Source organism: Numida meleagris, chromosome 11 (genome assembly GCF_002078875.1).
Source record: "Numida meleagris isolate 19003 breed g44 Domestic line chromosome 11, NumMel1.0, whole genome shotgun sequence".
NCBI lineage: Eukaryota > Metazoa > Chordata > Aves > Galliformes > Numididae > Numida > Numida meleagris.
Window position 1 is genome coordinate 17,598,207 of NC_034419.1, and position 144,179 is coordinate 17,742,385.

The 144,179-nt window shown below is 39.5% G+C and overlaps 1 protein-coding gene across 1 annotated transcript; it reads left to right on the plus strand.

Moving 5' to 3' along the window:
- On the plus strand, window positions 20,379-100,385 carry LOC110404978 (contactin-6-like). The gene is made up of 21 exons (XM_021409793.1): window positions 20,379-20,497; window positions 27,902-28,026; window positions 41,994-42,089; window positions 48,493-48,696; window positions 50,008-50,110; window positions 57,022-57,206; window positions 59,641-59,777; window positions 62,779-62,908; window positions 63,897-64,047; window positions 78,690-78,817; window positions 83,975-84,150; window positions 84,491-84,608; window positions 85,116-85,274; window positions 85,367-85,516; window positions 89,343-89,413; window positions 91,861-92,095; window positions 92,646-92,761; window positions 93,721-93,907; window positions 97,390-97,502; window positions 98,235-98,403; window positions 99,047-100,385. Exons 1-21 carry the CDS (start codon window positions 20,430-20,432, stop codon window positions 99,145-99,147), a joined length of 2,922 nt encoding a protein of 973 aa, XP_021265468.1. The 5' UTR covers window positions 20,379-20,429; the 3' UTR covers window positions 99,148-100,385.

The following is a 144,179-nucleotide window of genomic DNA, read 5'->3' on the forward strand; positions in this document are numbered from 1 at the left end:
TCTTGTTTTCCAGCAGTGCTTTTTTATGTGACTCAACAAGGGTCTTGGGGGTTTTCTTGCAAGAGCCTTAAGGGATAAAATAAAACAAAGTAATGTATGCATACACAGTGACACAGTGAGGGAACAGATTACACTTTTTTCACAACCCATTGCAATTTAAATGAGATAATCTGATCTAAGTGAAGGACCAGAGGCAAGAAGGGTGCTGAAGATAAACACAGAGATCATTACTTTAAATTCTGTGTATTTGCTGTGAGGATGTAGGACAGCCATCTCCTTACACTGTTGTTGAAATTTAAACATTGCTTGATATTAACATGCTAAGAAAGAGCACTCACTTTATGGATTCAAGGTTTAGACAGAATTTTGAGAGGTTGATCTGAACAGAAGAGTGGCCTATGTGTTCAAGAAAGAAAATAATTGAAGAGAGGAGAAACAGGTGCTATTTGGTTTTCCCAGTGGATGATCTAAACATGATACTGGGGGAATAAACAAGTCTGTTGGTAGCTCCCTTCACAGCACTATATGTACAGTCCCACTTTGGCACCAATTTCACTGCAACTATCTCAGCTTCCCTGCTTCCTTCCTGCACTCCTCTGCGGTTCTTTACCATTCACGAAGAGGAGGAGAGCTATCTTCTAATTATTTCTGCAGTTTCTCTCTTCTTCCTGGACTGCTTATACAAAATTTGCTTGTATTTCCTGTTCCCAAAGGCTGTTGTGGTTCCCCTTTTCTCTGATTTCTGGTGGCTTCTGTGTTTGAAAAATACACAAACTTCAGTGTAGAGATGGCTTTGCAACCATCCTTTGCTCTGCTGGTTATCTTGACTCTGTCATGAAAGCAAATGAATTTTCCAGAGTTAAAGACAAAGAAAAAAATAAAGTGTCAGGCACTTAAAAATAGCTATGGATAATGTAAATATGAAAAGCCAACCAGCTATTCTGAACCTTCATTTTGGAAATGAAGCAGTAATTATATTTTTACAGTCTTTTGGCTTCTTAGACGAAATTCAATTGAAGTTGCAACTACAACCTCCGGGGCTGTATTTTGGCCCATCATTTTGAAACAGCTAAATTAGAGAGAGAAATTTCCTGATGTAAAGTGTCCTGACACTCCTTTGGGTCACAGCATGATGAATATTGAATACATCACATCCCACGCTCTGCCTGCAGTCTCTTGCAGATTTATTGTTAGCATAACAGCACCTTTAGGAATGGAACAGCAGACCATATATTTTAAGACAAGTGACATCTTTGCTATTTCTAACAGCAAACTGTGGAGAAGAACTAGTCCAGCCCAGAAATGTTAGGGCGTTTCTGAACAACCCGAGGCATTCAGAGACCCACTGATGAGTCAGAGAAAGATAATAATTAGGTCTCCCTTGGACAACATGGAAGTTCTTGTCACTTTGGCAAACAGTGACCCTGAAAGCTATGATTCTGTAAATGACTTCCAAGCATCTGGCAAGTGATGATGCCTGGTAACGCAGTGACCTTCTCAGGGGAGTGAAAAGTGACATTTAAAGAAAAACCTTTATTTCCATTTTATGAGGTGCCATTTGGTTCAGCTCATTTCCTGATTGCAGTGAACAATAAACATACTCCAGTAGAACAAAGCCAAAAAAAGAGAACACCTAATATCCCTGGAGCTGCAGGGACTGGGAGAGGGATGGACAGGTGGAGAACTACAAGAAGGTGAATAGTTCTTCCCTTGCCAGCAGTGTCCCAGCTAAAATCCAGTACTCTGGGAACTACCACGTGATACAAAACCAGGACATACTACTCTTTCAATTAGCAGAAAAAATATACTCTTAAAAAAAAAATGTGAAAACATGTGCAAGATAAAGGAAAAACATGACAGATAGGAAGGGAAAGTAAGTTATTTTTCTAATCCGTCACCTGGTTTTGCAGACATGGCATTTAGAAAATCTTACTGTAAATATTGCCTTAAGCTAGAGAACAGGTGATTTGTGGAGAGTGAGCTGCTCTGCCTCTGTTCATTTCCAGAAGGGCTTACATAGAGCTGGTCTTTAATTTTAGGAATGAGGGTGAACAATGTTATTATTTCCATTTCCTGTCTCTTATCAGAGCTGCAAACTGTTACTAACTTGAGGGCAGAAAGGAGTCAAAATAAGCCAGTATGTAAGAAATGTGAATGTCTTTCTTCAACACAAGGCAGTGTAAAAGATGAGTCCTCTTGTGACTAAGAGGAGTGATGCTCAGGAAGCCCATGAGCAATTTCTAGCTCTACCACTTGCTGGCTACGTGAGCAGGAGGATGTTACGATGCACCATGGAGTTATTTCCTTCATTGCTCAATTCCAAGAGAGATATACTCACAACAGATTGTGGTTTCAGCTGCCATGATAACAAAGCACATGTAGAAAGGAACAATGATGCAGCAATGATGGTAACATCAGTAAAGAAGTGGCAACCAACGTTAGCAGAGCTGAGGACCCAGCTCTGGTATTTTTACACCTCCACAGATTGCATTGGAAATCTTATCACTTGTATTGAAAAGGGAAGAATCAGTGTAAGGCTGAGAATTTCTGAAAGCCTCACCTATTGTGTTTAAGGATTTTAAGAGTTTTCATAGCTTTGCAGTAACAAAACAGAAGCCCACTTCCCAGGCAGCTTTTCTGAGTGGACAACAAAGTGTATCACCACAATGCTTCCCAAGTACACCATATTACATCAAACTGACTTGATGGATACAAGGAATGATCTCATCTAATGTTACATAACATGGGCTAGATTCACGTTATAGAAGCACCTTCCTTATTACATTTCCTTTCCAAGAAAAAATGTCTTTCTTGTATTCCCTCGAGTGCACAGGCATATGGTGAAAAAGAGGTTAGAGCTCAGATGCTTCTTTGAGGGTCAATACACTTTCAAATTTTAGGTTGCATTGATTTAGCTGTCAGAAAGATGTTATTTACAGTTCCTGAAGTTAAGTGGAGCATGCTAGAATTCATGGAAGTCATTACTGGAGGTTTATGTTTTCTGTGTGGCTCCAGTACAGAAGTCTTTTCTATAGCCTGAAAGGACTAACAGATTTTTATAGGGGTTTAAATAATTACTGCTTCCTAATCTATTCAATTAGTTACTTTACATTAAAAAGAAATGTTATTTTTCTATATTGTGAATTTTACACCATTTCTTTCTGTTTTATACCAAGTCATTTCGTCTCTTTGTATGAAAGGCTCATTAACTTCATACCGGTACTTTAAAAATACTTCTTTTTTTCACTGCCAAGAAGTTAGCAGGTAATTAAGCACTTAAAATATTTTGAGCACTTCCTTTACCAGCAATAGAAAATGGAAGTAAAAAAAAAACACCTGAAAATGCTATGATAATATATCACTGTCATGGTTGACTTCAGTTAGACACATCACTGTTTTCAAGAGTAACTGAATATAGTTCGTACCTTTAATATAACTCTTATTATCTATTTCAGAGGTAAAGGTGTGAGTTCTACTTCTGAAACTCCATATCAGTTCATATAAGCACAAAACCAACTGCAACTGTGTATATGTTATATTCTCCCACATTGCCCAGGACTTCTTACGGGCACTAAAGTCATTCATTGACTTTGTTCAAAGCTAGAGACCTTCAGAAAGAAGGGGACAGCAGGTTGCTGGCCTCTTACTTCTGTAACCATCTCACCATTAAGCTAACATTTAAGACATAGTTTTGCTGAGGTTCATTATTTGAGCAGGGTGCTTTATTAAGGAACGTTCAGCTAAAACCTTAGAGCTGGATTTTGAGATTCCCCGTTTCAGGGTTGATGCGGTGGCATCTTTCTCTGATATATTGTTACTGCAATCAAATCATGGATATAATAATCAAATCCTTCCTCTTTCTGTCATTGAAACCCATTCCTCAATTAAAACACAGGTGTGTGGAAGGTTAGGTTTTAATATATTAAGAGTGACAGACGTTCTATATGAAATGAAGAGAAACGCAGTTGTATTCTGTAACTTTCCACTAGTAGAAAAGTGGAGCAAATGGATAGTAAATATGGGAAGGATTTATTCAACTTTCAGAAAACAGACCTTGGAAATGCAAAAACCGATTCAATCTGCTTTACTTAGAAATGGAAACCCAGATCTAATTTCCATGCATCTTAATATTCCCATCCAGCAGATCTGCGCGTGTTGACATGGGTGAAGCCTTGCTCACCAGCTTTTAAGAGCTGTAACCCTATCTGGTACTTCCACATAATCACAGGCTGATCATCCCTTCCATTGTTTGCAGAAGCTTGAAAATAAAATGTCTCTAGTTATTGATTTGCTACTTCTTTTTCATTTAGTGACTATTGATTGCTGTTTATGTGTGTGTGTTTCTTGTTGAGCAGAAATTAACACTGAAAACTTCTTGGAATTCACTGCATTCGTACCTGCTTGGCATTCCTGGGCAAGGCTCGCTCGTACAATCACTGTAACTGGGGTTTTCAAAAACCTGTTTCATTTTCTCCTCCAATCTCTGGCAGCAAAGAGAGATTTACACAAACAAATTTATTTTTTATTTTTTTAACTATTATTATTCTTGGTACTTGTCTGGGGCAGCAAATGGGATTGTCACAGAGTTTGAATCTGCAGAGTCATTTCAGATAATACAGTTTTATCTAGGCTCTGGTTCTCATGCCTGTGTTACCAACATAAACCTCCTAGGGTGTGTGGCATTTTTTTCATAACTATCTGGATGAGAAACTCATGTGATTACCACTAAAATTGCTTGCTGTGTGTGCTTGGGAAGCCAACTCTGAGACACATGCTGATCTGTAATTTGGGAAAAATGTGGATGGATTAGTCTAGTGAGGCCATGCATAAGGGCTGGATGAATGAAAATATCTGAGATAGAGATGAGCCATTGTTGACTGAAGCTATTACTTCTGTACCATCTATAATGCAGTCCTCTCAATGGTCTTATTATATCCAGATCCTGTACTTTTCCTAGTTTTGGTGCTATCAACTCAAAGCACAATCAAAATCACAACCCAAATATGTATTTTCCATGAGACTAGATTATAGTCCTGAACCTTAAAATAATAATACACATAGATTCTTTTTATTTACCTTATCTTTGTTTTTCATCCTCCAGAACTCCCCTTCTCTATGTTCTCTCATCAAATACAAGGGGTGGACTCTTTTTAAAACAAACAAACAAAAAAACCCTCAAACAATCAAAATGAAAGGCAGCTTTTAACTCTCATGGCATTGCAGTTTCAGGAATGGCATAAAAAAACCACACGTTTCAGGATCTGTGTTGACAATACAGTTATCACCATTAGCATCCATAGATATGGCTCTCTGACTTCTTCTGCAGTGGGTAAGAGGGGAAAAAGAGACCAATTTCTGAATATGGAGGTGGACTTCAGGCCAACAGGAGACCAGCAGCCCCCACTTCTGCTTCCCTTGATCTCTGTAAGGTCAATCCTTGTCCCCTTGTGACAATCCTTGTCCCAGTAGGGTGGCTTAAAGGGGAAACTAAAGTCATGTCAGCTTTGCTGCAGGAGGTGAATCTATGGATGTTAACACTAATCTCTATACCTTTACTTTTATGAGCTTGATTTTCAGACTCGGGGGATTTTGGCAATAGGATTCTTTTTCTCCTGTATAGTGTAATACCATGGTATTTTGTCCTGTGTTCAATATTAATATATGTTTTATTGTTCTACTCTAATTATGTTCTCATTATTAAAGGGGCAATATGTTTTCCTCTGACAGATATTGCATCTCATTGTTACTGGTTATTGGTTATTCTGAGCCATTGTTATTAATAATTTGTGGCAATTGAATCAGTATTATAATATTACTCTGCTAAATCTCTTTTGCTGCTAATTAAGGCACTATCTGTGAAACTGTTTAGCTCCAAACACCATGCTCCTGCTTTTCAACCCACTATAATTGCCTGAAAGTCATTCATTTCTACTTACGTAAGTCAGGTCTTTTAATCAAGGCTCCTGTGAGCTTTGCCATGGCGTGAGCTGCTGTCAGTAGGAATGAAAAGTTCTTGTGGACAAAGATATTTTTGTAGTGACAAATGCACCTTTCACTGTAGTCCTGGAAGGCCTTAGAAATAGAATAATTGTACTTGATGGTTCCAAACTGGGCACAAAAGAAGAAGGAGGGCTTAGAGGGAAAAGTGAAAGATTACTGAAGTAATCCAACTATTGAAGATATCATCAAGGAAAGTTGCCATAGCTTTAGGACGTCTTCGCAATATGTATATAAGATCACATCTATCAGACTGCATTCTTAGGAATAGGCAACATCACTGCTGTTCCCAAGCAGAAGACACAGATGGTATTCTTGAGCCACTAGTGGAAATTCATTAATAGGGGATTTATTGATGTATGTCTAAAGTGGGCGTGACTCCCTTTTTGTGGTAGGACACCTCGTATTATCTGTGTATTACAAACATTTTACACAGCTCCTTGAAAATCACAACTACTGTTTATCTGCATTCCTTCTGAAATCATTTTGTCTGAGTACAAAAAGGCAGCAGAGTGCTACTGAAACCAATGTGCCAGAGCTGCTCTGCAGGCACTTGCACGTGTTACATGTGCCCACCAGCGCCATCGTTAGATAAAATTGGATTTCTGCATCATCTTCAGTTCAGTGGTATTTCCGCAGTGAGCAGGCAGAACCAAAACAGCTGCAGCACTGCTGTAGCTACAGCCTGATCACCTTAAAAACTAACTGATGCAAAGCTCATTATCATTTGGGAGAATTATCTCCAAAAATAGGAGCATGTTATAAAATCAGAGAACAAACCTCATCCTTTGGAATGAGCTTTTGCTGGATTGCTGCGTGCTCTTGGACAGACCTTTGTTTCTGTTTCTTTATGGCCCCCGCAGACATTCAGGCTGCCATTCCTCCCAAACTGCAGCTTTGTCTCCATCTAATAGTCTGTGCCCTGAACTCAACCTTAAAATGGCTTTGTAGTTTAGAGTAAAATCCATCCAAACTTTGACTCGTGCTTAGATGGCCTTCCCACCAACAGAGAAGTGATTTATGGAACACAATTTCTTCATCCTCTCATATTGTCTCACTTCATACACTTATGCCAAATAGTTTGTGATGATTGATTACTTTTCCTACAGTATAAAAAAAAAAATGCATACTGGAACAGGCAATGTGAAAAAAATGCAGGATTTAATCTCCACTAACATCTTGATGAGCATTAATCAGATTTATATTTCACTCATATTAGCCTAACACTACTGAAATCACTGACAATAATGTAACTTAGATCAGAATACAACATTATACCTCCAACTGCTGTTTCTAATTAGATTTATTCTACTTTACACCGAATGTAGTAGAAATAAAAGAGTTTTCTCGGTGTCTTTCTTGTAAACATTTATAGTCTTCCAAAAATGTAATTGTTTGCTCCAGGGCAGAGTAAATATAGTCATTTCTGCAATAGATATTGAATTCATATTTGCCTGACAATTGACCTTATCAGCTATGACTTGTCATCTTCTAATTAGTGTACGCTTATTTTTTTCACTAAATTAACCCCCAGCCTCTCTTGAAGATAAGCTGACCATATACCAAATCCTGTGTGGTGCTGCAGTTAAAATGGTGGCGCACGTGTACTCCTCAAATTTGCCTTAAAGAAAAGTACGTCTCCATAATATTATATTGAACTGATTATAAATCCAATAGGCAGTAAAAGTATAACCATGTAATGCTGAAAATACACTGTGAGAGCTGGGGAATAGGAGCACCTCCACGTTATTAAAAAAGTGTTTCAAAGTACAGAGAGCAAACAAGAAGCCAGGTCTTACTATTACTCCTGGATGTTTGCTTTTGAAAGAAATAATATATATATACTCCTCATAAAATCCGGTGCCACATGAAGTTTGTCTGGGTTGCAAGTTCATTTTTGTTTTCATATGTATTTTCAAGACTTTCCATGACAAAATGTTTCAATTCCCAAATGCTGAAAGGTTTATCCTCACTAAATCTCTGAGGGTGTTTTGTAGTGTTATTTACTTTTACAAAGCTTTCTCAATTCAAAAGCAGTACAGTGGCTAAAGTAGGTAAGAAACAAAGGATAACACTCTGCTCTTGGTCAGCCACATCTCAGCATCAAAATGGCCTTTCCTCAGTCAGAATGAACCTTCAGATCCTAAGCACAATGTAAAATTGCATCTGCTGCCAATGCTTCCCATAACATCTGTATGACACTTAACATCTGTATGAAAGAAAGACTGAAACTCAGGACAAGATCCAGCCCAATTCCCGTTTTGTCCCTTAAAACAGCTTATCTCTGCTTTTTTAACTAAAATACTAAAATTTGATTTGAAAAGCCAGCTGAAATTCATAGGTATTTTAAGGAAACTTAACCTGAGCTAAGATTTCTTATTGCAGTCTGATGCATACAGAACACTGGGCCTATACATAGCTTTTTTATGGGGAGAGGATGAGAAAAGAGCACTTTTGCCAGCCCAAAGTTGAATATCACTTTTGCAGGCCGAAATATTAAACTAACAATATTTTATAATGTGCTGACATTTAACTAAAATGTCCATACAGTTTCCAAGATAACAGAGGCGTGAAAATACTACCAAGCAAGAAATAAACTCTTTTAAACAAGGTGCAAGGTGCATTGTAAATTCAATTGGCTGCGAGGAATAGCGAGGAAACAAAGCACTCCACTTTGTTTCCTTTAAAACTCTGCATTCTAAACCTGCCTAAATTAGACTAGTATCTATTGTTGATTACATCATTCCCCCAGAAATATGGCTTTCAGACGTTTTGTCATAACTCCACAGGTGATACCACACCACAGACGCATTAAGCATCAGTCAGGATCATACAATTTTCCAGCTACTACACGTCAAACAAATATGTTCTCAGCCTTCTGGGACAAATGTGCCTGCAGATGGATGACACCAGGCTGTGATGGATGGGCTGCAGCACAGCAGCCCCTCACACACCTTTGTGGTGCCTTACCCTTATGGGGCGGACTGGTATTCCAGCGCCAAAACCCACAGACACTGGGGGATCAAGAACCTGAACTCAGTTCTGTCTTTGCAGAATGAAATTCTCCACCTGCTCTCTCTCTTCTGATGTTTTGTTTGATCATGCTTTGATTTTACGTTACTTAATTCTTTCTCCTTTTCTGCCCCTGCATTACATTTTGCCTTTGCATTGCATGTTAATGCTCGTATTATCCCTGTAATGGAACCCGTCTCCACCCACTTGAGTTGGCGGTGAGGAGGGGCAGCTCCCGCGCTGAGTGCACTCCTTCCTTTGGCGCATTACAAATCAAACTTTCCCTTTTTTCACATCTGCTTCAGTTTGAATTTCACCACTGGCAGAGATGAGATGACTAATCTAATTTCTGTCTATGCAGAGAGTCCTCCTGCAGTTCTTTCTGCACATCTACTTTTTCCCTGAATAGTTGTCATTTAATGCCCCGTTATCTTAGATGGCACTCATTTAGTGGTTTATTAAGCAGTAATTTAGCAGCCTGTTATCAGTTCCTACTGTAGCTAGGAAAAATATGCAATCCAAGTACACAAGATTTGTGCAGAATTACAGCATTTTTGTGATTTTTGGATTAGAGAAAAATTACAGAAAAGTAATACATCTGAAATGTTTAGCCTGCATTTCATTACTGTCCCTCCACTAAGGCTGCCATCAGAATGTGGATTGCCTTATCTTTATGTCTGCTTCCAGCCTAGGCAATGACATTGTACAAAACTGTGCAGGACTCAACGGGCTGTGTTCAGCATAAGGAGGCCCTAAGCCTAGCTTCTTCCCCTATGTTCTGACCTTTTTGGAACATTTTCAGGTGGGGAGAAGGCATAGGGCTTACATCAGTTTTTATGAGCTTCTTAAAAGAAAAAGCAAAATAGGAAGTTTAAATGAGAGCAAGGGCAAGTGCAGCAATCAGAGTGTGTCCTAGGCATTAATTGCAGAGGAGTAACTCACAGCAGGAAAAAATTCAGTTTTGCAAAACAGTGTTGATGGTAACAAAGTCTTGATTTGAAGCTACAGCTTTCATGATCTGGATAAAATAGAAATATAAATAATTTCCGTTTCTTAGAATTGCCAGATTACAACAAGTATTTAAGTTAAGTGTTTATTAAGAGAAGCAAGAACGAGGATAAAGAGGTGCCAGCCAGCTAAAATGGCAATGGCAATCAAGTAGATAGCAGAGAAATATAGATATAGATGTATTTTTCTATAGAAAAGCATTTCTGGTTCTGGTTTCCCCCTGGAAACAGAGACACAGAAGACAAATCGTACAAACTCTCCCCAAGTGCCATAGCATCCCACGCTCCACTGGCTTTCACTTGGAGTGAGGGCTGCCGGAAAAACAGACAGGGATACCCAGGAGAGACAGTATGTTGGGCTCCTGTTTGTAAGAGCATAGCTCTGAAATGAATCCCTCAGAAGGGGAAAGGTGTAACAGAAGGCTTCTCCACTTGACCACTTGTCCCCAGGTTTTTCAGCCTGCTGATGTCACAGGGTCTATTTCCCCTTCCTGGCCTGCAGCCTGGCAGTGGCTGGCTTGGTTCCTCCTGAGCCCTTCCCTTCCCATCTCTGCTCCACAGCAGAGTTTCAGTGCAGCCCTATCAGCCCATGTATTTTTTCTCCATTCCGTTGTGTTTTGTTTTGCTATTTGTGCTGTCATTTTGTTGAGAATAGATTAGAGAAAGGTCATTTTTTTTCTTGAATGGAAAAGAACAGTAATTTGACAGTGAGACGTTCTTGGCTTGCCACACATCAAAAATGTTGATATTAGCCCCTTTAAAACAGAGACTAGGGACAAAAACCGTCTGAGAACTCAATTACTGGCTATTACTTTCCCAAACATGAGCATTTATAAAGTTATGTTTGTTGCTGCTGCTAAATTTTAGGATGCCATTACTGAAATGGCTTTAACTTCATTTGTATTTGCTCAGAGAAAGATCATCATGAAGATACTAAATAGTCACAGAACATGATGGCATCAAGTAACGTCTTTTGGCTGATCTATAATCATTTGCTTTGGCAATTTTATTCGGGAACATTAGCACTGATCACTTATGCTGTGTTCCTAATTATTTCTGAAATATTGTGCTGTTGCTCATGCTGAAATGCATAACGAGTGAAGCAGTAGGTTAGTTTGGAATGCAATGTTCTAACCAGTTTTTAATCAATGAGTGATAATGATAGCTTGTGTTTTGACTTTTACTGTTTAATTGCCAGTAATAAAGCAAATCTTCATTGATGATATTTAGCAGAGTTCAGTTTCATTTATCTCCGTTTATCCTATTTATTGTAAAAGTGCCTGAAAGCTTTCAGTGCTTGACACAATAGCAAAATACACAGTGCAATTTTTTTTTAAGGTTGCCCAAAGTTTTCCACAATAGAAGGGATGTGATACCCTTTTGTGGGGAAATATTGCACCTTCCTTTTATCAGCCAGTTTTCAGCATGCACTGCATGTCTCCTGGTGGAGCTACGTCCCATGAAACCCCAACCAGTTTTTTTTTCTGAGCTAGAGACATTTTACATCACTATTTCCCTTCTGCCGCTTATGATACTTAGGGTTTTTATTTGTTTGTTTTTTTCTAGAATGCCGAAATAATAATAACTAAACATAAATAATCTAAAGATGAGCCAGATCTGCAGGTGATGCTATGCAAGAAAGTACTGGTTCATATCAAAGTTGAATCCAACCTACTGCATGGCAGTCAGACAAAAGCAGACACCTAAAGAAGAGTGAGAGAGCAGAGATGCTTTATAGCTGGAATGCGATTACTTTCACACTACATAGAAAGCAGTGCAGAAGCAGAATGATTTTCTTTTGGGGATAGTGGACACAGAGCAGAGGAGCTTGACATGCCCTTGCCCTGCACAGCCCGCAGCCATTCTCAATCTGCGTGGAAACACAAGGGGCTAGAAGCAAAGTGGAGACAGTTCTGCATGACCCCTGAGTGTTCTGACCAACCAGTTATCAATACTGAAATAAACAGGACCTGATATCTAGTCAGGAAAGACTTTTTTTTTTTTTTTTTAAGTTTAATCTTAGGTTCCAAATTTAGTTTCAATCTACTAAAGGAGTGTCAATTCTGTGACAACAATCTGATGAAAATCAGTTAGTCATCACAACATATGTGAGAATGATACCTTACTTGATAAATCTAATTTAAATCAGGATCTTCCTTCCGTTTAGAAATGTTATAAACACCTCTTGTATTCCCCTTCAATTATATGTAAGAAAATAAAGACCCTTTTAATCTTGTCTGGCTTGACACTACCTTGATTGCTTAAGATGATTTTCTTTCCCAAGATTTGATTCGCCAATTATCAATCATCTGCAAACAAGAAGTGAGTGGCAGTCTGGGATTCTTTTATCCTATGTTCTAAAGAGTTTTGCCATGGTGATAATTTGTGCTAAAAGTATAAATTCTCTCCTCGTGGCTTTCTTTTATTCTCTTCATGATCTCTATTATTTTTAAGTATTATTCCAGAATATAAGCCTCCCTATCCGCATACAAAATCATTTCTGATGTCAAGTTCTTACAGCTACTTCCTACCTCATTCATGCCTGTTATTTAAGCCTTGGTGGGAAAAGCTAACATCTATGAAGCAGCCTTTTAGTTCCAGTTATTTAAAGTAAATAAGCAAAATTTAAATAACTTGTACACACAGCTTAAACATCCACCTCCAATTTAGGTCCTCTATAATGGTGATTGTATCTGGCTTTCTACAAGGTCTGGGAGTCATAATACTGCAAAAAACAAAACACTGCTTCGCATTAGGACATGTTTCTTATTGAACATAAATGGGAATTACAAAGCATGCCCTCTGGAAACAAAAGAGGAATTGTTGTTTGCTTTAGTACATTCAGACTACTTGCAAATTCGCCCTTTTTATCATTCCTTTTTCATTCTAATGTGGCTGGATTTTTGCTGCTAAGTGTCTGCATGAAAATAACCCAGCTGTCATTGATACCCAATAGCTCTTGTACACAGAATTGGTACCATTTGTGAACACCAAAGTATTTAGTGAACCAATCATCATTTACTACACATGATAAAGCCAGTACGAATAGAAGAGCAAAGGTATGTTCTTAGTAGATCTCTTCCCTCTTTCCCTACAACATGCAGATTCTTACAAGCAAATACAAATATATGTGTACTACATATGCATTTAAGTATAGATTGAATATATGTTACATAGCACAGTGTTTTCACACAAACAGAAGACTAGAGATGCAGTTGCTTCTACTCTGTTCATTAGGGATTGATCCAACGCCCACTGAAGTTCATGAAATGCTTTCACTGACTCAAAGCACTTTGGCTCATAAGTTAACTCTCTAAATAGGAAAAGAAAAAGCTTGATGGAGCATGAAACTATATCTACTGCCAGCCATAAAACCATTAGCCAAACTTAGCACCCATCAGGTTGCCGAATGTTTTCTATACTGAAATTACAGTCATGCCGGGGAGAAAAAAAAAAAAAAAGAGAGATAAGACATATTCTTATAAATGCAGTTGTATTTGATTTGTATTTTCCCAATAGATTACCCAAGACTTTGTCCCATAGGGTGGGAAAGAAGAAGGGTGCCAGGAAAGATTTGTGTAAATGATCTTGAAGGTTTAAAGACTTGGTTGTCCTGGATACTTCAGCCAAGATCGTGGAGAGGGCGGGGAGCAGGGTAATAAAGCATTTCATTCCAAGTCCTTGAAACTGCTCACACAGTTTATCCTAACATAGAAAAGGGAGAAAAGAGAGACAGGGCTATTCCTTCCCTGACGCGTGCTCAGGAGCTGCAGGAAGGAGGTGGAGGAACAATTCCTTTTTGTCTCTCTCCAGAGTCACTGGATGGGAATTAGAGATGCAAAGCAAAATGCTTAATGAAAAGACTGAAATGACTCTGAGCATAAATTTGGAATAATTTTTTTTCATAAAGTGGTTGGGGTTCTTTGTTTGCTTGTTTTTCCTGTTGGGGATGAGAACTCTGTAGCTTGCTGAGTTGTTATGTACTCTTTTAAGTTAGTGATTCCATCTCTTACAATTTATACTGTGTGCCTGTCAATAGCGGCAATGGAGCTTTGGAATCATCACAAAAAAAAGTGGAGCTCACCAACACCAGCAGTGGTAAGAATCATCTGAGCTTAATTAATCAACATCCACTTAAGACAGTAAATCATAGCTACATTTTACACCAAAAAAAAAAAAAAAAAAAGGTTGCAGAAAAACAAAGTGCTGGATTTGTTTAACTGGCAAGATATTACATGATATAGCTGTTATCTTTTCCCATATTGTAAATTATTGAATTAAGCCTTCAGTCAGTTTGGCAACAGTGCCAAAGGAATATCACAGCATACAATGCAGCAAACAGTATCTGTCATTGAATCTAAGTCTCACTTATAACTGAAATTACAGTGAACAAAGTGCTTGTGCAGTAGATTGGAAAGGGTTCGTTATTATTTATTCATCTTGCCTAGTAACACAAAAACTAATGAAATTTCATTGAGAAGAGTGCACGTCAAGATTACTATACATCATAAAGACACATCCCTCTAACTTCATTGTGGATATTTGTCTCTGTAATTAGATGTCTGTTCCACAATAGTTCTGTATTTGAAGGACATGGCCAAGTTCATGACATAAAACAAATCACCTGCACAAATGAAAAGGCTTCCTTTATCTTGTCTACATCTTGCACGGTAGCACAAAGGCCTTCAGAAAATCTTTCCATAAAGGCCATGAAGTCATGCACCGTTAGCAATTCTAACATTGTGCCTTATCTGTTTTTTATTTTTTTAATTAAATATTAAACTATTCATACAGCTCATACATTGGTGTATTTATAGTTCCTATGGCCATTTGAAACACAGTGTTTTTACACATATCTCTATTTTTCACAAATCGTGTATTCGTCTTTAGCCAAAAGTGTAAATCAGAAAAGCACCATCCAGAATGCATCAGTTACGAGCAATTTTCCAGCACTGTAGCTTGAACTTATGGACTGGAATATTTTGCTTTTGAATTGAATGCAGTTAATATCATGTAAATCTGGGGTTAGGTTTGATTGCGGTACTCAGTAGGATATTATGAGAGACGAGACATCAAATTTGGCATTTAGAGATCTATCATTAATTATTTTGGAATTAGAAGGTGCGTATCTATTAGACAAAAATGCAGGTGGGCAGTAATACTAATACCCAATTATATTCAAAGAAAGCTACTTAAAAAGTTAAATCAATAATGGTTATCATAATAAAACTGTAAAAAACGTTTGAAGCTTTGGGTTTGGACAAAAACTTTTGTCATTGTCTATGTTCAGTTGGACAAGGCTCATAATTCAAGACTATAGTCATTTTTTTGCATAACACTCAGTTATTAGCTGTGATATATTACAATCTCATTTTATATGTAAGGTTCTGGCAAACCTGTCAGCTGGCTGTTAGTAATTAATGTCATTTTTTACACATTTATTGTTTGATTTCACACCCAACTACCTAAGGAAAACGCACAGTTGGAATATAACCTGAGAATGGACTCGTTGAATATTTTTCAAAAAATAAGGTTCAGGGAATATAGGATTGCTCCATTGAAGATATTTAATGTTTCTGTGCCATTTGCCAGGGCTGGAGGAGCTGCATGGCTCCTTTCACCTGCTTACACTCACTATTCGTCTGCGAGCAAGGGGCACTGCTGGCCCACAGAGCTTGTATCCCAGATGAAAGGGATGCCTTGCACCGTTGACTGTCATTTTATAGACAGCTTCATATAGAAAACCTGGGCTCGAGCACCAAGCTTCAATTCATTACCGAGAGTTTTTCAGACTTCAGCAGGGCCAGGACTTCACCCTGTGTGCCGCCCTGACGCCCACCTTTCTCCCCACATCACAGACAGATAAGTGTCTTTCCGGTTTGGGTGTCTGATAACAGAGACAATGTGGAATTTCACCACTACTCCCAATTTGACTTTTTCGATAGAAGCTGTAACTTGAAAGGAGCCCAATGTCTCTAGAGCTCTGTACATCAGTGTCTGAAAGGAGAAAACACATGAAAGTTGAAGGCCCTTTGGGAAAATCCTACAGGTTTTAGGTTGCTTCTGCCTGCTCAAACCTGTAACATCTCTTCTCATCTCGTTTCTCTGTATATAAGTCTCCTGCTTCACTCTCTGATTAAGATCTGAATGAGAGGGAAAGGAGGGAAGCCTGCCTCCCATTGCCTGTAATACCAACAAGCTTTTTTCCTTTTTCTGGAATGCTTCCATGGCCTTTCCTGCTTTTCACTTCTTTTCCCCCATCTTCTCTTTCAGTGCTAACATGATTCCTTGCACCAATGTGCGTTACTTAAGTTCATGCTTTTCTGTTAACAAACAGCATCTCATCCATTACCTCTCATTTTGCATCAGTCATCCTCCTTAGTGTCCTTGAGCTACCAGATCCAAACTTTGGATGAGGAAAATAATCATTCCCTTCAGCTCCTGTCAAGACTCAATCAAAAGTGCCCATGTTATTTGCCAGTAAAGACTCAATCATATTTAAAGACCTGCGAGCTCTATAAATTTCCCCTCTTCCAATTAAAACTTACTGATGTCTTAAGTTTTGAAGAAAATTAGACAGATTTTGAAGTCATTTTGATTTTTCCTAGTTTTCTCTACTTGTGCTGTCATTACAAGGAAGTCTCTAACTCACATGCCCCATCCTTTATACTAGAACTGACAGGTGTTTTACTATCAAGCTGATTTAAAAGAGGCTTCTTAATCAGGTGTCAGCTTTGGCCCATAAAGTCATATTAATGTTTTGGATCAGATATGAGACTCTATCTAAGGCACATTAAGAAAGATTCATTAGAAACTCACTACCCCTGGAATTTACAGCCTTCCTGGAACTTAATAGCCTGGATAAATTTCTCCTTATCTGGTTTGCTTATGTGAATTATGGCAGTTTTGCATTTAGAAGCTTTTTAGAGTACAAGTTTTACTGTTATTCTGGCCTCTTTTTTCTTACGATCGTCAGTAAGTATACACTAATATATCTGCCTAGGCAGCAGCACGACCCCTCCAAGCCTACTGCATGGCTCCAAGCAAACAGTACTAGAGAGATTCGTTTGTCATGCGTATCTTTGGAGAAATCATGGTGGCTTGTACTGAATCTGGAGAATAGAGAGGGGGGAAATATATGGCCATTCTCTACACCAAATGCAAAAGGATGCATCAGGAAATTAGATATGACCGATCTGACCTTTCATATAAATAAGAGATGGACCTAGAGTATGCCATTGGCTTGGAAAGTGCACATCATTTCTCACAAACTTGGTGGTATTCTCTGTTACGGATTAGGCAGCAAGAAAAGGATATTAAAGAGAAAACAAAATAATAGCATGAAGCCACCTTCACTAAAAGTCATAGACAATATTTCTCTGACAGATGCTGCAGCATGTCTACCATAAAGGAGCCGTTAGGGTACATGTAAACCACAGCGTCCTCATTCAACATTGTGTTGTATTAAGGACTCTTAAAGGAGATAGAAGAACTAAGATGTTCAAAAATCTGCAAAAACAAACAAACAAACAAGACTTCATGAGAAACGGAAGAAATTGTGGTTGACTTTACAACTATATGATTGGAAAATTGTGAAATAGAGAAAATAAATGATTTGGGCTCTTGAGTGAATACTGGGAGATGTATAATCTTTCTGAACAATTGGTTTGTATCTCAAAGTACCAACAGTTTATTTTTCCTGCAGAATCTTTCTCTAATACCAAAGACCCCTGTAAGAAAAATAAAAAAATGTATGAATTTAAACTCTAGGCTGAGCTAAGGGCTGAAATGCATGCTTATCTTTAGGTATTGAGTAACCCTGCCACAAGCAAACAGTAAGGTAATATTGTGCCTTGAATATAGTTGAGTTAAAACTTCTTTAATTGGGTTTGCTCCAAATTTTCTGAGGTTTTCACCTGTGTCCAGTAGTTATAGATAAGTCAGAAAATATTTGGAGCCTACATTAAATTCACATATAGCCAACAAAGTTCAGCGGAATGAAAAAGTTATGGAAATTAATACTTTTTATGTGATTTAGTGCATTTTATGGTCTGTTATGTCACTTATAACATCACATATAATATTCAGCCAAGTTTAATATTGTGCCTTCAAACCACTAGCTCATCTCAGCTGTTTTACTAGCCAGACTTTATAACCTAAACAGGAAGGATGTATTTTCTCTTTCTGGCATGCCCATACTATTTCCTATATAACATGAGATATTCTTAAAATGAGATGTGCCCAGCCAAATAGCTATTGTGGTATAAAACAAATCAATCTTTCTTGACTGCTACTTTGAATTTTACTCCAATTCTCTTGAAGGATATTTCTCACAGATAGCGCTCATGAAAGCACAGAACTGGGCTGACTTTCTGAGTTTCTGAAGGATACACATGGTAAACCGAGTAACAGACATGTAGAAGTGGATGTGTCTGTTAAGATGTGTAAAAAACATTGTGATTATATGGTGCAATTCTTAAAGAGGTCAAGAAAGCTTAGGTATAAAAATTTATTTGATTATCATTCTACATTTTGGCCAGATGTTCTTTCTTTTAGATCCAGCAAAGTAGAAAAGTTTGACCACATTCATCAGTAAAAAACTATTTTCCTTCTAGAAAAATGTCAGTATTAACTTTTCAGTTTAGTTGAAAATATTTTAGAGATGAAGTAAATATTTTTTTTTTTAAATCAATTACATCTTAAAAATAAAGCTTCAGATGAGTCAAATTATTCATACAATTCCAGGATTAGGACTCTCAGAAAAGCATTGAGTGTCAGAAAATGGTGACAGCTGACAACAGTGCTGATCTGGCTTTTTTTTCAGATTTAGAGGAAATACATTGAAGTGGTTGAAAAGTACAAAAGCACTTGAATATGTATACAGCTGAAAGCTGATACAGAGGATCTGATTTTTGACGTGCACTGTGTGCAGTCACTCATGGCCCTGAAGAAGGCGCTTGGGCTGACATGGTGCCAGTGACGAGCTGACCTGGCTGGGGTGAAGCTTGGAGAACTGCCTGGGGCACAAGCTGAGTTAATGCATCAGGACTGCTGACCTTCTTCAGGGATGCAGGAAGAAACTCTGCTGGTGTCAGCTGAACAAGAGCTATTTGAAGCAGCTGAGAAAATCCTCTAGGGGTTACAGGGCTGTAGAGCAAGAAGGTTGCAGTTGGCAACCCATACTTGCAATGGGTCCAGAAGGTGGGGCGAAGCAGTGGCCCTGAAGAGATATGTTGTATGTTCCTTCTCTTGTTACTGACAAACAGATAAAATAAGTGAATAAAACCAGACATGATTACTGCCAACATTTACGTTGTTTCCAGAACACAACTGAAGAGCTACCAATCTTTGGGTTCATGTCTCTCCCAAGATACCCGCATAGCTGCACTGTAAACTTTGAATTTCTTGAATTTTTGAAAAAGATTAGGGGCTATTTCTTCGTTCTCTCACAAATCACTTCACCTCTGGGCAAGTTTTTCTGCAGGAACTGCTGAGACGGATAGGCCTTGCTCCAGCCCACGTCTGTTGTGCCTTTGTTATTTCAAGCTCTAATTAGATTCTGTGGGTCACCAAAAGGGACAGGTTCTAGTGAAAACAGGTGATGGATGATCCAACTTTATTTTATGCTACCACTCTTCTTAAAGAGCCCAAAAGTGAGGAAAAAAAAAAAAAAAAGTAAATCTGAAACCAAGCCAGATGTATTATACAAAAGTACTATTAAACAAAAGGTGGTGAAAGACTGAGGAGAAGGAAATGATCTTGTGGCCCCACCAGCAGGAAGAGGCCAGAAGAAGAAAAGCCAGGGCCAGCACCACATGACATACCCTCCATCCCAGAAGCCCTGCTGGTCTACAAGAGGTGCTCACTATCCCTCTCCCATGCTGTGTGCTCTCACAGCCCACAAGAACCTTAAAAAAGGAGCAGCCTGCCTTTTAAAGGGTGACGTGAGGCTGACACTCCCACTTTACCAGGTGAGCAGGGAGATGCAAGCTGCAAACACAGAAAGTCACGGCACTGTCCTTTTCTGCTTCCAGTCTCAATCTAAACTGTATGTATAAGGTAGATGGGGAAGATTTAATACATGGCCGTATAATTTCCATAGAAGACATGCAAAGAAGGTGGTTTTCACTGTCACTTGCTTAATAAATCACCAACACCTGGGATATGTGATTTTATTATCAATCAGGCTTGAAATATTTTCTCCTTAATAGCAGAATGTCTGGAGGTTCTCTCTCTGCTGAATATAATAGCAGACTTTAACTTTTGACCAAGAGGAAAAGACACCAAAGGACACTTTTATGGGTAAGGACATGCTAAAGTTGTCTAATCTTAAGTTATTGTTTTTGTTTTGCAGGGGAAGAAACTCTACATGGTCCTATTTTCATTCAAGAGCCGCATGATATCATTTATTCCATGGGCTCAGTGAATCCAGAAATCCTACTGAACTGTACAGCCAAAGGATATCCCCTCCCCACCTACAGGTGCAGTCAACTTTGGAAAAGTGCTGTCTTAATGTAAATCATTTAACCATGTTTTAATCAGAAGTAGAGCTCAATGCGTGGCAAATTCTCAAGGCAAGCCTGGTGGTAGCAGGAAACCATGGCCCCACAGCCAGGTTTTGGGGCTGGGACTGCTCATTTACACTTGAAATTGAAATAATTTCACGTTCGTTGCTTTTATTTCAAAAAAGAAAATGTGTATGTATATAAAATTGTATAGGCATGACATCACATAATTTGAAGCCTACTTCAAAAGAACATCTGAGGGGAAGAGGAAGAAAATAGTGAAAATTTAAAAGCTACTTGGGTAAAGAAAATGATGGGAAAATATTTTTGCTAGTCTACTGTTAAGAAAATTGACAGAGGAAAATAAAGCCCAGCACTGAAAATTGTCCCCAAAGTATTTTAAAACCTACAAAATTACTTCTGAATCCACAGAATAGCTGTGAAAAATGGGAAAATGGAGATGCTGTGCATCTGTATTTGCTAAAACTTTCTGCACATCTATAAATGCTATGAAAGCAAAAGAGTAACATCCTTGCCCATTCCTAATTCTAAGATTTCATGTATATATTTATAGTGTTTATCTAGAGAAACAGCAAGGCACAGCTCTGATATCTAACTTACAACACTCTGTAGACTCACTTAATAAAACCTTGGTACATAGGAATGTTTGTTTACTCAATAACTATGGACTCATCACTTAAAATGTACCTTGATGCACCAAGAGTTTGGAAACCTGAGTCTAATAAGAGGAAAAGCTGGATATATGGAAAAAAAAAAAAAAAAAAAAGGACTGCGCTTTTTTCAGAAAAGAATAAACTAATGGACTGGGAAAAGGAAAGTGAAAAACAAGAACTAATTCATCCAGGATGCGAAAGAAAATTTTGTGTCCTACCAAATACTTAGACAGTACTCTTTCTGTAGCTTTTAGTTGCTCACAAAAGAGTTTTCTCTGTACAGTACCACTACTAATTATGAACTTGGCTTTTGTGCTTCGTGTATTAGTTTGTTTCCACGTGTTGCGATAAAGAAATACTTTATCACCTTTTCACAAGGCTGCTTCTCTTTATATGAGAAACAATCCTCATCCAGGTCCCAACACATTCATTTTTGCAGTTTTAAACACTAGCATCCATTGTTTCATGTCATCCATCCATTTCAGATCCAGTTATATAGGCAACTTCCTCAGTGACTCTAAAAATTATTAATTTGTGTATTCCACCCATAGACTCCACGCATCCACAATTAGTAGTAACAGTAGATTTCATTAGGTGGGAGAGCTGTGAAATCTCCTCTCATCAGGCATCCAATATTCCTATTTTCCCTTCCATTTTCTTATGCTTCCTAGCCGTCCACTAGTTAATTCATTTTTTTCCTTTGCCTCAGTTGCTCTAGTAAGACCAGATCAACATCTGGGGATGGATCCTGACCCACCTAGGTCAATTAGAAGTTATCAGACCATCACTGCTGCTATAACAACTTGGGAGTTTTTCACCAGGACTTGAAAGGAACAGGAAGTCTTCAGCACATTTCTTTGATTTCAGTAGAGCTAATGTCAGTTTTATCAGATAAGGATTGAGCCCATATATTTGAAGTTCCAACAATTTTAGATAAATCAAGCACAGTATGAAATTTTAATAATATCCTCTGCTGAGTGATAGAAAAGAACAGCAAGGACTATAGCAAGGTTTTTCCTTGGTTCATAAATATAGAACCACTACAATAGGAATAAAGTAAAGCCCAAACTAATTTGCTATTTAGGAATTATTTGCATAAATAAATATGCTGATTAGAACCTTTCCTTTAAAGAAAAATGCTTAGCATTTCCTGCAAATCTTATTATTTATGTACTGTATTACATTCTTCTTAAAGACTCATTAAATATATTAATGACCTTTTGTGACTTCATTTCAAAATCCCATGTGTCAGGAAATCAAAATACGAGAATCAGGCCTAAGGACAAAAAATGAGACACTGATTGCCTCTGCTGGAAATAACAGCGAATGTAGATCTGATTTCTAAGGAAACAAAAATAGAGAAATATCTCTGAATTTTTCTGAGCATATGTTGGGAAATCTAGATGAACGTCCTGTTAAATACCATCCTAATAATCTGTTATGTTGTCTTCTGTGCAGATTGTTTATAATTCCAGGTACATTTCAGCTCTTTCTCTATGTGACACTGGTGGCAAACACAACCTTTCAAATTAGATTTATAATTTTGTGTACTAACGCGGTTTTATTACAGTTGATTGAAAGCTTATCAGCTATTGTAAGAAATGAATTTTACCTTTTTTTTTTTCTACTTACAGGCTATCCATGAACATTTCACCACTTGTCCACATTTTTGTTCCATTAAGTCATTCCATTTAATAGAGCTAGCTTTCCTCCACGCTGCAGAAAAAGAGAGATGGTGCCTAGAGCTTGCCAAGCTCGTTTTTTCCTGCAATATTTTGACATTTCCTGTTTGTATTCAGGTTATTAGTTCTGATTAATCACATTTTTTCTGAACTTAGGTTCAGTATTCTGAGAAATGTAAACTAATATTTTCACAAAAGTTTGAAACCAAGTTTTTGGGTTTTTCTCCTCCAGATCTATACAGAGAGCAATCAGTTGTACAAATAAGAAATCCAAGGATGGCTTGGATTAGTTATAGAACAATATTTCAATATTTGAGCATAACTTTCAATGAGGCAATAAGAAAAAGAGTTTCAAATTCAATCCAAATCAAAGCACCACACAACAAAACTGAAACAGTCAAATAAAAACAAAGAAGCGGTAGCAGAAGGACTACAGTGATTGCAAATATCTTAAAAGATATTTATAAAAATTGCATAGAATTGTAGAGTTATTCCTAGTAACTCCAAGATTATTTTTATCATACTCGCAATCTGAAGAACCAATGCCAACCCTTCTGTGGTGTACTTGTTCAGCAAAATGCTGTCCTTTGATTCACTGTAGATTCTACTTCAAAACTGAAGTAGAACTAAAAATTTCTACAACCTCTATTTTCTTGTTCAGCCAATCTTTTTTAAATTATGTATTATCTGTTTGGCCTCTATGGAAACAGTATAAAATATCCAACTCTTGCTCAGGACACTTGGCAGGGCACATTCTATTAGAATTGAATTAACTTAAGAAACATAGAACACTTAATGAATACTTAAGAAATACAAACTTTTGTTATAGCAGTATCCTGAGAAGATAATTAGAAGAATCATGCATGCGCATATCCATGCTGTATACATTTTTATTTTATTTCTACATTATTTTATGCAAACTAAGATTGTGTACTGTCAATTTATTTTTACATTGATTACTTCATTGTTCTCACTAGGTCTTAGCTGAGAAAAGCACAGAATATCCATTCAGTAATGAGTCAAGTGGTAATAGAGGGAAGTGTGGGGATAAATCAGAAGTCCCAAATAACCTTCATGACTCTGTGAGAAGATGCTGCTAAGGCTTCAGGACAGGCAAAGACTGGATTAAATAGAGCAGGGTAGAGGATAAGGACAGGGAGCTTGAAACCTTACCCAAAGCTCACTGAAATGAATGGAAGTACCACTGATTCTAAAATTCAGGTATTTTGAAGTTCTGTAAGAACAGAGGGCAGAGTAAGTGAAGTAGTCAGTCTGGAGATTGGTTCTATCTCACCCCACATGCCCCTTTTGAAGACAAGGCCCTCATACTTTGGGGATTTTGATTGTTGTCTGCTTACTATATAAACTCTCTTCAGTTGGAAAAATAAAGGAGAACAACAAGCGGAGTCTTTTTAGCCCACATAGAGGGATTTTCCTTTATTAAGTACTGCTTTCAACAATCCTTCTTGATTTCCAAAAGCCCCTGCTGTGCTCTCCTCTCCCTTATTTTTACCAGAAATAATTCTGTTTGAAATGATCAGGTCAGAAATGATCTTTCTATTGTTCTTAGGGAGAGAATGAGCTGTGCCTCCCAAATGTCAATCAGCCTTAGGTAAATATTTCTTCCTCAAAGCGGAGCTCCACCAAGCATTAAAATAATAATTTGAGGGACCTGATTTAACAATCCCCATAGAGATTACTCTATCAAAGGAGTATTTTCACCTCAATAAAAATCTGATTTAGATATCTGTTTTTGTTGATCTGCACAAAACAATGGTTGGAGATGTAATGGTCAGAAGAGATATGTGATGGTTCACACATCGCTCTGTTTTTTTTTTTTATGGATGAAAACAACATTTCTTCCTTCCAATAGCTTATGTTTGTGAGAATTGTGAGAAAGGAAAATATCTTCTCCTCTATATCATGCAAAAGGCAGTTCAAAATTAGGGAAAGATACAAATAAGAACTTCCAGCTGTGACTTTGGTACAAAATCATGGCACGGCCATGCATGCTTCTAGAATTCTACATGTAGAGCTGGAGAAAGCGTTCCTCTTTCAGCAGCAAATTCTAATAGTCCTAAGTGTGTCTTTCTTTAAAGACAAGAAAAGCAGATTAATGAAAGATTACATTTGACACATTGTCTACAAGGAATCTTTAACCAATTCCTTAATTGCTTCAGCAAGCCCACATTGATTGTTTTACCAAAACTGATGCACCTTGAAATTTCATTTTCATTACATAAAATTTCATTTCCATTTCATAGAACTGTATTTCTCAGAAAACTTAATCTCATGTCAAAAATCATTTTTTGCTGCTAAAACTGCAAAGATCGTAGGTTACCAAATTTATCTCACTGAAGCAAATTTCATACTCTGAAGAATGCTGGCATTGTGGTACATTCAAATATTGGAATAAATCGGTAATGAAACAATTTAAGAAATGAGAACAAGAGAAATCAGACTACTTATCACTTGAAATCTTAAAATCATGATGGGATGGAAGGGGTGGTGCTCCATTTATATGCTTTAATTCAATGATGGATTTATTGGGAACATTTTATGACTGGAATTCTATTTCAGAAAGTTGGATTTTAAAACAAAAAGAACACGACAATCAATTCTATTAATTCATAAAACACGCAGAGCATATTTTTACAGCTGTTTTTTAATGCTGGGACATATTAATGGGATTTGAGAAGTCTTACATTTCCAGAGAACTACTGAGTTCAGAATAAAGCACATTTTTGAAAGCTTAGATTCTGTAACAATTGGTCCAGGATGCATTTCCTGTAATTGATTAAAAGTAGTTTGCAACAGTCACATGAAGAATCTCAAGAAAATACATAGGCAACCCATGCCTTAACATGAACTTGTTAAAATTCGCTTAAAAGAATTCTTCAAAGATTTTTTCTTCTGTGTTTTAGACCCTATACTGCAGAACGCACAGTCATTAAATCGTTGCCTATCACATGAATTCATTAATTCTGTTCTTTTAGTGATGTAAACATATTAATTAGGAAAAAGCCCACTCCGGGAGATGAACCCCTGATCTATATGCACAGTTTAATAATCATTGTACCATGGTGATTAGAATGATTATTGGGATACTGTGAAGAATTCATTTGCGGCAACTAAGCCAACAACTTTGCATGTGTTTTGAAAAACAATTATAGAGCTTAATTGGGAGCCATGTAACGATGACAGCAGTTATTTCAGTGATTGATTCTGAAATTAAAGAGAAATGGCAAACTAAATACCAGAATATCCCATCTTAGAGAACTGAAAACCTAGAGAGCATGCATTGTATGCGAATTCTGAAATACTGCAAAATCCTCACACTGCTTTATAAAAGAGGCACACGGAGGGGCACTGGCTGAGATTTTTCGCTTCTTGGGGAGAAAAAGAAATAAAGAAATGAAGACACAAATAAAAGAAACCAAAACCCCAGCAAAAATCCAGGCCAAGTAAGTGAAAACATTTTAAAAAATGGAGTAGAGCAGTGGTACACAAGGGTCAAAAATCAGCTGCAGTTGGTAGGAAGAATTACCAGTATTCCACTGCTGCTCCTAAATTTCTTAATGCATTCACAGAAGTGGAAGCAGTGATTGGCAGACCTGGAAAAATTGTTTAATGTTACTAGGATTTGTTCACAGAAGTCAATTGATTTCGTATTTTGATCAGTTATTTTTTGTTTCGAAAACAAGTGCCCACTTAAAAGGTCAAGATCTTTGCTTCCTCTTTACAAGTTTGTCAAGATTTCCCTTGGAACACAACACTGCTTTTCACAACCGGATTTGAAAATCTGCCTCTGATGGGGCAGCCACGTGCGCGGTCTGACCGTGATGAGAAAGGTCTATGAGTATGAGGAGCAAAGCACTGTGCCTCGTACCCAGGTCAGGTGTTCCAAGACTGTAGTTGTAATGCAAATTTGCTTCAAGTTGTTAACTGAGCAAACAAGTCTGCTATGCTATGCTTCCCTCACTGTCCCTAAGTTCATCTCTGCACATAAAAAGAAATAAACAGACATATTTTACACTATAATCCTTCTGACAGCTAACAAGAAGACAATTCTGCTCTTCAGTGGACTCTTTTGTAGTCTTTGCATCCTACAGAGGGGTCAGCATCATGCTCTTGTAGGCCAACAGCAGTGACATGGGCTGAAGACATGGTATGAAATTAGGAGAAAAAAATACATGGTTATGTGGCATTAGGGCTGCTCACAACATAAAATGTGGCACTAACATGCTCAAAGCTTGCAGACATCAGAGACTGAGTGCCTTTATTTTTCCTTTAGGTCTCATATGGGCAAGGAAAGTTCAGCCCTTGTATAACTGACGGTAAAGCCACAAAATTTTTCCAAATTAAAACGATAATAATTATTTTCTTCATAATATAAACTTTATTTTGACATTTGTAATGTTGCAGACACTATCCATTTTCTACTTAACACTGAGACAAATCAAGTTTTATAATCATCATTAAACTATCAGTCTTAAATTTGCAGCAAGAAAACTTCTGCTTGTTTTCCTCTGTCCTCTGAAGTGTCGTCCTTCCTGACTTATATCTCCACATCGTTTCTGTAACCAAATTTATGACATCATTTGTAAAGATCGTAAAACACATTTGAGTACCGTTTATGTCATAAAAAATACGGTAGCTTCAGTGAAGGAACATACCATAATATCAGTCCAATGGGTAACTTAGTTTCTATAATTGAGTTATAATTACTTTTTGTAGACATTTGGATGAACACTGGTGACTAGCACAAAAGCAGTAAAGATTCTTTTTCAAAGGACAGAATTATTGACATCATCAAGATTTATATAAGCAGTAGTCTTGTGTGAAAAATGATATAATTTTCTGATATTTAACTACATTTTTATCATTACAGGTGTGCTACAGCACGCTTCTTAAGATAAATATGAATAGGCTCTGTAAATTATAAGCATAATTTGATTTTTTTCCCCTCAAAGGTGGAAGCAAAATGGCACAGATATTGATCTTACCATGAGTTATCACTACAGGTTGGTTGGAGGCAGCTTGGCAATCAATAACCCACGTAAAAAACAGGATATTGGAACATACCAGTGTTTGGCCACAAATTCATTTGGAACAGTTCTGAGCAGGAAGGCAAAGCTTCAATTTGCATGTAAGTTGGGAAGATTGTATTTATTAGAGCATTATTTTCTGATTAATTTTGTGCATGAATGGTAATATATTGGATAATTAAAGGATTGTTGATGATTCTGTTCAAAAGGTTTGGCCCACTTCAGCAGCGCTTATTCTTTAAAAAAATCATTTGTAGTAAATGTTAATAACAAAGCCAGACATCTGATAGCTGCTAGCCGTTAGGAACAAGAGTAACTTTCAGAAAATTGAAAGCTAAAGAAAGATAAATGCAGTTATTTTCACTTAGTAAAGGTGTTTCCACTTTTTTAGGACTGGTTTCTGTGCTGCATTGCAGGTAGGAACAGTTGCGTGGGGGGAATGTGCCTGAAAGTTAGGCTTAGCATAAGGAGGCCATAAGGAAAAGTACAAAACATTGTACCCCTAATTGCCACACTGACATTTTGTTGTATTAACAGAGTAAAAGTCTCTGCCCTTACACAGCGTGCAAAATGTCTTGAGCTAGTTTACATCTTATTTCAGCCTTGCTCCCCATTTCACTTCCTCACAACTTCACAACCTTTTCTGCAACACTTACGTGTGGTGACTGAGTTGTGTTGATGCCCTGGGGAAACAAAACAAAACAGTAACAAAAAAAAAAAATAAACCAACAAAAAAACCCACCACCAAAAAAAAGCTATTGCTTCCACTCCAATTTCTTCAGTATCAAAGTCTGAGCTATCTGTTGCTGGGAGAAAGCAATTGTTTTCAACCTCATTAATAAAACATGTGCCGAAAGCCAACCTTGTGCCGCTATTTCAGACACCAGAAAATGTATTAATTATTAATCTTCTTCCATTACTCATAGCAAATCTCAGTGTCACAGGGGTTATACAAAGGAGACATTAGAGGTCAGGACGGTTCACAGACTCTCTTTTAGTAGAGCAGATCAAATGGTATATCACTAGAATCTTGTTTAATAATGTTTTACCCTGAATTTCTCAAAGAGCTTTTGATTCCCAGAAGCTGGTCAGATGGAAAGCAAAATTTTGATTCATTATTTTTCCACTTTTTCTGAACCATCTTTGTAAGCCACTTCTCTATACGGGAAATGATTTTGAGGCTTGAAGATAAAAATTGCTTAGCGACAGAACAAATCCTGTTCTAGAAAGAAAGAAGAATTGGTGGCCTCAGGATTAACTGTGGAACCTGTAACCCAAAAGGAAGCACGAGAGGCCAGGAAGGAGTGGGGAAAGGAATTAAGGAAAAGGAACACCTTCACATGAAGACTCAAAGCAGTAGGAAAAAAAAGATTAAAAAAAAAAAAAAGGAATATCCATGAAAAGCAGAAGATGAAAAGGCTCTAGTCATTGCTCAGCATCTCACATTACTCACTAATTTCAATTTTTTATGGAAAAATCTATCCCTGACTCAAACTCCTCGAAGCACTTCGGTTTACCTGTGGATTTCTGGCCATCCCGAGGCAAAGCAGATTCCAATGTCATTCAGTTGATGCTCCTGAGCAACTAGAGAAATTCTTTGCTAGAAAATGGACTTTGTCAGTGGTTTTTGTCAGCCTTCAGTATTTTCATCTGTTAAAGATCACTTCTTTAATACTCCATGCTGGTGAAGCATTCCCTCTGAAGCACCTAACTCCCTAATAGCTCGATGTCTCACACCAATACAGAACAGTCAAATGGGCTAAATATCAAGCAGTTCCTTTTCGTAGGCTCTATATCCCCACCATGACACTTCCCAAAGTTACTTCAGGGAGCAGTTCACAACAAAATTGGGTCTCAGTTGTCCACAGCAACAGACAAACCTACAGCTCCCATCCTGCTTTGACCCTCTAGCCGTACAGCGGTACATATATTCCATTTCCATAAAATATACTATTTTTCCATTGCCAGTGACAGAAGTTTTCATCCTTCCCCTTATCAAAGAGATATGACAGATAAATTGAAATGTCGTTTACATTTGCAAACAAAAGTATGCAGGAAAATGCTTCAGCTCAGTGATACCACTTTGAAAGTATGCGTCTTAACTTGTCTTACGAGAGGAAAAAAAACACAGTACATAGTAAATGCTAAAATGACCTGATAAGAATAGTGGAACAAATTACCTTGAAACAGTTATTTCACAGCTAACATTTTCTTGTTTCTTATTTTCATGTCACTATCCGATTTACATGTTTGTTTTACCCGGTACTTCAGACTACATCTTAAAATCCAGGCAGGCAGGCATGTTGTTGTTATGACACTTCCATTCAATACCAAACAAAATGGGACTCTTCCCTGAATGGGACTGGCATGTTACAGCAGTCTCCGTGATAAATAATTGAATCAAGCCTATTATCTGGGTAACAGGGTTTATGTGCATTTGTCTTCTTACTACAAGGTAACTTTGAGTTGGAAGTTGAATTAATGATACCTTTGGAAACCTATTGTACATCTCAATATGTGAAAAATACTTTTACCTTTCTTCAAGATAGCAAGCTCTCTGAGTAGCAAAATAAATGCTGTATGAGATTAGAAATATGTCTTCAGATTCAGCTGGAGTTTCATGCTTATCCTCTATTAAAAACAGAGCTGTCAAATGAAAGCTGCAGGAGGAATATTGTACAGAAGGAAGTGGCATAGATTATTAAAGCTACAGGCTGAAAATGAGAGACAGCACCAGCGAGAGAGAGCAGAGCAGGAGCACATAAATGTATTTGCAGGATGCATAGCATGGCAGCCCTATGTTATTCGTACTTCTCGGTGAAGGTTTGTTTTGTCATAAATAAAGTTGAAAGCTCCCTATAAATCCTGTGCATCACCAGCTACCCAGCAAGCAGCGCATTTTGAAAAGCTAATGTGTATCCCACTGGAAATGAAGTTGCTGATCTGGATCTGCAGGCTGGATAAGAAACATGGATATTGAACCCCAGCTTGTGAAGCCATTGCCTGGCACTGAAGCAGGGTTCTCACCCAGATGTGCTCCCAAGTCACAGCCACCACCCGCACAGTGCTTCCCCAGCTCCGCGCTTGTTATTGGTGTCCAACACGAGGGCACCAGTGGTGCTTCAACTCAGAGTAGGGCAAGACATCCCAAGCCCTACCTACATGTACATTGATGAGGTGTTCTGCACAAATCTGCTTTTATTAATGTAGGCCCTCTAAATTGCATTTCACAACTTAAAAAAAGACAAACAAAGCTGTTCCAGAGAACTGCTTAAATACTGCTTCAGCCAGAACGTATTTCAGGCACACAGGGGATTTGTTTTAATTATTTCATCAGTTTTAAGTAAAAGTAACTGTATGCAAGCAATTGGTCTTGAGGGAAATCTCCATAACTAGTTGCAGTAAAACAGACTGTCCTGGCCAGTTAGTTACTCTTTTAGTTCTCATACGTGTCTGTGATAGAGACATAAAGAGATGCATGGCAAAAATAAGAAGTGCAGTTGAACAAAATAGAAAAAAAGTACTCACTCATAAGAAAGAATCATATGTGAACCTGATCCACAACTACTCAGGACATAAACCCAGAAGATTCAGTACTTACTGAAAACATTTGGTTGGCTGGGGATCTTAACTGAGATTCTCGTTCCCATTGTTCCACCATTGCTGGTAGTCTGTCGTGATGATTGCTGCTTTCTCAGACCTCAGGTCTCATTAATTAAACATGTATTCTGAGAAACAATGACAACAATCTAAATTCATGAATAGGTTTAGTCATTTTGTCTTGGAAAAAAAACAGGAAAATAGACCACTTATAAACCGTTTTTCCCAGTGCTACAGACTAACCACAAGGAAGGAGACTTCCTTGGCGTTTTTGGGATGCAGTCATACTCTCATGGCTTTCAGTGGGGTGGTCAGGGGTTTTGCTTTTGCCTTTTTTTAAGTAGTGTTTTTTCTAAGTACATACATCCTCCCTCCTCTTGGCCAGTGAGGACGTGCTCAGGGCAGTGTGGATGAGAATGACGGTGCTGGAGCACTTGGAAGAAACCTGGAGATCCCAAGTGCTTTTTATCAGATCGACAAACGATGACACAGTTTTGCTGAAATAACGAATTGAAGAGGCAATCATTCCTCCTGGACGGAGTTTTTCCATTCTGAGAAGAAAAATAATAATCCGTCACTAGTATTTAACCATTGTAGGGGATAGATTAAAAGCAATCAAGTCCATTTAGTCTTTGCTAGATCGTGACAGTCTGAGGCATTTGCAAAGCCCTTTTAGAGTGCCTGTGAGATGCTCAGCTAGCATGAAAGCCCACTTTTCATCTGATTACTTCATCATGTTATTTACCTCTGACTGCACACAAATTACACAAACATCACAAAGCAATACAGCATGCCTCGAAATGTCATAACCCTTTTTACTTGTAGCATATGCTTTGAAATAGAAAATGGAAAAATCAATGCACTTAAATCAGATCAGATAGTCTGAATTTGCAAAGTCTGCACAAGCATGAATTCGAGTCTAAATGGCACACACTTTTCTGCACTGCCTGTACCGCAGTACTGCGTGCGTCCCGAAATCCCCTGTAACAATTGTATTTGATTAAAAGGTGTGCAAGATGTTGTAAGTACCACCTTGAGTAAAGCTGTCTCGATCCTTAAGCTGAGCATTAATTCATCAGCGCAGGCGGAGCTGTTATGCTGATCAGGCTGCCTCGCAGCTCGTGCTGAAGAGCACTGCAACTTCTTTCCATTTCAAAAGGAGCCGTGTGCTCCTCAACGTCGCGTTGAGAAGTGGTGCAGGGATGGCAAACTGCTAACTGAAGAACAACTTCTCCCTGATGTACTGCGTTCCCTTGTCCTCTCCAGGGAAACCCCAGATGCAAAGTAATACATTAAGCCTGCCTCTCAGTCTTGAAAGTCTTCCTTACACTTAGTGCAGAAACACATCTCGACGTGCAGGTGTGTGGAGAATCAGAGAGAGAGCAGTGGCTCGCACAGCCCTCCCAATGGTGCTGGCAACACCTCACAATCCAATCTTCCTGTGGGCAGGTGAGAATAAAATGTGGCTTTCTGTAGCAACAATCCTGTTTGGAGGATGGAAATGCTACTGTCATCCCTCCTGTCTAAATAGGCTTACAGCTCAAAATTGCCTTCTGGGCTCTTAACCACGGTCAAACAATGCAACACAGATAAAGCAGCAGCATTTGCTTTTCCCTTTGTACAGGCAGGTGGAGAGCACGCTTCTGAATAAAATGAATTATAGTAAATATACCATCAGTTTATTGCTTGGAAATACATCCCGTATTTTGTCAGAACTCAGCCTGGAGTAAAAAGAAACTGAACTTTCATTTATCAGCTCTGATTGCTATGGACACTTTGTGCCAGTGCTCCAACACTCGTTGCAGCAGCTCTGCACCAAGGTCTTTGCCTTAATGGATGCTCTCCGTGGAGCAGACCCAGCAACCTCAGGCTTTCTTTTTTCTTATTTTTTTTTTTCCCTCCTCCTCCTCAATTCTGCACAAAATTAAGAAAGACGCAATGGGATCCTGCCACGCTTTGTTTCAAAGGGTCAGCGCACTGCTCCAGCCACCTTGAATCTGGGCGTTATGTGTCCATAAAAGGTTGCTTTAAGCAAAATTCTTGAGGAGAAATGACTATAAGTGATGCAGCATCCTTGCACAAAGACCAAAAGTGATGCGAGACCTCACTATGTTCATCTGTTTGTCTGCCTGCTGAGATTTCCAGCATTTATTCTTCACAGCATTCTGTGCACACACAGGCTCAAAGAGAGCCATCAGCCACCCTTCAGCAGTGATGAAGCAGGAACCTGGGACAGGTTCCCCTGCTTGCTGACAGGATCAGGCAGGCTGACAATAGCATTTCTGTTTTAAAGCTCAGATACTCCAAGAATAGGACTAATGCAAACCTCCAGATGTTCCTGAAGACATGAAGAATACCTTGATATCTTAAAACCAGAAGATATGGGGATGTCTACATAGTAGAGGAGTTTTATTTTCTCAGATGTTCCCTAAAGGTTTGAGTCCCATGTGTTACTGGAGCCCATCTAAAGGGAATCAGCATCGCACGCTGTCGCATCCTCCTCTTTCTCATTAAACACACGAACCAGAGCTGCTGGCAGCAACATTCTGCTTCTGTTTGATGGCACCAGACCAGGCAGCATCAGGGACCTGGGATGCATTTTTCTCTCTCAAATGATTTTAAACTCATCTCTCTCAGAGAGTCTAACCACCATTCAAGGCTATGCTGTATCAGCACACTTTGTTAAAGCTCTTCCATTCTATCAGGTTGAACTGCACCAGTGTCTAATTTTTAGTTGCTTAAACTTCTATTATACCTGGCTCTCACTCCTTTCACACAAGAATTTTTTTTATCTTTAAAATGGAGACATCCATTACAGAGATGTTGGAAGGAGCTTTACAGGCAGAAGGCTAGTCTGATAAAGTAGTAATATGGAATGAATAAGTATTTGAAGATTATCTTTTAGTTATATATTACTCACTATTCTGCGGTTCCTATAAAAGTGGTTATCCTAAATCAGCCCACTGCATGTTGTATTGGAAAAGCAATATACGTGATTGAGATGTGGTAAGGAACAAAACAGCTGCAGGCCCCAAAGATTTTAGATTCTGATTAATAAAATTAAATATTTTTGAAGGATGAAACCAGTCTGTAGTTGCAGTCTGGGTGATTTTCTTTCTTTTTATCTGCCCTACTTCCATTGCAGACAATATGACTTAAATTCCAATAAGTTATTGAATGAAATATCCATAGTGTCCACATCAACTTCCTCATCCTTCAGTCTGACAAAAAACAATATTGAAGCTCGAGAGAAAAAAAATATACATATTAAATTGCTTGGAATGACTGACTAAAAGTAATGCAATTAATTTATTAGTTGTTTTTGTAGTGAAGGTTGATTCTGTCTAATACAAAAGCTTTAAGGCACAAGATGAAAGAAGCCACTGTTGGATATAGTTAGCACCTCTGCCACGAGGTGGATCGACACAGGAGGCCCAGGCCACCCCCGGTGTAAGTCAGTCAAAGCAGCACAGCTCTGTCAGGGAGGAATCTGGCCCATGAGATTTACACTGGAGGGAGAAATCTGTTTTTAAGAGCTCTCCAATCTGGAGAAAACTCACACAGACGGCGAAGTGACTGTGTGATGACAGGTGACAAATGAACTCTGCTGTGACAAGCGAGTAAACTGTTCAGGAATAAAATATTAAAAAATGAATTTCTTATGTCCCCCTCCCTTTGAGAGGGCCGGATCCTCGACTGTGCCTCCGGCCTGCAGCTGGAGTTTAGCGTAAGAGCCCTAAGGCTGCAGCAACACTTACTGCTCGGTGCAATTCCTGTGCTCAGATCAAAAGAAAGCTTTAATATTTTATGCTGCTAAATCTCTAAAATGGGAAAAATAACAAAAAGCAGATGTAGACCAGCAGCACAGCTTCACGGCATATGTTTCTTTGCACCGGTTTCTTGGTGCCTGAACAAAAAACCAAGTTGGGATTTTTCCCCCTCACTCTCTCTGTTTAATTTAATTGTGACCTTCCATTTTTTCCTCTAGAGAAGCTTGATATTACTTTGTAAAGGGCATTTTCACTCTTTAATTGAAAAAGACAATCAGGCTGTGGCAGAAATTATTGTTCTCCACCTTGAAAATTAGTGCCTGGATTGGCTATTCATACCATTTAAGCTGAATTGAAGACCTGGGGCCAGCGTGCATCCTAATGTGTAAATTACAGCTCCACTCCCCTTAGAAGCTCCAAAGCAATTTAACTAAATAAAGAAGCCCTGATGAAGGTCCTTGGTCGATTATGCAGCGTTGGAAAAGGACAAGACCTGGTGACTGCGCATTTCATTCTGGATTTGGCATCAGGACTCTGCCAGTGGCCTTCACTTCTCACTGGAATAGGATGCACAGGGGGACAACTGAAACGAAACTGGGAATTATGCTGATTTTTAACCTGTCCCAGTGAAAGGGGACATTCAGGTCCTTCAAGTCCTGCAGTCCCTGCAATGCTTCGGTACTGACAGAGCAGAGGTTTGCACACGTTTCAATAGGGAGGGAACAGAACTCATTACGTGTTTAGTGGAAAACGCAAGCATTTAAAAATCAGGAAATGGGAAACGCTAAGCAGCTTTCAGACACCTTAATTAGAGATAACACGGCTCTTAATCTTAGAATTGAATTCATGGAAAATCAATTAGAACATTTAAAAAATTGAGATTAGATGGTAAAGGGAAATGATTAATAGTATTGACACTATTATCAGGACAATGGAATTGTTGGAGGATTTGCTTAGCAAGTTTACTACAGTTCTGAAAGCTGAAAAGAGTTTACTTAACAGTAAAAGTTGCAGAAAGTAAGAGTGGCCATTCCCTTGGGAGGGATTTGGAGAAAGATTTCCATAACATACTCTAATGGTAACTAAACTAAAAGAGATTTGTGCTAATTTCCCAACGAGCTGTTCAGTACAACACGACTGAGCAGAAACAAGGGACTTCTGACTGCACAGAAGTTCTCCTGGAGTGATCTGAAAGAGATTATCACAATCTTTTGGCAAGGAGCACAGTTTGTATCTAATGTGTTTTAGCTCATTGAATGTGAAACAAAACTATAACACAAAAGCAAAATATGTCCAATTATGGGATAGCCCAGAATTTGAGATAAGGGTCCAATAAGGATTTCTATTTGCACCTGCAGCAGACCTTATACCTCTGAATCAGGCCTGGAGTTCGAGCCAAGAATTACCAATGGGCCCCCTAATTCATTACAGTCAAGGGAAAGTGAAGGTAACTAATTGTCAGCCCATAACACAGGTGTTAGAAATGCTTATAGCAAATCATAACAATGAGCTTCTTTTAAAAACTGCTGAGGTCATAATTTTCTCCCATTTCGCTGCAAGAGAATTTCTATTGTGATACATCACATCCAGTAACAGCGATCCTATTGCAATATATCATAGCCAATAGGAGAAGGAGAAGAAATAGGAACAGATGCAATACATCACAATTTGACAGAGCCCCACCGAAACGTGAAAAAGTTTATTGATTCATCCTCAGGAGCAGAGCTGATTTATAAAGTGTTCTTGCATCTAATGCCTTAGCATTCATTGCACATTTCAATAACAAGCAATTCCAACTATAATCGTTGGGATTATGTAATGACAAAAGATTTATGAAAAAAAAAATCAAAAATTCAAGAAAGCATGAAATTACATTAATTCAGATGAATTGTTAGTAATTATGTAAGATGATGAATTGGAGTTCTTCTAATTGTCTGTAACAATTTTCTATATGAAAATATCCCAGCTTCCTTGTTTGTTGTTCAGTAAAATGAAGATGTCCTGTGCCCATTCTTAAGCCAGACCAGTCGAGAAGGGTTACTCCTATCCCTGAGCAAACTGAGGAACTTGAAACACACAGCGAGGAGGCTGACAGGAATGAGTTGTTACTTGTGATTACTTTTTGTTCCTATGATAGAAGTTTAAAAAGTAATTCCCAAATCCCAGGAAAACTGTTCCCGCTTTCACAAATGCTGGTGTGCAAGCTGAACTCTTTAAAGGTAGCTTTATATTAGGAAAAAAAAATGCAGAAGTGTGGATAATAGATGGAGGGAGAGGAGGAGAAATTAAAAGGGTTATGTTTTCACTACCCAAGCAGCAATTAGCTCAGTGCATGTCAGTGCTGAGCTTTGAGACAAATGAAGAAAACTCACACTTCCCAGGCGTGGCTGAACCTAACAATTAACCTCCTAACAGAAGTACTTGAGCAGGAAATATTTCTGTTCATCTGTTACACTGACACCTGCCTGTCTCTGCAGGTCAGCATCCTTCACTTCCAGTAAGCACCACACCATGCCTGTGCACGTGCTTGGGCCAATCTCACTGCAGCTCAGTGTTCACTAGAGCTATGGCAATGGTCATCCTCACCCAAAAGCAGTGCTCTGTCACTTCCTGCTTTTATTGTAATTGAGTACCTACACTGAAGACTTGCAAGCCCCTCTGCTAGCATAAATCAGCATAATTTCCTCGACCTCAGTGGGGTCCTAATGATTTACACCAGCTGAAACAAGCCGAGGCCCATTACTCGTCCCTGTCCCTGCGTTCAGACCGAGTGAGGAGCTGCATGCCTCCACCCCAATTATTCCCACCTCCATCAGAGGAAGCCTTGTCATCTTCTGATCCACTTTCCACAAAACAACAGATGTTTCACATGCTCCAGGCACACACCTTTCCTGCTTAGGTCTGCAAATGTTCCCAGCCGAAGACAATGACTCTTTGCCACACACAGCTGAGCCCATATATTTCTGCTTTCCCTGTGAAGAATCGTTTGTTCACCTGAGCATTTTCCTTAGCCTACATGACCTCATTATCGCATCCAACTGATTAATTGTGCTACACCGATAGTAATCTGCCAACACGCGCTGTGCTGAACAAAGTTTTTTTTTTGTTCAAACTTGTAGCTGATAGAGCAGTGAGGACACTCATTGTTCATAAAGTGAGATAGATACAAAGAACAGAATTATGTAGGAACTAGGTGATAATTTATTTATAGATCTTTGCAGAAACACTGAAGTTAGCAAATATACCATCTGTTAAATAGTCACACTATTCCTAAGTGCATATTAGCAATCTAAATGAGTGCCAAACACCTGATCTTAGCTATCTTTTGATAGTCTTCTTGACAAGCAACATTATGCTTTATTAGGTTATGTCATGTTATGTTATAGAGTTATGCTAGGTAACAGTAACAGGGAGGATGGGGTGGTTGTGCTCTGTTGGTGTAAATGTGCGCTTGGGGCAAAGCGATGTGGTTTTGAGAAGCAGCCAGATATTCAGAATAACAAGAGCAAATCTAAATATTGCATTTTTATTCATCTTTAAGTTCTTTTTTACGCTTAGCACATTTTAGGCTGCTATTAATCATTGCAAATACACACATACAAAATGGGGGGAAAATAGATGCGAAAATCTTTTGAGCAAAAAGACTGCTTCCAGACAAAAGAAATGTTTTTCCTGGTAGTCCACCTCATTCCTATTTGTCACCCGGAGCTACACACTGAAGACAGACGATTTTGTAACTCATTACTGAAAACTTTCTGAATGAGGAGTCGTGGCATTTTATGGGAGATGGAGCCTGCCTGGAAAGAAGGTCCCTTGAGGATGAAGAACAAAAGGAGAATGATTCCTATCATTAGTTATTTTTACTCTTTTTTTCTTTGTTTTGCTCTTTCAGAGATTTTGTTTTAATATGCAGTGATTCTTTTTTAGAGAGACATTGAATATTTTGTACAATTATCTACCAAAAATGACTTCAGGTAGAGGAAAAAAAACGATCATTCCTGATTAGATTTACTACAAGTCTGGGGGTGAGATTTGCTCGAAGATTCAGTGCGAGAAGTCCAGAGCCAAGCACTGGAATGGACCGTCTAAAGGAAATGTCTGTCCCTAGGAGTCTTTAAAAATAGGTTAAATAATTATCTGTTAGGAAGGATATATGTTTACTTGAACCTGTCATGGACATGATGAATAGATTAAATGATCACTAGTGCGTCCCCATAACCACATTGTTTATACCTGCCATTCACTAGTGACAATAAGTGGATGAAAATCTCTCCAGCACCAGGAAAAGATGGGCTGCTGTGTATAACCAAACTATAAGCGTGCTGTGGAAGTGGTAGGACTCCTTGCATGCAGAATTGGATACTGCAGCAATTAAAGAGACAAAGTCAAATTTTTCACTACGTGGAATCAGAAGTAGTCCTGCTAATTATAAAATAATGCAACCCGTAAGCTATCTAGTACTTCTACTTTTTCAGTCCTTAAACCAGGAATACATGCCATTATCTTAATGGGGGAACACGGACAGGTGACAGTTTCTTAAATGGGTAAAATGATACCTTGACATATTGTGTCATTAAACTAAGAATTGCTACTAGCAACCTATTTCTTTCCAGAAACTATGCCAATTTCAGACTAAAGTATCCTATAGTTAATTCTGAACTGTCATGAAAACCTTTTGTTAACTGCAGCACCGGACTTCCTTTTTTATTCTTTCTTTCCCAGTAAAATTTTGTTCTCAGCAAAAATGTAGATCTGATTAACCATAATGAACACCACTGGTTGTGCTACATATATTTGTCATATGAGTGTAAAGATTTGCAATTATTTTTAATCTCTATTTTTCTGTAGGAACTGCGCAACATGTGTTACATTAGCAAATGAAGGAAAGGAATGTGATAGAAACAGGAGATGCAACTATTTTCATTGCTTATGTCTGAATGTCCCTATCTTTTTCCTAACTCCTCTAACACATTTGGAGCTGACTTCTCTTCCCACAGCACATGTGCCCTGGGCAGTCCCCACGTGCTGCCTTGCTATTAGGCCCAGGGACCAATTTTTGTTCTGGTCTTTTCCTTCTCAGAAACGATTTAACCCACAGGAAAGAAAAGAAAAAGAAATACGATTAGTTTTCTCAGAGTGAATTTTCAGAACGGGTAAATAAATCAATCCACACATTCAGAGACTGGATAAGTATACTTTAGATATGAATCAAAACTCTTACGAAGGCATACCATTATTTTCTTTTCCAATTAGTATTAAAGAAAGGCAGAAAAATGTTTATAGTTTCGTTACATTTGTCTCTCTCTTTTTTTTTTTTTGTGTCCCTCTGGACTACCTGGACTGCAAGGCAGTGATCTAGCTGGCAGGCAATTAAAAGAACATCAGAGTTTAAAACACTTCCCCGTGTATCGACAGGCACCATCTATTGTGGCTATGACAGTGTGAGGAGGTGCCGCTGCCTAATTCAATTCAGTCACCTCCGAGTAGACAATGTCTTCATAGGAGACCAATATATAGGAGATGAAGAGGAGAAAAAGAAAAATTAACTCTGTAAAGTTCAACTGAGGGAGAGAAAATTGATATATTGACATAAATAGCTGGGCCTATACAGGCAGTAATCATGACGGCTTTGACCAACGAGAACTGTTTCTTTCTATTGAACTCCGGATCAGGTAGTTGTTCAGCTGATGAAAAATGGAACAATTGTTTGAAACAAGAACCTGCAGCACACCACACTGATTGATAGAAAGATTTAAGGGGAAGCTGATGGTGTTTATTTTATTAAAACATTTTGAATGTATTTCAAATAATCGTTTCCCGAAGTGCTCTGACAAAAGTAGTTAGTCATCTCATTAGGGTGAGAACTGGATCAAAAAATAATCTGTTTTTAAAGAACATCTGTTATGTCATGTCCTGAAACGGAATTGTTTTTTTAAAAGGAATGAGACTGAGAGACTTCCACATTTTAGCGAAATGGGAGAAAGCAGAAAAGATTGTGTTAGATTCAGTAAAAAAAATAATTTAAAAATTAATTACCACACATGAAAATCATCCATGGGAGTCAAGGCATCAATGTTTTTACATAGATTTCCCTGGGGCATCATGTGATTTTTTTTTGTTGCTGAAAGTGTTCTTATCTTCCCCTTTGAAACCAGTGCTAAGGTTCATTCAAGTCAATTAAAAACATGCCACTTACCGCAGACAGCTTTAGGAAAGAACATGCTCATTGAAAATATGGCATACTTTTATCATTGAAACACACACTCTGCGGGAGTTCTGATGAGGTTTAATTATCATTTTTACTTATAGAAACACACACCTGCTTTTAATTGATATAAAAAGGGAAACAACTCAAAATGGTTTTTTCTTATTCATGCAGATTAAGACTAATAAATTCTGAGACGTGTCACTAGAAAAGCTCACAGAATACACGAGCTTTATGAAGAAGAGCTGCAATTAAAAAAAATCACTTGTTAGGATATAAGTGCTCTATAAGTGGTTATTATATAGTTGCCGAAGAACTAGTTAGGAGGCTGGATGAGCTATTTGTCCATACAATACTTCAATTTGCATAGTGAGATTTTATTATACCGCTGAAATGTATAATCACGAGTTATCTATAAGCACTGCATACCTTGGACTATAGCTAGGAGTAAATCTGATTATAACACAGTTTTATTTTCTTCTTCTCTCCTAAGATCTTGAAAATTTTGAAATGAAAGCAAGAAGCGCAGTGTCAGTCAGAGAAGGACAAGGAGTGGTTCTGCTCTGTGGTCCTCCACCACATTTTGGAGGTACGTGGAATAGCTCTGAGACACATACAACCCAAACAAAGAATAGATTTGGGGTGTCTCTTCTTCTGTTACCATTGCTACTATTGCTCTGGACAAGGTAGAGTGCCCACAAACATGCAATGAACTAACAGTGCCTTTCATGTGATGTTTCAGACTTCTTCCATGTAAGGTGTCCCTAAACACGGGGCATGTTATTCATACCCCCCCCCTTTATAGCTACAATCTACCTCCAACATCAGTGCTTTCAGAGCAATGCAAAGGCTTGAGCATGTATGTACGCTAATGTTGGAGCAGTACCATTATTCATTAACAGCAGTTTTTGCATCTAATAGAAGCAAGAAGCTCTTGAGAGTTATTTTGGGAGATTTTTTATCCCCCCCAACACTGACTTTTGCAAGTTCTGAGCCATCTGCATTCACAAATCCTATTTTGGAGGTGCCAGGACTCACAATATAACTGCTTCTTATCTTTTGAGATTCAGAGCAAAAACTATGGTTTCCTAACATAACCAGCTGAAGATGATTAGAAATCTTACCCTGGAAAAACAGATGCATATTAAAAAGGTGTAAATCATCAATAGTACAATTACCAGATTGTTTTGTTCTGGATTGAAAGAATCAGCAGTTCTTACAGCACTCACCTCCTGCTTCCAGCCATAACCACACACCCACAGGAGCAGTGGCCTGTGTGCTAGCAGCAATGTTCTGCTCTCAGCACTGTTTCCTCAATCCTTCTTAAGAAATAGCTATAAGACAAATTCTCATAAGAAGAAGGTAGATTGTGATCTATAAGGGGGATGCAGTATATCAAAGATGTAGAGAAACCCATCAGTCAATTTAAAACCCACAAGTCTTGAACAGAAAGGAAATCTCAGTTCACTTAGTGCTTGCAGCTGTATGGAAGAGGTATGTAATCAAGGAGATGAAGTGAAATATGGCCCTTAAGGGCAGAAAAAGCTTGAAAGAGTTCCTGAAATGTATCAGTGGGACAAAGACAATACATCCATCCATGAGTCAGTAAGCTGTATGTTTTCTTCTTGCTGATGGATAAAATTATGATTTGATAAAGCATTCAGAACAAGTACATCAGTAGTAAGTGAGCTTACTACATTTAATTGCATCAAAAAAAATACCATCTTATCCATGAACAACTCCTCTGCCACTAGGTTTAAGCTAGAGATGGGATCTGTTGACCAATAGACCAAAAAAAAAATTTTTTTTTTTAAACCTAGTATTTTAAGCCAAAATTACACACCCCAAGCCTCTCTTCCTCCCCCCACCCCACTCCTTGCCTATTTATGCACCTGCTGCTCTTCAGCCTCAGCTGTTGTTATTTATGAGGCTCATTAACACACCTTATAAAGTTCAGCATCTGACCCTTCTCTGCTTGTTAGTGAGGCTCTAGGGTGTAGAGGTGGAGAGGTAAGTTGTATTTTTCTCTTTGGGGCACATCTATTCTCTAGCTGAAGTTCTTTAGGTCAGCATTTTTTTTCCCCCTCTGCGTAGTCAACATATGCTGTTGCTTCATCACTTACAAAAAAAAAGAGGGAAGTGTCTTGTATAGAGTTAAGTGTTGCAAAGCACCTATGGGGGAGGAAGAAAGCCTCAAGAAGCTTTCAGTTCTGTAGCTGTGCATGAGTCTGACCTGCCTGTGATTAAGGAGTTGTTCCCTAAGTGGTAATACTTGACACAGAGCTGGGGTGGGCTGTTCTTCATTTATTTTGTTAGAGGTGAAGTCTGATATAAGGCTTGTTTCCTCCAAGCTGGTTCCCTGCAGAGCCTTAAGAAAGTTGCTAATCTTGTTAGAAGCAGCAGGATCGCTTGTGTATTTGCATTTACTCATGTATGAGGGCTGCTGGGGCTTGAAACTGGGATGCTGACTCAATGGGCTTTTTCTGTGCTGCTGTTATTATAGCAGAGCTGGATTAAAGAACCAAAAAGGCTCTTAAAGAAGTGAGAGCTCTGAAACCTGCTCAGCAGAGGCAAATGGCAAGTCCTCAGCTGGCAGAAGGGCCCAGGAGAGTGGGTGCGTGGTGATGATGAGATGAGACAAGCAGTGCTGTTCTGTGTAAAAGGCTCTTTGACTGCTTCCTTGTGTTGTTTCTGCATTTTGTATTAAACAATCATCTGATAACATGCATAATTTTGAAGTGATGGATTGAAGCGTATCTCCCTTTACAAAGCTGAGTGCCTTAATCACTGCTTTAGAGCAGCTTTCCCTCTGCTCCTGTTTCTCAGCGCTCTTATGAATCTTTAATCCTTCCCCAAGACCATCCTGTGCTCTCCTCCTGCAGAACCAGCAATATTGATCTGAGTTTGCTTGGGCTGAGGAGAGCTCTGAAATGTTATATTCCCCAGACTGGTATTTCAGAGGTGGTTATCAGCTGCTCCCCTTCCCAGCTGTGCCCTGAGCTGGCAGTGCTCCCTCCTGGTGCTGGCAGCTGAGCTGGGCCTGCTGCTTGGGGCCTGGGTGAGGAGTGAGACAGACCTTTCACAGTCACCTGTCTTGGATTAAGAACCAAACAATTAAGGTTGCAGCACTAATAAAAAAGCCTATGAGCTGGCATGTGCATAATGAAGTCTATGTTGCTGTAATTATCCCTTTGCTGCCATGCGGCCCCTTTGAAGTAAATGCAGTTCTGTGCACTCACGGCACCTTCTTCCCACAGAGTCAATAATAGCACCAGGATTACTTTAGAGAGCAAATATCATTTTCCAGTGTTCAGAGCTCAAACATGTTAATTTGGGCTAAGGCCAATCTGCACAAGTGAAAAGGAGCTGTAGTGTGGTATTTATTAGGCAGTAGCCGGACAGAATTAAAAAATTAATTACAGGAAGGTGATTGATGTTTTCTAAGCTTGTCTGTGAGGCTAACGTAAGTGTTAAAAAAAAATTGAGAATAGAATTAATATAGATTACGTTTTATTCTCTCTTTCACTGGAGTTCTTGTGAACTAAATCCTGAAACTTCTGTAGCGCTATGAACGTTGTGTTCTGTCATTATTTGTAGGCCCAGGAAACAGGGGTCATCCCTGGGCATAAGGCTGTCATAAGGTTAGCAGAGTTCTTTTCTAACCCAGGAGTAGATCATACTCATTTTTCCTGACTTTAGAATGGGTCTGACATTACTATATGTGATTTCCTTCAGAAGTTTATAACAAAAACTGATCAGCTTCTGCTTGTTTGGCCATTACCTAATTACCTAAAGCACTACTGAGCAGAGACTGCCCCGATGTTCTTCAGCTTGTCCCTCTGCTCGTGGTGGCATAGTGCTCAGGGAACCAGTTTGCTGATTTTGGCACAAACAATTCCAGGATGCAGCAAAGCCAGGAGCGCTGGTGTTTGCCTGCTGGTAGTAGCATAACCTAACCCATGTTTTGGAAGTTCCGTATTCATTTCAGGATAGCAAAAGGCATCTCCAAAGATACTAGTATCTAAAGATACTTGATTACTTCCAGTATTTGAAGGGAGCGTATAAATAGGAGGGGGAACAGCTGTTTATGTGGGTTGATAGTGATAGGACAAGGGGGAATGGTTTTAAACTAAGATGGGAGATTTAGGTTGGATATTAGGAGGAAGTTTTTCACTCAGGGGGTGGTGACCACTGGGACAGATTGCCCAGAGAGGTTGTGGATGCCCCATCCCTGGAGCCATTCAAGGCCAGGCTGCATGTGGCTCTGGGCAGCCTGGTTGGCAACACTGCCCACAGCACGGGGGTTGAAACTAGATGATCTTTGAGGTCCTTTTCAACCCAGGCCATTCTATGATTTTATATGTATGTATGTATTGATATATATATATATATATCAAGGGTGAATCATGTCCTATTGGCAACTTTCAGTCATTTCAAGTACAGTGGGGCATAAGTGGGTGTATATATATGCAGTCTTAGCATGTGAGGGAAGGACTGGTTAGTTGTAAGGTCCTGGGAAATGTTTCCTGGTTGTGGTGAAGGGGAAGAATAAACCTCATAGATTGTGGAAGAAGCAACTCTACGCCGGGGCCTCCAGGACATCTCTCTTCCCTCGCCTCTTTTCTTCCTTCTGTACATCTGCATAGTTCACTTTTCTAAAGCGTCACAGGTTAACCACACTGAAAAGAGAATTAAAAAAATTGGACTAGTTGGTCTCCTGCAGAAAATCCTTTGCTCCCTTACTTGAAGCATGTTGATTTGTTTTCAGCATCATATAAGTAGTCACCCTAGAGGAAAAGTGGCAGATATACAAGGCTCTGTGCAAGGGAAAGATGAATTGGGAACACGAAAATAATTGGTGCTGATAATGGCTAAAGTTTGTGTAAGACCTTTACTGAAGCCTTTTCATAGCAGCCTCTGAAATTCAACAGCTCTGGATTTGTGATGGGGATGTGAACCCAGCAGCTTTCATTTTCAGAAATCCTATGGCTAAATGGAAAACAAAATAAACTTTAAGAAGGTAACTTTTTATTCCTCACTAAAATAGCTGTCGGCAGCAATTTTCAAGTCCATTTTAGCTAGACTTCATTAGCAGGTTATTACGGTTTTTTACATAATTTCCCTTCTATGTCTCTGCTACCTTCTGTTCACCGTTACTTTCACCAGACCCTTCCCAGCTGCTGATTTACTCATGCAAATGAATGTAGCCCAAAAGTGATGGCATGGACCTTGTACCAGACACATTAAATGAGAAAAAGAAAGGAGAGCAAATCAGATCTATTCCAAGTGACCCAAAATGGAAATGTTTAAGTAAAAGTACCTCCTTTAATGTAACATTACATTTCTAGTCTATTAAATCTATTAATATTTTTTGCTTATCTTAGCTTTCTGTGAAAAGATGCTGTGTGAGGGAGTAGCCTGCTGGGGCTGTGCTTTAGAAGAGGAAGTTTGATCTCCAAAGCCTGGATCTTTTTCTTGAGATTTCATTCAGCTCCCACTGAAGTCAATTAAAATTAGAGCTTCTACAGAGTTTAATGGATCAGAATTAGGCTCTAGGCAAGTAAGGTCTGGGCGCTGGTGATGATGAGCATGCAGTGAGAAGAGTGGCAATGTTTATATGCCTCGTTCTGGGGAGAGGGGGAATTGAAATATGAAAAGAAGAGGCCTGAACTCATTCCTGGTTAATGGGAAAATTAATAGGCACTGAGGCAATGGTTCAGTACAGGCAGAATGTAATGGAGACTCTGCAAGGTCGTCAGGTGGAAACCCCTGTGCTGAAATCATCAGAGATGGGAACTGGCTCTCCTCTCTACTGATACATAGTTAGACGTCACAAACAAGCTCTGTGCAGCATAAAGCTGCTTCTAATAAATTTTCATTAAGGTTTGTATACCCTGTTGTACATGGAGAATCTTGCTGCGCCGCTGGGAGGTGCAGGAACCACCAGCAGGTGTTTGGGTTTGGACCGTGTGCCATAGGATGACCTAAAAGTCTTTCATGGCACCTTGTTCGTGGGTCAGGGCTCTCATCAGCCCTGTAACTGGACTTCAGGAAGTGAGCTATCAAACTCATTTTTCCTGTTGAACTCACTTTTGGGTTACTTGTCTTGGCATGGAAGTCTGGGTGTCCAGATACCAGTGTTCAATCATGTACACACATGTATTACACTGCTTTAGGACCTGTTGCATTTTCTGGGTTTGCCATATGTCAAAAAAAAAGCTGTAGTAAAACAGAGCCTATTATAGAATTTAGCCAAGGATAGAAAGTGTCACTGATGGCTCCCTGGAGATGTGTCATGTCTAATGAGCGTTCTAAAACGTTAGAAGATGATAACATAAAACTGCACAAAACTACTGGAGTTTTCAGACTTATTATCATACTGTACCCATGCTGCAACCGAGGGAGGGGAAAGAAATGTAAATAATATTTTTCAAATGGTATTGTTGATAGGGGAAATGTGCAAAAATGAAGCTGTTGGCAGAGCACTGTTAGCTTATGAATTATACATTTAATTAAAGGGAGCTAAGCTGGTAGATTTTGGAAGTTCTGATTTACTGGGCCTTGTTAATGACAGAATTTCTGTCCTGCTGCTGCCACTGCGGAGCTGAATACTGCAGCACAGTATTTGGCACGGGGTGGTCAGGAAACCTGTGGCACTGATGGAAATGAAGGGTTGGAGCAGCAGGGTCCTTGGATGGCAAGCTCATAGAGCTCTGTCCTGCTGGTCAAATAAATTAGTTTTAAAGTGGCTAGGCTATGAATGTACCTTTTTAAGGTGTACAGCGTGAAATGCTATGGGGGGAAAAAAAGGCAGCAGAATTGCATTAGGAAGCCAGAACAGGACAAGAAGCAGTGCTTATCCTGCCTGTGCTAATTTGTGCATCCCCAATGGTCTGCCCTGTAAACTGGCTCGTTCTTTCAACTGGCTAAAGTGTTAAGAGGAAGCAAGCAAATCCGAGAAGGATGCATGACGCGTGCCTACTCTTTTCTAGGCTTGTCCTATGCATGGATCTTCAACAATAACACCTTGTACGTTCAGGAGGACAGTCGGCGTTTTGTTTCACAAGAAACGGGGAATCTGTACATTGCCAAAGTAGAGCCATGGGATGTGGGCAATTACACCTGCGTGGTGACCAACTCCAAGGCAGAACAGAGCGTGCAGGGGCCGCCCACTCCCCTCACCCTGCGCAGCGATGGTAAGCTCTCTTGATACGCTCCATGATAGGTCTAGCTTAAATATCAGATCTAGAAAGCTGTTCCAAGTGAGTCACTGAGGTGAGAAACTCACATATGCAATTACCTCTTCAGCAATGCCCCCAATTAAATGTTTGCACGGGGGAAGTGCATATCTGGGAAATCTTTACACCAAGTTGGTTTTGTAAGTTTGCTCACCTGAACTTCGATTTACTTTGCTGCTTGCAAAGCAGCAGTGACAAGTTGTTACAAAAGCCTGTACAGTGTTATATTTCTGGTATAAATAAAACTCAACTGTGCGTTATTGCATAATACTCTCACTGAGAGGCTGTGCTGCTTTATAACATTCAACCTGATCACCCTAAATGAAGTTATAATTCCCCAAATCGAAAGTTAATAATTTGGTACTGCTTTAGATCTTTTATGCCTATTTTCTTCCTTCTCATCATCATGCTTTATTCCTTTTCTCAGTCTCTTAATCTTCTCCTACTCTCTTTGGTAGCCTCTGGATTGAGTCCTAAGTGGGTGGTCTCAAGGGAACTGTACAAAATAGCACATGTAGCATTAGCTGGGCCCCTGTTCAATGTAAAATAAGAACCAATTCATTTTTCTCTGTGAGATCTGGGCTAAGACTCTGTCTGAGGGAGGCTGATATTCATCATTCCTGATTCAATGAGTTATACTGAAAGATTAATGCATTTTTAAGAATTTCAGTTAAAAATTCAGTTTTCAAAACCAATCCCAAACCTGCTGCAAGGTCAAATGCCCTCAAACTGATACTGGATTATCTGGTTTATCAGTTGCTTGATGAGATTTGAGGATGTGATCACTATATCCAATTACATCAGCCTTTCTCAAGCCTGGTGTTCACATCTGGCTCTTTTTAAGAAGCTTTAAGTGTTTTGTAATTAGTTTGGATGCAGAACCTTGAATTTTCTTCTGTGCTCAGAACTATCTGGTGTCCTTAGAAGTAGCAACTTAGTGGCAGATGTCATAGGCATTGCTTATTAGCAACTAACAAGAGGTGTGAACCCTAAATTCTACCTGAAATCCTAATGCACGTAGATATTGTACTTGCACATTGTTCACCACTCAAATGTAAAGAACTTTCATGTCTCATGTAGGTTTTCAGCACAGATTTAGATTTCACCCAGACACTTAAAACTGCTCTACAGGCATCACATGTTCATGTCCATGGGTGGAGCATAAGGCTCTAACACTATTAATGCCATCTGTTCTTTTACACTGAAATTCTGTTGTACTAGACAGGTCTGAGGCTCAACTGGAGTGCTAGCTGTTTTGATGTTCAACAGGTGTGATGGGAGAATATGAACCAAAGATTGAAGCACGTTTTCCAGAAACAACATACGCAGCAAAGGGCTCGTCTGTTCAGCTGGAATGTTTTGCCCTTGGAAAGTAAGATTCCTGTTTTTTATTAAAATGTGGGTTCTAACATAGTTGTACAGTGAGAAATTGTTTCTTTTTAAGTGACATGGCAGATTTTTTGTCAGAACATGAAAATGTAAATTTTTTTTAACCTTATCTTGGTTTGTTTCTGTGCAATGTGTTCCCAAGACTGTCTGGAATGGGTCCCACATGGCTTTCAGCACCCTCTTGTTCAAAGAGGTGCTGAGGAGCCCTGGGAAGCTAAAATCTTGTACACATTGTGCCTGGGCTCCTTGCATGGGTGTACTCCTTTGCAGAAGCAGTAGAGTGCTCAACCAAAAAGGGATGCTCAGTATTCTAAGAGCAGATGGTTAACTGAATGTGTAACTCGCCTTTTCAATGTGTCTCTTTTTCCATGGAAGAACTAAAATAACCTTAAATTGTCGACCTCTATTTAGTTTAAGTTCACTTTGACAATCCTTTTTAAGGCTTTTAAAGTGTTTAGAGCTTTTCCAGAGGTTAAAAGCCTGACTTGCAGGCAGCGCAAATTAATCAAAAGTTCCTCTGGAACCTATGCTGAGAAAGAGAAAAATGAAGCAAATAAAGTTAATAAGATGAGATATGGCCTTGCCTTACAGATGAGATTTTTATATAAATGAAAATTAGCCCCAAAATTAGTTTGAGAAAAAATATTTCTACATTCATATTCAAAAGCATACGAGCTTCTTGGCCCTAAACTAGTCCCAGACTGAAACATTCCTGCTAAATCTGGTTTTCCTTTCCAAACAATCAAGCTACTTCTCTTTAAATACCTCTTTAATTGTGTGTGAGTCAGTGCAGGCTTTACACCACAAGTTGTCACTATAGATTTCCATCTGTTGCACAGAAAGCATTTAGCAGTGGTATACTGACTACATAAAAGCATTTCAAAAGCAGAAAATAATGCATACAAAACAGTGCCTTCCCAAGGAAGGGATAAAGACAGGTCACGTTAGCTTTGCTGTTTTAACAACATTTGAAGCATGGGCAATGTGTTCTGCAAGAATGTGGGTAATGAAATATCTCAGCCAGCGGTGTACCTGCTAATGTCATGCTTAGAAAACGGAGTGGCTGAGCGGGTTAATGCGGCGTTAATAGGCACTTCTCCATGTGTAGGACTGGAGCAGGAACCAGTGCTGGTCCACTTCCCTGGAGTTTTACAAAGTAAATAGCAGTCATCTACGCACCAAAATGTTTTGCAGCTTTTCTGATATCACGCTGCTGCTGTGTACATAGTCCAGTGTATGTGTTCAGGAGATGCTGTATGTAAAGAAAGGCTCGTGCTGGAGAATTTCTCCTTTCCGGCCTTTTGTGGTAGGTTAGATGTCTCCAGCTTTCTCTCTTTTTTTCCTCTGAACAGAGCCTTGAAGTATATTTTCAGTCAGTTGGGAAAAAATGTTATTTCAGAGCTGAAATTTGTATGTGAATAAAGCAAGAAAAACAGATTACAGGTGAAATACTCTTAACTCATTAGTGAGGCCAGCTTTTTAAGAGTCTTTAAGCTTCCTACCTCCAGCTGTTTGCAGTTGTAGTCAGGCACACGCAAGTGCAGCAATGCAGTCATCTGCACCTTCACATGCCTCAATTCCACCAAAACTCTAGCCTCTACTATTGTCTGTTTATGTTAAAATCAATTCAGCTCAGCATTTGTTGAACTATACCTCTGATCTGCCACAAGCACTAACGGTTATTATCTCTCTTGGATTTCTGAACTGCTTTCCCATTATCCATAATTTTCTATATTCATACTGTTAGTCCACTGGTTCAGACAAAGCTGTCAGCTGCTGCTGCCTCGCGCTATGAATAACAGAAATCTTTCACATCTAAGGCAGATTATAGGCAACCTGCTGCGGTTTTGGTCTCCAAAAGTCTTAAATGAAAGTACTTTCATGGTATTTAGAGAAATAGCATCTCTTCTATGCGGAACAGCAAATCATATCTCTTGGATGTTGCTTAAAAAGTGCTTCTGCATTTAAAACAAGTAGGGTAGGGGAGGCCAGACCTAAAGCTGAGTTTTAAGCCCTTTTTACCTGAGGGAACTCCAAGTCACCCAGCCAAGTGCAGGCAGAGCGCAGGGTGCCCAGAGGTGTAGTGCATTCTGCGTGCCTCTTGAGGATGCTTTTGGAGGGCTCAGCACGTTCTGCGCCCCACGGGCAGGGAGCATTTGTGGTTCTCCCCGTTGCAATGTGTTGCAAAGCTCTCTTCATGCGTTTTGCATGAAAATGTCATAATGGATGTCACACACACACACACACACCCTTACCTGTTTGATGAAAAATATAGGGAGGCCAAGGAGCTGCTATTTGTTCCTGGGCAGAGGGCTTGGAGGCATGGATCTCAAACGGACAGAACGCTTGGGCAAGCTCTTCTCTGAAGCCGGTAGGACAGAAACTGTGAATAGAAGCTTTTGAGAAGTAAATTCATCCTCACTGTGATGCTGTATGGCTGTGCAAAAGGAGTAGCATGCATCTCTATGGTGATTGGCATGGAGAATTCAAACAGAACGAAAATGCACAATATAGCTTAATTCTTTGAAGAGGGAGAACTGAAATATGAAATACTAATGTGACTATCTCAGATGCTGCAGCCTGTGGCAATTTATTAGAAGAGATGAGACTTTGTGTTCTGCAATAAGATTCATTATGTTGACAGTGTTTAATACTATGCCAGTATTAAAAGTCATGTTTTGGATCAAGCTGTATTAATCATGCCATATATCTAAATTATGGCTCACTGTCTGAGCAGACTGAGTGCCGTGGAAGGAGTTGCTCACAGATAAGTTCAGTTGAGTTACTGTGCTCTTCTATAGATTTCTTCCAAAGTAACTTTTTTCTCATGTACAAATAGAAATAGCTTCTGGAGCAAAAATAAGCAAAATAGTTTCCATGTTTGTTGTGCAGTTATTAAACTGTGCCTGCCTTTAGTTCTCTAAGATAAGGAGATAATCTGTTCAGATGGGTCATTGTCAGCTGAGGTTGTAAAAAGCATATATGAATAACAGAAACCAGGATTTCTTTTAACCCAAAATACTCGTATTTTTTTTTTCTTTTCAGGGGAAGATGCTACATCTTCCTATTGTTCACATATTCAGAGCTGAGCTTTTTCTAGAGGCTGTTAGTACAAGCACACAATGCAGCCACATGTGGGTTCCAAATAACCATCTTTACTAAATTTACATCACAACTCCAGGCTTTGCTTCTTTTAAAAATGTCTTTATGATTTTATGCAAGAGGCTGTAGGGGGATGGAGCACAGAATTCTGAAAATTATATATCATATGAATCAGTTTTTCTGCTACAAGTGAAGCTTGCTACTTTCAGCCTGCATTCCTGATAGATACAAATACTCTGATATTTGTTCTTAAGGGATGAGCAAGCAGCTCTGCAAGAACCAATCTCACATGAGTTGATGTGAATGGCGTGTGACCACGGGAGAAGGAAAGGTGATAAGGTTTCAGAAAACATGGGTTCTTTGCTGTTTCCCAAGTAATACATCAAGGCAATTAGAAGCCTGAGTGCTTTAATAGTTATGCCCCTTGGTTCCTAATTTTTCCTTGTGTCAGAAGCTGATGCAGACATGATAGCAGCTTTCAAACATCAGCTTAGTAACATTTGTTTGACGAGGTATTGTCTTCATTATTGAAGCTAGAGATTTCATTGTTGAAGCTGGTTGGTGGCCCTGCGTGTGGCAGGGGGCTGGAACTTGATGATCCTTGGGGTCCCTTCCAACCTAAGCCATTCTGTGGTTCTGTGATTTAATGTTTTTGTGACGTGCCCTCAGATGAACAGGGCTAAAGCTGTGGCCCAGGTGCCATGCATCACCTGGCTGCTGAGCTGCTGCTGCAGGAGGATGGGACCATCTTGGTGTAATGCTCCAGAGGGATTAATTTCTTGTTCAGTGTGACAAGATCAGCATGACAGGACTTGTCACCAACCAAAAAAATATTTTCTATCTTTTCTTTCAAAGTTAGTAACTTACGGTTTTGTGATCCTGCCGTCTTTATGGTAGAGTATAAATTAAATTAGTAGCTGAGCTCAGTACTCCTAGATGCTCGGAAGGTTTCAGATATGCTACAGATTTATGTACAAAGACACTCTCATATTTATGCCCTGTTTTCTTATTTACTCAGGTGAAAGCAAGGCTTATCTGTGAAGCAAAATGAATTTGGAAAGTACACTCATTGTTTCTTTACGTATTCAAAAATTTCCCAACCCCAAGCAATTACCTGATTATCTAATTTTGTTGTTGATAGTAAACTCTACAAAAGAAGACACCCCAAATCTGTCTGGGATGGTACCAGTCTGTGTAGGAATTTCAGTTAATGACCTTCAATAGAGTGGTTCTGAGAAGCACAATCATAAAGTGCCTTGGGTTGGAAGGGACCTTAAATATCATCTAGTTCCAACCTCCATCCGTAATCCTGCAGAAGCTCACAAGGGTGTATTTTTGAAGTCAGGCAAAATCATTGAAGTAAATTCTACATTCATTCTTTTTAAAGCCATTCGGATTTTTTCAGCTTGAAAGGTTTCATACACCCTGTAATACTATTGCTTATATATATATTTTTAAAAAGTATATACTAACTTTGGAAGAAAGTGAAACCACCCCAAACCCTGTCTTTTGCAAAACAGTGATTAAAGCTCCTGGAACCCCTAACGTGAGGAGGGAGGTATCACAGAGGCAATGAAGAAATGCAGACCTCCTCCAGCCCCATGGTACTGAAGTCCCAGCCCTGGCTCCTCCTGCAGCTGCTTGCTGAACCTTTAGGTTGGTGAGGGGCTGCTCTCCTAACAAATGAATTCCTTCTTCTGACAAAACTAGGCCGCTCAGCACATGCTTTCCCAGAAGAACAAAGTGCAGTTAAGAATTTATTGCAATTATGCATTTAAATACAGTCAAGTTGCTAACCCAAACTCAGTTTTCTATGTCATCCTGCTGCAGCTGGCATCAGAGGCAGCCTCGTTAAGGAGGATGGGGCTGACAAGGAGGAGAGTTTGCCTTGAAACATCCCCAAGGATGTCATTATAAGATCTGGTGTGGAGAAGGAAAACACGGCAGCGTTTTCAGTGCCAGCTTTGGTAAACTTGAGTTGACAAGCTGATGGAGGGGCCTTTTTCCACAGAGCCCTGCCTCTGGCCTTAGTGTCAGTGCAGGTTTCCCTTCATTCATAGTCATGCTATGGTAAAAAAACAAAAAAAAACCAAAACAAAAAACTCATAGAATAGGAGATATTTAGATGAAGCATTTTCAGATAGTGGGATATAAATGAATGTCTAATTGTTTTTCTTCTCCTGCATAAGTGTTAGTTTCGTTTAATCTGTTTCTTATGGGGGGAAAAAAAAAGACATCCAGAAGAGGCGCCTTTAAAGTAAGCAGTTAAATGCTTCTGGCATTCAGAGCACTGCAGGATTCCTTTATACAACAGCTATTCACCCATTGTTTAATATGCAATAGCGTTTTAAAGCCAGCCATGCTCTCCTTCATGTTGTCAATGGTCTGTGGCAACGCACTGTGAGACTGAAGCATACCTCTGGCTGTTTTCCTGGCTTGATCATGGCAGCACTGGGATGGGTCTGTTCTGCACAAGGGCTGTTTCTCTTTTAAATGACTAGAAAAACTCTGTTTAGGGGAAATTTTGTATGAGAAATATCACACAAGGGTTGGTGGGGGAGATGGCTCCTTCTACCAGGCTGACCACTGCGTTTGACAGTCAAGCCCCTCAGAGTTCCTAGTAGGGAATAATGCTAAGCAAGTATGCATTTCCTATGGGCTTCTGTCTCAAAGCACAAGGGCTAGACCTGAGTTTACAGTGTTAAGTACTTTTTCCATTATATATTAGTGACTTGATTTCTTTGATCAGTAAACAAGAATTCGAGCCAGGGACCTAAATAATTCAAAATACGAGCAGTTATGGTCTCTGTTAAAGAGGAATAAATGCTTTGTACATCAGTGCTGCAGACCAAAGACCTTAGGGACTGCTAGGCGAGGACAGCATGTGCTTCTGACTCCTGTGGAAGTCGTGCTTTCAAGTTTAGTACCAAGCGTTTGCTGTTGATGTTACTTCCAATGGAATAGATGGCAGTCTTAATCAAAACCACTGTAAGAAGCTGTTCAAAATGTCACTGCTCGTCTGCTTAGAAAAAGCAGCTTGCTTTGGTTTGTGGTAACAGAAGGCAACTGTGAAATCCAACACTATTAATATTTCAAAGTGTTCTGGTGACATAATAGATCATGAAAGCAATGCTTGTATGGTGTCTGATATTACCAGGAATACAAGAATTATTTGTAGCCTTCTTTACACTTGCCTATTTTTATCATATAGAATACATTGATCTGAATGTAAATGAAAATGATAGAAAGCTACGAAAACATGAAACAAGAAATATTCTCTTTTGTCTCTATCTCCTTTCAGCCTCAAAGTCTCGTGCTTTCCACTTCCTTACTCAACTGTCCTCCTCTACCTCAGATCCCATTTTTTAGACCTAGATTTATTGGTCTTTTTAGCTTCTTTGAATTCTTGTGCGATGTTTCCTATTTTGAGGTGTGAAAATACCTCTGTTGCCGGAGGGAATTTGTTTTCTCCAAAACAAGTCAATTATTCTATGTTTCTGTGGTGTTTATTTGGACCTCCAGAATTGTCCCTTCACTGGACTCTCAGAGATACCATGGGGAAAATAAAAATTGGCTTTACAAGCAATCATTGAGGGCTTCACACCACAGTTAGGCTTGTGCCCCTAAATAGGTTGGGTGAGTTATAAAACCTCAGTCTTATGAACCTCTGTAAGTTGCTCTTAGTAACTGAAGTGATTTCTTTTTGGAAATATTATTCTATAAAGGGATTTCACATTATCTTCTCTGCTAGAACAAATGCTCACTCTTTCTCTAATAAATATAATTATTTAGTCCAGTCCCTAGTATTAGCTGGAGGAGGTCTGATGGAAACTCATTGACAAAGAAAATCAAACACGACAAAACGAAAGGAGTTCTTGAAATCCCAGATGTTCAGCAAGAAGATGAAGGCTCTTATGAGTGCACTGCAGAAAATATTCGAGGCAGAAACATTGCAAGAGGTCGATTATTTGTCTATGGTAAGCAAATTGATTAATTTCTTCTTTTTTTTTTCCCTCTACGGAGCCTGATAACATTCAGATGTATTTTGTAGATGAAGTCTATTAGCCCCTTACTGGAGATATGAAATGTAGTTCAGGTTAAGCTGATTAAAAAATGATTGCAGGTCTGCAGTGACCTTCACTGAATTATATCCTCAGCAAATAAAGATATTTTGCATTAAAACTCAGATTGAAAATGTGGGCTGTGCCATGATGAAGTTGTAAAGGTTAATACAAGGCAGAAAAAAAATCCCTCGTACATTTACATGAAACATTAAGGGCAGGCAAAAAGATTTACTCTCAGTAGCTCACAGTAGCATAAAACTGTGCTGCCCATGATGCAGATTAGGGAAGGATTCATGGGATTTTGGTTCATATGAGTTCTAGCTGAACAATGTTTCTCCAGAAACAGATGAGGGCAAAGCAGGGGAAACTCATCTTGTTGCCTCCCTCTCCTTCCTCCTTGTGTAAAAGCAGGCAATAATATTTCTGTGAAATTGTTCTCTCTTTTCCCTTCCCATCCTACGCATTAATTTCCTGTGGTCCAAGATGTACATGATGTTCCACTATAGCCAAGGCAAATTATATACTCTTTAGTCTTGTTTTTAATACTCAGGGGAAAAAAGTCAATGCTTATGCATGAGTGAGAGATATGGAGGTCTTTTCTTTACCTTGTGTCTTTGAAAGTAAGAGAAGAAATAAAACTTATTAATAAAAAAAGAATTACAGAAAAGCTAGACCGTGTGCCTACAAGTAATATCTGGTGAGAAGACCTTTGCGAAAAAAGCAATGCAAGTTTTGCTAGTAAGCTACCACTCTCCTGCTGCCATGGCTAATATCAAGATCCATGCCAGGAATAGAGCAGTCTGATGCTGCTTTGAGTATTTAATTATTTATTTGCTTGTAAGGGGTTATTTTTGCTTGCATTGCTCACTAATTTTCACAGAATGTCAAAGAATTCCAGTAAAATGAAGTTCAGTAAGCTACCTGGACATGACTGATGACAACATAGGCAACTACAAAATTTTTATCAGTTATTACAATTTGATACAATGTACTTATTGTGCTTTGTAAATTAATGGCTTTTCATAGTAAATATGTAAACAGAAGGTGTGAAGAATTTGCACAAGAATTTTTATCGCATTAGGAGTGCACTAGTGTATTATCCACATAATTGACTTCCTTTTAATTTATGTGCTGCTGTGATTTACTCGCTCTGTAAGCAGCTCACCTCTAGGAAATAGGGCTTCTTTCTTGGGCACTGGATGCTGCTTTGTGCGTGATGCCTAGCCTTGTGTCTTAGACTCTGAGAGCAATAAAGACAACATGTAATTAGAGTAACTTTCAAGTGCAGTGAGTTCTATCTCAAGTTGACTTTCATGCCCCGTGAAAGGGGTTGTTGGCATTGTAGTGATGTCAGGGTGATTTGCTGGGGCACAGACACGAGCTATCCCTGTAGGGTTGTGCTGCAGAGGTAGTTTTTCTTTTTTTAAGAAGCTTATTCTGTTCATCTTTAAGATAACAGTTCTCTTCCTGAAATGAAATTGCTGTATATAAGAAATTGGAGTATACACACACACACAAAGTCTGCAGGTTTATGATTAACCTAGCCAAGAATCTTTCATGGGATGCTGAGACATCAGCCGCTTACCTGAGACACAGAGGGATGCAACCTAGAACCACACTTGCCAGTGGCTTTGGTGTATCCCAGAGCCTGGTGGGCATTGGTCATTCTCGCTGGCGCTCACGTTCACCAATATAGTACAACTATTTTAAATGTCAGCCTTGTGCTAACTCCTGCTCAGCTCCCTCCTTCTGTGTTTAGTTCGTTGTTTACAGAGCCTTGTCGCGATTCTTGCAAATTCTGTTTTTTATAAAGTAATACCTTTATGTCAGTGTGTCACAAGTGTTCAGAAGCTGTTTTGAGTAACCCTAATTCCTTTGTATAGTGTCTGTTGTAAGTTACACCTGAAGAACCTATGACGTAAAACCACCATCTCAGGTATGTGTGTAAAGCACAGGGGGCAACACTTAAGATTTGTGATTTTGATTAGCTGCTGGCTAATAGTTTGGATATTTCTATTTTTGGTACACAGATTAAAGCACCTGGAGAGGAGAGCTGGCTTTCGGAAAGCATAGCTGGACTTCCAGGCGTCTAGAATAATTGTTTCTGCAAATTTTGGCCGTAAAAATAATGTCTAAACTGAATATTCTGACCACTTAATTTCTAACATCTTCCCAAGTTATTCCTGAAATTCAATGCCAGATCTGTTGTGCGGAATTTACTTGTAAGACAACATGAATGTGTTGATCAAATACTGATTAGCTTAGCTCAGTTCATTAATTAATATCAGCATACTTCCAGAAAAATCATTTTTGCTCCTGCTTAAACTGGTTTGCATATTCTTTTCAGCACTCCCTGAATGGGATAAAAAAATCGAAAATGCCTTTCTGTCTCTCTATGACAGTTTGTTTTGGGAATGTAAGGCAAAAGGAAAACCAAGCCCTTCCTACAGCTGGTTGAAAAATGGCCAGCCTCTCATGTCAGAGGTAAGGTCTTGTCTTTTTAACTTCTTGTCTTGTTTTTACAGGGTTTAGTTACGATGTTCATTGTAAACTATGTTATTTTCATAAAGTTATTAAGTTTAACAAATGATAATTAGTGCAACAGAATAAACTTTGCAACACAAAGCCTCAGTACTTTGAGTTCATATGTATCGAAAATGTCAATTATAACTTATCTTGCAAAGCTACAAGAGTGCTACAAGATATGACAGTAAGCATGGGTGGGTTTAAAAATCACTGTTATAGCTAGTTAAAAAGGGGTCTGTCTGGAAATAGTGAACACATCTGTAGGCTGTCTGTAGTTTAGGAAGCCAGTAGGATGCCTGTTCAAATTGGCTGGCTGTGGAAGAGTATTTCGGAGCAATCTGATCAGCCCATTAACTACTTGGTTCTGTGGCTTCTGCTCTTAACCTGGAGGCTGGATGGACCTCTGGTGTGATGCAGTATGGCTGTTCTTATACATATTAATCCTTTAACTGAATTAGCCATGAAAATCAGTTATTAACTGATTGAGTTTTGTATATATCTGACACCCAGTAGAGGAATAATAGACCAAAGAAGACCATCTAAAGTTACAAGGAAAAGGTGAATAAATGAAAAATCTCACTTAAAGGACAAAGAAGGACCGAAGGGGAGAAGGAAGTAGTAGAGTGGTAGGAGTGGGGGATGAGAGAGGAAATCAATTGGAGCTGAGACATTTAAAAGAGCTGATCAGCTACTTATGCAGCCTGGTTTCTGAGAACTCAGCTTTGGCTCTTTCAGAGTGGTATAATTATTCTTTTGTGGCGGCCAAGCTTTGGTACATCCATCTTCCAGTCTTCCGACTTCTGTGACAAGAGATTCTTTGCTGCATTTGTGTTCTGCTGAGGCCAGGTTTCCCTTTTTATTAGCATCTATGCAGCATCTATTGAGCATGAAATGGCGTGGCTCGTTTGTAAGGTACTTTTACTTGATAGGAAAAAAATAATACTGTGATTAGTTTCTGTCTAACAAGAACAGATCCAGAAGCACTTCCAAAACGTGTGTTCTGCACTTGCTGGGGTGCAGAACCTGCACTTGTTTGATTTACTAATGCTTATTTGAAACAATTGGAAGGGGGTCCAGTCTTCCACATGATCTTCTTTTGGATTAGTCCTAAACAGAGCTCAGCCAGCATCTGAGAAGGCTAGCCAGAATGTACTTGGATTGCAATTTTTCAAAACCCAGTAATTTCGCTCATATTGTTGCCTGTTCCTACACAAGATTATCTAGTTTCTCTCTTTGAAGACAGTGATATTTAGAGCCTGCCACTCTACAATTGCATCGTTTCAATAAAAAAAAGGATAAAACTCTACAGAAACATTTTCACAGTGCTTACAGTATATTGTAAATGGAATACTTCAGGCAACAAAATGCTGAATGTTATTGCTCGATGGACAAAATGGATAGTTTGAAGGTGAAAGTACAAGGGATGTGTAATAAAATATTCAGTCCGTCACAGCACCCTGCTTGTTGGAAATACGATGCTTTCCATTTCGGGGCTGATTCTGAGGATATTGTCTGCTCTCTGTAAAATCCTTTTCCCTGACCACCTGGTTGGTCATCTCTGCAGTATTCCTGCTTGTGTACATGGTGTGCTTTATTCTTCTCTTTGTCTGTATAGTTCAAAAGAGCCAGCTGAGAATGGTGGGGGATTCAGCATGTGTATGAAATGCAAGTGTTGCTTCAGAAGGGGGTTTTATATTCAAAGGGTGTTTGTAAAAATAGAATGCACCAAGAGGATAGCAAACAGCCTGAAGGTAAAACTAAGTATGCAGACGATATTTGTAGCAAGAGCCTCAAAAAAAAATTAACAGTAGATAAGTAATGTAATGTTGTTAATTAGCTTGCAATACACCAACCGTACAGCTGCAGGCTGTGATCTCATCAAATTTCTGAGCTGAACAAGGTTGGACTCGGTCAGTTCTTGGTTGGGAGACCTCCAGGGAAAAGGCAGAGCACTGAAACACAGAGCTCCCTAGCTCAGTAGGTGGCACCCTCCCCTCTGCAAGCGTAGAGAGAAATCTCCCCGCAGGGATGCAAAGGGCTGATCTGTTCTGTGCTTCAGAGAGGTGTTTTAGATGCTTCTAGCTGTTCAGCAAAGGGCTGTACTGCTGAACAACGTATGTTCCCGTTACTGTCTCAGAGGCAGTAGAGCCAGACTAAAGAAGAGGCATAATAATAATAGCAATATCTGTTGTTTCAGATTTGCACTTGGTGATGGAGTTTATATTCCCTGTTGTGGGCTTCTTCCACACGGATCTGTTTTGGAGAACATATTTTCTCTTCCTTCTCGGTGTTACACTTTGCAATGGAGCTGAGATTCCCTCCAGAGGCTAGTAATAGTCAAATCACAGAATATTTGGCCTTTAAGCTTTGTTTGTATCATGAAACAGGCTTTTTAATTTGTCTTAATAAAGTAATTTAATACACACAAAAAAATCAAGCTCTGGTCCAAATTTACCTACTGTGCAGTTTCCGCTATTTCAGCAGTATTACACCAAAGCAGTATACTGTGAATAGAAATTCAAGCCATGAGGAACCTGTTCCTCTGATCTGAACAGCTGCCTATGGGCTCCAATAGGAATTCAGAAGTGTTGGCTTTCAACAGAGCATTTTCAGTGCATCCTTTTTTTTTTCCACGACATGTGGATCCGATGACACTTCAAACTTCTTGGCTATTTGAGTACCTCTGTCACCTGTGGAGGTTTTCTGATCACCTTCAATTATCATAATTAGATTAATAGAAGAGGGGGGTTAGACCATGAGTTAGGAGTACTGGGAAGATAACAGCCATCATAACTGATGTATGCATCATAATTATGATGCATTTGTCCCTGCGGTTTTAAAAAAAAAATTGCATCTCTACTTCTGAATTATAAGGTGCCTCAGTGTGATACCAAAAATGTTTGGGATTGTACGTTTATTGTCTCTGTTAATCTTTTTTTGATTGTTTTTCCTTTATCAGGAGAGAATTCAAGTGGAAAATGGAACTCTTATCATACCAATGCTGAATATGTCAGACTCTGGCCTCTATCAATGTGTGGCAGAAAACAAGTACGATACTATTTATGCCAATGCTGAATTGAGAGTTATAGGTGAGTAAATGGCATTAAAATGACATATAATAGAACGCTCCCTTTAAAGATTTGAAATCAAGCAATGATTAAATTTTACCTGGCAGTTCAAGGATGTTCATATTTCTTTGCTGCCTGAATTTCATGATCTGCATGTAAATGTTTATTGGTTTCATGGCTGCTTGGGGGGAAATTTCTAATCCCATGTGTGATTTTTTTCTGACATACACACAAGTCTAAATTATGCTTCTCGCTTTGTATTTTGAGCTATTCATAGCTATTTTGCAGCTTTAAAAATAATTTCAGAAGGTGGGAAAAGTTTTAATATTACATAAAGAACATATGGCATATGTGTATATAAAAACATAACACAACAAATAATCTCATTAACAATTACCAGAGATGCACATAAAATGGAATTTTTTTCACAAATTGTGGAAAGTATTCCACTATAGATATCAAAACATAAAGGCTGCTCTACAGCCAAGTGCCATTGAAAGCAGTGAAACTGTTTTTGGGAGCGCCTAGCTGTTGTATAGGATTTGTTTTCTCTTTCTCTGAGAGAATTTCCCCATGGATTACTGGACAGATCTGTGCATAGCGCTTTCAGAAAACAGATGAACTGAAAGTCACTGAAAAATAGCATTTGTAATTGAATCCTTATAACTCCGTAGACGAAGAGCTGTGACTGGGATCGGGAGTGAGCTGTCCCTACTGCTGATGTAGCTCAGGACCCTCCCTTACCACAGACAGACACGTTCCCCCAGTCTGCAGAGAATCCCAAGGAGAGATGCCAGACAAGAGAGTTCAGAACAGCAGCATAAATAAGACTCAATGAATTCCATGCTTTTTTACGCAATATATTCCTCATGCTTGACACATCCACTTCTGTAGAAACCCTAAAAGCAAAGCAATTATTGGATTCACCTGCTGTGTTACTCAGAAGTTTTCAGCAAGTTCACTTAGTAACTTATCAACTGCATACCGGTCTGCTCTTCTTTATTCTTAGCGGCAGCCCCCGATTTTTCCAAGAACCCCGTGAAAAAAGCATCCATTGTTCAAGTTGGTGGTGAAGTTACCATCGGTTGTAGACCAAGTGCTTCTCCCAGAGCAGCTATTGACTGGAGAAAGGGCCCCGAGGTGCTGCGCCAGAACAAAAGGTACTGTAATAAAGCAGCTGCTGGATTGTTGGGTGTTCTCTGCTTTAATATCATTTAAACAGCACCGCAACACAGTTGAGTTAGTATTGCTTTTGACAGCTTATTGACAGAAGGCTTTGATGCCAGAGGCCCGTTCTTCTTTAGCAATAGCCATCCAGTTCTGCAGATAGAAATCTGATTGAGAACAAAGACAAACTGAATACGTTAGGGTAATTGTATGATACATACGTTTGTGTTCATCAGCACTTAACTCACTGCAACACTATTAAAGCCAACTGTTTACCACATGCGAAAGCCTGAATGAATCAGCTTCATGTAGGAGACATCAGTGGAGGCTTCAGGGAAGTGAAACGTACCCCCAGGCTGCAGCATAATTGCTTGGCATCTGTACAGGTTGTACAACAACCCATGCCTAAATCATCCTCCATATCCTCTGTCTGTGCTGTTTAGGCAGGACTGAGCCACTGGGCCGGTGTGCCAGAACACTCCCTTACACAGTGATACGTGGCTGCATGGTATGGTGTAGGGCTTTGCTGACATTGGGTCTGCCCAGGCTAATAGCTGATTAGTGAGTTGCCACAAACTAACTATAGCGTTACCTGCTGATATCAATTAAATACTAAAGCATCAAATCTTAAAGTAACTTACAGACCGGAGTAAGTTGTGAATAGCAGACATGGTGTGAAACAGTACTATCCCCATACAGAAACAAAGGCAAACAGGCAGAATAGGCAACAGTATCTAAGAAGTGAAATCTTTCTCAGCAGCTCTTTCAGTTCACAAATGCAGCAGTAACACCATTCCATCTCATCATCATTTTCAAAGACTGAAACCAGAATTAGTAATTCATAAAGTTCTGGGGATCCAACATCAGATTTTGCAGACAGTACCAGTTGCTCAAGGATGCTACTTTGGGTCACATGTGGAATATCACCTCAGGTCTTTAAAACAACTTTATCTCAAACTGTGATGCAAAGAAATGTTTTCCTATCCCATACTGCAGTGGTGCAAAATACTGATAAAAAATTTAAGTTATGTGAAAGAAAGTGCAAATTTGAGGAGAGATTTCACTTAGGCACTTGCACTGAAACAGAAAAATTTGGCTAAGCAATCTGTGCTAGAGGATGTAGAAAACTTTCCAATGGTTTTTCCATCTCATCAACAATGCCAGTTTTATTTTTCCATTTAACTACACAGCTATTAACTAAAAATACTTTTCTAACTAGTGCTCACTCAGATATTCCTATTTGCATTTTGATTGCATGGTCTATCTGACAAAAATACCTATTCTTTCCAATTGGATGTGGTCTACTACAGTATACTGCATGCTCAGTGTGCAGTTTGCTATGAGTAAGCTCTGAATTTTCTGATATCAAGTAACAGGAGTGAGGAGAGCACCATCTAAAACTTGCAATTCAAATCACTGAATTAAGCCCAGACCTTGAAGTTCCAGCACCATGATATTCCCCATCTGATGTGCTCATAAAAAATATTTACATACTGTGTACAGTATTTACTTAAACTCCTGTATTAATTTACTAACAATAATTATAAGCACGCTGTAATTTTTAAGCATCCCAGAAGGCCTTTGCTGCTGAGCAAAAGTCAACAAAGGGAGCAGGATTTGCACTGAAGTGAATGGGAGGATTTTAGAACACTCCGTGTGCAGAGCATTATTGCCTATGTGCCCACTGGTGCGGGGTAGAAGTTGAGGCTTTTGGATTATTAAATGACAAAATAGATAATGCCACAGCTTTAGAGAAGATAAAGTAAATCATCTGTATGGTGTTTTTCTCAGACATCTTTGTGATAGAAAGCAGAAATGAAAAGAGGTTTTGTATGGCTGTAATTTCTCTTCACAGCTAATTAAAGTACTAAAATCACACATCTTTACCATAAAAACAGGGAGAGAACCTACTTAGGCTGACTTGTGTGTATGATTAAATCCTGCCATGTCACATACAGACACACTATTTTAACTAAAGCTTTGCTTATATCTGTTCTCATGTTATTATGCAGCATTTGTAATCTCTGTGGATTCTTCTTCTAGCTTTTTTAAAGCCAGGATGGGCTATACATGCTGGAGGGAAAAAGAAAGGAAATGCCAATCCCATATGGTTCTGACAGCAGAACTGTGATGGACATGTTGCAAAATAAGTCAAACCCCATAGCTTCCTGGGAATGATTTGGACAAATTTGATCTTTTGTTACAGAAATAGTGCAGCTAGACTTGTTTCACCCCAAGGGAAAAAAGGATATTCTTTCTTTTTCACCTTCCTCCTTCCACTCATAACAGTTCATTTGTGATGGTCTTGGCATATATGGTCACTGCTCTCTTTGATCCTATGAGATTTTAAAGTAGTGTTATCTTGCAATATTATTAATGTCAGTTTAAGTACGTAAATAGAAATGTGCTAACTAGGCCGAGTTAAAAGACCATCCATGCTATTAATAAAAGCACTGTGAAATATTTTGTACTTGATTTCCTCTTTGTTTGCCAAGCTGCAGAGCTTGGTGAAGGTCCTCGGCCTACAGCCCCCTTCCCAGGGCACAGACAGCTTCCTCCAGCCCCATTTCTTTCCCATCTTCTCTGTAGCTCAGAAACATCTTTGCATGTAGTTGAAGACCTGAGCATGCTTTTGCTTATGCAGAATACTTTATTACCTTAGAATCATACGTATAAGTCCTTCAAAACATTCCCAAGTCAACTAACTTTCACATTAGATGGCAAAGCAAAGCCTAAACGTACCTCTACCAGATCTGCTTCCTGATCCTCATCTGCATTAGTACTCTGTTTCAAGATTCTCTACGTTAAGATCTACTGTCAGAACTCACCCCCCCCCCCCCCAAATAGTGGGGTTTATCCTTGCCTCATGCAGCTGGCTACTTCAGAGACAAAACTTGAGGTCATCAAATACAGGAAGCAAAAGGAAATCCCGCAGCTGGCTAATCTGAGCTCTTCCTGCCTGCTCTCTCTCTCTTCCTCTGATCCCCAATCATCTCCTCTGGATGGGCCCAAGCTGTGGAGTTTGACACAAGTGTGAGCTATTTTGATGTTAGGTATTCTTAGGAAGTCCAAAGGGAGTTTTCTGCATCTCACACCTCACTCTTATTGTCTCATGTGCCCACTGAGGAAAAGAAGAGAGAAAATACAAAAATGGAAAACAATATATTAAATACAGCAAATTTTCAAGTCTAGACACTGATCTCATCATGAATGTTTTCTTATTAGTGCCTTCGGTGGGATCGGGAGCCTCATGGCAAACATATTTCTGAAAAATTCTTTTTGATTGAAGCATTTTAATAAATGGGAATTGGAGCCCTATTTACTTACCAGGGAGAGGTGCTATTCCCTCAGCATGAGATGAGGATCCCAAACGCTGTAGTGAATACTTATAAACATATGATTCACTCCGCTCAGAATTTAAATGAAGACTGCTTAGGGAAAACAGAGAAATGAGGTAGGCTGAAAAAATGCATTAGTCATATACAGCACTTTCCATGCATTAATAATCAGTAATAAGCAAATATTCATAATTTAAATCCTTTCCTGGGGACTGGACAAGAAGTACGTCAATAAAATATGCTCAATACTTGTTGGCTCCAGGTCTTGCATGCAGGGCTGTGTTCAGCTCTATCTCAATGAAGGATGGTAATTGATTCTTGGCCATAAACAAAGCTGCCCTATCTTGGCAAAGTCTCTCTCCAGTGCCACACTTGCTGTTGGTATTTTGCATTCAAGCTATTGCCATTTCTCAAAGGAAACATGGGAGAATGGTTGAGTACTGAAATGAAAAGCTGTCTTGCAAGAATCTTTTGTGAAGAACTCTGAGCAGATGATGTGGCTGGAGCATACCACTAGGAGGGCAGAAAGATGATCTGCTAATTGCTGAGGTCTTACAGCTGCCCCTTGGAGGCTGAAGCTGGGGGGATTCTCCTGCTCCCAGGTGAGATGCAGCAACCCAGCAGGTTGCATTAGCTGAAAGGTTGGCTCCTCTTATAGCTATGTGCTGCATCTGAGCTGCTCGTGGGTCTCCTGAGCGCCGACTGCTCTTCTTCAGCCTTTCCAGTGTGCCCTGCTGCTCTCTGCTACTACTCTTCTTCTACTGCTCAGCTGTTCACAGTCAGATCCCCATCTCAAAAATATATATATACACATTTTTAAAACTTTTTGGTTATTTGCAAGAAAGAAAATAAAGGCTGTCTTCTTGTGGACTACTGTTGGAATTAGAGAAAGGGGGATTTTAAAAAAATGAGGAAAACTAATTGGTAAACATGAGAAGTCCTCAATCTACCACTCAAATACTACACACAAAGCATATTGTACTGTGAAATAGCATTTCAGCTTGAACCAATTTGAGAAGAAATGTGTCAGGGCAGTTCAACAAACGGCAATAAAACATTTCAATTACCAGAATGTCAGCATTGTTTGTTTAGCTTGTACTGAAACCTTCCAGAATATCCATTATTTAAAATAAATAAATAAATAAAAATCCTGCTTGGGGAGGAATCATGACAAAATGGATTGAAAATTCCAAATTTTGCCGTACTCTACTAACAAAGGAGGAGATTGATGTTACTTAACTTTTATTTAGCTGAAGTCAATATGCAGTGTAAGGTAGTTATTTACTTTTTCTTGGCAGGCACCTCCATCTCAAATGAGATGCCTAACTTTTAGATGAACAAAGCTGTGGAATGAAACATCCACAGTGTTTGAAAAAAGGGAGCCTGTACTGAAGTCACACCAGTGGTGTAGCACAGACAAAGAGAAGCTTTGCTTGTCATGCTGCTTAGTGCCACAAACTGCCCTGATTTATGCATTCACTGTTTGCAGATAAAGGTAGTACAGACATTTGTATGCTGGTAGCAAATTTCACATGCACCATGTTTTCTTATGCTATTCCAGCTCTTAGCTTTCTATTCCCAGCTTTCTTCATCGATATGGCTAGGTGAATAGGAATGGGATATTAATGTTGCTATTATTTTATTTTTAAGTCCACTTTTTGAAGCCTGGATTAGGTGTATCTCCATTTTATCCCTCTTGCTTTTCTATCACAAGAGGCTTTGCATAGCTTTGATGATATGCCTTAACCCTTCTATCTTATCATTGTCTGTGTGCTTGTAAAGAAGTTCATTTCCTATTTTAGCTTTTAAATAGAGCACTTGAAGTGTGGGCATCAGCAATCAGAGCAATTCCTGATATCTTAGACACTATCGCTGTAAGTCAACATGAATACAAATTAAGCTTATCTCTTGATGAAATTCTAATTTTGCTTAGGGAACCAATGAAATTGATTCCACATCTGCTAAATTTGATTAATCACCTCAGTTCCATTCCTTGCTAACAACTAGACTGACAGAAATCAAAGACACAGATTTACCTGCCTGCTTTCACTGTGTTTGGTCTGAACTTACATATTAAGATATGAAAACTGCAAAACCTGAGATTGCTGTGTAGAATTGCTTTGGGTTTTCAACTCTCTAGCCATGCTACTACTACATATTTGGAGGTAACCAGACAAAACCCATCATTACATCCTTCCCAAGGGAACACTGGAAGTTGCAAGGAGTGTTCTACATTCTAGCTAAAAATATCTTATTTTCAGATTACGATGGTCTCTGTTTCTACTTGAACGGTAGCAGAAAATATACGGTGAAAGACCAGCAAAAGTAGGAAAAAAAATATTTCTTGAATATTTATTTGCTAAGAGTCGTGCTATTTTTCTGTTTTCATCGTTGGACGGAAGCATAAGTATGCAAGCATTTTCCCATGCTTACTTCTTGATTATGTCATCGAATCTATCAGGACCATAAAGCATTGCGATACACACTGATGAGTGAGAAAGCATGAGCAGAAATTTTTGGTGATCTGGCAAAAATGGTAATATTGGCGTAAGAAAAATGTCACCATCCCAGGAATGCTAGAAAACGTCTGACTGACCTGCAGTGCCTTCACTTCTTCCTTTGTGTTTTTCATGTTTCCAGTTATTCCTGCCTTTACCCTGAGATGAGAGGGAAGGCCGGGGAGTGGAAAGGATATGACTGAGTGAAAGATGAGGGAAGAGATACAAAGAGAAGGAAGAATGAGTGCAGAGGAGGGGAAGAAAAAGGCAGTATTTTAATTTTCTTCTTAATCTTATTTTGCTTTGTTTTCCCCCTTTCTTCTTTCTCTGTTATCTTTCCATTTGAAGTCGATCCACTGTAAAGTAATGAGAAGACAGAAGGGGCCCCCCATTGCTACTTGACCCAATGAAACTCTGTCGGGCAGCAGACAGAATACGAGTGCAGTGGAAGACATAGAGAAAGGGCTTTTCTTTCCTTTTCTCTACTCTTCTCTCTCCTTAGGGAGTTTCATAATGGAGCAAGCCAATAAACCTAATTTCATCATGTATTACTGACTACTTAATGCAATAGTGTTTAGCACATCAGATAGCATGAGCATCAAGTAAGCAAATGAACCATATGTTCTCACGTTCAAGGAAGAATGACAACCTGCACAATGCTGGATCTATTACAATTTTCCTCCTGTATGACATCTCTGTAATACAATTTTAAATTGTTCCTAGACAGCTCCTGGGAACCTTGTTAAGGTGAACCTTTCTGAGGGGCTGTCCTACATGCTGAGATGTCCCAAGCAATCTGTCACTCTTCTGTGTCATATGGAGTTGTAATAAACTGAGCCCCAGTGAGTGTCAGTGTTGTGCCCTCTCTCCCTTTCAGTTCATGTTCTATCCCTGCTTCATGCACATATTCTGATTGATGTTTAGGATTTGATCCAAAGCCAGCTAATCTCACTGGAGCTTTTCCATTGGCTTCAACAAGCTCTGAATCAAGGTTCCTAATTAGGAGTTTGCAAAAAAAATAATGAGAGAATGCAACCTTCTGTGCTCCTCTTCTAGTCCAAGTTATACTGCCATGTACATCATTACTGCTGCACTTATTCTTGTGCGTATTGCCATTGCATACAGAAATACTAGCAATGGATGGAAAACATGCTGTGCTGCACTCCACAAGCACCAAATAAAAGATTCCTGATTGAAAACGTTTTGCCCTAAAAGTAACATTAAGAAGCAACAGATAGATCCGGGTATGTTGGGGAGATTATGTTAAAAGAGGCAGTAGAATGATATTGATTAGCATGACGGGCAAGTAGGCAGCTGTTGTTAGTTATCCTGTAGACATAACTGATGCTTCTGAGTGTGAAGTGTCACATGAGAGAATGCATACGAAACAACCTTGAAAATATGGCTAGTTCTATCCAGCATGAAGGGTTTGCTAGAGGATGTGGACATCGGGATGCGGTGGATGAGCTCAGAGAGAAAGTCAGTGGCAAAGCAGCAGTGAGAGCTCCTCAGTGGAGGAGAACATGGATTTGGGTCCTTCCTTTTTTAGCTGTCTTAGGAATAGTTCACCTGAGCTAGGGATTTTGAACTACTCATCCCAAAACCCCTTTCCTGATTTCATTGTTAAAAATTGATCACTTCAACGTTAGAACATGCTACAGCAAGAGCATCCCCAGCACTGCAGATCTATAATGTGTGAGCATGCACGGAAACATGCTGCTTCAGGATTTCTGAAAACAAGCCAGTACCATGCTGTGTACCTGGTGTCACTTGCCACTTGTATACACAGAACAATTTAAAGTTAACTGCAGATTTTATTGTACTTTTATTTTTGAAATACATTCTGACAAGCAGGTAGGGAAGAAGATTTCTCTAAGTGAATTAAACTCCCACACAGAGGGTAATTCAAGGCCTTATGTACTGTTTAAATTCTACTTAAGTCCCACATTAAGGGCTTAGTTTTACATCTGGAGTGAATTTGGCTGTATGAATGGCTGCCTCTGATAATATCTGAATCATAAAAATAATGATTAATGGTGGGATTAGATTGAATACTATTAGTGTGGGCATACCATCCTGTGCTGGAAGAACTTTTCTCTGATGTAAAGGTCTCGTAAAAGCAACAGAACTTGCTGGCAAATAGAAAATATGGCAACCTTTTTTCTCTGACAACTCAGTTTATTTTCTATCTGGATTCTCACCACAGCATTTTGTGAAGTCTGGTTCCTGTTCCTTTCCTTTTTACTGTATTTCTTTATCACTGTATTTTTTTCAAGCATGACTGTTCATGTTGATGTACAGCTATGTAAATGCCACGTTTCATTATGCCCTGTCCACAAGGTAGACCTATAACCAAGAAATGTCTCTTTTTTGGCCGGGCTTGCTGGGGTATGGCTCATGTCTCAGTCAGGTTTATCTGACATCTCATGGCATTGCCTTTTTAGATGCAGATTTCAAACAGGACAAGGTCAGACATGGGAGAGAAAAGCCATAAATGGCCATATCTTGTAATGTGACATGAGACCCACATCCCCATGTGGGAAAAGACCAGAACAGTGTATGTTTGTTTGATGCAGCAGACTGGGGATGAAAAGGCTCACAAGCAGCTTAAAACTTTCACAATGATTTAGAAAGCTGAAAGGATTTAAGCATTATTGGCGTTGATCTTTTGTTTTGTTTCATTACTAACCCGGTTACTTGGTTGGCACATCTTTCTTTCCCATACACGTAGAGGTGCTGCTGCCCAAGACTCCTCAGGTGCAAGTCTGGAGACACAGTAATGCAGTAGCTTCAGACATAGCTACAGACTGCTATTTTTGCTGCTTTTTTCCTTTGGCTGTCACATAAAGACATCTGCCTCACATTTTGCACTTGAGTATCTTAAAAACAGGGCCTAGCAACCATAACTATTTTATGCTAATGGGAATACCATCTCCTGAGAATATTATAATTTGTCTTGAAGCTTCATGATGGCATAAAGCTCAGTTCAGATGCCTGTATATATTTGAATAACGTAAACATGTGCAGTCTGAAATTGCAGAGATTCTATGCAAAAATAAGGTTTGTTTTTAGGAACGGTGAGGGATTTTGGAAAATAGCAACAGTGTTTTGCTGACACCTTCTACCATTGCTAATGGCATTCTTTTCTAAAATATTTCAGTAAGACAATTCAGCTAGATTGTGTAATTTTGTTTTGATCTAAATAGTTAACACGGATTTTAATGGCATTTATTTTATTTCCAGTTAATTGTCAATCAACTCTGAAGCTGTGCAGATAAGGAAAATCTTCGTTTAAGCGTAGTTTATTAAATGGCAGTACTATTAGCATACAAATTACGCTCAGAATAGATAAACAGGTACAAAGATCATTAACATATAATACAGACAGTTGGATCTCAGATGGGACTCGGTGGGACCTTTTCAAAAATACCAGAGCTGTCATCCGCAGGTACAATTCATTCACTCAGTCAAACTTTACTCACATTTACATCTGCATAAATCACTAGGAACTCAGTCACTGGAGAGCTCTGCTCATGCGGCTGCCCCTCGCTTGCTTCCCCTCGTACTTTTTAATTCAGCCTCCCTCGTGCTTTACCGATCTTTGTAAAATTGGAAGAGTCAGTTATTGTCTCGGTGACTGCTGGCATACCCGCTGGAAATGTATAAACAATGTGGCTTTTCAGAGCCTATGAAATCAGGAGTGGTTTTGCTCTTGAGCACTAAAGTGAGGCTGAGAAGATGTAGTTACAAATAGGATCTCTCAGATAATAAAAATTACTTTGCCTCTGATTTCATCAGATCCAGCGTATTCCTTTTTATCTGTACAGTGCCACAATGATGGCTTCAATAACATTACGAGGTGTCAGACACTCGATGTTAGAGGCAGACTAGGAGAAAAGAAGGGTGAATCTGTACATCAAGTATCAGGGTTACTTTATTTGGAGAGGAATTATTTTATGCCCTTGAAGAGATAACTATAACACAGGCAGCGCTGAAATCTGCAGACACAGGTTTGAATCACCCTTGCTATTACACCAGTGCAGCTCAACTGATTTTGATGGGGATTTCAGAGACGTTTGCTGTATTGAATTAATGCAATTCACATCCACGAATTAGAATCGTACCTCTCTAACAAGGATTGGCTGAACAATACAGCTGTGCACAAAATTACCTCTGCTGCTCTTTAAAATCTAATGAGTTGACACCTCTTTCTTTTCCCAGATTTTATTTTTCTATCAGCCTTGTTAAATACATATTATTCTTTCATGCCCTTAAGATCAAAGCAAATAGCCATCAACAATCTTTTGTTCACATGAGACAATGCTTTCAGAGATGGTTTGTTTGGCCTGGTTAATTAAAAGCTGTTTCTATCATCCCTGCCTGATTTCTCAAGTTCTTTACCTAAAAAGTATGTGTGACAATTTTAATGAGCTCTCACTTCTTCCCAGCCTCGTGTCTTCTGCAGAAGCATTGCAGTCTCTTCTTTTTGAACATTACAGAGTTTTGACTCTTGGGTTGCCTGTTTGTTTTCCCTTCTCACTTCTGCACTTATCTTGCATGTTAATGGAGTCACTCAAGGAGGACAAGGACACGGATCAATCCCATGAAATTAGTGGATTAAAAACAAATAAAAGGACATCACTGTGCTTAGTAAACTGGGGAAAAACTTCTCCCAAACTGGTGCGTGACTGAAGGTTGATAGAGACACAAAGAGCTGTGGATCTCCCTCCTGAAGGCAGTTTTCATCCTGCTTGGAAAGGCACTGCTGCTGGAACCAAACCTGCGCTGCAGCCCATCTGGTGCTGGGACAGCACTGCAGGGCCCTGTCCTCACCTCTTCCATGGGCACGGCTGCAGAATGGGAGAGCTGTGCCCTGGAACTGGGCTTTACGGCTGTCTTACATTCCTGTGATCCACCTGAAGCAAACTTCATCCACCATATCCACCTCTGTGGGGTAGGTTCCCAGGCTTGTTACATAGGGGATGATATTTCTGAGTATTTCCATCAGTCCTTGTGTGCTGGAACTTTGGTATGAGTTTACATCACAGAATTTTCAATTCTTCTTTTCCTCATAGTATCTTTGCTGGATTGAGCTATTTACCCGGAGATAGAACCTGCATAATTCAGGCAGAAATACCAGCATTAGCACACTCTGTTAAGTACTTAAGCACTTTGTAAGTCAGAGATGCCAGTTTAGACTTAGGCTTCTGCCCACGCCATCCCGTGCTGCAGTGGGACTTCATGGGCAGCTGTGTCTCAAGCAGCTCATTGCATTCTTTCCCCTCCACAGCAGGGACACATTCACCAGATTCGCTGCAGATCTTTCAACCTTTCTCCCTTGGCAAACTCTTGTTTACTTACTGAGTAAAGTCCCATTTTGCTGGCAGAGAAAATATTCCACTGGCATTATATCCAACAAGTTAAACTTTTCTATCTTGTCTCATTACTTGAAATTACCTTGTCTCCCGATGCAAGTGGTAAGCATTACTGTCCATAGCCTTCACACAGTGTAAAATGTTGTGAAAAGTAGTGGTTTTCAGCAAGCCTTTCAGCAGGTGAGACATGCGTTTCACAGCTTCTTCTTAAATTGTTTGTTAGAGCCTGATCCGAAGCCCATTAAAGGAAATGTTCCCATCGCCGTCAGAAGCGCAGTGCTGTAATTTGAAAGACAAATGGAAGAGGACAAAGTGAAGCCCCTCTGAACCTACCCACAGCATAAAGTCGTGGCTTGGAGGAAGTTTATGGCGGCTTTGCTGTTCGTGGCAATGGGGTCAGTGTTTCACGGAGCTTTTTCCCTTGTATTCAAAATGCAGCGTGTTGATTTTCTGCTGTGCTCTGCTTTCTCATCCCTCTCTTGACACAGACCTCAGCACATCTGTAAATCACTTCTCTCTTTTTTCTTTGTCTTGCTGTGATTCCCTTCTCTGCCAGCTAATTACTCCAGATTCCATTCTGCTTTTACATAAATTCTGCCCAAGTATCATATGTACTACTATCTCCCTAATTGTCTTCAGGTAACGTGACCTCTGCCAGGTTTCACACTGCCGTGAAGCTTTTATTAGCTCCTGGCTCATCTCTGCCAAGCTCTGTTTTGATCCATTGAAAGAACCATCCTATCTCAACTCGCTGGGTCATGGAAGTATTGTTTCAGAACAACATTTCTACAGATCAAACACTGCCTTGTCAGCGCTTGAGTGGGTACCAACCCCTCGTAGTGGGTAAACCACAAAGCTGTGAATTATTCAGATCCCAGTCCCTAACAAAGAATACACAAAAAGAAATCTGAGCTAGACATCACTAAACTTCGTTGGAAAAGCCATAACCAGTAATCCATAGAGGGCTCAGCACAGAGCCTGTGCTTTCAAAGTTTTCTCCCTTATTATTCTGCATTTCTACAGTCTGTTTTTCCCAGATATATACAGCAGAAGATTTTGGGGACTGGGATTGTCGTTTTTTCCTCATTCCCACTTCTAGATTCCAGTTTGTGCCTAAAGCTTTTATGTACAACTGCAGTTAAAGTAACGGGATGTCAGTATTTGGTGGTGAGACAGACACTACGTTGGCTCATTATTGCTTATACTTCAGGTATCCAATCTGTTGAACATCTGCTGATCACATTTGAGTACCTGTTGGTGCTGTATGATAAAGCCACCATACATCAACTAACCAGTCAATAGAATCAGCAATTTTATCACCAGTTTCTGATGACAGTATTTTCTTGCGGTTGGTGCAAACTGATGCAAAGAATTAACGTAAATAACATTGCGGAGGCAGAAGTGAAATATCATCAAATTCCTCATGTTTAAAGCCACCTCCAAAGTGCTGTCCTCAGTTCTCCCCCCGCACCAAGGAGATGCCCTGCTAGCCCCTGGTTTGATGCACAGCATCGTGATGCCAGTGGAATGGTTAAGTTCTTTCTTGCTTATTCATCCATATCTGAAAATGTTATTTGGTTGATTCATCATTATATTGAAGAGTGTACTTCATTGTTCTTCTCCAACTTAATATGGATATATGATAGATTATTAAACCCCAACTTATTTTCTCATCATACTCTAAATTGCAGGCAAGCAACCACTGCAGTACTGGTGATTATTGCCAAGGTAACAAAGATTTTTCATTCCAACCTGAATCCCTTTCCCTCTCAGCTCCTCTCCCCATTGCCACTCATCAGGTGGGCACTGCATCACCTCTGTTCAGCCCCCACCCTGCATCCCTGACGTGGTGCAGGATGGGTTGGTCCCAGTGCTCCAGGACTGGTTCCAAAATCCACGTCTGGCACTTCTCTCCTTCAGCTGAGGCTGGAAACAGGTAATGGGAAGAAGAACAAGGCCTGATTTGTGTTATTCATATAGCTACAAGCATGTAAATACAAGAGTGGGATACAGCAAGATGCTGTGATGGTTTTTGTGATTTAACAGCTATGATAGTACTGCCAGCTTCAACTGCTGCTCTTGTTATTGTTCGTTTCTTTTAATAATTCATTGCATCATCCAATCTTATGTTGTCAGTAATAAATATTAAATACCCAAGTTGTGATGCATGAATTAGATATTTTCTTTTTATAAAAGAATTCTTGTGTTAGATTTAAATGTCAATTAAAAGAGGAATATAAAAGAATAATGCAGTGGTTCTGTGAGCACTGGAATGAAGGAAGCCTCTTTTCCTGGGGATTTATGACTTACGTCTGGATTCTGTCAGATCTAGCAAAGCGTGATGTCTGAGTGCAGCTCATCCCTGTGCGGTGCAGATTCTCTGATGCCTACTAAGGAGCTGCTCACACAGGGGCCTTCCTGGCAGGAAAGGCTGTGCACTGAAACCCCGACCCCATTTTCAAGAGATTCAGTGATCTTCAAGTCTTCCAGTCCACTGTCTTTCTGAACTCAAAAAATTGTCAGAAACTTCAGCGTCTACCAGGAGCAATAGCTGGATGGAAGAACTGACATAGAATTAAGAAAACCTTATGAAATAATATCATTTCTATCCTAAAGCTCATTGCCTAATGACTCCATTTCTGTATATTTATGAAGGAAATCCCCGAGTCCTGAATTGTTATCCCTGTATGTAACAGATAGAGGTCCCAGGCCTGCTGTGAAAGCCTACCTACAAAAAATTCACACTGAGCACTGCACTGGCATGCATCCGAAAAGTCACTCATTGACATGAAGAGGCATGTAAACAAGCTTAGAAATTAATTTTGTCCACAAAACCCAGGAGTGGTTCTGCAATTACTATTAAATGCAATTTACCCAATCCTCTGCAAACTTATGTGAACAACACAGTGACTAACAAGGTGATTTGAGGGCCCTGGGAGAGAGCAGTGTATTTGATTTGGCTCCTTGGCTTGTGAGATGGCGTTTCAGCATCTCAGCTTCTCTGCTAATGTCTTTTAATAATCCTGACAAAATTGCACAGGCAGCTAGCCTCAGACATAACATTAGTATAGCATCACAGCATTGGGATCTGGAAAAAAAGCCCCCCGTGGTAAAATACAGCACAATTAGGTAAAAAGTTGGGTCTTCCTTCTTTCTCTTGAGACTCCTAATTTTACTACAAGCCATCTAGATAAGTTAATTGTCAATTCCTGTATGTCAATATAACATTCTCAATATAGAAATCAATAACAAGCAGAGGTGAAAATTAGTTGCTGCATATTCAGCTTGCTGTAGAAGAGAAAAGAAAAAAACATAATGGAAGCATTTAAATATTAAAAGAAGCATTGAATTTTTATTGCAGTTCCTGTAACAGAAGCCTTTTTTTCTTATTCTTCTTTTATTGTCTGTTTGTTTGTTTTCCCAGGGCCGTCTTACTCGAGGATGGCAGTCTCAGGCTCTACAACATCACCAAATCAGATGCTGGGGTGTACACTTGTATAGCAACAAATCAGTTTGGAGTTGCCAGAAATTCAGGGAACCTGATTGTGAAAGGTACGTTAGTATATTCCTTTGTGCTTTACGAATAGTAGAAAGTGTGTGGGTTTTTTTGTTGTTTTTTTTTTTTGTTTTTTTTTTTGCTGGGATGCTCAAGACTATACCAGTCACTGTTGGTATCAAGAGGTTTTTCCTTGCAGTTTACAGCTGAAAATGAGCGACATCACCTGTAGCAAAGGAAACCTCATGACCACAGCAGTCTGCTGATCAATACGTTTATCAGAGAGATTTCCCAAGATACCAGCTGAAATGCACAGTAACATTAATAGTGATATTTGCACTGCAGTACCATTGTGAAGTCGTAGGCGTGAGCTGCAGCATTGCAGGCATTGGGCAGCCTGAGCTTAGCACAACATGGGACCAATATGGTGCCCCTGTGCAGTGTGCTCACATGGGTTTATTATGCTCATTTTTAATTTCTGTCACATCAGAGACTGCAGAAGAGACTATAAAACGGGTGTAAAATGAAATAAGGCATTAGGTATTAATCTGAATATTAGGTGCTTTTATTTCCTTCATCATGACTCAGATACGTGTTGCATTTTTTGCATCCCTGCAGATCCTAAAGCCACCCACTCAGCTGCTGGGTGCTACTTTGGCACCCTTACAAAGGGAGCAGCTTGTCTCTTTGAGATTCTCAGTGTGGATAGTTATAAGAGGCTGCACCGGGGCTGCTGGTCTGACTTCACACCCTGGCCCTGCTCCCAGAGCAGTGCTGCTCCCCACGGGTTACCTCCCCACAGCAGTTTCCACCCTTCTTTGAAATGCATTGTGGAAGACATTAAAGTCTATTACATCCAAGCAGCCCAGTGCTTCAAGTTTTTGCCACACTGATGGATGGTCCATCTCCATTAGTAAAAAGTGCTAGTACCAACTTATCTCTCAGGTGGGCCAGTCCAGAGCTGAAGGACATAAAAAGAGATATTGTTTGTGTAGCTGTTCCTGTGAGCAGCATGTGTAATGACTGTGCTCTGTACCCTCTGATGTCTGATCAATGAGGAGAAGAAAAGAAGGAAAACTAAGGCAAGCGGTGTCTTTTCTTTCTCTTTTTTCCTGCACGATCTTTTCAATACAGGCACTTTCTTATACAAGTATTCATATTTGTTGATTTTAAATGAGAAGAAAAAGTTAAAATGTGGAACTTGTGAGATTATAGTAAGCATATTTCAGTTTTGCAAAAGAGCTACCGCTAATAATGATTGCAGTTGCAAGAAGAGCACATTATTACATGCAGTTTGTAACTGCCTTTTTTCTTAATATTTTCACTTTCAATGAATTCAGAATATTTACTCTAGCCTGCAGGAACGTCCTTCTTCCTAACCTACTGCAGCTGTCTAAAACTGTTTTCATACTCATACTATGAAAGAGCAATTAGCATTGATGCAGTGCAACGTGTAATCTGAGCTGATGTTACAGCACAGCTAGCGGTGAATACACTGAGAATTTTAGGGTTTAGGTAGCTCTGATTTCATTAAAGTTAGACACCATTTCAGCTACCACATGTATACATCCTAATGGAGCAATATGAAAAAATCCCATTAAAAAAAAATGAAAAAAATATTTTGTTTGGCATTTAGGAAGTTTATTAAAACACTGAGTAACAACATGTTATAAAAACGATCTTGTTTGCAGGGAACATTTGTTTTTGTTTCCCCTCTGGAGAAGTTTTGGCTGTTCAATTATAGGCCTCGTTGCTTCAGCATTATTTTCAACTGAAATGTCAGAACTTGGAAAAGCATATCTAATGTGCAAATTAAGTTTATTGCTGCTCATTGAGTTGTTTATTCTTTGTGTGAGAAATCTTTATTATACCTCAAGCACTTGCACCATCTTATCTGTTTTCTCCTTTGGAATGGGTCTTGCCATTTAATACACATCTGAAGTTGCTAAACGAGACAGATAGATAATGTGGAACCAAGAGCCTGTAAGAAAGGGCCTGTAAGAAAAGCTTTTCAAAATATTTGAGGTGGTAGTCTTAAAGACAGCTCCATAAAGGAAGCAGAAAATAACACACAAGTGAACGGCTCTGCATCAGTGCTGCTACTGGTTATGAGCAGACTAGAACAGAAGATACGACAGGATGATAATCTCATAACAAAATAGGGTTTTTTTGCTAAGACTTCTAAAGCACTCTTAAAAAAGAGGAATTCAATAGATTTTAACAGAGAAATGATCTCTGGAATTTTCAGTTCATCTAATAATGTTTCATAACAGGATTGCATTTATCTCATTTCAGATCTCTCGGAGGTACGATCAAATGACACAAGAAATAACGTTACTGACCTTATGAGGCAACCATAATAATATCGGAACTTTCTGATAACAAAAATTTCAAAAAATTCCCACCCAACAAACTGATGGCCCACTCCTATATTACAGCCAGTTGGCTCTGGGGGAGACTTAAACATTTTACTGTATGGAGCACCATTTTCTATTTGTATTCTGTGGCTTTCAGAATATAACTGTTGAATCTGATTATAAATTCTATGCAATCCTGTTGCTATCATTCTTGCTTAGTTTTACTCCAACTTTTCCATAGAAATAGATTGATTTCATTTGTAGTATTTTACTTATTTATAGACTGCTGTAATTGTACACAGTGCATGGCAGAAGAGTCAAAATGCACCAATCTTGGTGACCAGCCATCCAATGCAGGGAAGTAGGAGTGACAAAATGAGGTAGTGTTAACTCTTCTGGCAGCAGAGGTGAGATGGGACTTGTGAAGGGCAGATATTTTAAAGAGGAGTTTGAAGGACAGGGAGAACTTGACATGGAAAATTCAGTAGTGGTGCAAAGCTTTATTAAAGCTTAATAGACCAAAGCAAACAAAGTGAATTTCATCCCTGGAGTTGGTGCCGTGGTTTGGAGCTTTGCTGTGGTAACAGAATTCAGGGGGTTCCTCCAGGCTGCCGCCAATGCAATGCAGATCAGGCGTACTCGTGTCAGCTTTCAGCAAGACAGATAAAACACCAGCAGCAGTTCATACCAATCAGCAGAGCTCATCTGGGACTTGGGAGCCTCTCTGAGCGGCCTGGGAACCTGAAGCCTGTAACAACCATTCGGTCTTATCCAGATATTTATGTTTCTTTGCTGCCCTACTTATTTGGCTTTAACAGCTCGGTGTAAAGAAGCACAGAGTTTATAGGCTTAAGGAGGGAGAGAGTGTCACAGGATGGCCTTGGAAGAAGAGATGATGGGTTTGGGGGCCACCTCAGGCCAGATCATGCTTCTGCACCTGCAGGTGGCAAAGAACAGTCCCAGCTAGCACGAAAGCATCTTTCCGGTTTTTATCTCATACCCAGGAATTCTTTCTTTCTTTCTTCTTCTTTTAATTTACAGAGCACTACTCCAAGTAGCAGCATTTCTTACCTCAAAGTGTTATTCATGGTAATCTGTTTCACTGGTGAGAAAAAGAAGTGATGGAGAAAAAAAAAACAAAGTAAAAGTTTGTGGAGGTTTTCTGTAGTTCTTAGATACTTTTCAACATTATTCTGTAAAAGTTAACTGTACTTCACAATGGAATTACTTCACTTGAGATTTATGGAGCCAAGTTCTTTGCCAATGTGTGCTGAAATCAGTGGAGTTGTGCCAACGGAGAATATGGCCCTTGAATCATCTGGAATTTATTGCAACTGACACTCTGCTTCCAGGGAGAGGGAGAGATTGCTTTAACTTAATGATCAAGTGTCTTCAAGACAGTCATCTGAGGCCTTCACATTTCTGCAGTCCTTGGCTTCAGACAAACAGATGGATCTGCCACGATGGTGGTTTTACATAGTTATGAAGAGCAATCAGAGTACACAGGGAAATCTAATAAAGTGTTCTAAATCTGAACTCTAGATGATGAGAACCGCTGACAGTCAGCTTCTGAATGATTACAGAAAAAAATCACCTAATTGGCCTATAGCAATAGAAATCAGACAAACTCTTTGTTTTCCTTCAATAACGGTATATGATATCTACACGAGGCATATCACTGAAACTGGAGATTTTTATTTTAAAGGGTTGGCAGAATATGCACCACCCTTCCTTGTTGCTTCTTGACCACTGCTGTAACAATCACTCCAACAATGCAGTTCAGATGCTGGGAAGAAGCCCATCAAGTTTTGGTCCACGTTATCTGCCTGTACCTACCCATTATTTGGTTACTACAGTAGTGGTAACAATCTGAACAAAAATATACTTGAAGGCAAAGTGTTGGATGCCCTATCACGCACCAACCCTTTGGAACCATAGCTTTGGTAACGAAAATTCTGAATTTTTGAATGCATTTAGAACAGATAGATTTAAGCCAGCATGAGCACTAAACTAATACAGCTCCTGCAAGGTTTCTTCTCTTCCTCTCATGTTATTTTCGGAATGCATTAATATTGTTGAATAGATTCTGCTCTCGTTTTATTCATGTGCCTCTCAATTCTCACCATTTTATAACATTTTCATGCACAAAAGCTTTATTCAATGGAATTGTTACAACAAAGTGGTTGTTATCTCTAATCTATCTGCCAGTCATAACAACAAAAATGAAGCCATATAAACCCCTTTCTTTCCCCTTCAGCAAACTACTAGTTCCCTTAACAAGATCTACATCTTTACTTCTCAGTCTAAGGGGTTAAAAAGGATTACATAGATAGTTTTTCTGTCTGTTGAGATAGCTTTTTTGAAGCTGTAGTGTAAGCAACACTACAGTAAACTACAGTGCTAACAATGTAGATTAAAGATCTCACTGGATATACAGTAAGCGAAGGTGGACACCAGTTTTGCTTTTGCTGCAGTTTCCTATAAGGAGGGGTTTTCAAACCTGAAGAACTGTGGGTTTATTTCTAACAGTCTCAATAATTAATTCTGCACATTTTAAGCTGAAATCATATCTATCGACGATGGGATTTACAAAGTAACATATGACTAATTTAGCGTGTTGCCTCTGACATCTGCTCACTCTCAGAGCACACAGAGTGCTCGTAGCAGTACTGCAGAAGTGATAGGCTACACATGGGTAAGACTGTTCTGAAGTCATCACCATATTAGAGATAATCATCTTTATTATGGAACATCTGGGCCAATTTTACATCATTTTCACAAATGGTACATAGCTTATTCAAGATCTACTATTTTTATAAGCATTTTAATAAAAAGGAAATTGTTTTGTTTCCACAGAAAGGACTGTAATTACTGTTCCACCTTCTAACATGGATGTAACAGTTGGAGAAAGCATAGTCCTTCCATGCCAGGTTTCTCACGACCCCTCCATTGCTGTGGCATTCACGTGGTCATTCAATGGCAATCAAATTGACTTTAAAAGAGGAATACATCATTTTGAGAGAATTGGAGGAGTAAGTTTTTAAAACTCTTTAGTGCTTAATGAATCTATTTGCCACAGTCATTACACCACACAAGCATTTTTCATAACTCTTCCATCACTATTAATATGCGTGGCAAATCTCTGTTTCTTTACAAGGACTGCAGCCATTTATTTTTCTTTCTTAAATTTCATAAAGGCGCTTGAGTTATTTGTGAAGCCATAATAAAAATGTCCACATGAGAAAAACTGATGATAGCTATGAATATTTTAATTTAAAAGCTGAATTTTTTATTAATATTGAGTAATTTGTAAAAGTGTCCAGTATGAAAAGCACGTTGTGAGTGATTAGTTTACTTTCTTTGTATCTCCAGGAATCTGTTGGAGATTTGATGATAAGAAATATTCAACTTCATCATTCTGGGAAATACGTGTGCATGGTGCAAACAACTTTAGACAGTCAATCTACAGCAGTAGATATAATTGTAAGAGGTATGTTTATTAAATGTAGACACATATCTTTTGGATGAATTAATATTTCTTAGCATCAGCTGCTGTTTAAAAAGTCCTGGGATCCTAGTCTAAGATTTTGGTAACTCAGTGGGAGACCTGTGCAATTGTGCCTTGGCCTTTTTTGGAGGTACCCAGCAGAGCAGGGTATAGGGAAGTGCTCCTCTTTCAAAAGAGTGGAACCACCTGCTCCTTGCTGGGCATCTCTGAGTCATGGTATAGGCTGGCAAAAATAAAGAGACCAGGCCTCTTTCCACTCTTTGGAGATAAAAAGAAAGATCACTTTCTATGATCAACTAAGTGATAAGATTGAAATTTTAGCTAATCCTTTTAGTGTCAGCAGCAAAAGAAATTCTTTGATGGGAGCAAATCCTGTAGCCACTAGCAGAAATCACACGTCTGTATAAGGCACTGTCTTGCACTCATGATTAACCTCAGTTATCATCTTCTCTTTTAAATACATTTATCTTAAAATATTTTTCGCATTAGGTCCCCCAGGTCCACCAGAAGATGTTAAAGTTGAACAAATTTCTAGCACTACTGCTGTGTTATCCTGGAAATCTGGAATAGATAACAATAGTCCAGTCCAGATCTACAGCATTCAGACAAGGACTCCTTTCTCAGTTGGATGGCAGGCAGTTTCAACAGGTGAGTGATTTGGGAGTTGCCTTGTATTTTGTGCACATACCATTAATTAATCCAAAAATGTTTTTTCACTGACATGTTTATTTTAATTTTAGTTCCTGAAGTCCTCAATGGTAAGACTCACAAAGCAACAGTGGTTGACCTAAACCCTTGGGTTGAGTATGAGTTCCGCGTGGTTGCCAGCAACAGCGTTGGAACTGGGGAGCCAAGCCGGCCATCAGCTCTACTGAAAACCAAAGCAGCAGGTAAGTCCCTGGTTTCTTCCAGGTTTTTCCACACAGGTACCTTGCCAGTTTGCTGATGTTAGAGAAAATGATAAAGCCCGCTCTCTGGCATACCCTAGCACGAGCACAAAAAGCCTTTGCTGCTTAGGGTGTTTGATATCTGAACATCAGTGGGGACAGGATATTGGCTTTAACTGGAGGAAATAAATTACAACATCCAAAGCCCAGCGAGGCTAATAGCTTCTACTGACTCCAGGACAGGATCTTTCCTATCAGTCTGTCTAACCTTTACACATTCATCTTCCGGGACTTGGAACCTCATGGGAAGAAGGCTCATTCTTGGATGACCAACACTGTCAGTCCTTTAACCTTCTCTGTTTGGTACAATTTATTTGAAGCCCAAACCTTTGCTTTGTTTTATGCTTCTCTCAGCCCCCTGCGTATCAGCTCTCTCCCACCCATAAAACCAGCACTTATAGGATGGAGAGCAGTGAAATAGAAGCAGCTTTTACAATCCTCTTTCTCCTCTCTTTTTACCTCATTTGCCATGCACTGAAGCTTGGTGAGCTGCATTTCAGGACTGAACTCAAAAATAATATTGTAGATTATATAGTAGAAAAATGCAAGAGCTGATCCAAAAGTAATGCCTCCTATTTTATTATGTTGCTCAGTGACTTCAGAGGCAGATGTTGGTGGGATGGCAGCAGAGGTTGAACCATCCCACCAGTATTTCATTACATGTTGTTGCCATGTGGCAGATGGCAGCAGAGGGGCAGTCTGACAGAATGGTGTGTATGAAGCAAAGGTCTATGTGATGCAGAAAAGATGGCACTCATTGACATTCATTAACGCTTGCTGAACATTTATGGAGACCAAACAGTGGATGTGACCACAGTAAAGGGTAGGTGGGTGTGTTTCAGCAGCGGTGACAGTGACAGTGGTCACCTCTGCTGGTGCAGATTTTGACGAGCACATGCAAGGTTTTGTTCATCACAAGCAAAAAATGCATAGCCAGTGGCAGTGATTGTGTTGAAAAATAGTGATTTTTAGCTGAGATGTTGCTCTATCAAATAGTGTGCTTGTGCTCTTTGTGGCCGTTATAGTTTACACAAAAAGAAATAGAAGGCATTTCTTTCGGAGCAACTTAAGCACATGTAGCCTTGGAAAGGCAGCTCCACTTGTTTCTCAGAATACCCACCACATTATTTGTCTACGTGCCATATTTTTCCCAAGGCAGAATTACTTCAAAATGTATTAAATCAGTTGATTTAAATTTAATAGGAGAGGGCTTTTTTTTTTTCTTTTTCCTGTCGTCGAAGTAAAAGATTCTTCTGAGTCTTGGTGCCAGAAAAAACTATTTGAACATTAGAACACCAATTTTGATAGATTTTGTCTGCTTGCCAGGTGCAGAGGGAGAAATCAAATGAGGCTCATTAGCAGTCAGGACCACCTGGCCAGTGTGGCAGTGCAGCAGGTTGCAGGCTGCTCACCAGCACAGAGCTGCAGAGCCCCCAGCCTGCAGTGGGGACTGATCCTGTGCTCAGGTGGAGGGGGGACGTGTGCCCGAGTGGCACAAACCCTTCTTCCCACAGGAGAAACCCTGGGAAGCTTTCACATGGCAGGAATAAGGGCAATGTGGAAACGGAAGGCCAAAGAAAAGCTGCAGACAGGAAGAGGCCGCGTTTTCTAAATTTCCCCACAGAGCATCACAGATATATGCTCTCCAACCCACGATTGATCATGGAGTCAAAATTAGTCTTGAGAGGGTCTTTCTCACTGATGCTGCCTTGGGGCTTTGTGAAGTGTGATGTTCCAAAGCACCTATGCAATCAGTAACAGCTCTCATCAGTTTTATTGGGAGGATTCACAAGGCTGGGGCTATAGAAAGAGAAAGAAACAATAAAATTACTATTGTTTATCATGGCAGTAGCATAAGGAGCATTATTTCCTTACAGTTTAGTGCAAGCTGAAGCTCAGCAAAAGGAACAGAAAGACTCACGTCAGGTTTCTGTTATTAACCCCTTCACTGCTGTCCATCGCCCTGCCTCAAAGCAGCACTGTGTGGTGGAAGGAGTAACACTTTTCTTCCGTTTTTTATCAGAATAGGAAGCTGCATGCAGCACCACAGTGTGGAGAGCAAAAGACCAGCAGTGAAGGGCGAATTTCAACTTTGCTGTTACAGTGGCTATTTTGCCAGCTAAAATCTAAGCATTAGTAGATTTGTGGGTGCAAATGAGCCACTGTTCATTCCATTAGGATGGAGCAGAGAATTAATTGAGGCTCTTTTGGTGCACTCAACTGTAATTTTTCATCTGTTTCTCAACTGTGGCCCAGCTGAGGCTCTGCTGAGCAGCAGTACCAATTTTTTTCCCATGCAAATGTAGTAAGTACTGAACACATTTAACACGTGAACTGATTGAGTCTAAGCTGTTTCATGGAGCAGTGAAGTAGCAGTCTTGAATGTCCATTTTGTTATTTTTTTCCTTTAATGTTCTTCTCAGTCTTAGGTTATTTACCTCTGATGCGCACAAAGACATGGAAAGTGAGTGACAAAGCAGAATACCTGCGTTAAACTCCCCCAAAAACTTAGTCCTTGCACTCACTTTTCTGACTGCATAACAGAATTACCTTAAAATCTCTACATTTCTAGAGATAATTAAGTCAGGTAAAGATTTAGATGTGGGTTTCAGCCAAGAAGTGACAGCCAGTTCACATACCTTTCTGGGAACGTGAAGAGCTGTTCCTTTATTGCTCCTCCTGCAGCTGTGCTTAGCACCAGGAGGAAGACACAGGGAAGAGTGGGCAGTCATGGCAACACTTGCCACAACTGCTGAAGAAGTTTTGGCCCTATCTCAACACCAGTTTTAGGCAGTGGAAGCTGACTGAAGGTAAGAACAAGCTTGAAACTTCAGGAAATAGTAGCAAAGGTTTGGAGGTGGCAAACAATATAAATGCCCTCTTGTAGGGGGTTTTTGCCTTGATAAGTTGTGGAGCTGTCCTTTTTTTCTTATACTCCTCCAGCAGTAGAAAAACAGCATGACATCATCCTTGCAAGCAAATTTATTGCAAATTATACAATAGGAACAAAACTGCTCTGTCTAAATTCCATCCATCACATCACAATTCAGTGTCCAAAAAGCAGAAATGTTTTTTGGCGGATGAGGTGAGCATGTGTACTGAAATATGGAGTGAGAGGCAAGAAATACTGATATTTTCCTCACCTCTCCACCAGGAGCCATTAGAGAAACGAGAAGTCCCTTCAGCCTGCAACAGCAGCACACTATTTGACCTCAGCCATGGACCTATGCAGCCACACACCTGGAGCACCACTGGGGAAATCAGGCTCAAATCAATGCACATTGGGTCTCTCGCAACCCTGGCAGAAAGAGAAAAGCAAATTACGAGTTTTGAATTTCCAAAGGAAAGCATGCAGCCAATTAAAAAAAATTAATATATTGCTCCAACAACATGTTTACTGAACAAATGCGTAATTAGTAAATCAGTAGTGTTGCAGCTACAGTCTGAATGGAACAGCATTTTGCCAATTAGTTGATGAGGCATAATAATGTCAGATACTTGATGCTACTAGCTTCTTTAATTAATTTTTTGAACCAGGGTACTCATGTATCAAATACATCTGTGGTTCAGCCTTAGAAACCTGAAAATGTGCAAACATGATTTCAGTTCCCTTAAAATGCACCGTTATAGAACGCAGCCCTTGTTGCACGTGTTGCACAGCAGAGTAGTGCTGCATGTGAGAGGAGCTGGGAGGAAAGCTTTATTTTTGCAGTAGAGGAGACCCCCAGCAGCAGTGGTCGCTGCAGCCCCCGTGTCCTTTGTCCTCCAGTTCCCACAGTGGCACCGACGAACGTCAGCGGAGGAGGAGGGAGCCGCTCTGAGCTGGTCATCACATGGGAGGTAATTGGTAACTCAATTAACCTAAGCTGTCTGATGGGGGAAAGTCTACGGGCGCAATCACAGCCCTGCTGAAATCCAGAGCCTTTCAGCTTTTGGCTTGGGCTGAGCCTGGGATTCATCCTGCATCTGGAGAAGAAACAGTCTGTAAGACACACAGCAAGTTTTCTGTGTTACAGTGAACCATTTATAAAAATAAACAGCTTAAGAGGCATGTTATAAAGATGTTTAGAAGTCTGTATAACCCTCTTATCTCCATTGTACAGGAGGTGCTTAACACACTAATCTGCTCGGCCATTTTCTGCATTAACGTTTTTCATACTTTTGTTTACATGTTTTTCATTCTGGAACACTGTGCTGACAAGGCATATCCTATTATGTGGTAAAGGAGATGAACCCTTTAATTCTCCAGCACTTCAGCAAGAGGAGAGAATATACAATTTCAGAACCGTTAGCACCATCCTACACGTTGCAGTGAGGGAGCGCAGGTCATTTTGGAGAGCAGGAAGAAAGAAGTAGCCCTCCTTCTCCAGCCTCCCATTGGCATGATGAAGGCAGGCAGCCTCATGCCCTGTGAACAAACTGGCCAACAACCAATGTCCAACCTCTGTGTTTTTCATTGCTTTAAAGTTGTACGTCTCGAGCTCCACATGGTCTTCAATTAATTCTCAGTTGGGGCCACAGCTTCAAAACTGCCATGCTCCTTTCAGAAGTCATGGAAAATGTTTATTCATTAAAAAAAATGCTCTTTTCCTTGACTTCATTATTTTTCAAAAGAAATAGTCAAGCTTGTGCCCATAGTTTGAAGAAAAGGAAAAGGAACTAATTAAAACTAAAAGTGATGTTGTTCATCAGCTGTGTTGTCCTGCATGCTGATATCTTTGCCATTTAAGCAATGTGAGAGGAAGTGACAGGAAAACAAAAATGAAATCAAAAATCCCCACAAGATAAATAACAGTGCCGTGCTTTCCCCTTTCCATTCTCCAAACAGAGTGAAACTTCGCTTTTACTGAACTGAGTTTTCCCCCATGTGCATCTTTCACTGTTTTGTTTCATTTTCTCTTCTACCGATCTATTCTTTAGGAGCAGAACATGAAAGCTGAAAAACAACCTGAGAGATCTCAATCAAATTATCCTGTCGGACTCCATGGCGTGTCCTGAAAAATAGTCACAAGAAATACTAATTAATAAGCGAACAACACTGCATACGACTCTCTGGCTTTCTGTGATGAACACGCTAAACATTCTGATTAAATCTGAGGTCACGGAAGCCTCAAAAACAAACTAAATGCTCTAGAAAGTAGCTTGAACTCTTATCAGTCCCCATGGCGCCCTCAGCCCTCACGTTTAACTCTCTTGGGTCTGGATAAGAAGGGGGCAGATTGATGAATTAATGTCTGTAAAACACTTAAGGGATGACAACATTTGTTATATATGTCAGATCAAGGTTATAATCCGACAGTCTTACAATTACATTGAAAGTAATTTATGAAGAAATAAATAAATGCAGTGCTCTGAAATCGACTGATGTTTCCCCAGTTTTTCCCTCCCACCTTCTCCCAACAGTAGCACTCCTGGTGGAGGAGCTTGGAGCCAGGACCCACTGCAGGGGCAGCAGTTCTGCCCTTTGTCTTTCTCTTTTTGTACCATTTTTCATGGCTGTTTTCCTGTGCACCTTGCTTTGATGAAAGCATCCAAAATAAATGAAATTTTGCTGGCAAAACTTCCTTCCTCCATGTACTGCTGTTCTTTTCTTGTTTTACAAATGTTCTCCTGCTTTGAAAAGCCAGCATAGAAGTACTTTTTTTTTCCCCAAGAAAATAGAAATGTTCATTCTGGATACAGTGTTGATGTAATTGAGTGTTCGGTATGAGTCATTAATACATATCTTGACATGAGATTTTATTAATAGAAACATTAATTTTGTCATGTTGACTTGCAATAACATTTCTGTTCTAAACAAACTTAAATAAGAAAACGTTTGTGCACTCCAAACTCTCCCTTGTTCTAAAAAAAGTATGTGCTCTACACATGCACAAGCAATTATACAGCTGACATGCACCTCTGTATATACATTTGCTCCTTTCCCATCTCTTTCCTTCTTTTAATATCATTTCTTTAAAATTAACATTCCTACGCCTCTTGGGGGAAAGATTTCAGCTATAAACTGTGCTGAGTGAATTGCTTTTAATTTTGAAAACTTCATGCCTGAAAGAGAATAACTTTAATGGAGCTGATCAGATCTTTTGTTTCTAAATTGATTGCCTCAATAGATTTATTATTTTGATTTTTATTTCAATATTACATTGACTGATGGAGCAAACATTATTATCTTCTCTAAGGCACAGTCAACTGAATCAATACTCCTAAAATATTCTGAGAAAATGAAGATTCAATTAAAACAGTGTATACTTGCAAATGCTTATTGACTGACTGCCCTGTCACTACAGCCAGTGCCAGAAGAACTACAAAATGGAGAAGGTTTTGGCTATATCATTATGTTTCGTCCTCTTGGCTCAACAACATGGACAAAAGCAGCCGTGGCTCCTGTAGAAGCAAGCAAATACGTTTATAGGAATGAAAGCATTACACCTCTGTCTCCTTTCGAAGTGAAAGTTGGCGTCTACAACAATGAAGGAGAAGGGGCCCTGAGCTCCATATCCATCGTCTACTCTGGAGAAGATGGTAAAGCGTGTTACTCTTATTAGTTGTGGTTGTGTAGACACTATAGGTCCCAGGTATGATCATCCAGAACTCTATAGGGGTAGTAAAAAAATCTGCTCAAAGCTGCTCATTGCAGATTCTCAAGAGACACGGGATAGAGGATGGGAAATTGGAGTGAACAAAGGCAAGGGCAGAATTTCAGTGTTACTTTCAGTAGATGGCATGTTTCAACACACGTATCTCAGGAGCTCCCACTGAGCGGGATGAAGAAAAAGAGGAGACATTCAAAACATTTTGTCTGTCAGAGAGCCCGGACCACTCAGTACAGATGATCTCCTCTAAAAATCTGTCCCAGATTACAGGTTATGACCAATTTTGAAAAATTACAGTTTTGCTAGTGTTCCACAATAAATGGGCAGCAAAACTAAAGTTTCACACCGGGTTTCCCAATCCTCTTCCTGCTGCTTCCACCAAAAATCTTGTCTTTTTCTTGAATCTCTCTAACTTTCTGATGCAACACCCTTTTGATACTATAAACACTCCACTTGCTGCCTTTTCTCTCATGATCCAGAGCCACAGATAGCACCAGCAGGGACTTTGGCACTGAGCATCTCAGCGGCAGAGGTGGAGGTCTCGTGGCAGCCCGTTGCATGGAACAGGCACACGGGCAGGGTGCTGGGCTATGAGGTGAGGTAGCTGCTGCTGCTGCTGCTGCTGTTGTTGTTGTTGGGGTGGGAGGAGGTTGGGGCTGGAATTGGGCACCTTTCAGGCATCTCTTCCCCAGCCACATTGGTATTCTGGTTCTTCTTCCCTTGGTGCCAAGTCAGCAGATAATGCAGCTCTTCACCTGACTCTCATTAACAGCATTTCACCTGAGATAATCACAAGCATTTACAGACCAGGACTGCAGTTCTCACCCAGCCTTTTTGTAATGTAAATTAAAACCTCAAGATTAATCATTTGTGATGGCCACTATAGAAGGTCTTGTGCTTGTTCTTGATTCCACAAAACAAGGTTGATCCTCCCTCCTCTTACACAGCTTTAGCACTGCCTGAGCATGATGGGGGCAGCTGATATTTAGCAGGCATGCACGTGAGCTACATCATTCCTTACAGAAGAAAATGCACATTATTACCAACCAAAGCTGCTGCTACAGCACATTTGAAAGACTTTGAGCTTCTCACTCCTCTTCATAGCGTGAGCAGCAATACACAAACCTTCAAAATCAAATATTCATTAAAAAACAAAGAAGGTCTAAATAGCTGTCACAGAATAAAAATTAGACTGGATACAAAATAATTAAAATCCGCTTAGATGATGGAGATAAGTGTTTCTTTGTATCTTTTAAAGATTTTTTCAAATGTGTTCAAACCTTGAAACCAAAAAGCTTTTAAAATATCTCATGTTATCAAAGTTTTCCTTTTGGACTTCTATAAAGATTTCATTTGCTTTCTTGACTTGTATTCTGTCTCTGAAATTTTATTTCTCCTCTATAAATATTCATGCTTGGTTTTATTTCCTGCTAGTTTGGAATATGAAAAATCCAGTATTCCTCGAAATCTTCGCTGGCAGCATGTCTGCTTGCCAGCCAGATCTGTAATTGATTTAAAACAACGAACTGCCTTTTCTTTGTTTTGGCTTTTCAGGTTTTATATTGGACTGATGATCCCAAGGAAAGCACAGCTGGTAAAGTTAGAGTCAATGGGAACGTAACAGCCAAAAATATCACAGGACTAAAAGCTAACACCGTGTATTTTGCAACAGTTCGGGCTTACAACACAGCAGGGACAGGGCCCTCCAGCACCCCGGTAAATGTCACCACTAAAAAGTCACGTGAGTATTCAATTTTGTACAACAAATGTTGCAGACTCCCAGGTGGGATAGTGACATTTCAGCTTACCATGACCCAGCTCTGCTAAATGTTGCAATATCGGGGAAAATGGGATCCCAAATTTCTTCATAAAATTAAGTAATGAAGTCTGTGACTGAGAAACTTCTCTGTCTCTTCTTTGTTTCCTAATTTTGTGGTCAACGTTGAGTTTACTCAGATTCTGGTATGCAAGATGTTAATGTAGTATTTAGGTTGGCGTTCAGTTCTGTCTCAGTGGAAGCTAAAATTCCCAGTGATTGAAATCAGACCTGAGAAGGTTATTTCTTTTACTCTGTTATGTGTATGTGCTAAGGTAATTCTCTGCACTCACAAAACTAGGTGACAACGGGTGTTTGTGTTCCTACAGCATGGGAACAATTAGGAAGGATCTTCTTTTCAATTGCAACAGTGTGCCACTTGCTTTCAGGAGATTTCAAAAGAGATTCAAAGTCAATTAAGGAAAGATATTCCAAACGTCAAACTCTAGATTTGAGTATGGGGTTATTGCTTTAATTTTTTATTTTTTTATTTTTTTATTTTTTAAGAAAACTGTTAAATGCTCCAGATTTTTCTGGGGACCTCTAAATTGTGCCATACAGAGGGGAAAGTATGTGACACATTCACTTAAATACTATTTAATCAGTAATTGCTTAAATTCCCTGCAATTTTAGAAGCAAAAACATATGCTTTTCTACTTGTGAGAATAAAAGCTACGTGAAACATAGGCTTTCATGGGGCCATCCTCTGAGATAATACAGGAGTGCTGTTCTACAAGATAGAACCTGTAAAGGAAATGCTCACTAGCAGCAAAATAGCTATAAAACAGAAAATCTTGCTAATCTGCTATGTACCCACATGCCCCATCTTTTTCTACTTTCAGTGGACTACATTTTCCCAATTTATCAACGCTTTTTCACAGAAAAGGAATCTTTTCCCCTGTCTCTCCTCATTTGTCCTCTTATCCATGTATTACTCTAGGTTATTACTTTAAAGTGCTAGACAGGAACTAACTTCTTAAGTGAGTTCATGATAAAAGTTACAATTTAATGTAGATAGCATAAGCCAAAATAAAGCCAGAGAAAAGATTTTGAAAAATTTCAAGGAAGACTCTTCTCACAGACAATATAAAATGGACTCATCTCTGGAAATGATTCTCTATATTTGTATGTATATTTGTAGGAAAGAAAAGATAAAGACACATCAGTCAAGAGGCAGAACATAAAGGGAACAAATTTGATTTTGATTTACATTGATTTCATCTTCTGTCAAACTCAGGATGGTGCTAATGGTTCATTTAAAAATTAAAGTCAAAACAACCTATTTAATACTTAAAAACATATTAAAATTTTAAGCTCTCATTTCTGAAAGACGCAGGCATTTTCAATATGAGAAGAGATAGTACATCAAGAGAATATAAACGATATACATCTACAGCGGTAGCTTTGGCTTCAAGCAAATAGCTCTGTCTTCACACTCATTGCCAAGGATTCCTAGTGTTCTCTGCATGGCATTAATGTATAGACTAAGCAAAACTTAAAACTACCATGCCAAATAGGTGCAATTCTGATTGAAACATACTTATCTAAGATCAGTGTATTGTCTTAAGTTGATATTCCTGGTGTAAGTTTGCTGCTTAGGAAAGTAGAAATGATGTCCTTCTTCCTGAGCATACTGCTCCACTAGCAGGTATTATGAGGCTCAGCTATTCTGCTTCTTTTATTTATATGTCATCATGGTTTTAAGGGATTTCACTGCTTTTTCTTTACTAATGCGTATTTCAACAGATGTAGATATTAGAAATACTTTGCAAGTATAAACTTCAACTCAAAATAACCTACAAGGGTTTCCTAAAACATGTGGAATTTCATTAACTTGATAAGCTTATACTTAAGACTATCACATGTTCTTGATAAAGTTGGTAAGAAGTTAGTTGTGGAAAGGCTTGGTCATCTTAAATCTAAGGAACTGTTCCCAGTGTTCTTGTTTATGGGTATCACTGTGGGTTTGGGAAAGGGCTATCCATTACTGTCTCTTCTGTAGATGTAGGTCCCTGACTGTAGATGAAAACCAGATAATTTAGCTTAGGAAGTCACCCAGTGGTGGTTTTTCCAACCCAAAGTTTGGGAATTTAGATGCTTTTAAGTACTATGTTAAAAGATTTTGGATAAGATGAAGTTCACTCATATTTGAGGGTTTTTAAGTTTTCGAAGCACCCAGTCAATTAAAAATTTGACATCCTTTACATCTTGTGGATGTTTTGTGTCTGAATTCCTTATCTAAAACATTTGCTGGAAAGCAGCACAGAAGTTTCAAACAAAATTTAAGAAAATTTGTGGTTTTATGCATGTGAATGTATTTAAATGCATTCAAAAAGAAAATGAATCTTTATCCAGTACAGACTTACAGCTCATGGAAGGACATCTGCTTAGATTCACCAGGGTCGCCCAGTAACACCTCCTTTCCCTGACAGTGGGGTGCATTAAACTTCTCCACAGTCAAGAAGCAGATAGATACGTAACAACAGACGCAATTAATTCATTCTTTCTGTGTGGGCAAGAAAAAGATGATGGAGTATTACCAAGTCTACAGTACCTTCTAAGTTATGTGTGCTATCCATCAATATGTAGGAACTGTAGGGAGTAAAGAAGAATCCCAGAAATTTAACATTTTGAAGTCAGGCCTGGGACCCTAACAACCCAGATGCCCTTTCTCCAGATCTCTCCTCTCTTTTCTCAATTATTTTCAAATCCTTACTTCCTCTAACACCCCTGGCACTCTCCTCCCAGGCAGGATTTGGGGAACACACCATGGAGATGGAGATGATGTAAATCTGAGACAGTCAATTCAAAGGCACAGTTTCAACTTCACATGTTCACACAGGATTCAGTTTCTGTCACTCGTAGGCAAATTTTCAAAGTCCTGGCACTTAGGCATAAAAAACCTTTGAAAATCTACCCTCAGCCTATTATACTGAGAATTTATAAAATCCTGCAATGTTTCATGATGGATCACATGGAGACTTTAATGTGTAACTCTTTGTAGCCTATTCTCATGGCTGAGGAAAATCGAGCCTTTTGTATTCTGCTCCTAGTTTTAACTTTTTTTCTGACATCCATGCAGCAAAACATTCTGTAGTCCATTAAAAGATAGATAGGAACAACATAATACTTAAATAAAATCTATCAAATGTAACTTGAACTGTCAGGCACTGTCAGGCTTTGCCTAATTTCCAAAATGAACTCTCACAGTAAGTGGTTCTGTGCTATGAATAGATCTTTATTCTGACTAATAAGAGAGCAATGATGGTCTGGAAAATATTTTTCACTCTTTTAGACCTGAATCACCCATGCATTTGCTACTTTCATGTCAGCGTCTCATTCAATTACACTATGCAAATTAATATAAAGTTGTATCTTGTGATTATCATAATCTTTTTTTTTTTAAGCGCCCAGTCAACCTCCAGCAAATATCGCATGGAAACTGACAAATTCCAAAATCTGCTTGAATTGGGAACACGTGAAAACGATGGAGAATGAATCAGAGGTGCTAGGCTACAAAGTAAGTCATTGCTTTATCTCATTAATCATACACGTTGTTTATAATAGAGGCGAAAAAAGTGAGTTGTTGAAATGTGACTATTCATTACCCATAAAAAGGTGAATTTTCTGGAGTCACTGGGATGGTTGGCTGACATTTATACAAAGTGTGGAAGAATGTCTCATTTGGAGTTGGACGTCTTTATTCCAGCGCAAGAGTTTTGTGTTCCCATTGCTGGACTGCTCTTGTTCCTTTTCCCTTATAATTTTACTTGGTTAAGGCTCTTGCATTCAAATCTTTGTTGGAAGGAGTTTCACAGGCCTGTAAGAAACAGAGAACAGTCTCTTAAGAATTAAAGAGACATAAAACATGTTTAAAAGTCCTCACTCTCTGACAATTCTTAAACGTAGTTTGAAAATAGAATGGAAGATATCCACATAAAGATCAATGTGGGTGAGGTAGAAAACGTTTCTATAAATCTGCTTTTTAAGGACAGGAAAATTTAGAGTTTGTTTGCAGTGTCTCTGACCCCCAAAGACTGCTCCTCACCTCGTCCCAGAGATAAATTAGCGAAGAGACCTATGTGCAGGTAGGCAGGGTCCATCACATTTAATTGCAGAAGCATCCTTCCTAAGTGGAAACTCAGATGCTACTGTCCAAACTTCTGTCCTTGTGTTTCCCAGCTGTGAAAAGAACAATATAAAATCTGAAGTAATCGAGTAACCCCTATTCGCTAATCCTTTTTTTGTTTAGATTTTGTACAGACAAAACAGACACAGCAAAGCTCATATACTGGAGACAAACAACACTTCAGCTGAACTTCTGGTGCCATTTGAAGAAGATTATCTCATAGAAATAAGAACCGTCAGTGATGGTGGGGATGGCAGCAGCAGCGAGGAAATTAGGATCCCAAAAATATCAAGTACGTGAGATTATTTTTCCTTTCTCTGAATATCATTGTGTAATAAGAAATCTGTGTGCCTCAAAGAAGTACAAAGGATTAACAGAATTCTTGCTACTCTTGGTGACCTCCCTCTCTCTTTGTACTACTGGGTGAATATAGATTAGTCTCTGGTTTTCTCATGTTCATTAGTGGATAAACTATTTCACAACACCTAGATGTGACCTTATCTGCAGTGCTTGTTGGAGATGTAAGCTTTCTTACTGAACTCAACTCTGCAGCTTTTGTATACACTGCAGATTTTAATCTGATCTGGTGCTGCTGCATACACTGGGGTAGAGCCCCTCAGCCACCCTACGCAGCTGGTGCAGGTGCCCAGGCTCTGCTCTCCTGCTCATCTTACTCCTCATGCAGAATGGAGCCGGGGTTCTAACTAACCAACCCGAACCCTCCCGAAAGCAGATATCTATGTGGGGCATGGGAAGGCCATTCAAAACTCTACTCCCTGGAATTGCTGCCACAACTTCACAGTGAATACACAGAAATAATCTTTTAGATATTTTATTTTGCTTTTTTTTTTTTTAAAGAGCATTGTTAGACTAGACTGCATGGAAAAATGTTTCTGGACAGAAATTGCCTTATTTTTATGCTTATATCTTCACAGGTTTAAGCTCTGGAGGAAGAAAACTGTCCCAAAGAGAACACTATATATTTACACCTGGGATCCTGCTCTTGAGTTATGTTCCTATATGCTCTTTCTCTTGATGACTGAAGCAATGGACTTTTAAAAGTGAACTACCTGTAGATTTTGACTTAATACTTTATCACAACCAAAATTTCCAGTAAAGAAAAATAGTGGGGATGGGGGAGGGAGACAGAGATTGTACGCATATAAGAAAATATAAATATTAATACTACATTAATTTTAAAAATATGAGCTTTGAAACTCGTAGATAAATGTATATGCATTAATTAGATAGAGTGGCACCAAATATAACTTGAGATTGTGAAGAGAGCGATCTCAAATTTTTTACTAATTCTTACTGAAACTCCAATTTAATGGTATGGCAAAAGTGGAAGATTCATGCCAGGAAGTAATTGAGACTTGAAATTGCTTGTGACATGGATATTAATTATCTCATGTTCTCCACTGTAACCTCTAAACAAAGCAAAAACCACCAAAAACATTTCAAACAAATAATAGTTAGTTGTTTACTTTTTGTATTACAGGAACCACCATAAAATGCATTTTATGAAGTGTATTTGTAAGGGAACTGTTAGTTTAGGGCTTGAACTGGTGATTGAGCACCTGGTGAAGGGGTGTGCCTGGCCCAGGGAGCACAGGCAAATTGTTTGCACCTGTGCTCCTCACTTAACCAGAAGGGGTGGAGGCCCCCTGGGCTCAGATAAGGGCTAGCCACTGAAAGGAGAGCATTTCTTGGACCTGGGCTTCTTCCTAAGGTGATGTGCTGCATAGACAGAGATCCCCTTCACCAGCTGGGTGAGTTTGGTTCTTCTTTCTGTATATGACTGTTGGCTTACCTGTGAATACATTGCCTTGTATTTCCAAGAACCTGTCAGAAGCAATTTTGCTTCTTTGTGAGCAGTACAATACTTTACTATTTTCTTCTGAAAAGGAGTTATATGGATCAACCCCAAACCATTGAATTTAACAGAGTTTCAGTGGCACCAGCAAGCCTTGAATCAGGATTGGACGAGGCAGTACCTTTTATAATTTGAGATATACACTTTAAAGGATTTTTTCATGCAAAGACTGTTTTGATCACCACCTTCTTTAAGGGGAGATTAAAATATATCTGACTTCTAGCATGTTTAGTTATCCTTCAGCTGGTATTGTTATTCTTCACTGTAGGTTGAAAGTGTAGATTCATCTTTGGGATGGGCGTAAAGGTAAATGAGAAGAACATTGATTTTCATCATCTTGAAATATAAATAAAGGCATCTAATTAAACCCTTCAATCTATTGAGTTATTAGAATGTCAAATTAAACACCAGAGTGAGCATGACTTTCAAGTCAATAGATAGAACTCAAAACATGAAGTCACACTGCTGTCAGCTTTAGCAGCGTCCTATAAAAGGTATTTGTTGGCTCACATCACTACTAGGGGACCTTTTCATCCTTCCCACTATATTCTGAAGTCTGTTTTCATTTCACTACTGTCAAATATGTGTTATCTCATCTTTGTAACCATTTGCAACAACAAATTAATCAAATTCTTTCCCTACCCCAATACTTCTGAAAAAAAGAAGGGCTCAAAGGGAGATGGCATTGTGCAAGCATACGAATGAGCAGAAGAATATGCTTTAACCTGTGCATGATAATCTTCCAAAAAGCATAGTAAAACATGTTTCACATCCACAAATATGGGAAGCTAAGTTGGAAGTAAGAGTCTAAATCATAGAAGAGCTTAAGCTGGAAGGGACCTTAAACATCACCCGCTTCCAATCCCTTGCCATGGGCTCGCTGCTCCCACAGCTCAGGCTGCCCAGGGACCCATCCACAGCCTTGGGCACCTCCAGAGATGGCATGACCACAGCTCTGAGCAGCGCTGCCATAGCCTCATAGCTCTGAGGGGAGAATTTCTTCCTAGCATTTAACCTAAATCTCCCCTCTTTTAGTTTAAAGCCATTCCCTCAAGGCCTATCACTATCAGACTACGTAAAGAGTTACTCTCCTCCTGTTTATATGCTCCCCTCACGCACAGAAAGGCCTCAATGAGGTCTCCCTGGAGCCTTCTCTTCTCCAAGCTAAACAAGCCCAATTCCCTCAGACTTTCTTCATAGATATTTTCCTTAAAATATGAAGTTGTGCAGGAAGTTACCAAAACTTTGATACCTGGGATTGCTGACATGCTGAGAGAACTCCACGTGCTCTGACATAAAACAAAGCCATAAATAATAAACATGTAGCAAGAGCAGGCATTATGAGATGATGTTCAGTTTTGATTTAATTACTCCAGAGGATGAAAAGGATATTAAATCCCTAGGACAAGCTATTTCACTAGGAATTGCTCTCCCTGTTAAACACTTGCTTTTTCTGTTGATGCTATCAAAGCCAGAAGAGTGTGTATTTCATGTTCTTGTGGCTTCAGAGACCAAAGAAATGACTGTGGAAACGTGGGCTTTTCTTTACTGTGGATAAGCAAATTTTACTCGCATCTGGAGATATTCAGTAATCCTCATACTGAATTCAACATAGCATTTCAAAAAGATGACCACTGCAGTGGAGCTCTGACAGAGCTTTTTGCATCGTTCCATCCCAGCAGCTCTCTCGCAGCAGCTTGTTGCTACCACTGCAGTTTGCATGCAGATTTTCTTTCATCCAATAAGCAATGGGTACTTTTTTGCAGTTAAACATAACTTAAACTCTTACATTTTATAACATAAACGTGATCCTTTCACTAAGTTTAAACAAAACAGTTATTTTCGTTCAAGCAAACAAATATTTTCTGCAGAGCACTTCTATACAACTGTATAGAAGGCCTGATAGATGATTAATTACAGGGAGGTTCTAAAAATATAATGCTGCTCTTAGAAGCCTGTCCTCTGAGATTTCTACAAAGATACTAATTGCAGGAGTTACTAGGAAGAGGTTTAACCCAGCTTTCAGTAGAAAAGAACAGTGTAGAATGAAGTGGGTATGGTATTAAAAAATCTTGTTAATACCCCAATGAAAAGTATTTTTCTTTGCTATGAAACTAAACAAGGAAACATTTTCTTAAGATTTCTTTTCATTTCTGTATGCATTACTGATTTTCCGTGCAAGGTGCTTTTCTCTCTGTAGAAGATGATTTTCAAATCAGGCTCTTTAATTTCCCCGTGTTTAACCTCATAATTTCTACATCTGTCTTGTTCTGTAATTTCCATGGGAGAATCCCCTTTTAAATTAAGGGAGAACCCTAAGAATTGGAAGATTGCTGACTTGAATGATTCTGTTCTCTTGCTGAGCTTCCTTGGAGCTGGAACAAAAGTGGATTACCAAGTAACTATTCTGACTAGTGACTTCCAGTTGAGGAATATGCACATACAATTACACAGGAAGGACCCTTGCAACATCAAGGCAATAATCAGTGTTGTTACAGCTTCTGTTTCCTACCTCTTCCATGTACCACCATACGGGCAGGGTCTATCATAGAACTCTGCTCCACCACTGTGGCCAAGTGCTCTCCTCTCTGCCTGCAGGAGTTGAGTGTTTGGCATCATAACCGCTAAAACCAAGCGAGATGTGCAACTCTAGCAAATAATCTTTTCATTCTTTCCCTTAGGAGATGTTTACTTCAGCAAACAGAACTTAAATTGATCTAATTTGCTATTTTGTTCTGCTGCTGTGCTTCCTAAAGTAGATTTACCTAGTGTTGAGAAACTCAAACAAGAGAAGAATTCCTTAAAACACAGCTTCTAAGCAGTCTTGAAGAGAATACTATTAAAAAATAATATGGCCCCCCTACTCTCCCTTAATAAATGAAGTTTGTTAAATTGTGGAGGCCCGTGTTCTCCTCTTCCCTATCCTTTTTTTTTTTTTTTTTGGTGTTTCACTAAAATGTCCAAATGAAGCTGGATTGGTCAATCTAGAGAACAGTGTGGAAAAGGCCAGGTAGTCAACTTGAGTGATTTCATCTTGTGTATTCATAGAATGTTATTAAAACATCTGGTGCTGAAATAAAAAGAGTTCGGTTGACTGGAAGAGGGGAGAAAAAAAAAAAGATGCAAACATAGTTTTGTCACTCATGGTTGTAGAAAACATTTGAAAAAAAAATATAAACTCCCTAAAATTATAAGTCAAAAGGAAAACAGCGGAGAAGAGAAAGGAAAGACAAAAACAATCCCACTTATTTGCCCCATACTGGGAACACTGGGCACGGTCCTCCCAGATTTCAGAGCACGGGATCAAATCCGAGACAAGACTCGGATTTCCAACAGCAGGAAGAGTAATATCTATTATATTTTGATGACATAAGCAAAGCAGCAAAAAACTAAAAACAGTCACAGTCGGAGATTTTCATTTTAAATTTAATACATCAACAAAATATTTCTCCCTGAAAAAAAAAAAAAGCAATTTTGAGTCTATCCAAATGTTTCAGTTGGTTCCAATTGCAATGTTTCATTGTGATTTAAGATCATTTAAACTTTCTTTAATGCCTTCCCCCTTCTTTATAGAGCAATTTCTGAATATGAATGCCAAGAAACTAAATAAAATAGCCCATGTGTGCTATTCTACCAACCCCTAAATCAGCATTACCCTGATGTGCAGAAACACCCTGTGTTTTTTGCAGGTCATTGGAATGCAGTGCTAGTGAGGACTTGACACAAAGCTCTAAATCACACTTATGTATAAATACATTGCAAAAGCAAAGAAAGATTTTATTAATATCTGAATGTACTGCAGTCACAGAGAATTTCCCACAACGATTTGCTGCGCAGAAGCAAGAATTAATCTGCTCAGAGAGGCTTTGGCATGCACAGGACTGCCTGGGCTGGTGGCTGGGGATGCTGATGCAGGTTTTATCTATTTAGTCTTCTAAGGGAGCTTGTGTCCAAGTGCTCTTTGTGTTTCCCTGGGCAAAAGCTATCAAAAATCTTGCCCTACAATGAGTATCCCTAATGGGATACCCTCCCTTCTGGTACCTACATGTCCAAGGTACCCTCCCATGCATCTCAGTGCTCTTGAATATCAGTGGCCTTGAAGCTTGCATTACTTCGTGTAGATACAGCTCCACTGTGGCCTTTGGGTGAATGTGATTTGAGGTATGATAGTATTTGTAGTGGACTATTGAAGTGTTGCTACAAGCGTGGTGAGATCTTCCAAGCGCGGACGGTATGGAAGTGCTGTCTGGCAGTCTTTGTGTTGTTTATCCTGAGGATTGGCTTTGTTGGGCTCAGGTTATACCTATGTGCTGTCTTCTGCCACTGAGTGGATTATTGGAGTGCTGCCACTTAGCAAAGTGTGGAAGAATGCTATCGCATTTATGCATTTGTACATATGCATTCAGAAATATCTCTCTACCTAAAAACATAGACAAAGTTGCGGAGACTTGGCGTATAATGCCCCGATCATCTTCAGAGTATGTATAAAGATGTGACATTTCTCTTGCTTTGACCATTATCTAATCCCAAAACTATGAGGTGTGTGGGGGGGGTGAAACAGTGCTATTAAAATAGCTTGTATAAAATCTTTCTTGGTTAAATTTACCATGTAGAAAAGGTCACTTGGACATTTTGACAGCATGGTCCAATAAAGGCCTCTAAATGGCTTCAATCATTCAGGCTTTTTAAGTGTGAACTTCTTTTTTTTTATCAGTTCACAGCACTTAGTACTTGAAAATATGTGTGCTGTAGCAATTAGGATGTCATATTAATAATGCTGCTATGTATTATTTCTTTGCTTAACCTATCCTACGTATGCCAGTATATTTCAGTGCTGGAAAATGTCTATAAATATTTCCTATCCTTAAAGAATGAATTGGAATAACTCTGAGACACAAAGAGATACCAAAAAAAAAAAAACCAAAACCCACCCTGGATTTCAGGAGGCACGTTCAAGGTTTTAAAGAGAAACAACGCAAATACTTCACGTGTCCCACTGCCCTCAGTAGATTTAAGATGTATGCAGTTTGAGTGGGTTTGGGATTTATTTGAGGGCCTTCTTACACCAGTACAATTTATCCGCAGAGATCAGCAGTTTACATCGTATTGATTAATGTGGTTATTGATTTATTCTGTGATTGTACCGGCCTGGTATACAAGGACTGCAAAGTGCTGTTTTCTAAGAGTGATTGACTCCATTCTTTATTGACTAAAATGAGCTGATAAAAATCATCCTCTGGCTGAGCTGGAACTACTTTTGTGTGTTCCTGCTCCTAGCAGTGAAAGCAGGAGACAGACCATGGCACAGAGTGGGGGAAAGAAGCTCCAGATTTGATTCCTACTGCATAACCATTGCTGATAAGGAGGGAAGTATCTGCTTTCCTACACCCTCTCCCATCCCAACATGCACACGCACAGCTTTCTGCTCCCTTACAGGGTAATAACATTTCTTCAGCGTTATTGGAAGTAAGGAGGTTTTTCTGATACCTCCAGAAAGAATGGTTCTGAATAAGTTTTTGCACCGTTCTCTTTCTCATTCTCGTTTGCAGTTGTAAGAAATCTCAGAGTTACCTACGAAGTGGAACATTTTAAATCTTATTTCATGTAATCTGTTCCGTATGAGATTTACAAGGCAACATTATTATACCTATTTATATATATGTGTATATGTGCATTATGTAGTGGAATCTGTAAAGTAAAATCATCGTAGCTCAAGAAATATCTTCTGTAGAGAATGTCTGTAAGCACCCACACTGTTCCAGTTGGAGATACTCTCTAATAGAGAGATCCTCCCAAGCTACTGAGTCACACAGGGCTTTTGAATTTCTTTCCTAAAGTCTAAATCCCCCCCAAATAATCCCTTTTTCTCCTGGTTAATATACAGACCTTTCTCCTCATATCTCAGCATCTAGTAGAGAAGTACTTTATTCTGTGCCTGTTGTGTTGATTGGCAAACAATGAAGTTTATTACATTAAGTCATGCATTTATGGAAGAAAGGGGTTTGGTTTTATGGAGTTAGAGTAGGTTTCAGTCTTCTTCTTGGAATAAATATATCACTCCTAAAGCACTGTGGGTACTGCCCGCTGGGACCTGGTGGTGGGGCTGCAGTGGGACACCAGCATTTCCCCTACGTACACAGGAGATGAGTGCACTCAGTAACAAGAAAATTAAAAATAAAAGCTGGTAACTAAGTGTGTGTATATCTATGCACATATAGATACAGATAGAAATGCATATATAAGGAGCAGAACATAGAGAGCTGTGTAATGAAAAGAGTAATACATTTTTCATTTTCCCTCTCTCCCTGAGAAGAAAAATCAAAAGACTGATTCTGCTGCAGCCAGGCAGTGTATAGCAGCAGACATTGGTATCCAGGGCCCATAATAATTTATCTAATTTAGCTATGGCACTACATTCATAAGTATGAGCTCCCAGTCATTTCTCTACATTAGGAGTGGTGTGTGCTTCTCCATTTTCCCCCCAGTCACCAGAAGATTTCTTCTATAAATATATCCCTCTATAAATACGTGGCTGGCTTTCCAGCTTATTAGTTGTTCCAAGGAAATAAAATGATAACACACCTTGTACTTTAAAACTTGTATATAAAACATCTCAATAAAACTACTCAAAGGCACCTGTGAAATGAAATTGTGGCCGTGGCTTACCATCTCCCCATCCTTACAACTTAGTTCTTTTTTTTTTTTTTTTCTCCTAAATTAAAGACATCAACTGAAATATGGTCACTTTGTGGCAGTTCACAACTTTAAATAAAATGAGCCTGCCAACAATTATTGATTCATAAGCACTCTGGTCTGTGCTGGTACGTATCTTGGCATTTAATAAAATTAAATGTCCCTGGTCAAATTATGCCATTGGTTTTTAATCAGTGTGATCTCCAGTGTTTACTAAGGCTTCCAGCATCACTCGTGGTGGCCTGGAGATGTGCACTTCTCTCAGCCCAGCAGGCAGTGGCAGGAAAACACCTGTCCTCCAAGGGAGGGAGATATCAGCACGGGAAGCACATCATCTACTGCTTTACCAGGGATACCTGATTTGTCTGATACTCCTTCTGAGGAAGAGCACTAAAACACCCGTGTATTTTCCAAGCAAAGTTTACACTGAAGCAATTTGCTGGTAACCAAATAACTGCAGGTTTACCGAGGCTCTCAGGTGGAATTGCTCTTAAAAAGCTGTCATAAACGTAGGTCTCAGTTGGGGATGTGCAGAAATGTTTTTAGCGCTTTCCGGCTTTCAAATTATTTTTTTCTAATTTAGAAAAAAAAACTAAATACTTCTTTGCTTTCTAGGAAATAATGTTTATTTTCAGACTTCAATACTGGCATAACATTTAGCATTTAGGTAATGCAAGGTTCAATAGATGTTTTAAACAAAAAAAAAAAAGAAAAAGAAAAAAAGAGTATTTCTTTGCCTGGGTGCTGAAGTACGTATGTGTTGTCCTTTTACAATTAGTAACACTTTTGTTCTGCTTTATTACTATGATACAACTCTTCCTGCAGGAGAAAGGCCCTGGCAAATCCTCCTAACCAGATTAGGGGAGGGCAGCCCCTCAGCATCCCTAGCAATGGGACAGATTTCTCTGCAAGCTCTCAAGTTAAAGATATTCATTGTTAATCCTGGGGAAGTTTTTTCCTGCTTTGCTATTTGCTTTGACTTTTGTTTAATGCCACAAGTACAGAGAGATTCAAGTCCTGTTTGTGAGGGCTTTCAGGTGACCTTAGAGCACGAGGGCAGCTCATGGTTGAGCTCTTTGTGGAGGATTGGGGCTGCCAACCCCATCTTCCCTGCCAGCTTTGCACAGGGGTCAGCATGCTCGGACACTTCTCTTGAATGTAATCAACATGCTTGTAATTAAACCATCAGCGCCATAGTCCAGGCATTACTCTAAAACGCAGTTGTTCATGAACTTGGCCTGATTCATGGACAGAGGGTTTTGTGGGTTGTTTCTGTTAGGGAGAAAGAACAATAGCTTTCTTTGGCAATGCCTTCTTAGGGAAATCAGCAATAAATAATAAGTAACAGTGCTCTTTGCTGATGCACAACAGGTCAGACACGGGCCACTACTTTTTCTCATGGCTCCATACGTATCTCCCATAGGTCTAAGCTGCTTCATTTCATTCTTGATCCTATTTTCAGTCCCATCTTCCATGCTTCTGTGCTGCTTCTTGGCTCTTCCCATCTCACTTCTGTACGTAGGCATACAAAAATACTCTCGTATACATACAAGTCTTCAACATATAATTGAAGAAGCAACTTCTTTGATGCAGGGCAGTACCAATGGCTCCTGAACAACTCCGTAGTTTCTTTGAATCACTGTGTTCCTGAGGCATCATTGTGGTTTCCTCGCTGATCACTTTTGCTTCCATTTTCTAATGACTGAAATAAGGCCTTTGCAACCTCTTCCACCTCCCCAGAATGAACGCTGGCCATCATATCCTGTGACTTTTCTAAGTTTTTACCTTGGTCTACTTCTTTGTTGTACAAATAAGACAGATGTCAGGATTCTACATTTGATGCATCCCCAAGAGAAAGAAGCACATTTAGGCTATAACAATATTGCAGACAGTGTTACTTGTTGTAGAGAAGACACCATGAGAGAACTCAAGTGCCAGCTAGAAAGCTTAGTGTAATTTTTTAAATAGTAATGGAATTTATTAATGAGAAACAGTTGGAATCCAGTGTAACTCTTCCAGTAGATACTGTCTTTATTTGTGTTTCACATCATTACTAATTTTGTATTCAGCATATCAGAACCATTTATTCAGATTTAGTCTGCAGCTGAATAAACCAGATTGCTTAGGAAAATAAACATCTCTATTACTTTTTATAGTGTTGAAATTAATTTACAGTTCCAGATTGTGATAACTAAAATTGAGAATTAAAACTATATTTGCTACCTGAGATTTCCCAGAGATTAGCATTCACGAGGCCATAAAAATATTAACTACTTTAAATAATGCTTGCAATATTTCTAGAGTTATAAAGCACCTTCCCTTAGCTCACTTTAATTTATTTAGCATCTATGTCTTTAAACCTTCCTTTTAGAATATTCACACACTACTGAAAGATTAGACTGAGATTATTGCATTAAGAGAAATGCTATTTACAATGATGCCGTGTAATACAATATGTATTTCCAGGGGCTTTGACAGGCATGGAAATAAAATTTTTAATGATATCTTTAAGGGCTCTCAGAACTGCTTTTGTGCTATTGGAAAAGCTGAGGTTGAACAGAATTTCTGAAGCAGAATGGCATCAAGTCAACAGCAGAGTAGGTAAAAAGAGAGAGGTGGGTGAATGAGGAGCAGTGAATGCGTTTGCTCAGAGCCAGTCTTCCTCCAGCAATGCCAGCAGATACTGTGAGATGTTTCTCTGTTAGTGTTCCATTCCCCTCTGAAAAATTCAATGCCTTCACTGTCAGTGGCATTAAAAAATCACAATTTCTACCCCAAAATGGGCAGTAATTTTAACGGCTGTGTATGTAGGCCTTTATCGTGTACCCAAGTCAAGGTTGGCCTTCAGCTCTGCTGAATGAACAGCTGAGTTCTTTATGCAACTGGTTGATGCAGAAAGCTGGAGCTTAAAGAAAACCATCAAATTTTACAAGAAAATTTGGGCACGGTACCATTGCAGGATTACGTTCTCAGCCAAGAACGTCTGTTCTGATATCTCCTTTGTAGAAAGAAGAAAATGAGATTTAATTTTAAATCCATAGATTCAACAAGAAACAGAGTAGCAGATTCATAGTTTGCGAGGTGCAGTACTGCCTTGGATGTTTAGGTAAATTCTGGCTTGGTTTCGGTATTTACTGCTTTAGTGAAATATCTGCCTAATTGTGTCAGTGTGCAGAAAGTGCAGAACTGAACAGCCGCATCACAGTAGATCTTACCTTTTGCTCAATTGTCTAAACTTTAATTTTGAATTGAGTGGTGTAGAAGAAGTAATTGGAAGGATATTTTGTCAAGGGAGCTGCTAGGGGAAGCTCTCAAGTACTATTAGGACTATGTGTGATGGCAAATCATGTTGCAGATGTCCTGCAATAACTATTTTTTAAATGTTCATCGCTCGACCATCCTTCCATATAGAGATCATTTCCTTTGGGTACCACTGGAGAAGAAATCACATTTCCAAAGACTCTTTCTTTGCTTGCTTTAATGCTAATTTTTATTGTTTAACATCAGAGTTCTTTGCGTAAGTGATTTCAGGATGGTAACACCTCAAACGGAGATTTCAATAGCTGAATTCCTACTCTGAAACCACAGAAACAGAACTGCCTCATTTTCCATTTTTTTTTTCTTTTGAGAAAATACATCGTTCTTAATTCTGAAGGCAAGAACCCAAATTCCTGAGTGTCGTTTTATGAAAATTGCCCTTACATCATGAGTGAGTCTCCAGTGTTCCGTGGCTGTGCCTATGCAATAATGGTTTAAAATGGAAACGTTTATTTTTCCCCAGTTTTTAGTAGCTACAGAAGAAGCAGGGGGCTAATTACCGACACTGAGCTGCGAGGGTCAGATCCAGAGGAAAAAAATGAAACTAAGTGTTTCAGAAAATAGGTGAAGGATCCTGCTGTGGCAAATTTGGATGATTTAGCCTGGCGCTGTGGCTCCCCACCCCCCCCCGTAGCCCATAAGTAACAGTAGAGCCAGTGCATCACATTGTACCTAGCAACTGCACATAAACAGACGCAATCAGAACCAGAGAAAAAAGTTATTAAGAAATTGAAAGGTGTTTTTTCTCTCTTTAAAAAAAAAAATGCATATTTGAATTTAAGTACGTGTAAAACCAGAAACTGAGGATAAGAGATCCATTCACAATAGAGATGTATTTCAGTTTTCAGCAGCAGCTTCCATTCCTATTGCACTTTCATTGCAGGCAGGATGTCTGCTTAAAGAGAAGTACCCAAAATAGGTCACTGAAAGAGAAAAGGACTGAGCTTAAAATTATTTTCTTATTCCATTGTGCCTCTACATCATCCTCAGACATAGGCAGGTGAAACTACCTGGAAGACATCGTTTGGGAAGGACTCATTTTGATCTAGTACAAAGAACATTACAAAATATTAGGATCCATCCAGACTCAAAAATTAAATAGTTAGGAGAGGGCTGCGGCATGGTCTTATCTCCTTGCTAGGGATTCATTCTTTTCCGTGGATGTCATAGCAAGATCCTTTTAATCAGATAGGAGAAAGCAATGGGCAATTAATCAGCATAGCATTGGTGGCGTAAATGAGATTAAACACCCCCACACACCAACAAATTTAAAGCAAATAGAAAATCTGGGGGAAATCAGTCCTCAGGGCACGCTAGAATCTGCGTAGTTTTGTGTTTTCCGTTTGACTTTCCAGAAAACACTGATTAAAAAGTCCCCTTCATTATGGTTGTAGCATCTTACTGCAGTCGTAGAGCGGCAGGCACTAAGAAGTTCTCAGAAGAAATAAAGAAGTTGAGAAAATCATTTTATTGCCTGACAGAAGGGGAGGCTGCCTTAATTTTGTTGTCGCTGGGAGTCTAAATGCAAAAGGACAGCTGCTGTGCTCAAGCAACAATGCAATCAGTTAATGCTTTCAGCAGGGAGACATTAGCTGCTTCTCCCTCCTGCCAGGCAGGGAGAAACAAAGTTTACCAAAAAAAAAAAAAAAAGAAAGAAAAAAGGAAACTTTCAGATTTTTTTTTTTCCTGTGCTTCCTTTGAAGGGACGACGAGGACTGCACCAGAACAGGGAATGTCTTTCAGGATGCTCCCATTACTGTATCTAGGTGTTACTGTTATATCATACGCGTTGGCCGTGGCATGTTTTCTGTGGTAACTGCAGTAAAGCCACATAACGAGAACCATTGAAGAGCACACAGTAAGGATCAGGTAGATTGTCTCCAAAGCTACTTTTATTACTGACCAAAAAAGAGATCAAGCAAGAAAACATTGAATCAGACATGGATTGAAGCCATGCAACCAGGAGGAATTTGCCCTACATAGTGATGAAATTAACATAAACCATAAACAAAAGGAAGACACTTGCTGTTTTTATGTTCCCAATTTGAAATGAAGGCAAAGCAGAACAAACAAGAAACTAAAATTGTATGTAAACTCTACAGTATATTTCTGCTTCAGAGCTGCAATAATGAAGGCTGCTTCTTCTAAAGGAACAACCTTCAGCAGCTTCGTATGTTTGACCCTGACAAAGTTTTGCAGTGATGAAAAGAAGAATCAGAGGAGCCTCAGCCTTACCTTGGCATAATGATCTGTTTTCAGGCTTTTCATGAAGATCTAGAACCACCAAAAGTATGGAAAGGAGAAGGCAAGAGAGGAAAGAGACGAGAAAAGGGCAGGGATGAGATGCAGTTGTTAGGCGCAACCACCAATCCCCTTCACGTTAGGGCAATGGACCAGCTTAAGAGAGGGATGCACTGGGATTTTAAGGAACTTAATTGTATTTTCAGATCTGCAACAAAATTGTGCTCTTCCATACTCTGCTTAGAACTGGGTTTTCAGAAATGCAGATTTCTTCTCTCTTTTAATAGCCTCATCAGGGAAGGCTGTGCAGGGCTCACAGGCAGGACGTGGCTCTCGTCCTCTGCTCAACTGGGAAGCCAAAAGGCCTGAGGTCACTCCTGAACCCAGAGCTTGAAGAAGCATCCTGAAGAGCAACGCTTTTCAGGTAAATTGATCAAGCAAAGCTGAGATTCTTTGGTTATCAAATCTGAAGTGAAATAAGAGCATGTTAAGAAGAACAGCCAAGAAAATAACACTTAATTGTAAAGGGACAGCAACAAAATCACGTGCAAGAAAACAGCTGGATTTGAGAACTTCACTGCTCTTGGCGCATCACCTGCTGAAACAGAAGAAAAGAAATTTTTAAGTTGCTGTAAGCTCGGTCTTATGCATCATTATTAAATGTTGAAAGTTTAATATTTCATATAGAGGAGATGAAAAGATTGCAAGAGTAACTGAATAACCTCCATAGACTTCTGAAAGCATTGAGACCAAATCCACCCTGAAAGGAAATGAACACTAAAATTATATTGTTGATTAAATCCCATATTTATAGCATTTGTCTTAATTTCAGAGATTTATTGAAAAGGGATTTAAAGAAGATGAATTAATAGTAAGAAATGACAGACTAATCCTTTCTTTGGGACCAGTGATTATATGAAGGTGCATTGAAAACAGCAGAGAGAATGCTAGGTGCTCTTGCCAGACGGATTCTGCAGTTCAGTTTAGACATTAATCTACAAAAGTGGATTAAGAAAATCAGATGGTGAGACATTTTCACAAGGGTTTTCTTCAGTCTTGGGAACAACATCCACAAAGAATACAATTTATAGCTCTGAGAAATCACCAGGGAAGGGGGTTGGAAAACAGATTTCAATTCATTTGAAAAGATTAAACACTGCCATAAAGTAATCTAATTAGTTGTATCCTTTGTTCTGCTCTGGACATCTTCAGAGCTGTCTGTTTTATTCTGCTGCTGCTGTGCTCCCTTTGCCCCTGTGGGAAGGGCTCTCCCTGCACCTCTGGGCTCCAAAACGCAGCTTTGAGGGCACCAGGAAAGGTCACTGCAGAGATCAAATGAAGCCACATAATGAGACTTATCTTTAAAACCTCTTGTTAATTAAAAGACAAAAATCTGAGCCCGGTCACGTTTCCAATCAAAACAAAGTTTTGCAGTCATTTCAATGGCAGCCAGATCAGATTTCTGATACTATTGATCAAACATCAAATGCAAGAGGGCAGAATGGTAAGTGTGAGAGTCAGAAAGGCAGCAAGCAGAGAACCTGCTCGTTGAGCAATGGCCTGCTGGTATGATTTGCTCAGCTAATTAAGGGTGATCTTCAGAAAATTATCATTCTTAATATGCTTTTATGATAATAATAACGAATTACTGCCTGTTTGTCAAAGACGCTTTATTGCACGGTTGCCTTTCAAGGCCAGGCTTGAGGCAAGCTGTTAGAGAGGAGGCACGGAGCAACACGGATCTGGTGTGCAAGCTGGAAAGGATTAGCTGAGAGAGGACTAAAATGAGCTGTCAAATGCTTTCGTTTAAGCATTCTGGAGAGGATTCTTAAGTCATTGAGCTCTAAATACACTGAAAGAAAAAATGGAGCTAGATGAAGATGCAAATAAATGAAATTGGGAGACTATTTTAAAACAGACTATGGGTTTATAAATAGTATAATAACAGAATATTTTTATGATAATCAGGAAAATATGTCAAAAACAGAAAGAAAATTAACTATGACCAAGCAGAAAATAGTCACTTACTGTGAACAGCAGATATTAGATCTGAAGGAAAAATAATCTATACAATTCTCTTTTCTCCTGAATAAAGCTGACACACCATTTTGTCTCATAATCTGCTTTCCCATGATGCAACAGTATTCTAAATTATCTAATATAATCACTTTATCCTGTTTGAAATTATTGTGTCGCATTCCTGCGAACAGCTCGGGAGGTGCCTCAGACCAAAGAAATGAAAGCATGCCAGTGGGAAATGAAGGGCCATCAATCTATTTCTTTTAGTCAATTAACGCTTTTTCTTATCTTTGGGTGTTCCATGCAATTTAACAATATAATATTTAAGACAATTTTCTAAGCAAAAATGACCAGACCAGTGGTTTATAAAGCCTCGTGCTCTGTTCAGGACTTTTTTTTTTCCCCAGTGGATAAATAATAATAAACATCTTTCAATAAGGATGCCGCCATTTTGCAGTGCCTGTCTCTCATTGGAACTCCGGAGAGAAGCAGCAGACTCCTGAAGTGTCTGTTAAAAAGGCCAAGCAATTCCTGTGGAAGGGGATTGCAGAAGGTTCTTTTCACTCCTTCTATTCCTGAAACATTATTTGCCCTTAAATAAATTAAGTTACACCTAGAAATTATCCTCCAGTTCTATAAAATCTCCTAGATAGGGTTTGGCCCTTCCATCACCTTCAAAAAAGGCTCATAGTGACAGAATGGTTCTTTGAATGTAGCTGGTAGTTTATGATTAAAGCTGATTAAAAAAAAAAAAACAAAAAAAAAAACAGTTTTTCACCATTTTTTCTTAAAGAATTCAGACTTGTTGAAATTTTCTGAAGAGTTTTTATTTAAATGCTTTACCTTGAACAGCATCTTTAAGAGAGCAGTGGTAGGATTGGAGAGGTTTAACTGCTGTGTCCTGTCTTTAACCTATGTTTACAACTCTCTTTGTATTTTCTATATCCCGATCTGGTTCTAAAATGAAGGAATGGCCAGTTCCCAGCAGGTGATACAACTTCCATTCCTTTGGAGTTAATTCAAACTTTTGGCAGTTTTTATCTCAGTTCTCCTTTCCATGCAAAACAAGAATTTTTCTTCTTTCAAATGAGAGCTAAGGAATATACAAATGAGAGGAGATGCCAAATTCAGTTTCTCTCGTCTGAGGTTCTTTGAAATTATTTCCCTTGAACTTCCGTCTTAAAAGAGCAGATGACTTTAAACAACCCTTAGAACTCAATAGAGGCATCTATAAAATGTTTTCTCCCATGCAATCAAAGGCAAGAGTCATTTGTTTCTCAAATCCTATGATAAATAAAGAACTCTGACTTATATATAAGTATTCATAGATCACCCTGAAAGTAATGCCTCCTATTTCCATAGAAATGACAACAGATAGGGCACAATAGCAGAATTCGATAGAGCAAATTCTCAGCTACAAAGCACTGTTTTTCAACAGAGTCACCACCATTAGCTGTGCATTTTCACCAGTGATGAACTTCAAATTACTCAGATTTATGCTGATTTGTTTATCCCTCACCCCTGGTAAGAATCCTTGCCCTACAGAGCCCTGCACTAAAAACTAAATGAATGCTTCTTAAAGTTCAGTCTTATTGATTTGCATTTTATATGAGACAGTAAATTAAATTTATGCTAATATGATACATATATTCTTCCCTGAATCATTAAGTGGAAGGTGGGGCTACACAGTGTACTAGTCTAAATAATTGTGACTGTCAGTCACAATTACTCAAACCATTGTGTTGATCAAAATTCTTAAGGTCTTATGTATAAGACCCTCAGAGATCCCCAGAAGTAGCTTGGAATATCAGGAGGAGCTGAAAGTAAAATATTATAGTTTAAAAGGATTTTGCTGACTTTGAGGGTTTTTTTATGCTTTCCACAATAGGTTCAGGAAAGAACTAGAAGGGACAGAAGATTGCTTTCATTTCATTTTGTTTCATTATCCTATAAATAAAATATCATAAAATCATATGTTATTATCCAGGAAACCTTTTTTGAAAAACTGATGCTTTCTCTATGAGCACAAAGACCTGTGTGTAAACCCGAGAAAAGTCCTAAGTGCTCAAAGAGAAACAGATGCTGTAAAAAAGCAGTTAGTGACAGAAATCTGTCAGAAACTCTGTGTAAGGAATCGGGACGTACCTGACCAGAAAGCTGATTTAGGGCTTGGGAGGAAGATCTGAGCCTGTGTGTGTCCAGCAGGGAGCCCAGCATCGCGTCCTCCACGCAAGTCATTCAGTCCAGGGGAATATTGGAGAGAAGAGGCTCCAGCGCGTCTCCTCCTCAACCTGTGAGCCTCTCTGAGTAGGGCTGCTGGTTCACGACACTGGTGATGACAGATCTGTGATGGGAACAGGTCTCCATCAAGCGCAGGGGAAAGCAGCCAACGCGTTTCACACTGGGCACTCAGCACCTGGGGAGCAGTGCTTCCCTGTCACTTCCAGATTGGCTGTACACGTTTTATATAAATGTACGCATGCACGTATTTTAAAAATCAACTGACCCAGAGCTGAAAGGTTCTACAGCACCCTACTGGAATGGAGAGTAGCTAGTTCACTCATACTTTCACCTGAATTCAGTTAAAGAATCGATCATTTCTTGTATGAACGTACTAGTGCCTCTAGAATAGTTGGCGTTATCTTTTTGAATGTGTGACTCATAGAATAATGTAAAAGATCCTTTGAAATATAAAGGTAAAACCAGATTATTCAAGCACGCTTTTTGCTCACAGTATTTTTAGTCTGCACTTGCCTTTCATTTCCAGCACTGAAGCAACTCTATGAGCACAACAATAGAGGTCACAGGGAAGAACATCCAAAAATCAGGTCTTAAACTATACGCTGGGAGATACTATGATTCATCAATCCCAAACAGTGACCTCTAGCGAGTGGCAGGCAAAGATATCTGCATCCTAATTCCATACCATTCACTGCAGGGAGGATGCTTCTTTGTGATGGCAATTACTTGTATGAATGAGAGTCTCAGCTCAACTCCGTGACTGAAATTGTTGCGTGTTAAAGGCAAGCCACAGTAGAGATTTCTGTGGTACTTTGCACTCTTATGGTGCTGCATAAATTTTCAAAAATAGCAAGGGAATAGGAATGGAAATGGGACTGATGCCAGCGCAGAATTCCCAGGTCTGAAGAGCTTCCAGTCAGTGCCTCTCCTCTCCCCATAGGCAGCTCTAATGACGGTCTGGGTAGACAAAGATATCCTTAAGCCAAACGTATAGTTTGAATCCATTTGGAGATAATGGCCTAATATGAAGGGAGAGAGTATCCTGAAACGGCTTTGAGTAACACGGTTCCAAGTGGTGGTGAAAGCTGAACAGCCTGCAGAGCACTGCCCTACATGGTGCAGGGCTGCAATGCTGCTGGAAGAGATCTCTGTGCCTTAAAAGATACTCCGTCAAGTATCTTTGGATAGGGATGAGAAAGTAATAAACTATCTGGGTATAATATTACAAACTTTCTTACATTTTAACCGTCTCTGAACTCTGTGTTGTACACGTTTTGCATGTCAGCTCTCTAACTTGCATCTGAATCTTTGTTCTCTGACATTTAGCATCACTCTTCTCTAGCAAAGGTTGTTGCTTTTTTTTTTCTCCCAATGCCTTTCTGACCTGTCTTTAAAGTCAGCACTCCCATCATTCTCAGCTGACATACAGAAAACAGTGACATATTGACTTTTACAAGAGGTGACACGACGTGAATAGAGGAAAACTTGGCGCTGGTTTTTCCATATGAAAGGAAGTGTCAACCAAACAAACAAAAGTCCCCCCACTTCATCCAGTTAATGAATCACCATTGTCTGTGAAGGTGCATATATTCAGTGCTCTGTGGAATATAGCTTCTGAGATAAACACGCAAATTTCCATTTAAAAACAAAAAATGAACCTTTATGAACATGAAAGCTCATTTCTTAATAGATCCTTGAAAATAAGGAGGAATGGGGTTGATTTGAGTTGTGTGGAGAGTCGTGATGAAGAAAAACAACTTGCTTTCTGATCAAGACTCAGCCCAGCTTTCCTTCTTAACGTTTCAAAAGGCCGTGAGATGTCCTTCTCCTCCCACTTTTTTATAGCATGGGATAAATGTGACTGGGAGGTACCTCAGCAGGTTCCTAGTCCAACGGTGGGCTGCATGCAAGACAGATGTCCCTTCAGTATTTTGGTCTTACAAGAAAAGGAGGTGTTTTTGCCCTCATTGCCATGATCTATATGCGAGACACCCTTCACATTCCCCAGTAGCATCCAGGATGAGCCCAGTTCCAGTGACAATAGGCAACCAGTCCAAAGGTGTGGCGAGGCCACTGTGTTTTGTAAACCTTCAGCTTACAAATTATGGTGTCTTTAATTTCAAGGACAGAAACAAGGCATTTTGAAAAAAGTTCCTTTCCCATTTCTTAGCAGCTTTCTCGTCCCAAAGAGCCATCCAGTGCTGACACACACTGAACAAATCCATAGCAGGAGCACTAATTGACTTTGGCTGATTAACAACTGACAACTACTCAGTGGCACACTGAAAGAAACTCTTAGCTGGCTTCAAAATTACAAATGCTAAAATCTACCAGAACTATCATTAATAGAACTTCTTGCTGACAGCCCCAGTGCAGGAGTCAAAAAACTTACCTCTCTAGGATGAGGGAAACAGTAAACCGTCATGAGGAGCTGCTCAATTTTACTGCTCTGTTGATTTCTGGCCTCTGGGAATAGACGTTTCTGTGATGTGCATAGACAAATTTCCATAGCAGCACACATTCTTTCAATCCTTGTGCCAGCCATACCATACGCGTGTTATTTCCTTTCAAGAGTTATCATGCATAGAATTATTTATTATTGCATAGAAATGTTATAATGAAATAATGGTTGCTGCAATGCCCCAGAGCTATAGGGTCATTTAAATGCAACTGTCAGATTAAATGAAAAGCTACACACTGCTTATAAAACTGCTTGTTAGATTAACATTTCAGTCTTCTGAACTGAAAAAGTGGATTTGAGAACTGAATTGAATATAGAAAAATTGGAGGTTGAGAGCAGCACAGTAGAGTATTTATGAAATGTCATTTCCCCCTTAGAAATGTAGACACTCAGCTGTGAGTGCTCCAAACACCAACTGTTTACTTTCCTCTCCCATTTCTGAGGGCGAGCAGAGCAGAATGACGGCAGCTCCGTGCTCTGGTGGCATTTGGAAAACCTTTGGGGCATTTCCATAGCATTCAGCCATTGCACTGCAGCAACAGAAGCCGGGGTCTGCGGCTGAGCTGAGACGAATGCCACAATTTCTATAACAAGGTCTGCAAACCTGATCACACCTTTTGCCCTTCGCATCCTGGAAGCAAGGCAACCACTGCCTGCAAAGGCTGCGGTCGCACATCCACGTGGGCAGAGCCAAGGGGCAGAGGGAGGCCAAGGACACCTCACCCCGAAACAACATCAGCTCCTTTCGGCTGCCCCTTCACGGTGCTCTTTTATTTGTTCCTTTGTTTTCAGCACTGCAGATGAGTGGGGATAGCATTCGGCCCCCAGAGGTTAGCACCGAAACGAGATTTTGTCATTTATCCACCTTCCCGTTTTAATGAATCGCATTTGTTAAAACTGCAACAGAAAGAGGAGAAAGAAACCTGAACAACAACCCGCCTGTTGTTCTTTTGATCAGCCTGGCCCTGTTGCTTCACGGGAATGCATTTGTGTCCTACCAGATCAAAAGCAAAGTCACTTCTCCTGCAGAGCCCTTCCCTCTGCACAAGGGGCAGAGCCTGCGCCGGCAGCACCCTGCCATGTGTACAGCCCGCACTGGGGCTTCAAGACAAATTTAACAACTAAAAGAAGAATGTTAACTGTTTAATTTTTGAAGAGGAGTTGAATATTTCAGACGGTAAAATTCTTCCCATTGCCAAAACCAATACTGAAGCAGGATGGCAGCTCCCTGCCAGGACTCTGTCAAAGAGATCATTGAAAACTGGTGGAAAAAAAGTCATGCAAGCTGTCCATGCCACCATGCTGCAGGCCATCGGGAGCAGTGGGTGTGATGTACTCCTGCAGCGAAGATGCTGTGTTTGCTGGTTTTCCACCAGAGGCTTTGTGCATCTTCCAGGTGTTGGGGAGCATCACCATGATGGCAGTCAGCAATGGGCTGTGGTTTCCTCCTGTCCTACACCTCCCCATTCTTGGACTGTTTAAATGCATTCAGCACAAAGTGTTCCCTGCGATACCAAGCACTGAGATGAAAAGAATTCCTCTGGCCTTTTCCAGTTAAGGAATATCTTTAGCCATTTTCCTGATGGAGGAGTCAATGTTCGTATCAAAGGAGCCTGTGTTTAAACTGATCTGGGGTCTGGCAACAAGCACAGCTGCCTTCGGGTAGGAGCCAGGCAACAGGAAAACATTTCTTACATCCTACATCATGACACATTCTGTTCCTGATAATTCTCTGCAATACTATACCTTCTTTAAATTTTCAAACCATTCAAACTGAGTCATTCTGACTGCTTTGTATTTTTCTGCAATTTCTTTTCTTGTTGAATGCTGTTTTTTGCTGCATGAACCCATCCCAAGGCTACAGCAATACCTTGCATCCAACATGTACCTGCTGGGCATGTTTCAAGAATCTTACCTCTTCTAGCTGCAGTGACTGCTCGAACTGCTGGAACTGCTAGAACCAAGTCACAATTTAGCTTGCCACTTAAGAAAGGTAATAATCTGTTTTGATTACACGAGCATAAAAACACCTGAAAATGAATGGTTGCCTTTTTACCATTATAGCCCAGTGGAAACCAAACTGTTAACTACTTGCAAGCTTCATTTCTATATAAACGTAAAATGGGAACAGCAGTAAGTAGTTTCATGTTAATAAACAAATACACAAGACAAGACCAATTAGTCAAAATGATGTGACTAATCTGTCATTTACAGAAGGCTGCGGAGAAACCCATCCACACAAGATTTCTGTTCTCTATCTGACGACTTGGCCTTGCTTTGCTCACTGCTCTTGAAAAGAGACATTTAAAATCAAACAACTCAGCGATCTGTGCATTCACTAAGCCCTGCTGGAAAGAATCAAGGGGAAAGTTGCTCCCTGTGTACTCAACATATTTTCTTACAGCTGAAATAGCTGCATTAGTCATCTCCACATTGTCCAAATCCCTGTGAGCGAGATACCAAATTGTCCTTCAGAGAATCTTCTCTTTCTGGTCTCTATGGTACCTTTGGAAGGAGAAAAGCAACAAAATGAAAAACCCTACAGTAGAAGCAGAACAGCAGTGGATATTCAGGTGTCTAACTAAACTGTATCCTCAGCGTTTTGCTGAACTAGAGTTTGTTTTAATTAATCTATTTCAATAAGTAATATCTCTCATTGGGCTTTCTCCCTATTACCTGCAAATAGAGCAGTTGTTACAGTGCCTCATATTATGTATAACACATTCTTTCATATGTTCAATCCAGCTAATTTGTTTTCATATAAGAAAGAAACCCGTGAGCCAGACCGTTTCAGTCTTGCTCTACTGTGCAACCTTCTTCTTCAGGAGTGGTTTCACGAGCTGAAATCCATTAATTTTCCAAAGTGCAAAAGTGGAAAAAGGGAGCCCAATTCCCTCTGAGGGATCCCTTCTTTTTTCTTCCTGAAAGATAGGGTGGCCATTCACATAACCACACTGCACTTGATTCACCTCCAGATACCTTTTGTGGTATCCCACTACACTCTTCTGGAGGCCAAGGCTCCTGTACCTTCATTTCCACACAAACACAGGACAGGAGCAGAAGCGAGCTGTTTATCTTGATAAACAGACACACAAGGCATGATCGGTTAGTCTGAATGATATGACTCATTCATCATTACCTCAGTCCTACGGGGACGCTCATCCACACAAGGGCTTTGCTCATCATCTGAATATTTATTTAATCACGCATGAGCCGCTCAACGTCAAACCTGAGACCCACGGGCAGTGCTGTAAATCAGGGGCGCGTGGTGCTTCGGCCAGCAGCATCCACACTGACTTTGCTGAAAGACAAGATTTAGACCGATACTAATGAAGCAGGGAAAGAGCAAGAGCATGAACAGGAGGCTGCTTGGGTGGGTGTACAAACTCTCTGAAATGAGAACAAATTTATTTGTTGGGATTCGTGGCAGCGCAGCCACAGATTTCATATAGCAAATTGGCAAAAAGATCTGAGCTGTCTTCCAGAGCCTCCCAGTGATTTGCCATGGAAGTTTACGTACCCAGACGTCTGCCTTACCACGTCACGTCTCCCATTTCTGCTCTTCACAATGATGGCTGACATGACAACATCACTGCGTTGTCCAGGAGGGATGCCCAGGCAGAAGACCTCCAGTTGGTGGAACAGGAGAGGGGATGTTCAGTGTGGGACCCTGGAGCACAGGGCATTTGTCCACTCCGTGGGACTCTACCACCTCTGCGACTGTTCTTTAGCAGAAGGAGCTTCAGATCATCCTTTTTTCCTTTAAACCTGCTGTCAAAATAAGGACCGTAATGAGCAGGCAGATGAAAGCTGGGAACAGCCATTGTCACCTGTGTGAATCTTGGCCGCAGAGCTCAGTGACAGGTGTAAAACTCAGTGGGAGGTTTGCCTGAATGGAGATAGGGGGAACTGCAGGGTCAGAGCAGTAGTGCTCCCTTTCAGTTTTGCTGAGTCACACAGTCCCAACGCATCCATTTTCACTTTCAGTACTGTCTCCCAGGACTGGAGGGAGAGCAGAAATTTCATTTTCCAAAAGTGATAACTTTATACGCCGGAAAATATGACACGTCGTTTTTCAGGAAATCTTTGCGAATACCCCAAATCTTGTGAAAATCTTAAAGGCACAGGACCCCCATGTCCATGGATTTCTCTTGCCCCAGGCTATCGCTCTGACATGTCATTAAAACACAGAATAACAGCACATCTTGCAGAGGAGCCTCAGCGTCTAGCACACAAGTCCCTCGAAGCCTGCAAGCTAAATGCTGTTCCCACAGGGATCACTGCTAATTGCAAGAGCGGAGTTGCAAATATCCTTCAGGTTAATGGAAAGGGAGTTTGCTTGGAAGTTGATGCCTCCAAAGTTTTCAGAGCTGTCCTGGGAACGCGAGCAGACAGCCTTCATGTAGTGGTCTGTTCTCATCGCTCCCTGCAGCTGGAAGTGGCCAGCCAATGGGAACAGGAAGGCTTTGCTGCTACGAGGCTGAGTTCTGAATCATAGCGTGTTAGCTGGGATAGGGTGCAAGTGGTGTTACTCACTGTCCGTAGGATATCTGCTACTTTACACCCATATGAATACACTATTTTAACTTACCAGCAGCCAGAAGAGAAGGCACTAAAACTTTAAGAATAAACTGCATTGTGATAGGGCTTCCTCAATATATTTCTCTACCAGGTGACCTGAAAACGCCGCAGAAACGTGTTTTAAAATAACTTTACAAACGGTATCACCCATAGTCACCTCTATATATCCCCCAGACTTCTTTGCCTACCTTATGTCCCTCACACCCTGAGCCTGTTCAGTTCAAACCCCTCACAGCTGGGGGAGGAGGTTACACTGATTTCCCTTTGCCTGAAGCAGAGATGTTTGGCCAGTGCTGCATGCAGGTATCCTGCAGCACAACCAGCTGCTTCCTGGCACAGTGATATTGCAGCCCTACGGCGAATGACTAGCAAAGCTGTCCTGGCTACAGCTGGTCTTACTAGGCACTGGTGCACAAACCACCACCACTGTCTGAATCTCCTGCTTTGGACATATGGTCAGCAGCTCCCCAACAAGCTTTCTCACAGTCATGGGCAGACATGTGCTACCCAGAGCTAGGTAGGAGTGTTTAAAACTGCCCAGCTGCTCTCCCTTGGAAATAAAATCACGATCGTGTTGCTGTGAAGGAGTTAGGAGAAAATCTCATGCTGGTGTTTACAGACAAAGGCAAAACCAAAAAATAATTATAGACTTCAGCCTGACTAAGGGCATTATATAATAAGAGAAAAGCATTTATAGAGAACATCTTATTACTATTCCAACAATAAGAAAAAGAATGTGATTGATAGGGAACATTCAAGAGGCCAGAAAATGCTTTAGGAAGATGGAAAAAAACAAGTGAAAAATCAATACACTAAAATGTCCTCTATTCCACTCTCTTTATGCTCTCAAAACTACACGAGCAAAGTTCTCTCACTTTGACATCTAGAGCAGTGATGACAGCAAACAAGGCACAAACTACAATACTCTTTGGGACCCACCTGGAATTACAGTACTAATCAGAAAAATCATTTTGACTATCTCCCTAGCAACACACTTGCCAACCGCATTGAGCCATTAATTGCATAATTGTTCAACCACCACTTACTGGCTTTAAGACTATCAAAGGAAGAATAAGAAGCCCTGCTAAAAGCGTCGTACAATATTAGTTTAATTAAACAGAAATGCATGGAGAAAAATCATAGCTGAAACCACACAGGTAAGCTCTTGGGATGTGATACTTGTGAATATTCCCATTCCCCTTTCAGTCCCTAATGAGTCTGGATTGGTATTCCACATACACATGCTTCTCAGAGAAATTCCTGACCGTATCTAACAAAGTTTTAACATCTTTCCTGATATCACAGAAGCATTTTCTAGGGTCAGACAATCTGTGAATAAAGAAGAAATGGTCAACTAGCAATTAGGGCAGGATTATACATTCTGTTAATTCTATATAGACTAGTGAAAATTGAGAAAAAATATATAAACTCCCTGGCACAAAGAAGATAATTAAAATATTATCCACTGTATTAACAGTTTTCCCTCCCTTAACACAATCAAATTAATTTAGCAAGGTTTGAAAGAGCTCTGTTGGTTGCAGCAAGTGATGGTTTGGCGGCCACCTCAATGGATCCAGAAATGAGTTCAGCCTTCAGACTTGTGACAGGTTCATTTTGTGACCCTGGACAATCTTCGCAGGCTAGATCCTGGCAGCAGGACCAAAGGAGCCCTCCTGCCATCCCCAGGCTCCCACTACAAAAATCAAGTAAGAACAGAGGGGCTGCAGCTCAGTTTTGCTCTTCTACAACATTAGCTGATTCCTGTGTCTTTTTAAAAATGCGCCTTTCTGTCATTTTGCAAATGTTCTGTTAATTATAATGATTGTTTACAAGTACACTCATCCTTTTATCCCCAAATCTGAAGGTATCCCAAAGATATGTAATCTGTGTAGTCTGATAAACCACCTGGCATTCCAGCTGTGTAGGTGATGCGGGCTCCAAAACCCAGGAACCACAGCATACTGCTTTAAGTGCCCAGCACGGCTCCTCCTCTAATGTACTCCCACGTTGATGGACACGTCTCCACTGAGCTTCGGGGGATATATTTTGGGCCCATAACGAAGAATGTCTACATATGGCTTGTCTCTTGGCATTACCTGGCAGATCATTTTGTCATATACCAGAATAACAGGAAAACAGCCAGACCTCAAGAGTTTTCAGGGAACCGTCTTACGTGCTGACTGCAAGAAAAAAAAAAAAAACCTTATTCCGTCAATTTATAATTCTGTCAAATATTCTGCCCATGGGTCAGCAATGGTCTAATTATTAGATAACTAAAATTGGCAACACATTGCGCTCACCTCTAAGGATGTCGCTTGCTATTTCTCTGTGCTCCGGTTCTCTTTAAATAGTGGGAAAACAGTGCTTCCTTCTAACTCTTTGTTGTTCACTTGGGCTGTGCACTTCGTGCCAGGTAATTTGTCATGCTGTGTGTTTGTACAGCATGCAGAGCTAAGGGCTGGGTCTCTGCTGGACCCCGTGGTGAGCCCTGCTCTTAAGGACAAATACAAAGTGGCCCCAGATCCAGTGCAGTGGGGACCAGTGGGTCTTTGGCAAAGCCTGAAAAAGGATGAGGAACCGTGTCAGAGGCTCTTCTGGTTTTAGCACCCAAAGGTGGCTCTGCGTTGATTGTGCCTTGAGGGAAGCCTGGATGGGCCCCTAATTTATAATCATCTCAAGACCAGCAAACTTCATGAATCTGCTGAGAAACAATGATCTCTTGTCTTCGCTGTGGCTTCCCTACAGGACCTAGACTAAATTATTGCTCGTGGTGCAGAGGGCCATGTGTCACTTCACAAATGCAGCTCCAATTTCTCCCACATTTGGGTATTTTGTCTTACAGTACAGTAAGAGTTATTTCCATCACTGTTTGCATAGCACCTACTGAAACAGAGCTCTGATCACCACTGGGTTTATTGCAGCACCACCATGGAAGCAGCAATAGCACTGTGAATTCAAGGACCATCTGTCCAAGCATAATTTGTTCCCCTGCCCACTCGGTTCCACAGTCTGTCAAAATCACCCAGGTTGAAAAAAGAAACCAAAAGCCTCTACTATTAGAAGTGCCCAAATTAACTGGATCGTTTTGACAGAACTGGGTTAAGGAACGATTACATCTGCAGTGTGGAAGATGTGGAGGAGCAGAACATCGTGTTGAATGGTGGTGCTGGATGCTTGGAGGACGTGGAGCAAGGGCAAGCTCTTTGCTGGTAAACCACTGTCCCAACACACAGTTCCCATACATGGGCTGGGGAGGCTCCCAGTGCCCAGTGGGAGTTAGGAGGAGAACACTGCTTTGCTTTGGAGCTGAGAAGGTCAAACTCTTTTTCCAACTCCTCCATCTTCATGTTGTTTCACAGAAGGGAAAAAAGCATCTTCTACAATTCTAGTTCTTCTATAACTCCCCATACAAGCTAAAACAACTTGTTCTTTTTACCCTGAGGCTTGATTTTTTAAAAAATCCATTTCTCTTCCCCCAAAAAATATTTAAAAGGCAACGAAATGTTAAAAGGAAAACAAAGCAATGAAACAGACAGATCCTTCATCATGGAGTACAGATGAGGTCAGTCTGTGAGCCAGCTTATCTTTTCTATTTTGATGACAAGTATTCTGGACTTTCATTACTTTCTGCCACAATGGATATGCTCTTCTTCTTCTTCTTCTTCTTCTTCTTCTTCTTTCTTCTTTTTTTAGGTTTCACTTCCAATTTTATTACAAAGAATTTATCTTTACCTCTACTATTGAACAGTGTCCCAGGAGGTCCTCAAGGCCAGGTTGCATGGGGCCCTGGGCAGCATGATCTAGCTCTTGATCTAGTGGTTGGCAACCCTGCCCATGGCAGGCGTGCTGAAACTAGATAATCTTTGAGGTCCGGGAGATCCTGTCCACCCCAAGCCATTCTGTGATTCTACAATTCCATGATTCATAGGACTGATGCTGGTTTAGTACAGGCTATGGTGCCCAGTGCTGGTGGTCACAGCAACCAATATACAGCCACAGAAGGTAGAAGAGTATTTGCTCAGGCAGAAGCATCGATGGACTTTAGCTTTCTCTCCCCTCCCCACTCCTTTGACTCCTTGTTCTTATCATAATGCAGGGGCTGTGCTGTAAATTGGATCAGAGAACAATCAGAGTTAAAAAAAATATAACCTGCAGATATGTTGTGCTTTGAGTTTCTTAATCTGGATAATTACATCTGTCCTGCTTACGGCACAGCCCCCAAAACATGTGCAATCCACACCATGGAGACTGGCAGCTGCAGCAGAAGGGAAAGCAGGGAAGGAGCCAGCAGGAAAGGCTTAGGGCAGCTTTGTTAATGGAGAGAAGTGTTTGTGCAACTTCAACCTGAATTTTGAAGCTACATTAAAACTCTGTCATCAGTGCAGTTCTTAATTATTTGCACTTCAGTGCGTTATGCATACAAACTCATCAGCACTTGAGACGCTTCCATCATCTGCTCACTTGTCAATTTGAGATTTTTGAAACTGAAATAGGTCTTCCTACACTGAAACCAGTGACTTGTTAGCAAGAGGGAGATTCAGTCTTCTCCTAAGGAAATCAGTCATTGCTGTGATCTTGAAGGCTTCTGCAGGCTAGCTGTTTTTTCAAGCTGGCTGTCAGTGGCAAGCTGGCTTTTAGTTGCTCATTTCAGTTCCTCCCTCTCCCCATGGGAAGCTTTTTCTTTATAAGTAAATGAAAATTAAAAAAGAAATCTGCCTCCATTAAAGATGCCATGTCTTTGCCGTCCATGCTCTTTCATCAGTAAAATAGAGGATGTGACTCCTTCCCACAGGGCAAGGTGTGGTTATGAACCACATGGAAATGGCATCTTTTAGGTTTTCTTCTAATAGTAGTGCCTGACATCTTTCCAGACACTTCCCTGCCTTGTAATTTATTGGAGAGCCTTTTTCCATATGCGTACTGAGGGGGAGAACAGCAAAACTCAATTTCATTTTGTGACCATATTTTTTTTTTTATCCCAATTCAGGCAATCTCTTTGCTAAATAAAAGCTTCCCCATTAACACACAGGAAGATTCTACTTCTGGAAACATCACTTATACGTAGTTAGACAAAGAAGAGAATCTATCCTAATGGTGAGCCACCAGTATTGATCTGCAGTATGACATGCAGGGTAAGTCGCTTCGTATGAGGACAATTATTTGCAATTACAAGTAAAAATTAAAGAAAGTAAGACCCATCCTGTACAGTGTTTGCCTCTCTCATTTAACTTGTAATTGCTTTTATTGACAAGTTCTTCTTACTTCCCTGGAGTAGTGAGGTTATTAAGCAAATCTGTCTTTTTTGTACAAAATGATGATTTAACTGATTAAAACCATTTCAGTGTCGATACATTTTCATATAAGATTCTAATCCTGCATCCCACAGTGGGACTTTTTTCCATGTAAAGACATCTTAGACTGTGTAATGACAAATGGGGCACGATTGGCTTTTTTTTTTTTCCTTTCTCAGATTTCGCAGCCATCTCTTTAGAAAATTACAGCTGTTGTCATTAAAAATGCAATACATCTCTCTACAATAACTGCTGTCATAATATTAATTTTTCTGAACAGGCATTATCAGTTTTACAGCATCGCTCACAGATTACACAAACACTTAGTGACACATGCAGATGGTTTAAGCTCTCTGCCTCAAGACCCGTGCTCAGGATTTCCCCACCAGCTTCCTGGGTTTCCATGGAGGTAGCTTTCCAACAAGGTAACACTCCCTGCAGGGACTTTGGCCACCTGAATTCAATGTACTAGCAGCCTTACAAACAGAGGGAGACTTTCAGAAGCACGCTAATTAGCCCAGGTTTGGTGATTGCCAGTGCTGGGGGTCTTTGCTGAGCCACTGCACTTGGATGCAGCTGATCAGAAATCCCTTCTTTCTGTAGCTGTGACGTGACTCTCACCTCTGCTACCCATTTTTTCTCCAAATTCTCATTTCTTGCATTTCTTAAAAGAACAGCCAGTTATTACTCCCATTCCCATTTTTCTCCTTTCTTTATAATCTATTAGAAGTATTTCGTGAAGTAAGTGGGGGATTGCCTGCACAGTTGCTTCATTTCTAGCAAAGCTCCCAAACAAGGGGGAGGCACATTAGGTATGCTCAATGAGGTTCATTTCAAATTGAAAACGTTTCATGCTCTGTTGTTTTACTTCAAGTCATGAAGTATCTGAATCTAATTTATATACATTTTCCCAAACTTCTGAAGTATTTTTTAACACTCTTTCAAACTCCTTTTTCTTTACCTAAGTGTATCTCATGTCCCATTTGTAATAGTCTGCTGAATTCATTAGATACTGGGAACCATCTGTTAAAAATTTGCCCAGAACAAATCCAGTTTGAGAAAGATAAGGAGGCATAACTGTGACTTTCTCTTGAGCTAATAGCTAGATTTTTGTGAAAGGGTTTGAATCAGATGCACTTGAGATTTTACCCTTATTTTGAGAAGACAGGAGCGTTGGTTAATTAAAATAAGAAGATATTTCCTTAGTCTCCAAAGAATATTTATAAATCACATACAAAATTGGAAGTAATTTATCACTGATGCTCTATGAAATTCAGCTGTATATCCATCTGGCCATGGTGCTTTAGTAGGTAATATTGCTTGCAGGGCACTTTTTATTGCTTATCTCTCATGAGGGTTATCTAAGTATTGCCTCGATAATGCTGGCAGCTCTATTTCATCCACAAAATAATAAATGGATCACTTCTGTTTCTGCAGTATGTAATTCAGGATGAGGAAAAAAAAATTATTCATTTGTATCTTTTAACTTTTTGCATAAAACCTCTTACGAATGGAAATCCATTGATTTTGTTATCCTTTACAGGAGCACATGGCTTTGAAGGGCTGCTAGGATATTCAGGTGCTTTTTATGCAGAGCCCAAAGTAAAATAAAGGTAGAGAGGGCCTAACATAAAAACAAAACACCTGCCAAATTTTTGGTCTAATAAAACCCTGAGCTATGTTACTTAAGCTCAAATCTAAATGAAAGAATTGGTTTAAAATGTATGGATTTTAGCACATGTAAATGCATGCAAGAATAGAGGTCATAGTGCTTTTGATGAACACAAGCTTGGGAGCCGGAAACATTTAGGAAAGAAAAAAAGTCATCTTTTCAAGATAAGGTTGAAGTCCAATTAAGAGTTGTAGAGATGTGATGGTTTAGATAAATACCAGTTATCAGATAAAGCGCTGCTTTGTTGTCAAACAAGCCTGAAACCAATTAAGCATTTAGCAGACGGGTACTGGCAGTATGTAGCACTGTGAGGGCATGCAGCTACAAAAAGCAGCACAAGGCTGCCCTTTTTTTTTTTTTCTTCTCCTTTTTCTCTGATTTTCCTCAAGACATATTGTAGAAAATGCTATTAAGGAAGATCTGCATGATATTAGAGTGTTTTCAAAGAAGATATGGACAAAAAAACACCAACGAGGTAAGGGCACAGATTTGAAACGTGTTGTGTCCACTGTGGCAGAGCCTTGGGGTCTGTCCCTGTGATAGCACCTGGCAGCGGGCACTGTGTGGGTCTGGGCTCAGTGGGTCAAGAGAGGTAGTTATGGTGTTCATCTATACGTATTGCTTCCCACAGAAAAATTGTTTTCAGAAGTAGCTCAAGTAAAGAATTTCCCCTATCCCTGTTCAAGGGAAAGAGGTGTTGCTGGAAGTCCTGCGTGCTGTTTACTGTTCTGTTGTTTTTGTGTGTTTTTTTTTCCTGCTTTTAAATTAGATATATCTGATGGTTTCAGCTGCTAGGGTTTTATCCCTGAATGAGGGACCTCATTTACTCACTGGAGATATAAAATAGTTTTTTCGGGACCAGTCCCTGACCTGCTGCTGTCAGTGAAAGCTTTCAGGAAAAGTCAGCCCCTTCATTTTGAAGGGTGTTATTTGATTTTTAATTTCCAGCAACCTTCAAATATTACTATAACAATCACTCACTTGCTTTCTTACTGCTCCCCAAAAGAGGAAAACAAATCCCAGCCAAATCTGTTTTTCAAGTATTCATATGGTGTTACTGCACTGAAGTCCCCAAACAATCAGAGGAGAGCTGAGGTCAGACTTGTTTCTTCCTGGGCTCTATGCTTCCTGCTCAATGTTGTACCAAATAAAAATAGATATATAATCTCTATGTCCAATCTGAAATAAATGCAGGGATACGATGGAATCTTAAAATCTAGAAGCGAGGTGCCATGTTGCACAGTGCTGATGCTGACTTATGTGGGCTGAGGGGATGGGTGAGGAAGAGCTCAGGAAGGTGCTTGTTGATGGATGAGGGAGCAGTGGGATTTCTATGGCTGTTACTGTTCGTACTGGTGTGTTGCTTGCAGATAATGTGATATTACGATGACTAAAATGCTCTAGTAGTAAACTAGAGCATTAGAGGTATTTGCTTAGCACTCAGTTTCACCTTCTAGATGCATATGAGCACGCTTATACAGGAACTAATTTGACAAGGGATGACATGTGGGAGAAACCTCAAAAGGCTTCTTAATGCAGCTCATCAATTGCAAACAAATTGTGACCACGTTCCGCTGAATTCAAGGAAGCAAGTTGTTTTTTGCTATATTCAAGTCCTTTAATCATTCAGTATTTATCAGCTTCTGTGAATATGCTTTTGTAAATCTTTGGGGTGTGGGTGTTCTACCTTTGGACATCTCTATTTCCATATTAACAAGCGTTATCTCCTACAATTTAGTTATCTTGTGGTGTCTGCTTTCAGCCAACACCAGAGCAACCCATGTAACTCAGGTGGCCAGGTTCCATGCTGTAAATACTGAGTGTTCAATCATCAGTGCCATGGGGCTGCAAAGGGCCACGCATAGAGAGGTCTAGCCCTGACCCTCATTGAACAGCTGTCAGCAATCTGCAGCAATGCTGATCAGATCACAGCAATTCATGAACAGGAGAAAGGCTCAGTTACCTGCACAGCTTATCTGCAAAGATTCAATCCGTAAGATCTGATCTCTAGTATTCATGATTTAGGGAAGGCAAAAAAACAAAGAGATTCTTATCTGCTTTGAGCAGATCCTGCAGAAGGGTTTGAGTACTGTTTCCATGAATCTGAAAACGTATAGACTATTGTAATGTTGCCATAGCTTTAATGATTTCCAGTAACTTTATCCTTTACGGACGGAGCTGCTGATTGTTCATGTGAATCTCAGGTTTGGATTAGAAAACGAGAAGCTAATTTGCTATCCCCCATAGTCAGAAAAGAAAAATTGCAATGTAAAGGAGGGGCAATCTCATCTAGAGAACCTGGAAGCAAATGAAAAGAATCAAGAAAGTATTATTTGTTTTTTTTTTTGCAAATCAGATTTATTAGCTAATCTCAAGGTGTTATTATGTAAGTTGGAGACAAGTAAGATTGTTATGTTTTGCAGCAGTGTACTGGAAAGCTTGAAATCTACAGCTATGCAGAAATGGAGAAGCATACAGAGGAATAGGTGCTTGAAATAATTCAGTGAAATAGGAAGGAACTCGATCGCACAGGATTTTCATGTTATCAGCAGTTCTGGGAATTGATTGGTTTTCCTGCAGTCAGTTTTTCCAGCAGAAAAAGACCAGGGAAACACTTGAATAGCACGTGCATCTTTTTATTTTATTTAGTATAATTTACAGATTTCCACTGCTTCTCTTGTGGTTTATTGAGTGAGAGTGAAAGCAAAAACCAAAGTGTCCATTGATTGTCCTTCCTCTTTGATAACAGAGGAGAAAGGCAAATGTAGGCACCACGCTTGCACATGCAGTGTGATCTGCAAGGCTCTTGCAAGTGTATTTCGTTTCGCACCATGACTGTTCTTGCAAAAGTAGATTATTGTATTACAAATGAAAGATTAAATGTAAATGTTTGTTTTTATACAAACTTATCAATTACTTAGGCAAAATATTTCTACTTTCCATTCTGATTTTCCATTCATTTAAAAAAAAAGAAAAAACCTGTGAATTACACTTCCTAACATATTTCTTCTCCAAAACACCCCAAAAGCACATTCCAACTTCTGGCAGCCTTCACTTCAGCTCACATGTTATCTACAGTAACTTAACAGACACGATAGAATTCAGCACAAAATAGCATAATCAGACACAGTGTCATCTCTTTAAGTTTTGAAAGTGTGGAAGAAACATTTCTAAGCGTTTAACTCATTTAGTAAAACTCAAGCGCTCCAGAATAAACTGTGGGTGTTTTGATCGACGTAGGATTTGAGCCAGAACTCTCAAATCTCTGCAGAACTTACTTGGTAAAGTAACTTTGAATTTATATTCTGTGTTGCTGTCAAGAAATTAAATCACAAATCTGGAACAGTTCTACACAGTTGTGTAGAAACAATGGAATGGAACTCTGTCATTTGTTGTTAATCAAAATCCACGAGACATGCCTCTGGAGCATGGTTCTACACATAAAACTGATAGCATTATGGCCTTTGATTTAAGTTTTGATAATACTACATCCCGTAAGTAATTTTTTTTAAATCTCAGAATTATACAAAACCTTCTAATTCTTTTTTTTAGTGGCTCCAAGCCTTAGCTCAGAACATCTTAACTTCTGTGGGACTGTGTAAGTCCGGAGCTGGATCATGACCACTCTGGCATTTCATTTTCACAAACAAAATCCTGACTTTCTGTAAGCTCGTGGTGAAACTCTGCCAATTCAGAGATGGAAAGATAACCCTAAGATACTTATTACATTTTTCATTATTTTCAAACATTATGAAAAATAAGCATTATGTATTTAATTCATGAGTGTGTTTCTCATTCTGAGAGTGAAGAAAAGGGCTGGAAATAATGCTTATTGTACACAGCTGTTTCAGTTGGTGTTCCAGCAGTGATCACTGCTTGTATTTGCCTTTGAGGAGTGTGGAGGTAGGGCCTGAGTATCACCTAAAGATAGGAGAAAGTCTTCTCACCTGAACTGTGAATGCATCAAACACAAAGAGTGTTTGGGCTTCACTGGGTTTGCTTTGGGCTCCGTTCAGTTGAGACTTGCAGCTGGGGTTCATCCTGTGCCCAGATGTGGGGGTTTACACTTCACATTACAACTTGGGGCCTCTACTTGTGCCTTGCAAACATGCACTCTCTTTCTGCTTTATGCACCTAGCAAATCCTAATTTTCAGAAGGCAGGAGGTGTTCTGAGATGCTAAAGTCATTCCAAAGGCTTGATGCGAATCCGCAACCAAAATGGTTCAGTTAACTACAAAGTTAATGCAGTTTGCTTTTTTCTCTTCTTTAAAACTCTGATGCATAAAAAAGCAAATAAAGGTGAATAGCACAACAATCTACCATTGCAAGTCTCCACATTGTTACTTTAATGATGCACAATCTGTTAGCTATCTGAAGACTGTAAACAGACTAATATTTCGAGAAGTATGGGATAAATCACCCATTTAGAAGCAGTGAAGAGAAAATGATGAAGCTCCAAGTGAGTTGTGAAGCAGTGAATAAGAATGTATTACACCACAGGAAACCATCAATATTTGTTTATTATGTCAGTGTGAGAAATAAATCTGTTAGCTAATTTGTATTCTCGTCAGTTAATTCCACTGCTTCAGCATGAGTTTTTGTGTTTCGGTTTGACTGCTACACAGCTGCTTAATGGTGCTATCAAATATTCTGAAGTCATGGTCTCCTGGAGATAGGGAGACACTGCAATGCATCATATCAATCCTGCATTTCTTTAGGTGTCACTCCAATGCTTTGTACCTCTTTGTCTTCTTCTGTATGGTATTTATCTGATATAGTGGTGTTCCTGACTTACTATGGCCAGCCTCTTCATAAACCAGTGCCAGAATTCAGTGCATTGAACAAAAGGGCTTAATGCATGCCTAAACTTACCTTCTTTGGACTGCTCCTTCTTGATGAGCTGTTGCTTTGAAAATGCTAGTCAGTGTGAGTCCAAAGTGGCCCCTGGTTTCAGCAACGTGAGTTTGATTTACAGACCGACAGCATCACCATGGATCATCTGATGGAGGTGCAGTTGCTAGCAGCAGTGCAACTGAACTTTGCGGTGGCACTGAAACAACGGTTTGTTGTTCTTCTGGATGCTTTTTATTTTCTCTTAAATTCATTTTTTTTTCCCTTTGCTGGTGAGATTGCCATTTCCATTTTTGAGCTACTAAGTGATCTGCATAAAAGCTGTTGGCTCATGTTCCGTTGGCAGCTAGAAGTCAAAATCTAAATGGCTATGTACACGTCTGCATGCTGGCATTAAAGGAATGGGAAGGGAAAAGATGGTATTTTGTCCTTTACAAGTTGTGCAGCTGAAAAGGCAAAGTTGTTACAAGTTTCCATGAACTTGACCTGAGACTTGCAATCTGAAAGTTTTCTTGGAGAACCAAGTTAATTTTTCTGCAAGTTGTTCAGGCCAGCTGCCCATTTTATGAAACTGGATCAGGAATCAGATAGCTTATTTAGTTTTCTGCTTCTCTCAAATTCTTCTGCCAACAAATATTATCTGAATTGTTTGTTCAGAAAAGATTTTGTAAAGGTCTTTTTAAAAACCTCATTTCAAAAACCTGCTGTAAAGGGCTGCAAAGGTTATGAGGGTTTGCTTTGACTCCCACTACCATTTCTTCATTGATCATCTAATTTTTGCCATTTAATAAATGTCTGCATAACTGCAAGACAGAAGTTGGATTGATTCTAACCACTGGACTGAAGGCATTTCAGCAAAGCAAAGAAAACAAACACTGGAATAATGTGAAATAAAGATGGAAGGAATCTTAATCCCCAATGAAGTATATTTTAGAAGTCCATGGAACAAATGGGTAAAAAATGGGGGGGGAGGAAGGAAAATATTTTTGTGTGAAAAGAGGAAGTATTCATTGTAATAAGTATTTTTTAAATGGTAAATGTCTTCCTTTGCGACGTTTAGCTGTTGATAAAGGCTTCCAAACTCATATCCAAAATCTTCCAATCTCCAAACTGAAAAATTCTTCTCTGAGAGTCCATGTGCATGCAGATAATAAAGTAGGATGAGGAGAAGTGAAGAATTGCAAGTAAATTCAAGGAATTAATAATTTATTTGACAATTCAGACAAAAAAATAGCATGCAGGATGAAGCTACTATCTTCAAATGGAATACTGAACAATATGAGTCTTCAGTCTAAATTATAAGGGATTCCTGTTTCAGAGAAAGCAACAAACAAGAATTGTGTAAAGACATATCTGGTTCCCAGGAAGCCATCAGGGATAAGAAGCTAACCCAAATGAACAATTTGCCATGAAGAATGTGTTAGTACTACTTTCCTTGCAATCTGTGCATCTAAGAAGTGGGTTTTTCAGTTCTTTCTGATGAGAGAACGCTCGTGACCTCCTCACCACACACGAGCAGCAGATGCAGCGTGGCGTGGTCTGAATCATACGCTTTGCAAGTGGGGAAAAAAAGTGACAACTTCTCATATCTTCTGGACTTCTGCACTCTCTGTAACAAAGATGTGCCAAGGACACTTCATTGCCCTGTGGCAGTAAAGAACAGAGTAAGAACCCACACAAACACACCCAGGTTTCTTGGCCATCAGCTCTCTTATTTCCTTCTCAGCAGGGAAGAGCAGTGCTGTCACAAGGATTGCACACTCTTCAAAGAGATTTGTATTGTACTGAACCAAGCTTGTTCATACCGCTGGGGTTATACTGTGTAGCATGAACAAGCATCTCTGCTTTCCGTATTGCGCTAGAAGTCAATGTATTGAATCGTAGCAGTAAAAGTGACAAATACTTTTTCTCTTTTTTTAATTGCATTTCAACATGAAAGGAAAAAATCACTGAGCCCTTCAGAACTTGGAATATCCTTGACCTCTAGATGTCTTTCTGAATAAAATCATTCCAAATTTCATTACTTGTTTGCAGATTATCAGGTGCATTATGCCTTCATTGGTTCATTTAAATCTCTGCACATTCCAGAGAGTCATTTTAGTGTCAGTTGATTTACTAGCTGTAAAATTTCAAATAAAGAAAGGAAGACAAGGACAGCTATGTTTGCTATACCTGCAATATAAAAGAAGCTATAGAGAAGTTAAACAATAATTCAAAATTATATCTAAACAGACAAAAGGAAAATCTCAAGGTCTTATTCTCCACTTGTGAAAATCTCTATAGCGCTTAGTAAAAAATATGAAGGAGAAGTAAACAATGTAATACAAGGCAAATAACATTGGGGTAAGGAGGAAACTGCCATCATTGCAGAGTCTACAAACAAAAGGATTAGGACATTGACAAGACAATATGTAATTTTATCAAATATCTTTCAGTGGCATCTTTGTTGAGAAGAAAATCTTGTATACAATAAAAGCAAGTAAATTGATTCCAAGTTCAACTATTTTGAATGAAAAGAAATGCACAAATGGCGCTGTCATAAAATCTATTAATCATGTTCCACAATTCAAGAATGGCTACAAATACTCTTTATCCCCATATCCCGTGGGGCATATTAATGTAATCCTTTTAGGATGGATAGGATACAAAGAAATAAATCCTACTCCCTTTTCCAGAAGTGCAGGAAGGGCACTGGTAGCAGAACAGATACGATTTCACTTTGCATGGGTGAGACCATATACTGACCTTTGTATTACTGCTTGGAACAAAGATGGGCCCCTAGTGCAGTTCACTGCAATGCCAATGCAGGAGCAGGAGACTGTGTAGCTCTCCTAAGCCAGTTACAGTATAGATTTTCTGGGGGGGGGGGAAGGGGGGAAAAAAAAAAGAGGCAGTTCTTCACAATTGCTAATATATGGACCAACTGAAAAGGAAATGGATCTCAATAGATACCTGTAGACCCAGCGTGCTCTTGAGAGAAGTATTTGGTGCCAAGGATAGTGATCAGAAACCTGTCTAAACATATCCTTGAGAAAATGAAAGCTCCGTTAAGAGTAATTAGTTATCTTGATTCTTTCTCAGTTTAGAAAAAATCATGAGCAGTGCACCAAGGAATATTCACGTTGTCTGTGTAGGAAGAATCTCATATGAAGCTCCATAGCTGCTTTCCTGTAACGTAATGTTTTCTTATTAGCTCATTTAAGTGATGTGATTAAGATATTAACTCCATATTTTAAAACTTTTGGTGAAGTATCAGTTTGGTTTGGCACCTACTGAAATTGAATATAGTTGTATTTCCTATTTGTGATGCAGTCCCTAAGTCTAATCTGGGCAATTCTTAGTCCAGGTTTAGAGCTATAGGCTCCCAAGCTGGAAAATGAGATCGTTAGGTTTTTAGCCTCTGCAGCAGAAAACCAATATAGAATCCTTCTGAGCCAAATATATTATGGATCCGAGGAGCTGCTCTGTGGGTTCACTCACTGAGACTAATCTTACTCCTGGCTGAGGGTAAACCTTGGAGTAAAGGCAGATTTGGAAGGAAGGTGAGGAAATGTCAAAGAACTGTGTGCAGCAATTCCATAATCTTTTAACGTTGGTCTTTGAAGTATACGTGATACAATACCACCAAGAAAAAGCCTTCTAGCTGAAGTTCAGTCTTAAAAGGACTTTCGAATGGAATCTGTCAATGAGTTATTTAGGCTGTTCTTTTCAAACTGGTAGAAAAATTGTATGTCTGCAGTCTGCCTCATCAGTGCGAAAAGCAACGTGGGTACTTTTTTCTATCATCAATCATCTTTAATTAATATTAGCGAATCATTTACTCCTTCGTTGAATGAAACCCATACTGAGTGTGATAATCATGACATGCATAACACGGTGAACAAAGCACTACGTTCCTGGAGTTTGACAGACAGTTGAGGAGGTTTTAGGAAAATTAAAAATAGTATCTCTAAGGGAATCATGGGTAAGATTAGTGTTTTTGTGGTTTCTCTTTATGTAGGGACAATATTTTCTAAAGACTGGAAATCCAAACCTTATTTCCACGTGTCAATACTGTGTGTACCAAAAATTGTATTCTATAGAGAACGGTTTTTTTATCTGATCTCACATAGAAATCATCATTCAAGGGTGTTCAGGCACAGTATTTCCTCAGGATGTTTTGGGCCTAAAATGTGCAAAGCAGTTGTGTGCTCCCATCTATTTTTATGCATTGTATTAAATGTCTTTAATGTGTCTTAGGCTGTTACGGCTTAGTAAGTGTTGGATCCTCATAGAAGGCAGTAGAGAAAAAGTAATGTGAGCACGATATACTTCCCTGTCTGTATGTAACTATGTTTTTCTATAGGTAGTCAATGTGCTGGCTATTACAATTTTGCACTCATCTAGAGAGTTTTCTTTAAGATCAGAAGATAAAGGCTTGTCTCCGTATAACTGACTCTCAGATCCATCTGAATGCATCCATTCTCTTTCCATCTTTGTGTAACAAATGGCTTTCTCTTTCCATAATAACATTAACAATTACATGGATTTTGTTCTTATGATAAGCTTATACATAGATTATAATAACTGGACAAAGTGAGTGTAGCTTCCTTCTTGCAGTTAAGGATTTTAGTGTAAACATTTCCTTTTCCGACAGCATTGTGTTCTTTCGTGGTGTTGGTAACTGCAGGTTTGGTTGCAGTAGATACTTCTCATTTTCATAATTTACAGTGAAATATTTCTTACATGTGCAGGGAATCATTTTTCTAAAAATACTGACCATGTCTCCAAGCTTACTCAAGGTCATGTTTTGCTGCTGTTAGGTTTTGGAGGGTTGAGGTTTGGTTTGTTTTTTTTTTTTTGTTTTTTTTTTTTTAGGAGTGTGCAGAATAGCAAGATAAGAAAGAGAACAGAATAATCTTTGTTGGCCCAATTGTGAACTTTGCTATCATTATGAATTGGCAGCAACTCCAAAAGACATTTTCATTTTAATGGATTTTCATCCATCTTATTTCAGCCACTGCATCCTGAACCTGTCTTGCTTTCCTTTGCTTAGCAGAAACATTGCTAAGGCTCACTCTGGGTAGTAGGTAGTAGGTCATGTAGCACTGAGACAAGTATCTCATCTTCCCCATAGTGAAGCTGAGAATATCTTAAGCTTCTTTATTTTTTATGAAACAGAAGTTCAAAAGTTCATCTTACACAGACTTCAGCTGTGCTGAGGAAGAAAAGGAAAGTCCTTAAGAGATAAATAGTGTAACAATGAGAAAATGAAAAACAGCCTTGGCAAGGATGACTCCTTTTAATTAGGCTAAGATTAAAGCTTTTCTTCACTCCCTCTTTGGGAGTGTGGATATGCATGCCTTTTGGGTAATCTTAAAAGACAGAGAATGGAGGAGAAAGATTTGAAGTCTGTGCTTCTTGTTGGGAAGAGAAATTTGGAAGTTTGTTTCATCCCAAATAATGATGGAATTTGTGGTATAAGGCTGCATTCTACGCTACCTCAGAATAGATTCTAGGAAAGTATTATTTGGAATGAATGCACAAGAAAAACTTTGCATTCAATTCACCTACAATCCCAAGTCTGTGTTCTTTCATATTAATTGACTTCCTGTTTGAAATCATCTTTGAATGCGTGCGTATTTTATGGGGGGCAGCCTTTGTTCTGCTTTAAAAAGCTAAGAGCTCTAATTGCGAGGAAAGCTCCAGGGCAGCTATTGATTATCTCAACAAGTTTATATTGTTAAGGTAAGTGTAGACTCCATGTAGTTTTGACCTCACCTAGATCCCATATTCGATTATCCTTCATTCACAGCGTCCGCCCCACAGTGGGACAAACCTTATGGCCTCTCTTCGTTATTTTCTAATTTCTATTCTTTGAACTATCTTCCTACAGAAAATACTGACCACTTAAAACCAAAGAGAAACACAGTGATGATGATCTACCAGAATACAAACCATATTCTACCTTTAAGGTGGAGTGTTTCCCCTTGTTCAGTGGAAGGTCAGATTAGATGATGATAATAAGCTCTTCTTGCCCAAAGATCTCTAAATTAAGCCGTGCACTTAGAACAGCATACTGTGGTGACCGATCTTGCAATTGAGAGCCCTGCTTTAAATAAGAGATTAAATAAATTACCTGGAGATCTCAAAGTTGCCCATTTGGGCAGCCAGTAAGAACCCTCAAGTTATTTTGTATGCCATTTATAGTCGTCTTTTTGGTTGTTAAATTTAAGAGTTCAGTACATGGCATTGGATTATATATAATTGAACCATTTTCTGTCCTGACCTCATGTTGTTGACAAATTCTGACATGCACAAAGCAGATATTTCTTCTTTCCCATACATGATAAATACAGCTATTTCTGGTTTCAGTTTAATCTAGTCTGCACAATAGAACTGTGTGTTCTATCTGGGCTGTTTAGCACAGATTCATTCAGACTAAATTCTAAAGCCTAAAACTTGAGACCTTATACATCTCATACTTCTTCTGAATTCATATGGATTCAATAACAAAAGGTATATAATAAGGAAAGATGATTCTTGATATATCATGTCTCCTGTGTTGGTAGAATATAGCGAACACACATCACTTAATTACAAAGAAAATAATATACTTTTACATACTACTAATAGTAGAAGACTGACCAACCAAGTGTCCTGCCCCATAAGCTTATGCCCATAGCTAATAGCTCCATATTTGAAGTAACAGGCTTTGCAGACCTATCAAAGCCAACCTTGGTTAAGTGAACAAGTGTACAGCAAGAAAAACCATATTTCTTCCATAAATCTTCCAGTAAGTTTCCTAACCTTAAAAAAGCAGTTCACAAAACAGTGCAAGTCTTTTTTTTCATGCACAGTCTGATGCTAAAGATTTAATGAAAATACATTAATTTTCACTGATTGCAGTGCAGAAATATAGTTTGAAGCACATTTTTATCTCATAGACACAGTATACATGAATCTTCATGCTAACCAATAAGTTAAGTTTTAAGTAATCCCAAGTGTATCAGTGAAACTACCCTGGCAATTTTATATCATGCAAAGAGGGAGACAGTGATAATAGAGTTATTTAGGAAACATTGTTCTGTATTGAGAAAGCACAACAAGAAAGGCTTTGTTTATTGTTTATATCATTTTAGGACAAAGGTACAATCTATTCATCGTTACCCACTTTGTAATTTTTTTTGTGTAATTCACATTTACTGAATACGAATTCCTCTTTTTCTTGAGGATGCCAGATTTCCTTTTTACCCTGAAAACCCACAGGTAGTGCTGTAATTGTTCCTGAGATTGGAAGGGACTGGTGACTCCAGTCATGTCCAGTCATTACAGGCCATGTAATTCTACTAAGTTGTTTTGGAGCCTTCTATAATTACAGTAATTAACTTCTCTGTTTCTACTCTCAAAAGGTACCATTATTTCGCATTTCTCTCTCTTCAAGTATCTTCTGGTGTTTATTACTTCTATCTAAAGCTAATTGAGCTAAATTTCACCCTTGATCACATCAGAGACGTTTTATTCCATTATGGTTGTAATACAGTGACGTTTCTACAGAAGGAAAAGGATCTAGACCCAAATTTCTGGTCTTTCCCTGGCCAAATATGGCAACATGTAAATATCTGAGGGCAAATATGCAAATGAGAAAGAAAATTATCAAAACTGGCAGATTTTAGGAGCAAAGTGGAAGTCTGTGCAGAAAATGAGCCGAAGAGAAAAGAAAAATCCGTTTGTAGTGAGAGAAGTTTAGTTGTTATTTCCTTCACCCAACTTAAAGGAATCTTTTGTAGGCATCATTTGTGCCGTATATCCTTCTTAGCTTGCTGTACTCAGCTTTGTTTGTCTAATACCTGCTCGGCAGCTGACTGACTTTATTAATCTTCATCCCCCCGTATAGTCTCTGTAATAATCCTCTGATATTATTTATCTTTGTTTGACTTACATCTCCTCAGCAGTTTCCCCCTGACATTGTACATCTTCATTCCCCAAATACCCACTAAGCAGTCATTGACTGACATTGCTCAGCCCCGATCCCCTCACTCGCCGTCAGCAAGAGTTCCCTCAAGCCATCCTTCTTCATTGGTGGGTCGCCCAACCAGCCGTCGCGTAGCATCGCTTATGTACATTAGGAACGATCATATAACGAAGTTCAATTTCTTTTCACTTCCCAGCACATCTAGCAGTCATCATCTGGCACCATTTGCTTCGGTCTTCAGGGGTACTCCGGGATCATTTGTCTTGATCCTAGATGAATCATTAGATGATAACATGTAGCCTTGCTCTGTCTGTGCCATGGTGAAGCCACTGCAGCTTGGTGGCTTCCCACCTCCCCTTTCCTCTCCCACGCAGCAGAAAAGCTGTGAAACCTGCAGGCATGGTTCAGCTAGATGGGCTCTGTGAAATGTGTGTTATCCCTGTGTTTAAAAAAAAAAAAAAAAAAAACACCTTCACGTGGAAAATGAATTGGGCTCCTCCAAACGAACTGAATTGAGATATTCACCATTGTTCACAAACGCCTGTGTGTGACAAATGAGGGGTTTGCAACAAAAGGACAAGTTGCATTGAGGAGACCTCAGATCTTTGTGAGATTTCTCACATAGCTTCAGCATAGGGGAAAGGAAAGAGGGCGTAAATCTTCCCTATTTCTACAGAGATCTGCCCAAACTCCTTTCTCAGTGCTGGGAGGTGCTATGTGACCTTTCACATGAGAGAAAGCTCTACCACAAAGCCAAGCACCAGACCTTGGCCAAAAACTGACAGAAACATACTAGAATTGTTCGTAAGAATCAAGTGTTACTGCATGCATTTGTACTGTCAAAACTTGAATAGCTCTTGAAGTTTAAC

Coding starts and splice junctions, on each gene's coding strand:
- LOC110404978 (XM_021409793.1), top strand. CDS start 20,430: ATGGGCTCAGTGAATCCAGAAATCCTACTGAACTGTACAGCCAAAGGA. Junction 84,609..85,115: donor AGTAGATATAATTGTAAGAG/GTATGTTTATTA, acceptor TTTTCGCATTAG/GTCCCCCAGGTCCACCAGAA. Junction 97,503..98,234: donor CAGAGGTGCTAGGCTACAAA/GTAAGTCATTGC, acceptor TTTTTTGTTTAG/ATTTTGTACAGACAAAACAG.